The 142,588-nt window shown below is 42.8% G+C and overlaps 7 protein-coding genes across 12 annotated transcripts in view; 3 read left to right on the forward strand and 4 right to left on the reverse strand.

Moving 5' to 3' along the window:
* Positions 1-7,130: 7,130 nt before the first annotated feature.
* Positions 7,131-9,382, reverse strand: trim13 (tripartite motif containing 13). Of its 3 annotated transcripts, none has more exons than XM_041950961.1 (2): positions 9,344-9,382; positions 7,131-8,690 (listed from the first exon to the last, which is right to left on the reverse strand). In XM_041950961.1, exons 1-2 carry the CDS (start codon positions 9,374-9,376, stop codon positions 7,488-7,490), a joined length of 1,236 nt encoding a protein of 411 aa, XP_041806895.1. In that variant the 5' UTR covers positions 9,377-9,382; the 3' UTR covers positions 7,131-7,487. The 3 variants fall into 3 exon arrangements, with proteins under 3 accessions (XP_041806895.1, XP_041806894.1, XP_041806896.1); XM_041950960.1 differs by lacking the exon at positions 9,344-9,382 and adding an exon at positions 8,876-9,331 and having other exon boundaries at positions 7,131-8,723; XM_041950962.1 differs by lacking the exon at positions 9,344-9,382 and adding an exon at positions 8,796-9,331.
* A 922-nt stretch (positions 9,383-10,304) lies between these two features.
* Positions 10,305-18,133, forward strand: spryd7b (SPRY domain containing 7b). The gene is made up of 5 exons (XM_041950955.1): positions 10,305-10,480; positions 11,351-11,467; positions 11,865-12,031; positions 13,975-14,077; positions 16,872-18,133. The coding sequence occupies exons 1-5, from the start codon at positions 10,375-10,377 to the stop codon at positions 16,967-16,969; spliced, it is 591 nt and encodes a 196-aa protein (XP_041806889.1). The 5' UTR covers positions 10,305-10,374; the 3' UTR covers positions 16,970-18,133.
* Positions 18,134-18,382: 249 nt separating this feature from the next.
* Positions 18,383-36,570, forward strand: kpna3 (karyopherin alpha 3 (importin alpha 4)). Its single transcript, XM_041950284.1, has 17 exons — positions 18,383-18,532; positions 21,152-21,196; positions 26,550-26,639; positions 28,769-28,798; positions 28,907-28,959; positions 29,047-29,142; positions 30,623-30,708; positions 31,387-31,473; positions 31,559-31,728; positions 32,046-32,090; positions 32,224-32,355; positions 32,498-32,626; positions 32,973-33,077; positions 33,322-33,393; positions 33,676-33,838; positions 34,619-34,713; positions 34,817-36,570. Exons 1-17 carry the CDS (start codon positions 18,464-18,466, stop codon positions 34,913-34,915), a joined length of 1,566 nt encoding a protein of 521 aa, XP_041806218.1. The 5' UTR covers positions 18,383-18,463; the 3' UTR covers positions 34,916-36,570.
* Positions 36,571-39,048: 2,478 nt separating this feature from the next.
* Positions 39,049-51,939, forward strand: LOC121615838 (RCC1 and BTB domain-containing protein 1-like). The gene is made up of 12 exons (XM_041950300.1): positions 39,049-39,173; positions 41,502-41,754; positions 43,140-43,290; positions 43,373-43,539; positions 44,185-44,343; positions 44,431-44,538; positions 45,665-45,807; positions 45,895-46,085; positions 48,273-48,399; positions 48,496-48,647; positions 48,758-48,888; positions 50,426-51,939. The coding sequence occupies exons 2-12, from the start codon at positions 41,629-41,631 to the stop codon at positions 50,564-50,566; spliced, it is 1,596 nt and encodes a 531-aa protein (XP_041806234.1). The 5' UTR covers positions 39,049-39,173; positions 41,502-41,628; the 3' UTR covers positions 50,567-51,939.
* Positions 51,940-52,776: 837 nt separating this feature from the next.
* Positions 52,777-66,623, reverse strand: phf11 (PHD finger protein 11). 4 transcript variants are annotated; one of them, XM_041950298.1, is made up of 22 exons: positions 66,415-66,623; positions 65,827-65,962; positions 65,631-65,700; positions 64,196-64,299; positions 63,832-64,104; positions 63,578-63,671; positions 63,389-63,456; positions 63,189-63,284; positions 63,009-63,074; positions 60,018-60,146; positions 57,363-57,396; positions 57,203-57,282; positions 57,074-57,096; positions 56,725-56,798; positions 56,552-56,628; positions 56,427-56,434; positions 55,852-55,955; positions 55,716-55,768; positions 55,003-55,162; positions 54,568-54,870; positions 54,405-54,476; positions 52,777-53,670 (listed from the first exon to the last, which is right to left on the reverse strand). In XM_041950298.1, the coding sequence occupies exons 2-22, from the start codon at positions 65,959-65,961 to the stop codon at positions 53,594-53,596; spliced, it is 2,100 nt and encodes a 699-aa protein (XP_041806232.1). In that variant the 5' UTR covers position 65,962; positions 66,415-66,623; the 3' UTR covers positions 52,777-53,593. The 4 variants fall into 4 exon arrangements, with proteins under 4 accessions (XP_041806232.1, XP_041806230.1, XP_041806231.1 ...); XM_041950296.1 differs by having other exon boundaries at positions 65,827-65,965; XM_041950297.1 differs by having other exon boundaries at positions 65,827-65,989.
* A 4,953-nt stretch (positions 66,624-71,576) lies between these two features.
* On the reverse strand, positions 71,577-111,175 carry mcf2lb (mcf.2 cell line derived transforming sequence-like b). Its single transcript, XM_041950395.1, has 33 exons — positions 111,097-111,175; positions 95,272-95,355; positions 93,196-93,310; positions 89,353-89,443; positions 85,949-86,068; positions 85,704-85,820; positions 85,157-85,306; positions 84,909-85,033; positions 83,858-83,972; positions 83,652-83,771; positions 82,549-82,740; positions 82,258-82,449; positions 81,839-81,998; positions 80,619-80,680; positions 80,437-80,522; positions 80,202-80,268; positions 80,000-80,115; positions 79,594-79,663; positions 79,403-79,495; positions 79,219-79,311; positions 78,977-79,102; positions 77,255-77,476; positions 77,047-77,139; positions 76,385-76,463; positions 76,185-76,254; positions 75,925-76,031; positions 75,559-75,651; positions 74,357-74,422; positions 74,131-74,208; positions 73,602-73,711; positions 72,397-72,509; positions 72,201-72,304; positions 71,577-72,088 (listed from the first exon to the last, which is right to left on the reverse strand). Exons 1-33 carry the CDS (start codon positions 111,173-111,175, stop codon positions 72,009-72,011), a joined length of 3,588 nt encoding a protein of 1,195 aa, XP_041806329.1. The 3' UTR covers positions 71,577-72,008.
* Positions 111,176-119,970: 8,795 nt separating this feature from the next.
* Positions 119,971-142,588, reverse strand: part of LOC121616104 (phospholipid-transporting ATPase IH-like) — a 26,428-nt gene continuing 3,810 nt past the window's right edge. Inside the window, exons 2-29 of the mRNA XM_041950737.1 lie at positions 137,795-137,917; positions 137,515-137,604; positions 135,979-136,059; positions 135,239-135,346; positions 132,794-132,922; positions 131,627-131,730; positions 131,460-131,510; positions 131,265-131,329; positions 131,095-131,176; positions 130,844-130,994; positions 130,543-130,740; positions 130,265-130,438; positions 129,397-129,563; positions 128,589-128,660; positions 127,179-127,252; positions 126,957-127,060; positions 126,323-126,504; positions 125,622-125,855; positions 125,117-125,294; positions 124,916-125,018; positions 124,456-124,601; positions 123,972-124,031; positions 123,105-123,232; positions 122,878-123,013; positions 121,289-121,354; positions 120,964-121,067; positions 120,696-120,861; positions 119,971-120,048 (exon numbers count right to left, since the gene is read on the reverse strand). Of these exons, the coding sequence (XP_041806671.1) occupies positions 119,971-120,048; positions 120,696-120,861; positions 120,964-121,067; positions 121,289-121,354; positions 122,878-123,013; positions 123,105-123,232; positions 123,972-124,031; positions 124,456-124,601; positions 124,916-125,018; positions 125,117-125,294; positions 125,622-125,855; positions 126,323-126,504; positions 126,957-127,060; positions 127,179-127,252; positions 128,589-128,660; positions 129,397-129,563; positions 130,265-130,438; positions 130,543-130,740; positions 130,844-130,994; positions 131,095-131,176; positions 131,265-131,329; positions 131,460-131,510; positions 131,627-131,730; positions 132,794-132,922; positions 135,239-135,346; positions 135,979-136,059; positions 137,515-137,604; positions 137,795-137,917 (3,354 nt within the window). The remainder of the gene's footprint in view (positions 120,049-120,695; positions 120,862-120,963; positions 121,068-121,288; positions 121,355-122,877; positions 123,014-123,104; positions 123,233-123,971; positions 124,032-124,455; positions 124,602-124,915; positions 125,019-125,116; positions 125,295-125,621; positions 125,856-126,322; positions 126,505-126,956; positions 127,061-127,178; positions 127,253-128,588; positions 128,661-129,396; positions 129,564-130,264; positions 130,439-130,542; positions 130,741-130,843; positions 130,995-131,094; positions 131,177-131,264; positions 131,330-131,459; positions 131,511-131,626; positions 131,731-132,793; positions 132,923-135,238; positions 135,347-135,978; positions 136,060-137,514; positions 137,605-137,794; positions 137,918-142,588) is intronic.

The following is a 142,588-nucleotide window of genomic DNA, read 5'->3' on the forward strand; positions in this document are numbered from 1 at the left end:
ACCCCCCTGATGCAAAGTTGTAAATTAACCACAGTACTACTTGTGGTGTTTGATGTATCAAATGTCTTGAGTTTAATTAGTTGGCTTTTTGTGGCCTTTTGTAGTATTTTAACTCAAAACGAGATGTTCTCTGCAAAGTGGACTGTACCAATTTAACAGCATCAGGTATCAAGTGACATTCATTTATTTAAATAATAACTTGTCATTTATAAGGTGCAAATTTTGTACAAATTTTAGAATGGCTCTGCAAATTTTGTGCAAAGTATGTATTTCCCAGATACTGGAAATAATTATAAAATTGGCACTGAATGTCAACTGAGTTTAGTTAAGGAAGTACTTATTTTTTATACTAATTTAGTTTGTAATATTGTCTGTGCTGTGGTTTTCAGAAACTGTTTTCATGCTGGGGCATATATGTCGTCATACATGCTTTAAAAGGGCCAGGCACCTACACATTTTTTTTTTTTTTTTTTTTTTTTTTTTTTTTAAATAAATTTACTAGAGCACTACACTCACTGGTCCTTGCTGTTCCCACCCTTTTGTCACTGTCAGGTGTGTCTGACTGTAGACAATGTTTTTGCACCTGTGTTCTCTTCCTTTTCATACCTAACAAATTACAGCTGTAGTCATTAATGTCCATCACCTACAATTACAATTTTTTTGCCCTGAAGCTAGAAATATGAGGCAAATCCTGTATTGTAAGTAAATACACAATGTGCATCCTAGAGTCTTTTGGGAAAAAAAAAACTATTATCATTGCTTATTGTTCGTTGTATCAATTAGCATAAGAGAGCAAATCTTATCAGGGATGAAGCCTTTACACAGACAGTAAAGTACAGGCTTTTAGAAAATGAAGCCTTCGAATATAGAGACATGTAGGTAATGATGGAACTGGATGTGAAGTTGATGAAAGTTTTAAGCAGCTTGATGGAAATTTTATTCCAGCAATTGCACCATTTTTCAGAAGCATACCACAGGGGTTCTAGATTGACTTCTGACCTTTCAGTCCATGGATGCTTGAGATATGCGATCTTTCATCTCTGGTTGATTATGCTATTGTTGCATGTAATTAAGAGCGAGGACAAATTTGAAAACTGCCTTTCGGTGTTTGTGGGACACTGGCATCTAAAGTTAAGTCAGATTTCAAAAAACTTGCAAGAAACAATGAAATTCAAACATATTTTCGCAGTATTTAGCTTCAGTGTTACACTGTCTGACTGTATAACAGATGAAAGCAAAATGCTTGTGCAGGTGACTCTCAAATCTCTTGAAGTGTGATATCTATCTATATAAATATATATAATATATATACATATATATATATATATATATATAAAAAAATTATATGAATTTGTGGTTGCAGCTTTTTCACCACATAACAAAAATATAACTTGGACCGAAGAATAAAAGCCACAATTTGTTTGTATTGTTTACTTTTCTTCAGCAAATTAATGAAATGTCTAAATTAAACAAACAAACAAAAAATTTCTCTGAGCTTCACTGGAGTGTGTGAAAGAGAGAAAGCGAGAGGACTGCACATCTTGTCAGTGTCTTTTTGTAAGGAAAGTATGTTAGAGATGTTATTAGGTTCAGGGTATCAGGTCCATTTCAGATGAAGGTCATAATTACAGGTCCATTGAGACCTCTAGTGGCAACACATCCGTTGGACCCAATCTACAGGATTATTATCAGGATGAAGTTTGTTGTAAGACTTTTGCACAAAAACTAGCTTTTGTGAAAGGAGATTTTGTTTTAAGATTCAAATATTTTGGTTATGTTAACCAGGATAGCTTAAAACATATTTCTAGAAAAGTTGACATTGCTATAACTGCTACTTTTTATGGTACTTTATTGACTCCTCCATTGGGCTAATTCTGTCTCTGAATTGCTTTCCTCTACATGTGAGGTCAGCTGTTGAATGACACCTCTGATGCTGGTAGGATTTCAGCGATTTGCTACATGACACTTAAGCAGACATATTTCTTGTCACTTATGCAAACTTGGTATTTGCAGTCTCTCCAATAACTTGACTCTCTTACCTCATTAAAAGGGTTAAAGTGCCTTTTTCAGCCAGATGTTTGTTTCGCCACAATAAAATTATTATATATGTATATAACAAAAAGATTTTGCATGATTTAAGGTCAGTAGTTTCTGTTGGGTGCACACTGAACCACTGAATGAGATACTACACTCTACCACTGACAAGCAACAATCTTTGTATCTCAGACAAAAATGCTCACTTTACACTCAGGTGTCTATAGAGCATCTGTCAGCAGCACTAATATATGTCTCTGGGCATGAAAATACCATGCTCTTTTGAGTGATATAGTGACCCCTGAGAAAATTTGATATTTATAATGAGTCATACAAAGTACAGACTGCTATTCTTCGCCCTGTCAACAGTGTCCCTGTTTTCACAGTGCTGTGTGATTGATCTTTTATTTATATATGTATATATATAAAATATATGTGGGTATGTGTCTATGTATATGCATGTGTGTGTGTGTGTGTGTGTGCGCGCGCATTTATTACCATATTAGTGTTGTAAAAGTGGTTAAAACAGCAATACTACTTAAACCATTTAGGTCAACAGTGTCAAATTGGCAAATGCAGTTTTTCATCCAAATAGCTTTAAAGTTGTGCAGCTTCCGTTGCTGGCAATAACAGATTTATTTATTTATTTTAAACATGTGACACAGCTGTATTTCTACAAAAATGCAATCAGTAGTTGCATTTGACTTTATTCCAAAAGTGGTCTGCAGAAATCTTTGGACGCAAGATGTGAAATTACCGGAGTACACTGTAGGGCCAGTACGTGACCAACCCCATCCCTAGGCTGCTTGGTTCCAATTAAGAAAGCAGCATATTTTAGACAAGTGAGTGCTTCCAGTGTTGAGTTTGGAAGAGGTCCTTTCACGTTTCTGCATGACAATGTGCATTCAGTAAAATACATAAAGAAATGTTTTTTTTTTTTCCTAAGTTTGGTGTCAATGAACTTAACTGGCCCAGAAAGCGACCTGGCTTTAACCTAATCCAACAGCTTTGGGATGAATTGAAAAAGCTGACATTGAGCCAGGCAATACTGAGCGTTAACCAACATCACTGCCCAACCTATCATAGTGACTAAATTGGTGAGAATCTCTGCAGCCAAGTTTCAAAATCTTGTCAAATGTCTTCCCATAACAGTGGAGGTTGTTACATAAATGGAGTGATTCCCCATGTTTTAAAAGGAGAAGTTAAAAAGCTGTATATGAGTAACATTCTGTTGTCCACTTTTGGCAATATATTGCCATTATTGCTTAACTGCAATCTTGACAAGCTGACCACTGAATAACATTAAACTGCTATTTCTTTTTGTGCATATGTGTGTTTCAGGTGGCGAGCCTTCTTGCCTGCTCTAGGAGGGGACAGAAGATGCTGCTGATCATCTGAACGTCTTTAGGTAGATCAAAGATCGGTGATAAATCTGTACCCGAATGTGAACGTGTGGTTTGGACTAGAAGCCTGGAGGATGGAGAGTGCAAATAACACAGAAGATGGAAAGAGTCTGAAGCAGAGGGACCATGACTGCAGTTCTGGCAATGCTGTAGCAGCACGGAATGGTTTGTGGGTTACACTGAGATGCAGGCCATGCTGTGCTGCCGCCGTAAAGCCTGAATACACAACCTGGCTGTCACCTCTCAGCTCTCCCACCTGTTGCACTTCTGATTGATTTAATTTGAGCTGTGTACTGTCACTCTTACACATAATCTTCACCATCTGATTTAATGCCACATGGACAAATGTTTATCTGATGATGTCAAAAGTTGGTTGGGTTTGCTGGTCGCCTTACTGTAGCAGCACGTAAATATTGGAGTTAAAACTCTAGCTGAAGCCTCCAGTATTGATCGTGCTGCTGAAGCAAAGCTGACCACTCACGATCTGCGAAACCAACCACTGAGTGTACTCAGACCACCCTGGTGGTGCCAAACAGTGGCTGACAGCCAGTGCTGGAGAGATGCTTCCAGGTACATTGTTTACACACAGATTTTGAGTTAACCTCCAACATTAGCTAGTTTTAAAAAATAAAATGTGTACACACTATCTTTTTACATTTCACTGTTATGTTTGCACACTCAGAAATAAAATTTTAAACTGGCTTTTGTCTGTAATATGTTTTGAACATGACATGCTAAACTTGCTGTTTAACAAAATGTTGTGCACCTGGTGCATCGGTCTTTTATTCAGGTTGACTATAGGTGCGGACACTGAATCCTTCACATGGTTTTAAATAGTACTGTCGTCCACGAAGCGCACCACGGCCTGCGTGGCCTTGCTGCAGCACTGCTGGGATGGCCGGCCTGTTCAGCAGGAGCCGGGACACAGATTGCCGGCGGATTAAAGTTATTACAGTCATTATGCTGCAGATACGACAGGCTTATTTTTGAAATATCAAAATGCATTCCGTTTCTAAAAGTCGAGATGCTTTTTTCTTTGTAAAATGGGTAATTTTTAGGTTTCTGCTCGATTTAAACGGATGCTCTTTGATCGGTATTTGCTCGCTTGTAACGACTCAGTCTCGTTAGGTTGTGTATTACGACTGCTTTATGTCTAGTAATCTATGATGATTCATTCTGATGTTCACTAAAATAACCCTGCAATGTTGTGACGAATGACACGATGTCCCGTAACGTGGCTAAAAGCCTCCATTTTTAGTGTTGGTGCGAGCGTAATGCCGCCGTCTCTGTTGAACCAGGACGTCTGATGACCATAATCCCAAATCACATTTGCACAATAAAAATGACTGAATTCATGCTGTCTCCCGGGCCGCTGGGATGGTGTGGCACCATGGCAAATCTCTGGATTTCACAAAATGTTACACCACAGGATCCATGTCAGTTTACACGATAAAATAAAAATCTTCAGACAAGTGAAGAGAAGAAACCGGCTGCTGGTTACAGTTGTGTTGAAGTCGTGCGGGCCAGACCTTGCTTTTAATGAAAACATAAATACATACACTCGTGACATCGCTACTTTATTGATGACATTTTTACGGTGAGACATGGATCTTTTGTGATTGCGTGGTCTAATGTAATGTAATGTTGTCCCGTTAATATTTTGCCGTTCACTTAACATCCGTATGCTTCAGCGGTCTTCTTCCATTTGGCCTTATAGGCCTTTTTAATCGTCACGTTCGTTTTCCAAAATATAATTGTAAATAAACTGGAATTAGAGCGTTTGGCAAAGATAAAATTTATGCAAAATGTTAGAGAGAAAATACTCAGATTTCTGCACATTTTAGATGACTTTTTTTGTAGACAGTAAGGCTTCATTTTGGAGGGATATTCACTTCTAAAATATATTGTTCAACGTTTTGGCCTTTATGGTTTTGGTTAAATTGCAAAGATGACAAGCTTGAATATAATATGTATTATTATTATTATTTATAATACCATGACAGCAAGACGGACTTCGAAAATACCATTTTTCTTTATCTGTGTGTGTATGTGTGTGTGTGCGCGCGCGTGTGATATAACCACGTCAACGTAATTCACTGTCATTTATTTTGGAAGTTATTAAACTCTTGTTCACTTTCCTTAGTGCATTTAAATGAATTTAATGTATGTCTGATTTATGATTAGAAAAGCAGCCGATGTGGTGTAGTGATGTGCGGCCTGAAATTCCTGTTAAACTTCACGGTTTTTGATTTTGATTTTGCTCATATTTACCTGCTTTTTATCGGCGGTGCTTATTTTAATTAGCTGTGTAAATGTAGAACAACACATTTGCTTTATTTGCGCTTTACAGCCACATTTTTCATAAAACGTGAAAATCGACTTGCGTGTAAAATGAATATTACAAAAATAGGAAATAACGTGGAAAATGGTTCTTTAAACACAGGACTAATAAAACAAATGTTCACTTGTAATTACCATCACACACTGAGACCCACGGTGTGAAAAGCACGAAGATTGCGTAACAATATCCAGTCACGTAGGCTGTTCACTTATTATTAAGTGAATATTTAGTCATCGACTAAATAGATGGCGGCTTGAAGTTTATTTGAATTCATCCTCACCATAGACACACTTTTGGTACAAAGTGGCTGACCGTAGGACCCGGCTTTGGAGATGTCTTTCAGAAAAGTCCCGGTTATGCAGTTATTCACATAGTTTTCTTTCATTTGGATTGAGTTAACGTTTTTCAGGCTATATTTAAATTTGCGTGCCGTGAAAATTAAAATATTAATGTAGAGTGATACATTTATTCTCATCCTATATTTGCCTGGCAACAGAAGGCTATATATATGTACATGCGTGCCATGACGTACATCCTGAATTATGGTCAGTGCTGACATCACGGATTCACTTTGAGGTCTGATTTTAGGTTCCTTTCTTTTTTTTTCCTTTTCAAAATGCATCTCTTCTTAGTGTTAAATAAATAAATACAAGGGGAACTGATCAATGCACAATTCTACAGTTTGTCCTTTTGCTCTGACCTATTTTGATGAAGATCACTGTTGGCGATAAGTCAAATGTCTCAATGAGCTCCCCTGAATTTAAAATCCATTTTAATAACTTCCATTTGCCCACACAATATCATTTTGATTTTAACCTCACGCATCCGGTTTGTACAAATTCAGATGCAAAGCAGAGAAAAGGCCCGCACTGTACTTTTAACGTAACAGCCTGCAGATGTTTGACTTTCTAGACTGGACGAGTCATGCAACGATTGAGTCACATGAACCTCCGCAAATAAATCTTGTGGTACGATCAAGTGACTGCCCTGCACGCCTGACAATCCCGTCCCCTCACCCATGTTTTTATCATCAGTGACAGACAGAATACAGCTGTCAGTTTTGTCGGTTTCATGAAAACACCAAAGCCACAGGACAGTGTTTTTCTTTCCTTCTTGCACGGTGTCTGCAGCCTGGTGAATATTTCACACGGGCCCTGTTATGCAACGTCTGTAACCTTGAAGAGGTTGCAGCATCACGGTGGTGCGGACGCGCTCTGCTCTGCGGGGAACAGGCCAGGGATTGCACTGTATGTCTTTTATTACTCGCTTGCTTGCTTCATAGGAAAGCGTGTGTCCTAAATAGTCGGCTGATTTGGCTTGTCGCACTAAATAAAAACAAACATGGAGGTGGCTTAAATTTCCCAGTTTTATTTATAAAGATGATCTTGGACAAGTATAAATTTGTCATATCGTGCTTAAAAAGAGAAAATAGAGTGCACATTCGTGGGCAGAAATATGAGTTAGCGTCTATTTGATGAAGACGAACAACACAAGGTCTGGATTAAGGGTTGATTCTGTTTGATTCTATGGCTTCATTGAGGCTGGAGTTTAGAGGAAAAAAAGCAAAAATAAAAAACACTGCAAAAAAATGGGTAAACAAGTGTTTCAATATATTCATGTGCATATCCGTCACTAGTTTAACGCACCGCACGGTGACATGGATAGCATTCTGTAACTGAGTGTGTGGCAGATGTGCCACAGGGTACTTATTAAAACAACTTACAACTGCCAATAAAACTGACAGTAGAGTCAATTAAGTTCGCGATGCATTCCTGACCTGCACCCATTAAACTTGTGTACATGTCAGTCATCTCCCGCAGGTACGCACCAGTGTGGGCAAGGTGCGAGGACACTGCAGAGAGAAATGGTTCAATCTGCGCGGGCAGGTAGGCTGCACGGTTGTGCGGCTGCAGCAGGAGCAGTGCTGGCAGTGACAAACTCAGAAATAAGGCGATCCATCTGAGCGCCGCCATCCGTGAGCCCCGCGCTCGGTAGGAGCCACTCTCGTGGGGGACTGAGATCTTGTCCACTTCTCTGAGCCTCAGTGAGTCCCACTTCTTGACATCAAAATTGTGCACAAGGGGACCGACGTCCATGTCGTTTCGAGAGGGCAGCAGAGTCTCCTTAAGGACCCCCAACTTGTCCCGAAACTCCTGCATCTGCTGCAGAAAGCACAGGGGGTCGGAGACGCTCCTGAAGGACTCGGCGATGCTGAGCGCCCGCCTGTGCTCCTCCATCGCTGCGCTCAGCTTGGTGATCTCCGGGTCGTATGCTTGCAACACCACCAGCTTCAGCGTTTCGAAATCGGAGAGGATCTCATTCTTTTTGCATTCCAGAGCACTGATGAGCTTTTCGAAATAGTCTGATACCTTTTCTGCGTCCTTGGTCACCGACTGAAGCGCCTTTTTCTTGCTGGCTTGTAGTGCCTCAAGGCAGGACAGGATATCTGCGCTCTGCCAACTCTCCACCCCGTGAAGCAGCTCTTCAAATGCCTCCTTCTCTCGTTCATATGCCTCCTCCAAGGAGCAGAATTTATGCCCTTCGTGGTCATCTGTTGTTGCGCAAAACCCACAAATGAGTTTTAAGTCCGTGGCGCAAAATATGTTTAGAGGCTGGCCGCGGTGTTGTTTACAAACAGACATCTTGGGCATAACCTTTATTTTGCTGTACTTCTCCACTATTCCACGCAGAGAATAGTTGATCTGCAGGCTGTTTGCGCCGTTTTGAGGGGTCTCTTTGCGGCATGTGGGACACTTGAAAGGTGCTCTGAAAACGGGACCTCGGTTCCCTTCCAAGAGTCCCTCCAAGCATTTCTTGCAAAAGCTGTGCGAGCACAGCAGAACCCGCGGGTCCTCAAAGAGACCGCAGCAGATCGGGCACGTAAGCTCCTCTTCTAGCTGCTCCATGGTGCCCTGTAAACACATCACCCAGGCGTCAAATCGGTGCTTCATTTAAGTCAAGAAAACCCAATAAATCAACAGTTATTTGAACAGGCTACACAATACGCACTCACTCACACACTCAGAGGGATGCTGCCCCATAGGGCAGAACAGGCATTAAACTAAACACGAAAATGCTGTAGCATCGCAAAGGATACAGGTTTTGCAGTCATGTGCCAGCTGTGTCTGGAGTACTCCCATCCTGAAAGTGAAACTGACTTGCATCGCGGTGCCCGCGTAAAAGGTTGGCAGGAGCCGTGCCAGAGCCTCCGTTTGCCCGCCTAACGTTAAACAGCATCCTGCTTTTTGGTGCCTTTCTGCAACCAGCTGGCGCTCTAAGAAACTGGCTATAAGAAGGCTGGATATGAGTCAAAACCGTTAATAACTTTCTAGACGCAAACAACAGCCGACGATTTTCCCCTAGCTTTGTATTACAGAGAAGCAGGAAAGCGGTTAGCCGAGCTGAGCCCGAAATTACCGCCGTCTAACCAATCCAATGCGACAAATCATCGACAAACGGGGCTCGCGTTAGCGTTGCTCCTGTTGGCAAGGTGCTGAAGTGGGGCTGTGACAGATTTTGCAAGCGCATAGTAACATGCAACTACTGGACCAAAAGAATCACTCACCAGCTGCTGAGACGCACAGTGCAACGCAATCATGGCGCTTGTTGCTGTGCAGACTTCGCCCTTTCCGGGTAAAGAGTTAACTGTTTCAGCGGCGCACAGAAAATTGAAATACGATACTGTTCCCGAATTTGCGCACAGATAATCCTGGCTTTGCATTAAGACGTTACCACAGCAACGCTACAGGTGTGTCGAGTTTTTTTGGGGTACTTTATTTAGGGGCATTGGGATGTGTACGTTTTTGTCCCTGCTGGGTAACTTGCAGAGGATCCCTGCCAGTCGGATGGGGGAGGGGCTGTTGCTATGCAAAACATTACAGCGTGAAAAACTGTCAACTAGGTTTTAGTCCCAGCTTTGCATCACGGGGTTTTTACACTGCCCCACTTCAGTCCCTGTGTGTGTGTGTGTGTGTGTGTGTGTGTGTGTGTGTGTGTGTGTGTGTGTGTGTGTGTGTACTTGACTATACGTGCATCTGTTAACAGTTAACACGATAAAGGGAGCCGGTGAAGGCGCCCAGCTGCATCAGCTGATATAAAAAGTAAACTTAGATGCGATGTCGCACTGAGCAGAGAAGTGGCGTTTTATCTCGAGCGCCATCAGCGAGCGGAGTAATTTCACTGTACACCAGCAACACTGTTGTCTTTATGTTTCAGCCGTCTGAAATCAACCTCTCAGGACGCTCATCAGTTATGAACGACCAGTTCAGCATTTGCTCACGAAACGTTTGATATATTAAAAAAAAAAACACTGTCTTTTCACTTGTGGTTATGTAACATCGATATCCAATAGTTACTTAGTCACGTGTAGAAATTTTGACCTTGATTTTCTTCCCTTGTTTCCATGCCATCAGGAGCAACTGCCTATCTTAGCCACTGTGATTGGATACAGTTGGGTAGCAGGGGCTTATGCAGCTCCGACCTCAGCCGCGGCGTGTCGCTGTTGTGTCCGGGGAGCCTGACGTGTCAACGTTCAAGCGCTCTTTGGTTTGATGGCATGAGTTTGTTTCCGGATGTTTAGCTAGTATCGGGGCAAGAATGGCTGCGATGTTTACGTGTTGTCTAGGCTGCTGTGGGGATGGCGGATCGGGGCACATTCCCCTCAAAGAAATGCCCACTGTTCAATTAGATACCCACCATATGGGTAAGCAACTTTGTCTTGAATTCTCACATCTGATGGGCAGGCAGCTGAGTTGGCTAGTTGGCTGTGTGTGACATGTTGGTTTGCTACTTCCGCCGTCACGTTAACGTTAGCTAGCTAATCGATAGCTGCTCGTAGTGTTGCAATATTTGCAATTGATTGTGTTTTTGATAGTATATAGGAATTACAATTGTGTCTCCTAACATTTCGACTTAAAATACTTTCTCGAAGGTTATCGCTTAGTTAAACGTAAAGCGACTGCAGGTAAATACAGAAAGACAGGGCTACTCGTGACGTTTCGCTCTTGCCACTGAAGTAAAGACGCTGTTGCTAGCCATCAGGATAAACAATTCCTATTTTTTTCAATTACATAACTTAACAGATTCCCACCACAAGCGTTGAAAACATAATAGAATAATATTTTGCGGTCGATGTGTGTTTTTTTCAGTTCAATTACCTCGGTAAAAACATATTTACTCTTTCTTCCTCATTAAAAAACCCAGAGAAGAAATAGTATGCAAATATTTCTCATCTGCAATGTGTAACTATTAGACACAAGATATCCCCTACTTCACTGAAGTCTATTCTCAGCAAATGAGCACTAGAAGATTGCGTACTGGGTCTTAATCAGCTACCTAGCCAGCTGTGATGTCGGAAAATCCTGCTCCTAGATACATGTCTGAGCTTTACAGTGAGCTCAGCTACAGCGGACGAGTTTGAAAACTGTCTTCTAGTGTCAAATTCTGCACATACAGCATTCTGCACAGTGCAGGTCAAAAATCTAGATGGAGAAACAATAAGCTGGATAACGGATTAATCAACAAAAATATTTGTGTTTTTACTACAAGATGTGTTGTTGCCTTTGTTTTGCAGGCACAGATGTTGTCATTGTAAAGAGCGGCCGGAGGATATGTGGCACTGGAGGCTGTCTGGCCAACGCTCCTCTGCACCAGAACAAAAGTTATTTTGAGTTTAAGATCCAGTCCACTGGTAAGCTCTTGGCTTGTAGCGCCTGCCTTTTTTTCTTAGCAGATTGACATTTTCTGGTACATTCCTAGTGGGAGTTATTGATAGACATGCTGCAGTTTTTAGCAGCTACACCATCTTGTGACTGTATGCTCACTGATGCAATTCTGTTCACTTACAAAGACAGTGAAAGTTAAAACCACCAGAAATTAGCTTTCTTATATATATGACCTTACGCAAAGCTATTCGTGCTGCTCCACATTAGCTACAGACTGTTATTACTAGCATTCAGTTGTTTATGTGGTATGCACCTCAACCCTGTCTATAAATTTAATATAAAACAAAGAAATAATGCATTTTAGTTTTTGTGGTAAAATGCGTGTTTTAGAATCGCAGACTCAGTGCTGTACTTTGTGTTTAGGTGTATGGGGAATAGGTGTGGCTACGCAGAAAGTGAATCTTAATCAAGTGCCTTTGGGCAGAGACACAAATAGCCTAGTCCTGAGGCATGATGGGTCTGTGTACCACAACAACGAAGAGAAAAATCGTCTACCTGCAAACAGCCTTCCTCAGGAGGGTGACATTGTGGTAAGTGCAACATTTATTTTACTCTGATCCAGAATTGATGACCTAATCTTCGAATCATATGCACGAGCCAGTCTGTTTCTGTGGGGGCTAAACGTGCTTCACTAATAGATGCTGTCATCTCTCTTTTTCTTTGTTTTTGTCAGTTTAGTCTGTAGACGTATTGAGCTTTCTCATGTGACTGTAGGTTGTGTGTATTTACACAACATTAACCAGCCCCTTTAGACTGATCATCTGCTTGAGGCCTGCTGGTCCCACGAGACTATGGGTGGGCGTTATGACCTAAAATTTATATCAACTTATTTTTGTTGTTTTTTTTTTTCATGGCAACAGTATTATATTACGCTATTACAAAAATTAAAAGGGCACTCTACTTACTAAAAAAACAAAAACATATGTTTTTGTCTCCAAATAGGAATGAGAATGAGGTATATGCCTACATCTGTTTTGGAAGGGGAAGCCTGCCCCATAATGTTGGTAATTAGTAAATATAATGTAACGGATTCTCAGAGTTGGATAAGGGGTAGGATTGGGCACTTGCACAACTGCATTTATCTGGCAGAAAACCCAAAGTATATTCTATAGGCACAACAGTCAGTCTACCAAGGGGCATGTCTATCAAGTTAATTTACATAATGCAGCAACAGACACACATACCAAGGCAGCACAGAGCAGAGGAGGCTGTCCTGCAACATCAAAACCAGCTGAGCTTGTGTTGCAGTATGAAGTGTGGAGATAACGATAGCTCTGGCCGTGTGAGACGACACAAAAAGCAAAGTGAAAAAACAATTGCCCACATCCAACCTACTACTCTGGTTATTTAACTGGCTTCAAATGAGGCCTCGCACAGTTTCTGTCCCACATTATTCAATACACCAACATTGCTCCAGCGTGTGGGTCTACAATAGATGCTGCTAGCCACATTAGCCACAGAACGTGCTAATGCCTTATTCAACAGGCTACACAGTAATTATACAGTGAAGCAACATAAACATGACAAGTTTGAAGTCAATATCGATACATTATTAAGCTTCAGTTTTGAAGCAAATGCTGCTTTGTATTGGCCCTCAAAGCTGTCAGAAGTGAGTCAGAGATGAGCAGTGCACACATGTTGTGGGGACATTTCCATCAAGTTAATCTGGGTCTCTGGGGCACCAAATTGCCATTTCACATCAGTTTATACTTAGCAGATTTTTCAGATACTGTTACAACATCTATTTTTAGAATCACCCTCTCTCAGGAATCATTTTGTAAAATGTGATGTCAATGAGCACAGACTTGGGGTCTGAAAAAAATGGATTGCGGGAGCGGGCTGGTTCAGCAGTGGGTACAGGCGGCTGCAGTACAAAACCCAGCAGAGCCGGGCGGGAGCTGTTTTAAAACACATACAAACCTCTGTCACTGTCAGCAAGCATGTCATTATCTGCTTAAAGTAGTGTTTAACAGATTGTACCTGACATAATAATGCAAGTGTTGTTTTTCCCTTTTCCCAACCCTAAAATGACAGAATATGGATAAAATAATTGATCCACAAGAATATGTTAAGTCATGTTTTCATGTGTCATTTTGTGTCAGATGGTTTTTCTGCTTTGATGAAATAGTCATTGACCATAATTATGCTGTAATGATTATAGCTTAAGGTCCAGTAGGACAAAGTGTCACTGTAGAAAGTAGAGGAAAGCAAAGAATATTGTGGGATGAAATCATTTACATACCTTGTTTTGTTTCTAAACCATGTGGCTTTCCCAATCTTATCCTGCTCCCCCAGCTCAGACTGAACAAGGGACAGCATCTCAATATTTATCATTAAATAAGTTACAGTCAGACACTTTCAATAGCCAAACTATATGAAGGCACCTATGAGGGGTCCCTTTTGACAGGATTAAGTGTGTAGTCATATTCACGTGTAGAAATTAGCGATTAATTCCACTTTTTTTGTTCCTCAGGGCATCACGTATGACCATGTGGAGCTGAATTTGTATCTGAATGGAAAGAACATGCACTGTCCTGCCTCAGGGATTCGAGGCACTGTGTACCCTGTTGTTTATGGTAAGTTTATTTGTTGGCTTGAAATGCTTTCAAGGTTACCATGGCTTGTAAGTTGTTGTTATGAGAAAATTATTGACTGCTGAACAGCTTTTCTAAGAAATGAAAGAAATTAATTATGGCAGTTACAATTTTACCCCACTAGAGGGCTGTATTTGTGCATTTTTGCATAAAAACGGCTCATGTCAGGCTGTACTTAAAAGGGTTTATTGGCATATTTGACCACAAACAGATTCCACACACCCAAGAGTGAATAATGGGGACTAGTCAAAACACAGCCTTTAGCAGGAAGGCACACTGTTGCCATGGAGGATCAAGACATCCAGGTTTTATTCTGGTCAGAGGCCACAGCAGATGACTTCATAGGCTGGCTTCTCCTCTCGGGTTGATGCTAAGCTAGTCAGTGAAATTGGCTGGTGATTTTCTGTTGGAAAGAAAACATAGGCTTATGGTACTTAGTGGCAGCCTTTGCCTGTTCTTGTCCTCCAGCAGCACTAATGCAGAGAAACTAGTGACTCTTGTGCAAATACCCTCTGTTTTTAAAGCACTGCTAATATTTCTGAGCTCGAAACATGTCCATGTGATCACAGTTGGGCACAAATGCATCAAGTATCCTGTTACAAATTCCAAATGCTTCCTCACCAAATTTATCCAAATGAAATACAAATATACTGGTATTAGAAAATGTTTGTAATTAAATGATAAGTAATTAGCAAAAACAAACGTACATTCGAAACAAACTGATATGATCACATTTCAGGAATTTAGTAGCCTCAACGTGGGTCTGACCTTAAACCCCCCTGTGAAAAGATGAGATCTGCTAATGTCACATCATTGATTTGAAGTGGTCAATCAGGTTGGATCTTGGAGGTGGGAGGCTGTGGATTCAGGGGTGCATGCTGGGTGGTTTCTGTCAGTCAAAGCGACCGTTGACTGACTTAGTGAACAGTCATTCTGTAAGCTTTCTTTAACATGCAATAACTGATCAGATTTTCATTGCATAACTTTACCTTGGGGGGAATTTCCACCAAACACCAAAGCAGCTACTTTCCTCAAATTAAATACTCTAGTTGACAGTGAGCGTGTTGCTGAACCCACCAGGATGTGTTCACTGGATTCACTTTGATTTGCCAAAGACTATGATTAGGCTCATTGCTGTACAGTTTTTTTTTCTATAGTTTGAACCTGAGGATAAAAATGTGTCTTATTTGAGAATAACATGACATATCAAATAATGTATTCTAAGTATTTCAAATACACAAACACAACTCTTAAAGTATGTTGTTACAAACTACATTTTTTCTGCCCAGCAAACTACAAATGATAAAATACAGAAAATTAATTAAATTGGTACTTTAGATGCATTTAATCGAAATGCTGCCCATCTCTGTATGTGACCAGAAAGTCACTCTAGATGTCTTCATAACTCTCATCTCACACTTTCCAATTAATTTCTGTTTAGTTGTGTATGTACACTAATATATTTTATCACTAATAAAGGGTGAGACAAACTTTTTTTGGCTGATGGTCATGTCACTGTTCCCTAATAAGCACTGGAACATGCTCTGCTCTCACTTTTCCATAAGAACTATGTGTTAATCTGGTGTGTTTTTGAATGAAACTGCGACTACCTCAGCCTGAATGAATGCCAATGATGCCATAAAATATAGATTTTTCAATTTTTCTATCATTGCACTCTGAGTTAGGTGTATAATTAAACTGAATAAAAATTACAAGATTTAATGAAGCTGCTAATGGAAAACCCTAAAATTGTAACCTACCCACCCCCAAATTAGTTCCATGAGCTGCAGTGGCACAGCAGAGTTTTCTCACTCCTTTTTTGAAATAAATGATGGTCAGTGTCTGCGTTGTCTAATCTGCACCTCATAGCTTTGTTGCCCAGTGGATGCTTTAGATTTTGCATTGGAGAACCACTTTCTGTCTTTAAACAGCACTTGAGAAGCTGTGGTATATACAACAGCTTATGGGTCAGTGAATGACTTTGATCTTGATACGAGTTGTTTAGGAGACCTAAGACATCACCTCTGCTGTTCGCACACCTCAGGTAAACAACTGGTAAACAAAACGGGGACACTATAGGTTGCTTATTGAGGTGTCATGGGAGAGTGTTTGTCCTGGAGGTCTGCTTCTCTAACTGAGAACTGATTTGTGAGATTAGTGCTAGCTGCATGCTAACTGTGAATTCCAAGATAAAGTTGAGTTAATAACATTCCTGCACTCAAAGAGGGTCAGCATTATCAGGCTTATACAAAATGTAATGTTTTCCTGTATACTGAGAGATTATGTTGAAATAGTTGTTGTTATGAGGAATTTGACCTAATTTCTGCAGAAAAAAACAAGAGAAAAATAAGATATTTATCATATTATTAGTCCTAAATAAGGCATGACATTCCTTTAATTTCATTTTACTTTATTTCACCAGAATAACCTGCTCGAAATCAAAAGGGCTTTCCAGGGATACATTTAAAATTTTGATCTAGAAATATATGGAAACAAATGTTTAATTGTGTTGCCTTTTCTCATATATTTGAAACTATTGTATGTTTGACTTTCATTTATCCATCAATCCTGACTTTAGACACATCAAGTGACCAAGCATCACCCATTTGATGTTGTGGTTGAACAAAAATAACAGGCATCTTGGGTTGGAGTCTTTGACTTAATGTACATACATGAACCTAAAGAAATACTGAAACTGGGATATGCACAATACGTATGTGTTAATTATAAACATCTGTTAAAGAGGCTAACATACAATGTCTGTCTTTTGTTCCAGTGGATGACAGTGCCATCTTAGACTGCCAGTTTAGTGACTTCTATCACACACCTCCACAAGGATTCGAGAAGATCCTGTTCGAACAACAAATCTTCTAAAGGAGCACTTCAGCCTCTGCCCCTCTTTATGTTGTCATCCTCCCTTGTATCTCATAGCAACCTCTGTGACACTACAGTTTGACCTCGATTGAATAATATCATAATATGTGGCTGTAATGCCTCTTGTTTTGTTTCCCGTGATTACTCTGTCTCTCTGCTGCTGCTCTGGAATGACGTTGGAGCATCCTTGGAGGAGTGGGGATTTGTACACATTGGTCAGCCACGATGGGCTGTTAGAGTCTGCGCTGAGGAAAACCTGTCAAATCATTACCTTGTGTCAGTGGTAATCGCCCCGTATTAACTGAAACACTTTCAATCGCTGCTTACATTCTCGGTCTGTGTGGAGACGCCAGACAGAGGATGTAATGGTAAAATGTTCCCATTGTTCAGGATCAGAAGCCATGTTTTGTTGACATTTCTTTGTACTTAATTTTTAAATATGTAATCTCCCAAATGCCATACTGACATCGCTACATACGCCCTTTATTTATTTCTATTTATCTGAGTCACAGATCAAAGTCATATTTCTTTGGTTTGCCAGCAAGAGTTTGTGGACTAATGAAGGATCGGCTGTCGAAAGTGACAGATCAGTCAACAATATCCCATGCACTTTTATGTTGCCTTCCTTAATTAAAAACACAATACAAAGCGGGGATATTGCAACACTTTAATTCATGCCGCCGTCTCAGTTTGCATCGACACCGAGATGGTTTTAAACACGAACTCCAGCCAACCAGTACACATTCCAGGGGACAGCCAGTGTCTGAGGTCGACTTTTCACTGAGGGATGCTGAGGTCAGGGTGCTGGAAAATGTTTTGCAAAGTGAACTGTTCCGTAAAAGGCCGCCACCAATTAAGATTGATTTCCAAATCGCTTTTCTGAACAGCCCTGGAGTTTCCCCACACTTTCCCTGTCCTGAAATCTTTTATGGTGTTAGTATATTCTAAATATCAGAATATTACCAGAGCTGGTGCTGTTTGTCTCTGATTAGAGATACATGGTTCAAAATGTCAATCTGTTGTGTTGTATTGGCATTGCATATCTGCTGCTGAAGTGTGACAGTCATATATTTCAAATGCTTGTCTTTGTTTGCACTAATGATGTTACTGTACAAGCAAATCCAAATATTGTTGATTCATTAAACTTTTTGTCTGGAGGCATAATTTCTTCTCAGTCCTAACGTGTTTTTTTTTGGGGGGGGGGGGGGGGCTGCGCATCATCCTCACTGTTCGGCGCTAAAAAAAAAAAGATGATTGAGCCGCACAGCTCTTGCGCCTGAACGTGAATTTATTATTACTGCGTCGAGGAAGCCGTGGAAACCAGGACATCCCATGAAGGAGGTATGCATTAACTCCTCCCCTCGCTTTGCGTTGTGTTACGTCCTCCTCCTCCCCCTCTCTGGAACCAGCAGCAGCACAGGAGCTGCCGTGCCTGCCTCGTCTTACACGGAGGAGATCCCGAAAGCCGGAGTAATAGCAAAACCCCGTACAGCCATGGCAGAAAACGCCGGCTTGGAAAACCACCGCATCAAGAGCTTTAAGAATAAGGGACGTGATGTCGAGGTGAGCTGACATACAAATGCGAGTGTAAATAACACGAATCGAAATAGTTTAACGCAGAAAACGACAGTCTTGGGGCCTCATTGGGGAGCCTGGCCCCGGCTGCAGCTGCCAGCGAGCTAGCTGGCTAATGTAAGCTATCGTGAAGAGTTCGCCATCTGAAGTGCTTATTGGCCTATCTTGATAATGGTACATTTCTCCCGGAATAAAGCGATTGTGATTCGTTTTATCCATATATCCATTAATACCAGTGGCCTACCCGTATTCGGTAGCTACTGTTTGTAGGGAGTAAGCAACATCACAGCTGGACCGCTGGAAATAGTTAAGGGCAGGCGGTGTAGCTGTCACTACCAGCTAACGTTAACTAGCTTGGATGGACACCGGTCGCAAGCGAGGCTGGGCCTGGCCGGCACCCGAAACTTGACATTTGCTCTGCTTTGCAGCCAGCCGACCATAAGTAACAACAATGCTAATTTGCCAACGTCACATACATTTGTCATTATTAGTAAAACGTCGGTTTACTTTGAATTACATGGTTGGTCCACATCCACCCTAACCAAACATTGCCCCTCCTTGTTAGCTTGCTAGCGTTGTCAAGCAAATAGCTAGCACGTAATGCCAGGTGAGCCTGCTAAACCGAGCTGCTAGCTAAGCCACTAAACACTTCGGCGAATTGTAATGGTACGATGACCTTACTTTCACGACTTAATTACTTTGATGTGAAATCCGGCAAATGTAACGTTATTGCTAAGTAAGACAACTTTAAGTAATAATTTTACTGTACGATTGGGGTTAGATATTGGCATGTTAGGATTAGGATAACACTGAGCTAGCAGTACCAGGTTATTTATTCTAACTTAGTCTAACGCTGTAACATTATCTCTCACATTTCTTAGTGGTTAGACATTTTTCTAAATAGACGTTGATATAGTAACGTAAATATGAAGGATAACGTTACTTGTGGTGGCTTTACAGTCAAGTCATATATTCTAGAAACCACCACCGGTATACTATGTGCCCTGCTGGCAAATCCACGCTCGGTATTGCAGCATCATTCAACTAACAAGTCTAATAATAAAACTGTGTGACAGCATTTGTCTGTAATGCTCATTGACATGATGACCAAACCATTTGGCAAAGGCTGTGATCAGACCTGCCAAGATAGGAGAAGCTAACATTGCTGGATGAAAGGAATTGTGTCAGATTATCAAGTCTTATGTTCTATACATTATACATATGTGATTTATCAAAACGCAGCTCTCTCAGTTTAAGGGTTTGCCAGCAAAGATGCAAACAAAAGTATGTCTGAAAACAGCCCCTCAACATCCATGAAGTTTCCCCATCAACTGGCTATAAGCACTGATTGAAGCCCCATAGGTGGTTGTTTTGAAACTTCGAGTCAGTGTGACAAGCACATGGCTACTATGACTGACAGACTTTGCCAAGTGCATTCCTGATGCTATTTCAGGCATCTTGGATGTCTGACCTGGGTCCCCTTAAGAGCCTCTCCATGAATTTGAGTGTTCATAAATGGATGACTCAGACAACTGCAGGAAAAAAAAAGGCCAGTTTGGGTTTTATTTATTTAGGTCAGGCATAACAGATTGCTCTTCATTAGTGACATCGTTAGGAATTGCTTTGGATTGCCGAGCAGTAAAGTCCAGCATGCTGCAGGTCATAAGTTCCTCCTTTGTTTTCCTGGGTATCTAATTGAATGTGCTTATCGTTTAGTCAAGCATTTTTTATCCTGGACTATTATATGTTTCTTGCCTTGCAGAATTGCAGGTTTCCCAAAGTTTTTGTTGTTTCAAGTATTAATTGTGGTGCCTGTATGGGCTACAGCAAATTTGTCTCTGTAGGCATATATTTGTTTCAGGAACAGGTCATATTTTGAGTACAGCAACCAATGGAAGTAGGCAAATTGTGCCAATTTAAGTGTACTGGTTTGCATTTATTTTTCTGGCAGTCACACTGGACAACTGGACTGGATGTCCTGCTGTCTGAAAGGGGACATTTTTTGGTGGGGAGGTCAGTATAGTAGCATTATTGTTGTTTTGCAGTGGCTGGGAGACACCTCTCTGCTCTGCAGCCTCCTGAGTTATGACTGTCCCAGATTACGCAAGAGGCTATTTAGGAAAGCAACATGAACCTCTTCAAACAGTCACAAGATCTTAGTCCATCTCAAACTGTTCATGATGAACTGGAAACCTAACAGACACACAAATACAGCAATTTGTTACTGTCTTTCCTCACTTGTGCTACTTTTGAGTTGTCTCTCACCTTCAATTATGTTGGCGATGGTTTCTGATTTTAGGATTCAGTCACTGACTTATGCCTAAATTGAGAAAAGACATCTACTTGCCCATTGATGTTAAAAGTTTTTTCATTTTAAATGGCTATAAGATCCTACATTGAAATAGTTTATTAATGTGGTGCAATCTTATATAATGGAATACAATACAATTCAGTGTTTTTTGCTCATGGTATTTTGTCATATATTACGTCATTTTGTTATCCATGTGAAAGTCTACGATCTATATTTTCCACAGCAGTAAATTGTTGAGTTTCTCAAAACAAATGCTTTATCATTTACTGTCTTTTCTCTTTGTTTCTCTGTTACAGACTATGAGAAGACATCGAAATGAGGTGACGGTTGAGTTGAGAAAGGTGAGAAAAGATTTGGCCATCTGTCTACACGCTCAAACACCAGACGTTTATTGTGAATCTCAAATTCCAGACCAGCGGAGGTGGACGCATTGAGGAAATTCAGGCAGGGACTAGCAACACTAATCATTTAATTCTTCATTAATATCAGAAATAGTGCTCAAGGCCAATGTGAGCTGGCTCACATTTTAACAAAACCTTACTGCTTGATTCCACGGGGCACAACTAGGCTGTGCCCCTGGCTGAGGCATAGCCGATTTTGGCCGTTCTGGACAGTCCTTGTGATTCCACCAGAAGCGCCACAGAGCATTTCAGAAGCGGCTCTGCAGCTAGTCTATTTTTGACAGAAGCCGCGTCAAGCTGCACGGAGCAGATCGAGCTAGGTAGGAAGTCAGACACAGAAATGGCGTCTGGTTAGTTTGCATTCATATATCACATCAAAACAATGAAAAAGAAATCATTAAACTACATAGCCTACTTGCCTGTGGTAAAAACGAAAGAAGTCAAGGAAAAATGACAGAAACAGCAATGGGGTAGGCAAAACGCTCCGCTTCTGAAACGCTCCCGGTGGGGTATGAAGCCGTGTGGAGAACAGAACAAAACAATGTCCCAGCTAGAATGTGATGTACTCGTGCCCGGTGGACTCAAAACATTATTCATCACCTACTATTACACTCTCTTGCAACTGACTAAGCATTTGTCATGAGAACTGTTGCAAGCCATGTATTTCTGGTTTCCTGCTATACTCTACTATTTTGTGAGTTCTGTTTTGAGCCCACCGGTGTAATTTCCTCTCCTGTCATACTTATTCATTGCAACCCCAAATATCTATTTGGTTTGTCCATCAATATTCAAGGTACCTTCAAACAGTCACCCTCAAAAACATGCATCTGTTGAGCCTTGATGGATTGCTGTTGCTTGATTTTGTACATTTTCTTGACTTTAATGGTGGAAATGGAACTTTTTTTGGCCAACTGTCTGGATTGGATGGTAATTGGACCTGCATCTGCCAGCTGTTGGTCATTTTTGCTCGACAGCTAGCTGTCCTTCTATAAATGATGCAGTGTTTATTAGTAGACTTTGTTGATCCTTTTTTGACAGCAAGAACTCTCAAGCATTTCAAGTAGGATATGCAGTGATAGTTACATGTGTTGCTATCCAGACAGCATAGTATCCACACAGCAGTCGAGCTTAATTTTGTCCTTTGACAAATAGAGAAAATAAAGATGAGTTAACTACAGTTGACTAAGTTTGAAACTCACTTTTTAAACTTAAATTGCATTGCGGTTGTAAATGGAAATATTTAGTATATCCGTATTTGCTAGAGAAGCCACAGCTGATGCTGTCACCACACAATAGGCTGTATGCTGTAGATCTGTTTCAGGCATTTCCTTTTGCAGACCCTAAAAATGGCTTATCTTACTGCACAATTTCTGAGAAATTGTGATGCTATCTGCAGTTGTTTTATTGTATTTTGCAATAAAATAGATTATTTATTGGAATTCTTCGTCACAGAGAAAAAAGTGTCTGTTTAAAGAATTTACAGGTTAACAGTAGAATTGACTATGGTATTCTTCTTTGCATGTATTCAGTTTGGCCGATTGTGTTGCCAAAAGTTGGAACAGGATCAGCCTATCGTGTTTTTTGTTTGTTTATTTGCTTCGTTCACACTGTTCCAAATTAAAAAGAAAATTGAATTTCCTGTTCTTGATGTGGTGCTATTGTCTGTCTGTATTGTCGGCTTCAAATACCCACAAAGGGGGAATATACTTTCAACAGGCACTTTACAATGTGCAGTTTGTGCATGTCACAACTGTCACATTTTGTTTTGGTCTTATTCTAGGCCATGAGCTTAAAATGAAACGAGGAGTACAATTGGTTTAGAATGCCAACTTTCAACTGAGTAATGTTGGAATTGTCATGGTAAGCTTTGAATGCATATTCTTTGTAATCAACTCTAAGTCTATGACCCATAGACATTACAAGGAGCGGACCTTTACCCTGATCTTCATTTACTGCAACCCATGCATTGATGATGGATGGCAGTTCAGGGGCTGCTTTGATATGTGTTTTGAATTGTGCTGCTGCTGCTTTATGATGACATTGTCCAAAGAGATTTAACGCTTTCAGTTTGATCTGAACAGACATGATGTTTGTATTCATCTTCTCGCTTCCGTCATCAGTGGCCTCATCAGTGAACACGAGTGAGCAACTGGCAGACATACATGCCAATGCATTAACACGAGTTTCACAGCGTTGCACCCTGAACCACTTTTTTGTCAACACGGAATTCCTTCCATCATTCTGGTATGGTGGACTTTACTTGCATCTTTCAATAACATTTAAATATGGTGCAATCTGAAAAAAAAATAGTTTAAAACATTAAAAAGATAACTAAAACTATCAACAGAAAAATAACATCTTTGATGTTATGTCACCGACTAATTTCCCTGATGTTTAAACTAACAGTAGACAGAAGTTTTTTTGCTTCAGTGTATCATGAAGCAAACGTTGATCGCACAATATAATCGCTCTAAAATAATGACTCCATCAGTGTTTAGACTGGTTCCCTGAAAGTCTTGCTTTCTCTATTCAGTTTTGCCTGCGAGTGGGTTTGATCTCCTGGGAAAATGAAGGTTGACTGGCGATCCAGTCCAGCTGGCACCATTTCTCTCTGCTTTCATGGCTCCATTATAGATTGAATGAATGAACTCATGCTTTTTGTCAGTGTTATTACTATATATGAAATTATGACAATGGCACTTCACCTCTTCATTGAACATTCTTCTTCCTTCTCTCGTATTTCCAAAGTGGTCTTGTCTGTTTAAATGGTAGTTTAAACTTACACTCAACAGTCAATTGAATCTATAAAGTTAAGCGTTGTTTGAAATCTGTGCGTATATATAAGAGCCATTTGAATTATTTAAACAGCTTTTGTGTAGGAACAATTCTGTCCCCAGCTTTTTAATCCATCAGTAGTTGATCACTGTTACCATGATCACTGTGAGTGGTTTCCAATGTAATAATTAGTCTAACCAGCTAGTAGTTCTGGTGCCGACTAGTGAGGGTAGCAATGTTTGTACTAGTCGAATGATCATGCACATCGCTGTCAAAGCTGTCTGTATATTGTGTTAGAGATATCCGCTGCTGCTCTTTTACTGAACTAAGATTAGCTTAATTGCCGAGTTAACTCATCGTAAAACACACTTCATTCAAACTGGACAGAAACAAAATAAGACTCAACAAAGCCATCTCGGTCTGTCTTTCCTCTGTTCCAACTACCGATAACTCTTGTTGGGTTGAAATAAACCCTTAACCCTGAGTCAGGGTGCTGGTCAGAGCGACTGTAAATCACCTCTGTGCTGTGTTGCCTGTTATCAAACACTCAAAGGTGTAAACATGGCAACCTTCTCCCGCCGCTCTGAGCTCCCAGCCTGATTTAGCTGATAGACACCAGCCGCACAATCTCACTGAGCTAACTAGCTAACGGCAGCTACAGCTAGCAGCAGTCAGCAGGTACTCTGGTGATATGCAGCCACCTATTTGTTTGGAGTAAGAATTCGACAAATAGCCAATTCACATATTCCACCTTTAAAGAAGCTAACTGTAACCTGCCTTTTTTCTACTCGAGGCCCGCAAGGGGTTTTGCATCTAGTGATGAATCCTCTTGAGTTTCTGTTGGTGTTATTTCCACTTGATTTGTATTCTGATATAACCATGCCTGGACCCTGCAGAGGGCCCTGATCTGTTTACCTTTCTAAACATACTCTGGAGTTGCTGAACTATGTTAAAACCTGTTAAAACATGAACATTGTTTTTGTAGCAGGGGATGCCAAGGACTATGTAGAATATGCAAATCTTCAAGATCAGACTTACCTGGATACCTGGATTTTAGTTGTGGGCTGCAGTTGTCTCTCATGTATTGAAATTAATGGAATAAGCCACACTGTCTCAAGCAAATTTGAAATTATGGGTCTTAAGGATTTGAATACAGATGAGTTTAAATAGCTTTTAAGTGTTGTGTTGTCTTTGTGTGCTATTTTTGTACTGCAAAATTAGTTCTGTCATGCACCTTTTTAAGTCGCTGATGGGTCTGCGATTGTTTTCATTTTCACACACAGTTGTCGGCTGGTTTGGGTTTGTAACAGATAGTTCAGTCACATCTTCGCTGTGTTAAGAGCTCTTTGTTTCTGTTTACCACCTATCACTTTTTTCCTTAATGGAAGATTTTTTTGTGTCGACAGACAACTAAAATCAGGGTTACATCCACTACAAAATCCAGATTGAGTAGTGGTGTTCCTCTAGTCTAAAAAGCATTAATGTCCACTTGAATCTTATTGCCATTTGTTGAGCTGAATGATCTCTTTTGTAGTTGTTCATCTTTGTCTCCTGGAATAGCAAAAGGCATGTGTAGGTAGTGGAAGAGGAAGGTACCCTCTGTTTCTAGGAACCAGGTGCCAGACATGAAACAATACGAACCGAAATGAACATTTTCCACAGCTTTGCTCTGTAAAGATGCGTTTTTTAACAGCCTGGCATTGTAGAAAATTGAAACTGTCAAGAAAATCACAGCATGCAAACAACATATTTGGAAAAGAACGTGTAGATGATGGACATACTCCTTTGCAAAGGCATGACTTGGTATGGGGCCAGCTGAACTGGTTCTTCTGATAAACAAATCGGGACACTTTGTGTGTTGTGCTTCCAGAGAAAGTCTGAAAACTGGTTTACAGACATTTAGGGCAGCACAGCCATCAGCAGCCGCTTGGAGAACACTGGCACAGCCAGGGATGTTGAAACATAGAACGTCACTGCTGTGGAGTGCTGAGGTGTTCTCAAGTCTAGCACATTCCATTTAGCTGGATCAGAGCAGCAAGAAGCACTGCGCTCGCTGATTAGTCATCAGTGACGCACATCAGCATGATGCACAGAAATGTAGGCCAAGGGAATCTCCTCCTACCACTGACTCACATGCCCTGTAAATTGATGGGATGTGTGGGTCTTTCTGCCTCTCGGTATATACTTGTGTGTCTATGTATTTCCACGCTGAATGAAAAAGTGCTTCCGGGGGGGTTTGCAGAGTATGTTGAGGGTTAAGGTTCAGTGTCCTACAGAGATGAGTGTGTGTGTTTGCTTTGTGGACCAGCCTGCAGACAGAGTGCTCTCCCTTAGCCACTTGGAGTGGAATTTCTAACACATAGACTATACTGAAAATAAAAGTTTGGGAAAGAGAGAAACTATTTTTGAGGTAGGCCTCAATTCACTGTTGCTTTAAGAATTCATGAATGCATTAATGAACACTTTCATCTCCTCCCCTCATTGCTAGTTCTGTCCTTTTTTCCCCCCCTCTTGTCAGAACAAACGAGACGAACATCTACTGAAGAAGAGAAATGTCCCGCAGGAGGAGAGTCTGGAGGACTCTGACGTCGACTCAGACTTCAAAGGAGTAAGTGTGGGTGTGTGGGTATGTGCTTCGGTGAGAGAGCTGCAGTGAGAGTGGACTGTCCAGATAATGGGCCAGAAGGGGTAAAATCAAGAGGGCAAAATCATTTCAAACTGTGTGTTATACACACTAGAAACAGTCGCAGAACAGCTTCAGTTAGATTAAGTTGTGTCAGTGGGGAAAATTATGTTTTTACTGGGATCTTTCCTCCAAAATAAAAGCATTTACAGTGCAAATTAAATATAATGCATTGTCATGTTAGGATTGTTTTATGTTAGCAGCACTTCTATTTTCAAACTTCAGAGGGTCAGTTCACCCAAATTCTCCTTCGCTGAGATTGAAAGTTTGTTTCTGATCTCAGAAAGAGCAGCTAACAACAACAACAACAACAACCACAGCATCTTTTAGTAGCTGTTCTGGAGCTTTCAATCGCATCACGCTTCCACTCTTCCTCAGAAGGTGGAGTTTTCCCAGGTGTCATGGAATTGTAGATGTTCAGATTTAGTAGGGTTTCTAAAGTGTTCAAAGAAATGGAAATTTGAACATCTACAATTGTGTGGTAACTGGGTAAACTCCACCTGCAGAGGATGATTATTGGATTTGTTTGGTGGCTCCATAGCATTTATTCAGTGGCCAGTTTGGTGATTTTCTTTTGCCTTGTGTCTGTCCATGCAGATGTCAGTTTTGTAGTATCTGCTGCTGAAACGTCTGCTACTACCCAAATACAGTTAAGGTGAATGGAATTTCGTTTGTGGATGGCATGTGCTGTGGGTTATTTGTCCTTGCTGTGAGCACCACAAATAAAATCCAGTCGACCTCCACTGACTTGGGTTCGCACCAGAAATCTCTGATATCGTGAAACTATAGCAGATAAAATTGTACATTTTGCAATTTGTGTGAATTGACCCTCTAATTCTCCTGCTCTAGTGAAATGATGATGATAATGATCATGATAAATGTTATTTATTTTGAATCTTTCTTACAACAAATGCAGCTTCACAATAAAAATGGACAAAGAATCAATGTAGAAATAAGGTGGAGAGCAAGACCCACTGTATAACAGTGGTTAACACTGAGAAGAAAATAAGAGTAGAAATGCAGTAAAGGTATGCATAATATAAGATGGGAAAAGCCCCACTGAATAATAGTAATAAGGTAAAGTTACAGCTAGAGTACATAGATTTTTTTTTCCTAATGTAATATGCTGTATGTGGGCTGAGTGTAGTAATATGCTGTCCAGAATATCTCCAAAGCCACTAACCTCTGATGACATGGTTTGAGTAGATTAATGAAATTGTGAGGAATAGCCTGCAGAGTAATTTTTGTCACAAATTGAAGATCCAGTCTGAATTTGTGGCCCACGGCAGCATTGGTGAGAAAAGAAATGTAGAGTACTGATAAAAAACTGGGTGACTGTGCGGCGCCACACATCCATGCTGTTTCAGTCAATGTTCTTGTTATCTCTTTATGTTAGTTCTGTGTCTTAGGCACAGACACACTATCATAGTGTCATGGGAGCTGTGATTGAAAGCAGTTAATGCTTTCATTGTTTGTTAAAGTGTTGAGTTCAGAGTCAACAGCCTAGACATGACTCAGGGAAAAGAGAGGGTGCAGCTCGTTGTAATTTCCTCTATCCATTTCGGTTGAAAGCCCGCAAGCATTTTGCATATTCTGCATTACTAATTTTCATGTCAGACACCACAATGCAGTGGGCAAGCTGTTAAAGTCTTAATATAGACCTGGAAACAATTTAGCACATTTAAATAAATACATAGATCTTATGTAAAGTGGTGTTAATCAAGGGTCAGCTTAATTTGGTATGAAGTTTTTTTAGTTTGTTATGTCGCAAAAGTATTTCAAATATAATTTAAAGCAGTCAACCGCACATCTGCTCATGTTTTTCATAATTTGAATCCATCCCACACCCTACATACTACAGATATCAGCTATTAATTTGAGCAGCATGAGATACAAAATGTTTACTTGTTACACTATTGCACCTAAAGACAATAGGGAAATACACTGTTTTGCACAGATTGCACACCAGTTTAGCCTCTACAGTTAGCTGTTGGAAATGCCTAGCAAATTATGACTGACTGTGCTAATACTCATCTGCGTTTCTCTCTGTGCAGCAAAATGTGACGCTTCATGCCATCTTACAGGTGAGAGTTCACATCATTCCATTAAAGTGTACTGTCAGTAACTCCTGAACTGTCGGCTGTTTATGCTGTGCTAACGTTTATTATGGCCTTTGTTCCTTGTCACTGCAGAACGCTACCAGTGATAATGCAGTTATCCAGCTCAGTGCTGTACAGGCAGCCAGGTGAGGGACTGGCAGAGTGCACACACACAGACGCCAGCTGTTTTTGTGTATGACGTTCATGAGATGTATTTTCCTGCCCTTTGCCAGAAAACTGCTCTCAAGCGACAGAAACCCTCCCATCGACGACTTGATAAATTCTGGGATCCTGCCCATTTTAGTCAAATGCCTGGAGAGGGACGACAAGTAAGTCTGCTTCCAAAAACAGTTTGTGTTTGCCTTCACTGTTATTTTTCTCTGACGCAATGAACTGAGTGTTCTACTTGTCAAGACTGCGGACTGCTGTGATGGATTACTTACGCTGCTGTGTCACGTCTCTGGCGCAACCGAGGCTCCGTGTGCGCGAGAGTGTGCGCATCCCGCCGTGGCCACACGTGAGAGTGTGTGGTGGCGCGCAGGGCAGTTGGCTGGTCGTCGCAGTCCAGGCCAAGCCAAATATAACAGCATTCCTGTCCCTCAGAGTTCCCCAATTCCCAGGACCTTGTGTTCACTGAGGGGGGAGAATGAATAGTTGGGGGTGGAAGAACTTGAGAGGAAGAAGTTGTAAGAATTTCACCATGGCAACCAACAATGGATAGCATCGTTTTAACATGGAACACCAGGTCATATTGGACATTTCATGTTTGAGTTTGTGCATAATGCAGCAGTGCAGTATAGCCCATGCACATCTGTCAAGAGGAAATAATTGTCTACTATGTTGACACAGCATCATGGCAGGAAGCCAAGTCAGCTCAGCTTAATGATATAACAAGATACAGAATCACAATGACGTGAAAGTGAGCACCATCTTACACAAACAAGAGTAGATAAATGAAATCTGTGATGCCGCAAAAAATGAAACTATTCAGTCCACGGGCAACCAGGGCGACTGGTTACATCACAAAAAGCACCACACCCTGTTTCCTGTTTTACATCCCAGCTAAAGCCAAAGAAACTTGTAGGAACTGCATCATCGTTGGCTGCCTGATGAAATATTTAGCGGGGCAGACAGACTTCCCACCCTTTGCCATGGTTTACTAGCATTTGGCTGGTGGGTGGTGTGAGGATCACTTGAAACGTGTGAGTTCTTAATATTTTGTGTTGCATCATTTAAGAAAAAAAAATCTTTCATGACACTCTTCCCTCTTGAGCACAGTTCACCGAACAGCATGATGTCTAGACCGCTGATCCGGTGTCAGATGTATTTTCCACTACACAGAGTCTGTTATCACCAGGGGGTCACATTATAATTATCATTATTATTAGTAGTAGTATTAGTAGTAGTAATATAAATCTTTTTTTAAGTAACCAATTATGAAAAACTCGTTAAAACACGATCCGCTGTGATGACCCCCAATGGGGAGCAGCCGGAAAGAAAAAAAAAATGGAAAACTCCACTATCCCCTGATGAGTAACCAGCTTTTGATTAAAATTGGTTTGCTTGCTCTAAAAAGCCCTTTTTTTGTTGTATGAGGCCAAAAAACAGACAATTGCATTAGGTGTTTTGGGGAAAATACAAAAATGAGCCTTGGAAAACATGAAGTAGTAGCTGTGAGTTCTGGAAGTGTTCACATCAATATTTGTCATTATGATTAATCCCCCCTTTTCTGTCCCACTAATGAGCATTCTTTATGTCTTCTACTTGTTTTTTTTTTTTCTTACTGGTTTTGTTTTCTTTGTCCTACAGCCCCTCTCTTCAGTTTGAGGCAGCTTGGGCTCTGACCAACATTGCCTCTGGCACATCAGCACAGACTCAGGCTGTGGTTAAATCCGGTAAATTGACCCCTGATTCTGTACTGTCTGCATTCTCCCGTTCCCATTCTCTCGTTTTTTCACGCAATTAAGCAGCCGATTATTTGTTTGGATTATGTTTTTATTAGATAACAGTGCACATTTTGAAACAGTGGAAGCCATGATCAGCATTCATGTGATTAGCTAGCTGTTGCGGAGACAGTGCAAGTTAGTGAAGCACTGAGGGATGATGCTCCACTAAAACTTTCCCTAAATGTGATATGATGATATTGAATGACTTTATTTAAATACTCAGTCATCTAAATTGTATGCAGTTTCTTATAAAGAAATATATAACTGCGTCTAAATGACAAATCTTTATCAGACTTTCAAATAAAAGACATATTTTCAGCTTCTGTTTGTCTGACATCCCCCTCATAGAATAGATCTCATTGGAAAATGGTTCGCTTTGGGTACAAGAAAGAAATCTTTTAGTAGTGAGCAGAGGGTTTCCCCTCTGCTTTGACTGTGAAGAACAGAGTAGATTCATTTCTTTGAGTCATTAAATGTTTGTAGATAGATCAGCTGTTGTGACCCAGCCATGAATTAGTATTTATTTTAATTGGCTTTGAGTGTGACCAGGCAACAGAGCTCGTTACTGGAGTTGCAGAGTCCGACACCTTAGGCAAGTTTTTGATGCGCTGATGTTTATGTGTCCAGATGCAGTGCCCCTGTTCCTGCGACTGCTAAACTCTGCCCACCAGAACGTATGTGAACAGGCTGTATGGGCTTTAGGAAACATTATAGGTGAGTAGTAGTCCTCTAACTGAGATGTGTGTATACTTTTTGGATGTACCTGCGTTATGTTGACCTCTGCCCCTTGCCTTCCCAGGTGATGGTCCTCAGTGCAGGGATTATGTCATCTCCCTGGGTGTGGTCAAGCCCCTGCTTTCTTTCATCAACCCATCAATCCCCATCACCTTTCTCCGAAATGTTACCTGGGTCATTGTTAACCTCTGCCGCAACAAGGATCCGCCACCGCCCATGGAGACTGTGCAAGAGGTGGGTGTTCATGCATGCACGTGCAGGCTTTCATGTGCCAGACAGATGGAGGTGTTGCAGTCGACTATTTCACTGCAGGCCGACACACACAGAGTTTTTGCAGCATCTTTTCAGCAGCCAAATCAGCCTCGTCACCCAGGGGAATTTCTAACTACAAAGCTCTTTTGGCGACATTTTGAAGTCTGGGTTTGACAGCTCCTCCTCTTTGTGATTTTTTTTTTTTGCTTCTCACTCTGCCCTGTTTTTGCCTTCATTTGATCCATCTATTCCTCTGCCTACACCCAACCCACTCACAGCCTACTTTTCTTTCCCCACAGATTTTGCCTGCCCTCTGTGTGCTAATATATCACACCGATATAAATGTAAGTATCAGAGCGACAGAGTGGCTGTCCTCGTCATGAAACATCACTTGGTTTGTGCTGCCAGCATGCCATTTTTCTAACAGCTTGATTAATGTACATGGTCTCACAAGTTTCATGCGTCCTGTTTGTTTAGATCCTAGTTGACACAGTGTGGGCACTGTCCTATCTGACGGACGGGGGCAACGAGCAGATCCAGATGGTCATTGATTCTGGAGTTGTTCCATATCTTGTGCCTCTCCTCAGCCACCAGGAGGTCAAAGTTCAGGTGAGACTTTGTTTTATCGATTCAGTTCACCTTTGACTTTTATCCATAGTATGTCACCATTTCAAAGTTTCCTCCTCAATAACTTAATGAAGCAAAGTAATTTCTTTTTTTTTTATTGCCCTTCTTTGTCTTCAAACTGCAGACGGCAGCTCTGAGGGCAGTGGGTAACATTGTCACAGGGACGGACGAGCAGACACAGGTTGTGCTCAACTGTGACGTCCTATCACACTTCCCCAACCTGCTCACACACCCTAAAGAAAAGATCAACAAGGTATCCCAACCTCAACCATCATGTTTTTATTCTTTTTTTCAGTTTTATTTTGTACGTCTGGTGGTTTGTAAGGCTTGGCGTGGAAATAGGAGTAGGGTGTCTGCGCCATGTGAACCACAGTGACATTCATTATATTCATGAGAGCTATCTGTCACTGTCAGGAAGTGTAATGCATCAGGAGCAGGTTTGCTATTGTATTGACTCCCTGACTTAATCACATGAGATTACAGTAAAGTAGTGGGGAAAAAGTAATGTAAAAAGAAATGCCTTGTGGGTTTGGAAGAATACATGTCTGCGGGGAAGGTACAGTGCCGGTTTTGACCATTTGGGATTGGTCTGTTTGCAGGAAGCAGTCTGGTTCCTGTCCAACATTACAGCTGGGAACCAGCAGCAGGTCCAAGCTGTGATTGATGCTGGTCTGATTCCTATGATCATTCACCAACTGGCTAAGGTTTGTGCTGGATGGATAACAGGAAAGAAATTCCTTAAGCTTTACATTTCCTATTCTTCATATTTCTAGAGTTTTCTCAACAGATGGTATGAGACTCTAAATGTTGAAAAAGCATGTTGGACGTTAATCAACAGTGAACACAGAATGCAAACGCAGCCTACGTATGTCTGTGGGCCTTGGCATTGGGTTGTTGTAGAAGAGACCTGCTATTTGCACATCTCGGTGACAGCCTGTCTCTCTACAGGGTGACTTTGGCACTCAGAAGGAGGCAGCATGGGCCATCAGCAACCTCACCATCAGTGGAAGGAAAGACCAGGTGAGCCGGGCTTTGGGACCAGTGATGTAAAAATCTGGAGCTTGTTTTATTTTTTGAATTCCATTCAATATAAGGTTTTTATTTAAGATGCCTTCCATAATTTCAGTAGTAAGAAAAAAAAGTGACCTTTTTTCAGTAAGCACAAGTGTCCCCATTATTGAAGGATGACAATAGGCGATGCTGACTTGTTTACATATAAAGGTGTGAAATTACCACACTTGTAACCATGTACCTATGTTGTAATCAAGTATGGATGTGGTGTGTATGTGTGGGTTTGTGTAGGTGGAGTTCCTGGTGGAGCAGAATGTCACCCCCCCGTTCTGTAACCTCCTGTCCGTGAAGGACTCCCAGGTGGTGCAGGTTGTCCTGGACGGCCTGAAGAACATCCTCATCATGGCAGGAGAAGAAGCCAGCACTATTGCGGAGATCATAGAGGAGTGTGGAGGTCTATATCTGGCTGATGGTTTGCTTGTGTGCATGCCAGCTTCATTTGTATTAGTAGTCTTATAAATTTTAGCTGTTGTATTTTTTTATTTGGAAAATTAGTGCAACTCTTTTTTCCAAGAACTAGTATTTTTGGCAGATTTCATTTTTTTTCAATATATCTGGCCAAGAAGTGCATGTTTTTGATACGTTTTTATAGTTGAACTGTAAATTACTGCAGTAGCCAGCTCTCAGTGTTAAAGGATAACTTTCGTTTTTTACAACCTGGACCTTATTTCTAGCATTAAATACGACCCATGGTGGCATGTTATCGATATCTGGCGTCTCTAGACAACTACCTCTGACGTGGATGATGTCTTTTCCGAACGCCGGGCGCTGCAAGCAGCCAGCCACAACACGGCTGACTCTGCAGCGGTCGGCTACGAATAGGCAATAATGAACCATAGCTGTGCCAAACTACAGCTAAACTAGCCGACCGCCGGCTCAGAGGTGAATAGCACCAGCATATCATAACAAAATATTGGAATATGAACCGCAGATTATGCGTTATATATAGGCTGCGCATGGATGCCCCGAGTACTCGCATTATACGGATATACGCGCCGCTCCACTGGGGCTAATTTCTTCAAAACGACTCCAAATGCCACCAACGTTGTCTGGGTGAGTAAATGGTCGTATTTAATGCTAGAAATAAGGTCCAGGTTGTAAAAAACGAAAGTTATCCTTTAATGTTGTTAACAACAAAGGAGAGGTTAAATTTGTCTTTGTTCTGATTTTTCAGGTTTGGAGAAGATAGAAAATCTGCAGCAGCATGAAAACGAAGACATCTACAAACTAGCCTTTGAGATTATTGATCAGTACTTTTCAGGAGATGATGTAAGTTTTCAGCAGTGATATTACACGTCAGAATTTTCATTCGTTTTTCCCGCTCAGTCAACAACGTACTCTGCTGTGATCTCACAATATCTGTCTTTTTCAGATTGACGAAGATCCCGGCTTTAACCCCGACACTACTCAAGGGGGGACCTTCAACTTTGATCCAGCTTCCAACATGCAAACGAAGGAGTTTAATTTCTAAAAGCCAGGATGTTTGGTTCAACCAGCTGCACGGGTACTCTGTAATCACCCTAGACATTCATCCATCTCTCCTCCAACCTGGCAACTTGGTACCGAAGGATTTACTTAGCATCACTTCAACATGGAAACTCACCACTGAAGGATTTACCCTGGCCCGCCTCTGCACTGCGGGCTGTTTTTTCTTTTTAAATGGTCATCCTTCACCGAACACGGCAACCCTGCAAAAAGGAGACCTGGTCATTCAACAGGCACCATCACCATCTGGCAACCTGCATCAGGAGGATTGCTGGTGTTCTCTGCCAGTGCTTCTAAATATCACACAAAAATAAAACCAGAAGGAAGGAAAAGCCTTCGTGGCAAGATTTAATTGCCAAATGTCAAGTCTTCATAAAGACAAACACACAAGCACATGTTCAGTCACAAACACAAACATATACACAGTTTTTGACACTTAGAATTTGTGTGCATACTTCTGTTAGAAGCCATCATATCACTTACGGGGAAGAAAATACTGCTGTTTGTTTGTGGTTTATTTTTGTGCTTTCCCTCCCCTGGATTGTCCTCTGGTGTTACTTCACCCTCGCACACGCACACTAACATATAAGTACACACATCGACACATTTAGTCACGCGGATTCCCCATGGCCGGGCACCCCAATAACCCTCTCTCACCCAGTTTAAAGAGTTAATCCCAGAGCTAAGCCATGATTAACCACGGACCCCCACTGCCCTCCCAGGAGAGTCCTGGGGCAGGTGGAGGGGTGAAAGGGCTCTAAAGCAAAAAGAGGACTCCGTGGCAAACTGACTGACGGGACTTCTGACTCAATGACGTCACTTTTTTAATGTGACCTCGGTTGAATTATCAAACTTAACGTTTGTTTAAAAAAAATCATCAAAAATGTGAAGAAAATGCCATAATTCTCTTTTTTTTCAGTACATATAACTAAGACCTGCTAACTGCCTGCTTCTGATTCAGCAGAGCGACAAGAGTTTTGTGTTTTCACGGATGTGAATACCTGTCACAGGAGGAAGCACCTTTAGGTGAAGGCGCAGAGACTTGAGAGAAGAGGAACATGTCAGCTGTAGCGTTTATCCCCCTACAGGATGGCCATTTCTGCAGCAGGAGCTCGGTCGCGTCCTGTGATCCAGTGAACTGTGAAAAAAGACAAAAAAAACCAACCATGTTGAGCTCAAAAATCGACCCACATTGCTAACCTTAATCTTATTTTAATTCTTTTAAATTCTCTCAACAAACAAATATTTTTAGGTTCATGTTCCAGCTTCTTCTGGTTGAGTCTGTGGAGCTTCCATATGTCTTTGTTTTTCCTTTTTCCTTTTCTTCAGTCTTATGCACACGTCTGAGGGGCATATTATGTCTGCCTGCAGAGAGGGACCTATACTCATTGAAGACTAGACTTATATAACGAGTACAGGTCCTGACCTTTACAGTACTTAACTACTTTCGATGAAGAGGTCACATGTCATCACTCGATTTGAATAATTGTACAAAAAATGTGATGTGTATCTCTCCTTGCCGTCTAATGAATATATGAATATATTTACATAAAGCCTGTACAAAGCTGCTGCAGCTGACAGTCATTGGATGGACGATAACCTCACTGTCAAAGATGGCTTGGGAGGGTTTTTTTTTTTTTTTGTTGAAGCAATATTTCGTTGTTTCATTGTTTTTATTTTTGACTTGCATATGTATTGTGATGACATGCTGATAAATTGGAACAGGCTGTTTTTTTTTCCTCCTCTTCGTAGTGGTGACGGGCTGTTTAAAATGTACCGTCCCATGTATCAGTTGGTGTGCGGGTGCGGGTTCAAGGTGTCAAACTGTGAACTCGACCCTAACCCTGGTCTCGAAGACTTTTTGATCCTCTGGTTGGCTGCTAACTACTGAGAGGGGGTCAGATCGGGGTGGTGGGGGTGGGGGGTGGTGGAGGGTCACACTGGGGTTTTAAAAATTGGGTGGGGTTGTTACGAGCAGCCCAGGCTTGTTTTTGGGACTAGCTGTTTATTACTGAACAAAACTATAGAGAGGGTGTACAGTCATGAACTAGCAGACTAGACCGAGCCACTTTAAAGATTTACAATTTCGTTGCCTTGTATCTGAATTGGATACAAGCTTATGTTTGTTGCAAGATTTTTACTTGCTAATGAAAAGTTGTTTTAAATAAGATAATAGGAGAAAAGCAACAGACAGCGTTTTGGCCTCTGATTGTTTATATCTTTTTATAAATTTTAGATTGAATTCCTCTCTTTAAGGTGGCTCATTGATGCTTTCAACTCTTGTGCATATTAAAGACAAGAATGAGTTGAAAATCATTGTGCCTTTTGTTTTTTCATTTCAACTAAAACTAGGTTTTATTGAATAGAAAAGATTCTTTGAGCAACTGGAGAATTTGAAAATGGGAGATGTGGCTACAGTAATATGTGGTCTCCCTGTTGCTGGAGTTTGCCATGGGAATGGTTAATGCTGCTCTCTGCTGTTGAGAGTAACTGCTCCCCTCCAATCTTAATCACTGATCATTGTAACACACCATTCCTCCCACTCGTTACCCCCCTTCCCTTCCTCCCGAACATCACAAACCATCATTGCCATATTTCAGTCAGGGGATTTTGATCTCATCTCACCCTCAGGACATGATCTGTGTTTCTGATCCTAACCAAAATAAACTTGCTGTTTAGCCGTTGGATCCTCCGTGCTTGCAAGTGTTGTGATTCACACCTACAGTAGCTGTTGGTCAAATTTAAATTGTTTGAGCGTGAATGTGAAAGAAGGTTATAACAAGGATGGTTTTCAAGTGTTTTGTGTGGGAGGGAGAAACACATATTTTCCCAGAGTTCATAAATTGTTCTGCTCTTGAATTTATCCGAAGACCTACATCGCTTCCTCTCTTCATGGATAGGAACAAATTGCAAGTGCTTTTACTCCTACCGTCATTCTTCTGTGGCACATCCTTTACATTACAGGTGAGGTCTGGCAGCAGCTGATAACAGGATGGCAGTCATCTGCTCGTGGGTCTGATTCTTCTTCGGTTTGTGAGTTTACCTGAGAGCACAAGCACATCAAACACTGCACAGGTGACTCGAGGCAAGGGCAGATATGGTGGTTGGTTCTAAAAAATTAGGTTGGAGTGGACACTTAAAACGGCTGATTGTGTAATGAATGTTTGTTTTGTAAGCGCCATAGACTCCGTTTGCTCTGTGTGTGTGTGTGTGTGTGTGTGTGTGTGTGTGTGTGTGTGTGTGTGTGTGTGTGTGTGTGTGTGTGTGTGTGTGTGTGTGTGTGTGTGTGTGTGTGTGTGTGTGTGTGTGTGTGTGTGTGCGCGCATTGACTCGAGGGCAATAATTAACCCTGCCTGAATTTGGCCTTTGTATGGAGTCTGTAACAAGATTCAAGAACATGTAAATAAGATCACTACTCTTCACATTGGTAATGCTGCTTGACCCATGTCCAGATTCGAGTCTTACTTTGTGCCAATTGATTGATGGCTGTTTTGGGGAAATATGCCATATAAGATACAAACTGAAATGGTCAGGTCTTAAGGCAGCTGCATGTTTACCTAATCATTAGGTCCTGTAAGCCTTCATAAAAACCCAGTTTAATACCTTTGATTGTTTCAGTTTTGTTATGCTTGCTTGGTGCAATTTCCACAACAAATGTACGTGTAAGTGACTACCACAAGCAAACACTGCAAAACCTGGTAATATTCCATGAGGGGAAGACTGAGTTAAGAATGGAAGGTCATTCTTGACCTTGAAAAAACATCAGTTGACCACAAGGTCCACTTAACAGCTGTTGTGGAGCTTTCAGTCAAGTCGCACAGTCTTCCTCTGCAGATGAAGTTACCCAGTTGTCATTGAATTCAGAACTCCATCAGTTGAGGAAGATTGTGAGATGCAGTAGAAAGGTCAGGGAGAAACTAGGGATGGATATTGAGATTTTTTTTTGTTTTGTTTTGGTCAAACTAATGTTTTCACTGGCTGTGCACTAAGTTGTTCTTAATGTACAAAATCGGTCCCTTCACGACAGCTTCGTGACCTGGATACAGTCATCACTGTCGTCTGCAATCGATTATTTTGGCCTTTCGATCACGTGACATCAGTTTCTCCTCACTTCCGCAAATAAGCGTCAGAGCAGCTGAGTGAGGCAGCCACGGCGGAAAGTGAGAATACGGACATCCCGCCGCGACTCCGACCCGTGTGGCGTAGTGGGACCGTGAGACGCAAGAGACGGACCAACCGAAGAGGTGGGTTTTAGGGAAATGTTAATATTCTTCTTCTTTAGCTTTGAAAAGTCTTTGAATGTTGTTTTTTTTCCCAGGCTAAATTTGTTAACGGTAGCCAGAGTTAGCTGAGATTAGAGGGACTTTCCAAACGGATCAATCTAGTACCAACTCCGTTCTCTTTGCTGTGTTGTGTCAGCTGGACACTTTGCTGAATGGTGCATTTGTGACAATGGCCAACAATAGCCAGCGAGCTAACTAACCAACTGTTTTCATCGAGCAGTGAAGTGGTCCATGTTTGCCGAGTGTTTAATGCACTAAGACATTACAGTAGAGGTTGCTGTTGGTTTAGCAACGTTGTTACAACACATGCAATCTCTGTGACCTAGACAACAACACCCATTAAGACCCTTTCCTAAGAAATTCTTAAGCCTTCTGGGCTCACAAGCTGCTGTCACCAATAACCATTTGACACAGACAGAAATAGCACGTCTATAGTTTGACCATAAAGTACATAATCCACTCTAAAGCAAATGCTTTATTGTTTATATCTGACGGCAAAGGTACAGTAAGACTGCACAGACTCCCAGCCTCAAGACATCAGAGATGGATGATGCACGATGAATTTGTGACTTCTTCATATATAAAACTCATAGTTTCTGTTTGAAAAAATACATCCAAGTGAGTGTTATTTGAATGTTACTTAGATTATGCACTACGTGTTTGGTGGTTAAAACTGAATGTATATGAAGAATTAAATCACATACGGCAGACAAATAATCAGCATAGCAGCATGCTGAAATAAGTTATCTTCCAGTACATTCTTTGTAAAGGTTGTACCCTTTCTTTACTACAGGCAAAGGTGGTTTAAAATATGTCATGAATTAACCAGTGCTTCTCATTATTAGTGTTAAGAGATTAAAGTATTCAAATCCTTTTCACAAGGAATAGCAGCAGTAAGAAGCAGCAAACACACGGCCTGCATTCACAATCTTAGCTAAGTAACGACAAAAGAAATGTGTTATCAGGCAAATGTGCTTGACTATGAGTGTGAAATCCTTTAAACAGTCGAATGGCTCCTCACAATGTTGTATTGTCGTGTCTTATTTGATTATTATTACTTTTTTCAGCATTTATACTGTATCTACAGTAAGCAGAGTTTTAATGCCATAGCTGGCCAGGAGGGACCCAATTTTATCAAATTAATTTAGTAATAGGTAGTTTCATCTAGGACTATTTATCATATTTTTGTGTGTAAAAGCACATATAAACTACAGCTCCTTTTTGGTGGAGTATAAAGTACAATAATTTCCTCTGAAATGTATAGAAGCACAAAGTAGTAAACATTGTTCACCCACTGGTGACAGTGACTATATTTTTAACTTACCTCAGTATTTTTTTTATTTTTTTTATTTTACTGTTTATGCAACTTGGTCACTATGTACTGTAAAATATGATGTAAGCCAATGTTAGCTCATATTACTTTTATCACCCTGCAATAATCTGTTGTAATGTTGGGTTTCAAGCTCCGGGTGGTGCTGTCAAAGTGCCAGCACCATCAGTGGAGCAACTTTGATTTGTCTCATCACCACAGCCTGTGTCTCTGCTGTCCAGCTAAAGATGAGGATGATTCAAACTCAAATGTACTTCTGAGATGCGCAGTACAACAAAAATAACACATGATGTCATCTGTTTTAAGGTGGATGTGTTCTTGGAAGTCAGATATTCTAGGAAGAGAGTCTGTCACAGCTTAGACATGGCCCTAAATGTACAATGATCTATAAAAAAAAAAAAGAAAAATCCTTCAGAATATTTGTTTCTTTAAGTGTGTACCCTCTGCCTCTCTACATGTAGCTCAGCCACTGCTGGTGACCTCTAACTGGGTCTGGAAACCTCTAGAGTTCTCTTAAATAATTTGGGAGTTGAGACCAAGTCTTAACTCTCAGGAATGTTTATCCCTGGTACTTGTTGTTAATTCTAAGACTGAGGGTAGAGAAATTACATCACTCCTAGAATTTTGACACACTTCAGACAATTTTTCTCTAAGGAGCTTTAAACATACTTGCCCTGATCTGTTTGAGCTAGTGTTACACCACATGACCCAACTTCTCTCTAATCTCCTCCATGAGATGAAGTGTGAGCTTATTATTTCTTATCAAGATGAGCACCATTGTGTGTGTGTGTGTGTGTGTGAAGCCTGTTCGTATTTCATTTAACATTAATTTGGCTGTAAAATGCATTTTTCCCATTGTTCTGCCAGTATGTGAATATGAAGCTCCCCACTCAGATTAGCGTTTTTAAGTGCGTTGACAAAAGTCTGATTCTCTCTGTGTTTGTTTTCACTCACAACAGCAACTAGAGCACTGGCAACTCTGCCTCCCCACACCCTCCCCACTGCCCCCGTCCCCTGCCATGCCTTTGGATTGAGGTCCATCCCTCCACCCTGCCGCCCTCGCCACAGATTCGCAGCGAGTGCATCATGGTGGATGTAACCAAATGGCCCCTTTTCAGCCTGATGGGGCCCCAGGAGCTCTCCACAATACGGAAAGCGTGCGTGTTTGGAATGTCTGCTAACGAGGCCATCTACATCACCAATGATGATGAGGTGAGAGGTCAGAGGGAAATGGAGTTGTGGAGGTAATCATGCAAGGGAAGTCACTGCTGACTTTTCTGGGTGATGAAAGGCTTCCAGGGTTGCATTGAAAACTTAACTTGTGTGTAACTAATAGTTAGATGAGCTGTTGGTTTTGCATATTTTATCCATGAAGCTACAAACCATGTCTACTTTACATTACTGTAGGTAATGTACCAGTCATTTCTTGTCAGAGTTACAGTATTTTAGCATCGTGATGTTGTGGTGAGCAGGGGCTGTCTTGAAAACTATTCATTAGTGATGTGTTAAAGCAGCACTAACCAATACTTTTATATTAAGAATGGATCAAATTACTATGTGTAATGTCAAAGGCATGGCTCGTAATTACACCCCTACAGAGATTTATCATCCAACTCTTCCTCTTAGTATTAAGTGTCTTTCTTTCTGTCTTTCTGTCTTTCTTTATTTCTTTTCTGTCTGCCTTCAGCTTTACTGTTTTGCCTCACTCTTTCTGCTCCCATCATCCTTGTTTCTAACCACAACAGGCGACTGTTGTCAGCAGTGAAGCTCTTAGAAATCCATCGTTCACCACCAGCCCAGAACCAAACAGCAGACAGAACAAAGCAACAAACTGCTGAACACAGTATCGCATTTAGCAGCTGATGAGCCAGATATTTCCCTCAGGAGCTGTAGTGGTATAACCGAACTAAAAGGAGGTGAATATTGGACATACATTCATCAGGTAGCCAGAAACATGACTCTAAATGAATGCTTATGTTGCTCTCTGTCTGCTGGATGAGTTATAGGCAATCGCATGCTTGCATTTCAAGTTTTGAAGGCAAAAATATGCCAGTTATGTTTACAGCTTGTTCTGCTTCCCCCAAGTGGCCAAAAAATGAAGTAACGCATGCTCAACAAAACAGATTTAAATTTCAGCGAACTTGCACATTTTGAAAAGCATAATGTGAATTCAGGAGTTTCTTGCTCCAAAAAGGTTTCTGTTCGTCAGCCATATGTTTATTCTTAAATTCCTTGAATAATGGTCACGATCAGCAGTTGGGAGTATGCAATTTATAGTTAGCGAGCTGAAACATGCAAAACCTTTGGTCTGCTTCTTTGATAACTAATGTTCAAGTAAAGCTCCCATTAGTTCCTGTCCTTCCTTGTCACCTCTCTGTATCAGTGCTTTGTTCTATACTGTGTTGTGTGTAAAGGGAGGGAACGTTGGTGGCACCAGGCCGCCTGCAGATCTTATCCGCCTGCTGGTGTTGATGCTTGTGTGTGTGGAATGTGACCTGCTACCTACTCGGCTGACTGCAGCTGTCTCTGCTTAGCCCTGCTTATCACTGATCCACATTACATGTTCTCTCGTTTGGCTCTCTTCTCGCCACGCTCAGGTGTACGTGTTTGGGTTGAACTGCAGTAACTGCCTGGGGACGGGGGACAGCCAGAGCACCATTGTGCCCAAGAAGGTGGACTTCCTGAGTGGGAGGAAGGTGGTCAGCCTGAGCTATGGAAGTGGACCCCACATCCTGCTGGCCACAGAGGGTAGCTGCACAACACATTTCATCCTCCTCTTCACATTCGGATTAAGAAGTGCTGCAGAATGACTAATCTTTTTGCATTTCAGATGGAGAGCTATTTGCCTGGGGCCATAATGGTTACAGCCAGCTGGGAAATGGGACAACCAACCAAGGAGTAGCACCAGTCCTTGTGTCTGCCAACCTGCTCAACAAGAAGGTCACAGAGGTGGCCTGCGGATCTCACCACTCAATGGCTCTGACTGACTCAGGAGAAGTGAGTGTCTGGTAAAGGAAATGTCTCTTTTACAGCAGAATAATATACGTAGCAGAATGGAAAGCTGTTTAAAACCCATCTCAGTCCCGTCACAGCTGTAGTTGATCACCCTGAGCTGAAGACTAAGCTCAGCCTGAAGGAAAGTGTTGTTCTTCACACTCCTTCAAACGTAGTCAGCTCCATACTGTAGCATGCTGTGTTTCCCACTGGTTTCCAGATACAGCAACATTTTGTATTCACTGTGGTTGACATTCACAGAAGAAAGATTCTGAATAGCATATTTGAGCTATATGAAAGCAATAATTTGACATTCTGGGAAACACTTATTTGCTGTCTTGCTGAGAATAAGGTGAGAAGATTAATACCACTTTCATGTCTGTACAATAAATATGAAGCTACCACTAGCTGCTATCTAACTTAGCTAACCGAACTGTTTCTTGGCTGGGACCTGTAAATTCTTGGAGCCTGTGCTGGTTGCCAGGCAACTGGTGCTGGCCAAGAAATAGATGGGGGGGATATTCAACTCTTCCATCACTTAGAAAAATCTGGAGCTGTCATGAAATGCCCTGCTTTAAAAGAGTTCGCTCTCTTCATCATTTGTTGTGTTTTGCCTTACTTGTCACCTTGTAACTTCCTGTCTGCCAGGTGTACGCATGGGGCTACAACAACTGTGGTCAAGTGGGTTCAGGCTCCACAGCGAACCAGCCCACACCCCGCAGAGTGTCCAGCTGCCTGCAGAACAAAGTGGCTGTCAGTATTGTCTGTGGTCAGACCTCATCTCTGGCAGTAGTAGACAATGGAGAGGTGACTGTTTAACCTTTACTAGAGCTATAAACACTGTTTTCCCTCTCCAACCACCACAGCACTCATGTTGTCTGCACGCCTCTGTAGGTCTACGGCTGGGGCTACAATGGGAATGGACAACTTGGACTTGGAAATAATGGGAACCAGCTCACCCCCTGTCGCCTCGTAGCTCTGCTGGGTTTATGTGTGCAACAGGTGTGACTTAACACACTCAACTTACACAAAAACGTACACTTGGATGAACCTTTCGGTACACATGTACGCTAAGAGTATGCATCTCACCCAGTGAGACTTGATAGCATTATACGCTCATGTAAACAATGCAAGCAACCATCCAGTTCATCTAGACATTTTAAGCAAGCAGCAAAGTACTTCACTGCAGTGTGATTAGGCCCTGTCATCTTGATGCAGTGCAAAAATTGGAGCATTTTCATCGCAGTTCTATCAGTTTCATAGTGAGTGGTTACAAGAAGAGAGTAATGTCATTTTATTTAAAATCTTTCACATTTGCAAGTCTGCTATGAAGAAGAAGAAGGGTGATGTGTGATTTAATTGCTGAAATAATTGTCATCATTTTTACTGACTCTTCAGAATCAGCTTTATTGGCCGAGTATGTGTGCATATAGAAGGAATTTGACTCCGTTTTAAATATTGCACTCAATGTGTTTGCATAGGGAAAAAAAGACATGCAGCTCCATGAGATGAAGCCATGAAAAATAAGTTGACTAGTGACTTCTACTTCTTCTAAAACATGTTTCTCTAGCATTTAAATTTCCCAGAAAACATTTGATACATGTGTGAATATTCCCTCCAAATTCTATCATATAAGTAGTCGAATGTTTTGCTGCCACAATACCTTCATAGAAAGAGAAGCATGGAGAGTCTACTGGAGGAGATAACTTCACATCATCATCACTGGATGTTGCTGACTCCATCAGTATTTCCGAAGAATGAGCTGATGCAAATTGGTTTGAACCTTTTATTGAAGTGTTGCAAAGTTGCATCACTCTTAGTACGAATATTTTCGATGCAAAATATTTGTAGGCCAGTGTTTCACATTTTCTGTCATAAAGGCCTTAAGATTTAAAAAACAGAATTGAAGATATAGGTGAAACTTATTTTTGTGCTCAATAACAGTTGATAAAATGGCTTCTCTCTAGCTTTGACTTTAATTTCTGCTTATTTAGTCATTCGAATTTCATGCTTAGATAATTTTTAGAAGGAGTTCAACACTCCAAAGACTCATTCTTCTGGACTGTATGGAGATTTGACATCTTTAAATTGTTGGTCTTGCATCAAAAGTTTCTCGTTTCGTCTCCAGATTGTCTCAGGTTATGCCCACTCCCTGGCACTAACAGACGAGGGGTTGCTTTATGCTTGGGGTGCCAACACATATGGACAACTGGGCACCGGCAACAAGAGCAACCAGCTGAGCCCAGTTCAGATCATGACTGAGAAAGAGAGGTGAGTGGCACCATCTCAACAGATAGATAAACCCCCTTCTCTCTGTCTTATACACTGCTCAGTTCTCTCCCCTGGCTTCTTTGACAGGATTGTGGAGATTGCTTCCTGTCACTCCACAAATACATCAGCTGCTAAGACCCAGAGTGGTCAGGTGTACATGTGGGGCCAATGCAGAGGCCAGTCTATAGTGCTGCCTTACCTCACTCACTTTGCCTGCACCGACGATGTCTTTGCCTGCTTTGCCACCCCCTCAGTTATGTGGAGGCTACTTTCCATGGGTAAGACGCAGGGCTCACGTGCCCAGTGATGCTGTTGTAACTAAATGGCTGCAGCAGTGATGTTTGATTCCATTAACCACAAATCAAGTTTCTGTTACTTTACTTTTGAGATTACATTTAGTTCAGACACATAGGCTATGAGAAAGTAGGTAATCCATTAAAGCTAACGTGAAAGCATCTGTGTGCACCGACATCAGATGTCAGATTTTTCCTGAAGGCACCACAAAAGAAGAGTTTTCAGAGCAGTTTTGTGTTCCTGATGGAAGTTATGCAGGTAACTATGGCTCTATGGATTTCTTGATGACCTCCAGTGGCAGTAAACAAAATGGATTTTCATGCACCGCGCAGGTCAAGAAATTATATAAACAAAGTTGAAAATTTAGGCCGCCTGCATGTCCCCTGTATGAATACCCTTTGACAGCATTACCTTAACCAGCTTCATGAGGTATTCACCTGGAATGATGTTCAATTAACAGGTGTGCAGTGTCAAAAGTTAAGTAGTGGAATTTCTTTCCTTCTTAATGGGTTTGAGCCCATCAGTTGTGTTGTGCCGAGGCTGTGTTGGTATACAGTATACAGTCCTGTTTGACTGCTATAGAAATCCATTCAACTATATTCAACTATGTGAAGAGAAACAACAATCCATCCGAGGTTAGTCACTCTGCAAAATTTCAAGTTCAGTCACAAAAAACATCAAATGCTCTGATGTAACGGGCTCTCATCAGGACCACCACAGGAAAGGAAGTACTCCCTGAGTCCCCCAGAGTTCCCCCTGCTGCAGAGGAGAAGCTCATTACAGTTATCAGCCTCAGAAATCACCCGTTAACGGCACCTCAGATTAGAGCCCATCAACGCTTCACAGATTTCAAGTAGCAGACAGACCTCAACATGTTCAGAGACTGTGTGAATCAGGCCTTTGTGGTCGAATTACTGCAAACAAACCCCAACTGAGGGAAACTGAGAAGAAGAGAATTGCTTGGGCTAAGGAGTGGACCAGTTAGACCAGTGGAGATCCATGCTCTGGTCTGATGAGTCCTAATTTGAGATTTTTGGTTCCAACTGCCGTGTGTTGGTTCCCACTGTGAAGCATGAAGGAGGAGGTGTGATGGTGTGGGGTTGCTTTGCTGGAGGAATTGCCAGATTTTCAGGCAGTGACTCAAAACACACCTCCAGGCCATGTGAGGGCTATCCAACCAAGAAGGAGACTGATGCAGAGCTGCACCAGCTCACCTAGCCTCCACAAACACCTGACCTGAACACAAATAAGAAGGCTTTGGGATGAACAGCAGCCGACAAGTGCTCAGCATATAAGGAAACTCCTTCAAGACTGTTGGAAAAGCATTCCAGCCTCATGAAGCTGGTGGAGAGACGGCGAAGCTGTCATCAAAGAAAAAAGTGGCTACATTGAAAAATCTAAAACATGTTTCTGTGTTTACACTGTTTTGGTTACAACATAAATCCAAATGTGTTGCAACAGATTGCCTTGTGATCATAAACTCACAACAAACGACACAGAATGTTCTTGCCTCCCTCGCACATGCAAGCAAATTATAGAACCGAAGCACAAACCTATGGTGCTGAAAACTTGACATCGCCAGTTCAACAGTGAGAAGATTAAAGGACCCGATTGTAGACTACCACGTGGTATTTATAGCTGTGACCCACAGGAAGCCTTCCCGTCACACATGTGACTTTGTTTATATGAGATCTCGACCTGCGTGGAGCGTGAGGAGACATGCACTTTGTTTATTGCCACTGGCAGCCTGGAAGAAATGAAACAGATTGCCATTACCAGTCAGGATATTAAAAAAAAAATAAAGCTAAATAGTAACTAAGTTAGTAGAACTTACTTTGTTCTCCACAGTTACAAAAGAGAGAGACAGCTCGCACATTTTTGCGTGTTCACCTGGCCTAAAGTGCTTGCGATGACAGTGCTTAAATGGCAGTGTATCAATTAAGCACAGTCTCAATTTGACCTTGAATTAGCATCAAATTCCATCGGTCTACAAGACAAGGAAATAATTAATAAAATACAGCCTCGTCAAAGAGACTTAAGAAAAGTGAGGTCCTTCCTGTTTGAGTTGTCAAAATATGAGCAATCCACATCGCTGCTGCAGTTTTTTTATCTTCCTGTTGCCAGAGCTTGATGTGTGTGGGCGTGTGCGTGGGTGTGTTTTCTCTCTCCAGAGCACGACGACTTCTTGACCGTGGCTCAGTCTCTGAAGAGAGAGTTTGACAACCCAGAGACAGCTGACCTCAAGTTCTGCGTTGACAGCAAATATATCTACGTCCACAAAGCAATTCTCAAAATCAGGTCAGGGATTTCATCTCGAAGCGGTCAGTTTTAAGTCGTGATGTTGCAGAATACAGAAATAAGTAACATCTGTATCTGAAACATGCTGTTGTGCAGGTGTGAACATTTCAGATCCATGTTCCAGTCCCACTGGAATGAAGACATGAAGGAGGTGATTGAGATAGACCAGTTCTCCTACCCAGTGTACCGCTCCTTCCTAGAGTTCCTGTACACAGACAATGTGGAGCTGCCTCCTGAGGATGCTATTGGTCAGGACTACACACACACACACACACAAGTTACTCCCTGCTCCTCACTGACATCTGCCTGTGTGTCTTTGTAGTTAATATGTGTGGTATCACTGTCTCTGCTCCATCAGGGCTGCTGGACCTGGCCACGTCGTACTGTGAGAACCGCCTGAAGCGTCTGTGTCAACACATCATAAAGAGGGGAATCACCGTGGAGAACGCCTTCTCCCTGCTGTCTGCTGCTGTGCGCTATGACGCAGAGGTCAGTCTTCACCGTCAATCTACCATCCGTCATTAGTTTGTATTTCAGTAAGGAGAGATCAAGTGGAAGTGTGTGACAGTATTATTGTTTATTTGGCAATTCGTCTCTGGTGACGTGAAGCATCTCTTTTAAAGGAAAGATTTGCAATTGTCTTAAATAAAGCGGACATTGAAACAGGTTAAATAGTCAAAATCCACAGTTCACACTCACTGCAAAAATGTTCCAAAGTTTATCAGATGCTAATATATCAAGCAGTTTCTGTTCACTAAATCAAGTGGATACCTTCTAAAGTTATAGTCCTTTAAGTATGAAATTCCCTTGTTGTGTTACTGGCCATTCATTATGCATTACTGAGCTGTCCAGCTCAATAAGAAACAGTGGAAAAACAGAAAGCAGGACTGTTTTGTTTTTTTTGAAGAACCACCTTTGATAGATATCAACTTATTTTTTCTAACTCAGACTACTGAAGCCTCATATTATCTTCAGGTAAGGTTTGGACTGTGGATTCTGTCCCAGATCTCTCATTGGAAGGGATTTCTTAACAGCCAGTATGAACAGGAATAATGGTTACAGCAAGCAACTAGTATGAATGTATGCTACATATGGGTTCTGGTAGTAACAGAGAGGTGGTGAGTCGTGCAACAGTTGGTCTGAACTTCATTGCCTTTTTTTAAATCAAACCATCAACAAGTCAAAGAGAGAGGAGTAACAAGGTCATTCAAACGTGCCATCAGGACATATCCTGCAGACTAACAAATACAAAAAGCAAGTTATCATCCCACAGCAATCAGCTCCAGTCACTTATTCCCACACAAATCCTCTGTTTAGAGTCTGCATCGCGTCATTTCCCAAGTAGGAAAAGAAAGGGTCCCATATTTTGTAAAATTGAAATGGCTCATGTGAAACACTGAAGACCTCAATGTGACGCACATGATTGATGTGACACGTGTCCTGCTGCCTTCAGATGGCTGCAGGGATTTAATGAACGGAGGGAGAAGCTTTTCATACAGCAGAAGCAACAGATGCTGCGCAAATTACATTCATTTATAGATCAATGCAGGCTGATTCAATGGCACTCCTGCTTTAACCACATTAAATGTTATTTTTGATGCAGATTTAAACACATCTACTGGCTGGACAGTGATTCACTAAAGTAGTTTATTCATGTTTAAGCACTGCTGTTTAGCATTAGTGTTGCACATTTGCTCCAAGTATTTAGTTTTTCTGTTTTTGATAAAATCCTCAGATTGGCAGCAGATGTGGTTCTTCTATCTTCTTGCACAAATCCCAAAACCTATTTTCCACCAAAACACCAACAGCTCTCTTTGCTCTGAGTCATGTGTCTGAGCCGCTCACCTCACTGCGCCTCGTTTCCCATCTGTGCGCGGTGCAAAAGGAATGTCAAGGTTGGGAAAATGCAGTCAGAGCGTTGTGTGCGCCATTAAAATAGATCCCTGAAAGTTATTTCAAAGTACCTCATTACAAACATCTGACCAAAAGAAGAAGACTTTGCTCATTTGTACTCTTTTTCATGCAGGACCTGGAAGAATTCTGCTTTAAGTTCTGTGTGAATCACCTGACTGAAGTGACCCAGACCGCTGCCTTCTGGCAGATTGACGGTAACCTGCTCAAAGATTTCATATGTCGAGCCAGCCGCTGTGGAGCCTTCAAAAACTGACCTCCAGCCCTGATGATTATAGAGGTTGCTGTGGCGACTCCGGGAGCGACTTCTCAAAGGACTTCACAACTCTTAGTCGGCCTTCACAGACGGGTGGGTACACATAGGAAGCCTTTAGACCATCACCATCGCTGTCAAATCTGTAATTCATCTAATTTCAGACTAGAACCAGTGTGTCCACTACATGAGCAGTACATTTCACAGTGACTAGGCTGAGCTGACAGGTAGCAGCATGGTTACACAGTGCACTTCCAGTAGCTGTTTGCACAGTGCCCGACTGCCTGTTCACTTACACATATTGTGTAAAGCTGAAATCCATTGAGAGGCATACTGTCGCTTGTTGTTTCTATTAACATGAAAGGTTCTTGCCAGTTGCCTGATATCACTTTATTTTTTTAATTATTCTGTATAATTGACCAAGTTACTTCTTTATTGTTTGCACTTGTTTTGAAACACTTTGGAGTTTGGATGTGCCATCTGGAATCGTGGTTTTCAGGTTGAGGTATGAGGCTGTTTGCGCTTGCAGATGTCGGGACAGAATGAGTATTTTGAAGACCGGACACCGACATATCAATAATACAGATTCAAGCCTTTATTAAAGGTGGGCTGAGTCATTCCGGAGACATCACCGTCTCTCCAACATGTTAGCATGCCAGATTTACCGTCCCTGAATTACAAATTCAGCAAATATCAACAGTCTTTCTCCAGAATGACTCACTCCACCTTTAAGTGTGTTCAGGTCAAACTCCGGTCAGCGATTATCAGACTTAGTCGCTTCCTCTGCTGCAATGTTTGAAGATGGCCCAAGGAGGGGAACTCAGGTTAGCATCGAGCTTCAGAACAGAGTGAGATTCAGTCTTAAACTGTTACAGATGTGAAAATGATCATCTAAGAGCTGCATTTGTGGATTCTGTAGGTTAGAAAGTGTTAATTAGTGCAGCTACAACTCCAGCACTCCATTAAAAAAAGCTCCTTTAGTTTGTCTGTTCTTATCGCACAAAACGTTTCAGTTCTTCTTAACAGGTGGCTAAACTTGCCTTGTTGCCAGCTGAAGTACTTGGAGCCATTAAATTCAGTTTACAGTCGGGCTTGTGGCCTTGCAGAAGCTTAACCTGTATGGGCCTGGACACCTTTTCATCCACACGACATACCTGCTGTGTGCTGAAAAGAATATTTTACAGTATTAACATTTATAAAGTTGTTTATTGATATCTGCACTACTGCTGAGTATTTTGAAGAACATATTTGCTAATTCCTATGCAGGACATTTCTACTTCATAATTATATGTCTGTTGATTGATTTACTATTATGATTATGATTATGCCAGTTTTGTGACCTGCAAGCAAATGAATAAAAAGACTCTTGACTCTTGTGTTTTCTGTCAACAAGGTTTTTTGAGTGATCAAAAATATCTGGCAGTTAACCCCACGGAAAAACATGGAGGTTTTTATGTATTATAGTAACATCTTGTAGTAAACTACAAGATGCAAACCATCTACGTGCAGAAAATATGCAGCGAGTCCAGCACCACAAATTGATCTGTTTCATGTATCGAATGGAATTTTTCATAAAACTCTGTCTCAAACAAGACCACATAATTTCTCACCAGTGTAAGTAACATTTAGTTTTTCGGTGGGGCGCCCTTTAATCACAGCTTGCTCTCTGCCTGCCTACAAGCTGTTCCCATTATTCCAACACTACTGTCCCAGAGTGCGTCTCGTGCACTCCAGATTTGTTACAAATGCTCCCAAAGATATTCAGATGCCGTACGTCTGCTTGAGATCTCATCTTTGGAGGATACTTGCAGTGACACATCTTGTTCAGTTGGCTTCGTATCTTGGACGCAGATGTTACTTCTCTTTGTGAAGATGTTCAGTTGGGATGCGGTCACTAAGTTCTGTCTGGTGTTTCCCTGAAAGACATTGACTCGCCTTGTGAAGAGCTTCCTGTCTGCACTACCAGACTCAAAACAGTCTGGAAGTGTTTCTCTAAAGCTGTTCATGAAAATTGGAAAATATTGAACTACATTTTCCCAAATTAAATTTCAAGCATTACATTATTTTGGCTTCATATAATTATTTATCAGTTTAACTCTGTAACACGTATGAAATGTATTCATGAACCAGAAGACTCAACACACAGCAACAACAGACTCTTCTGGACTCCTCCAGGCCCTGAAAATTCATTAAAAACACCCAACTGTATATTATTGTCATTGAGTTGTTTATTGACCATTTTTGAACTGTATGAGAGTGGATGGATATGAGTCCTGGAACAAGGAATCACCAAATTAACTGTGACCTATAAATACATGGAAGACTTTAGAAAGACCTGGACATGATCTTGGACACTCGGAACCTTGGCTTGGCCAGTATGGTAATACTATGTGAAGGCTATTATTCTGTCTATATGTTGTTCTGTTTGACATGAATAATAATAATAATAATAAAAAATAAAGTTAAAAAAAAAACACCCAACTGTAAACTGCAGCAGTATTTCAGCTGCTCTGTACTTTGTTTACCAGTTTGGTATTAAGTCTTGATTTAGCAAGTTTACTGTAAATAGGACTTAGTCCCAAAATGGGGCATCAGATAAGTTTGAGCAGTAACTGCCAACAATGACAAGTGATAAAAGTCGGAGGAGTCCCTGTAAATACAAGCAGCTTCAGGAACAAGGACCACTCACAAATAAACAAAACCACATTTCAACACAATAAACAGGAACAAACTCTCATGCATGCGCTACCTACACATCTAAAACGATTCAGGTAAAAGTGGTTAATTTCACAGGGTAGGATGTGGAACATTTTCAACACAAATATTCTGCCAGATTCTTCATGTTCTGTGCTGGTTTTGAAATGAAACCCATTTTCCCGAACCTTTTTTTCAGTTCAATGTATTTCCACACACAGCCCTTTCCACTGCCTTAAATACTGTGGCATAATCAATAAAAAATATAGAAAAATACTGGTTGTATAAAATGTTGAAAAAAGAGCAATTTGATTTGTACAGTAGCTGCTGATGGACTCATCTCCTCAGTGCTGAGACGACCTCCTTCATCGCCTCTGCTGCCTTTTGCAGCTCCTCTTGTTTCCTTTGTAACTCTGTAAAAACAAAATGTTTAGAAATCATTGCAGTTTCATTACAATAAAAATGGAAATGTTGAAATTGTACATCTTAAAACAAGGGAGGGATATTCAGTTGGTCGCAGTCTGCAACCTCACTGCTAGATGCCACTGCTGCTGGAAGTAATGAAATTAAAATAATAACGGTTGTTGAAATGAATGAAAATGAATGATGAAATATTTCAGAATTATTAGTTCATTTATATATTTTACACAATATATTCAAATAATATTCATTTCATAATTATTTTTTTTGTGTATTAAATATTGAACATTTTGGGCTTCCATAGTCTTCTGCTTTTTCATTAGTAGTTAAATATCCAAAAAGATCAGCGATTAGATCAACATACTTTGACTACATTAGATTCAATTGTCAACACTCATTTGCCATTTCAACATAGTTGGTAGGAATTTGCTTTGTTGAGCTCATGTTTCTGATAAAATGGTGCTGCAGAGTTTACGGCGTGATGCCAGATACGACTTCGACTGTCGCAGTGGTCAATCAGCAGTGACCACATTTTGTTCTTCTAAAAACAATGGCATTAAAATGCTTCAAACAGTTTTCAGCTGTGCCACTTTCCTTTCAATTCGCCAGCCTGGAACCTCAGCGCAAGACAAACTCAATTTGCAGTTAACTGCTTGCCAAAGTCTGTAACTGAGGGACCAACCAACTTTGCCATCCCTAAAGTCACACTGCTAAGAGTTTCCTTCACCTTCCTGCTGCTTGGTCACAAACTCTGCCAGCTTCCCAGAAGCCTCCATCACTTTTAGTGCACGATCATAATCTGTGGAGAGAAGAGAGAGAGCTTTATGTTCCTGTGTTTAAAAACAAACCGGGGGGAGACAGAGAGGTGAGTATCTCGTATCCTCCCTCACCCTCCTGGCTGGCCTGGTCTGACTGGATCCTGCTCGAGATATTGTTCATCTCACTCATGAAATCAGTGAAGATGGCTCGTGTGCATCCGGCTGCGTTGCAGCTTTTCCAGAAGCTGGAGGAGTGGATGCCGGGCTCCGGCTCTGAGGGGAGCGATGCAGGAGAGGCAGGGGAGGAGAGTAGGGGTACACAGATGGCTGAGCTGGTGACAGCGCGGGTTGTGGTGGGGTCAGGAGAGGCAGGGGGACCTTCAGAGCTCTGCTGTGGGACAGAGGGCCCAGCGGTGTGTTTATCAGGACTGGATCCTGAGAAAAGAGACAACTCCATGTGTTACCACAGAAGCAAGAGCTGATCAAATGGATTCTGCATGCAGTTTTACTGGCAAAGATAAGAGTTCAAATCAATTAAAATCCATCCTATACTAAGATCAAATTTACCTTCAGCGTCTCTCTTTGCCACCTCCTCCATCTTCACCACAGTCACACTGGAATTTACAGTCGATCCCGTCTGAGTTGCCCGTGCAACACTCGCCACTGACAGCGGCTGGAAGTCCGTGCTGTTCTCCACAGGAGGCAGCAGACTCTGTGACTCAGCATCCTGAGAGGAAGCGAACACAGTTCATGCCAGATGAGTTCATACTGTTCTGCTAGCGCTGATATATATGAAATATGTGAATCACACAAGTCTACTGATTCTGGGATTCTGTATCCTTCTGAGGGAAAACTAATTCAAATTTGCTTCAAGAAACGCTGGATTAACTGTGACTATCAGAGAGAAAGCCCAGATCTGCTGCAGGACTACATGAGGAATTACAAAACCTGCTGTGATGTTAAATAGAGTATGAAGACGAGATGAGAATGTAGCTGTTAATGAAAAACAGACACTTTGAAGGCAAGACACACACTTCACAATAATGATGCAATACGCACAACCCCGATTCTAAAACAGTAAGGATGCTACGTGAAACCGGAAAAAAAAACAAAAAAAAAATAAATTGTATTTATCCACAACAGTTTTATGAAGTGTTCCTGAGCCAATGTAGTAACATCCTTCATACAATCACGTGTTCACACAGTGGTGAAACCTCACTCCATCCTTGCTTGTGAACAACTGAGCTGACTTTTTCAGAATCAGGGTTAAAACAACTCACTGCTTCATCTTCATCTTCATTTCCATCGTTGCTCTCATTCTCCCGTTGATTCTCTATTGAAGAGGGCAGGAGTTTGTAAGTTACTCTATGTCTTACTGTCTTCTTTATATACACTGACTCTGCTGTGACGGCCTACCTGAGGCAGATCCAGTGGGACCTGAAGTGGACTCCGTGAAACCTGGGGTGGACACAGTGGGACCTGAGGTGGTCTCAGTGGGACCTGAGGTGGACTCAGTGGGACTGAGTGGAGAAAATGATCCTGTACTGTTATTATATATGCTTATAATTAGTTATTTTTTAAATGTCTTTATTTTTCTGTACTTATTTCTGTCCTTGTGTGGCTGTAAAACCTGAATTTCCCCCTGGAGGATTATCTTAGTTATTCAATCCATGATAATTGACTAATCTATACGTTAACCTGTTTCAGTAGCTAAGTGTAGTACAATTTAATGCAATACAGCACAACACCACACAAACCACAAAACATACCAGACATGAATCAACACGCTAAAAACTAAAGTAGCTGCTTCAACTAAACTTTTTAAACAACTTTAAACAACTTTTTATTGCAAAGCTATTTATTGTATGGCTTTACAATATCTTGGTGTTGGTTCTTTAAGGTCACACAGTGCCTAGTGCAGAAATGATCACCCACTGTAAAGACTGTAGAGATAAAGTGAGTTTTAGTTGATCACAGAGGAATGATCTCACCTGATCAACTGAGGCACCGTTGAGAAGGAGGGAAAATAAAGAGGAGAGAGATGAAGGTTAGATTATTGATCAGCTTCAGCCTCTAATGATGATGTTGCTGAGTAATAATCAGAGATGAGACTTACTTGGGGCTCTGGAAGATAGCTTGCACTTTCCTCTAAATCAGACTCTAAAGGGGCAAATATTTCTATATCTGCAGAATCTGAGGGGCAAAATCAAATGAGTCTGTTAAGTGCTTCATACAAGAGGATTAAACCCACATAGGTTACACTCCATCATGCATTGTCAGTGAGTTGACCTGAATCTGAAGAACTGTCTGATAATATCCTTTTCAAGTATCCAGATCGACGTTTAGACGAGCTCTCTTCCTGTCTGTGACAGAGGAGAGAGATCTGACTGTCATTATAGCAAATGTGACATGTAAACTGGCATGTGAATGACATGTAAATGGAAAGCAAATATATACTATAAATATATATACACACACATATATCAAATTTAAGACTTAAGCCTTTTACTTTGCACTGTAATAATGGCTGAAAGCATGAGAGGCTACTTACTTTACACAAATGTTTCAAAACAATTAAATAAAAAATCCAAAACATGAAGACCAACCGAATTCAGCACACAAATAATGGCACTCTTACCTGTTACTGATGCTGAACCGTCTCTGTTTTCGAAAGCAGAAGCAGAGTGATTAAAACCACCGGGCCATTGAAAGAAAGGAAATAATGTTAAAAAACGGAACTGAAAGTGACTTTGAATGAAATGTGCACCTTGCGGGATGAACGCTTCGTACTGCTGGATGAGCCGGAGTCACTGTTGTGCGCGGACGGGCCGGCCGCTGTAGGATCACCTGTCGAGTAGAAAGACGTTTCGTAAGAAGAAAAACAACAGCAGACACGCTGAGACACACGCGCTCTGAGCAGGACTTACTGTTTCTGTTCCCCTTATGTGATGAAGAGGCAGGCTTGTCACAGCGTGACCGGACATTGAGGAGCGGATTAGAAGCACAGAAATATTTAGTTGCAGACATATAAACAAATATGGTGAACATACTTACATAATAATGTCATTAGACAAACTTTCCGGGCTGACAATTCCTCGCGTCACCTCAGCAAAATAAAACATGACTATCACTACTTGGTAAACTGGGTTTGAGGCCAGATAAAGCCTTTCACCCCTGCATGATTTCAACTTGAACTGTTACAGAAAAACAAAGTAACCACTCACTTCCACAAACCAGACAACCCAGACATTAAAAAAAACACATCTGGGCATTAAAATCCTGCAGAAAAAATAATAATCAGTAATAATTGATCCTGGTAACAAGTGTTTATTTGTGGAAATAAGTGGTAACTTATTATCATGAACACGAACACCATCAGTAAAGACTCATTACAGCACAAATCCAGCCCTGAAAACAGTCCCCCAAACATGCTCTATTTAGTTTGCAGTATTCAGTGATTTGCCTTAAAGGACCAGTGTGTTGGATTTAGTGGCTTCCAGCAGTGCAGGCTGCAACCAGCTGAATACCCCTCGCCTCACCCCTCCCTCTCCAAGCATGTAGGACAACCTACGGTGGATTGTGGCCCCACACACGTTTAAAGCACCACTGACGCACACTGTAGAATATTGATGCCTGTGTTTCGTTCAGACTTTGATACATTTTTCTCATGTCTGACGTCTCTATCCCCCCTTTTGGTGCATTTGTAGAACTGTTCATAAGTGGGGTATTGTTCATTGGTCAGCTCATCATCAGATCTGTGTGGGAGATAAATTTTTAGCAGCCTCCTGTAGAACTTCTCTGGTGTTTTCATTTCTGAGAAGCGAGCAAATGTGATGATGGCTGGTTTGCCTACAGTTCTCTTCTGAATGAACCCTTTATCGTTCTGGAGATGAGTGGCACTTTTGCTTTCAGCCTTCTGGCCATACACTACCCTGTACTCTGAGGCAAACTTGGCCAGACACATACCTTTGAACTCTGGTCCGACAGGTCGGTCTAAGTACTTTTCAGGCACTCCTGACATCCACACCTCTTCTGAGCCTGGTTCCATGTTTTTGAGTCTGTTGATGGGGTGACTCATTTTCAGACCATCCTCATCAGTCTGAAGGAACACAACAGAGCGAGAGCACTTCTTCAGGGGTAAGCTGCAAGTGCGAGCTGCAGCTTCTTGAGCGCTGACCTCTCTGTGCTTTGCATACGCCTGCATGATCTGCCTCATCTCATCGCGCTCATTAACTTTGGATTTTTTGACATTTCTGATGACTGAGTTGAGGAATTCGGTCATCTCGTGCTCTGGCTTGGACACATAGGACATCATGTACATTATGCAGCTGAAGTCATCGACAACATACTGGATGTCCATGTTGGCGTTCCAGGCTCGTAGCAGATCCGGACTGTAGTTGTTGATCCAGCAATCATTTGGATCACGCTTCAGCATCACTACATAGCTGCTTGTCAGGCAGATGACGTGCTCCAGGTACTGCTCGTCTGTCATGTGGCATTGGCGGAGCATGTCTGAGAAGCTGCTGAATGAGGTGTCTGGTTGCATGAGCAAGTCTCTTGTTGGCTGACGCTTTGACTTGGCTTCCCTTTGCATCTTTGTCAGCCGTCTCTTCTGCTCCTTCAATTGAGCAGCTGAGTCTGGGTTTTCATCTGAATTTCTGCCTACACTGGGTTAATTGTTTCTTCCATGGGCAGTTTAGGGAAGCCAAATCTGCAGGAAACATTACCTTTTTTGCATGATTTTGAATGTTTCCTGCTGTGCACCTGAACCTCAGATACAATTTTGTGAAGCTCTGGGTCTCTCTTTGGGTCAGGCATCTTGCATGATATGTATTTGTCAATGAATTTGGCGACGTGGATGTGAAGATCGTTTTCAAACCTGGGTGCATTTTTAAACCATTTTTAAACGGATGTGTGGGCTTCCTCTGGCTTGAAACTCCACACGATAAAAAATTATCCCCTCTTCACCAATGGGCTTAGCTGGTGAGAGGATGAGCCTAGTCATCAGAGCATCTACTCTCTTTTCAAACATGTGCATAACTGTGATGGGGTTGCTGCGCAGAATGTCACATTTAGCGTACCAATCGAGCTCTGAAAAGTCCCCTAGTTCACCCTGCTGAGCTTTAATGATCTCCACGACTTCAGGCCATCTCATCTCAGAATGTCGGTTTGCCAATCTGGCTGACCACTACGTGGACATCTCTCAGTGAATCTTGTTGCATCTTTGTCCATAATAAGTCTCTCCAGCTCGTCTTTGTCCTGCAGCATCATGTTGTTAACTCTGCGACCGTCTTTGGTTCTAGATTTTCCTTTGCGCAGTTGAATAGGCATACTGTTTATGGCTAAGTTTGTCTCTGTAACAGACTGCGCAAAGAAAAGGTAGCTTTGGTCACAAACCATGTATCTGCAGCAAACAGCCTAGCATTAAAGTGCATGCTGGGGGACAGTTTGATGGGTCTGGGTTCATCTAAAGTGTTCTGTCCTGTTGGAAACTGCACAGGAAAGGCTAATTTCGGTGTTTGTATGCAGTATGTAAGCCTAAAATAATAGATAATTGATAAAATGTGAATCACTCGAATTACCCTCTTGTGCTTTGGAGGGGTCTGGTAGTCCACTGGGCAAGACAGGTGAAAAGGAGACACTTCCTCCATAGCACTTAATACTATGCTGCTGAACCAGACTGGGTTCAGTGGAAAGAAGCACTCCTCCACCTGTGAAACAAAAAGCAAAATCCACTGACAATATGTCATATCAAATACAGGCAGTATGCGGTGAGATTTGGGTTCGGCACACCTCCTGAACTACAGCCTTTGCTGAGAGAACCATACCTCCTATCAGAGTGTACTATAGATCATCGGACTCAAAAGACCTTCCTGAGTAGCCATGTGTTTCCATTTCATTTCCAAAGCAGAGAGACTTACTGAATTTAAATAGTGAGACTTTTTGTGCAGCCAGCTCCCTCCTGCTCTCCATTAACTCTAATGTTAAAATTCAGAGCTGTTTTTGGAGAAAAGCAGAAATGCCACCTGTCTTTAGATTGCCATAAAAAGAAAAGTTGTTGTCCAAGGAAAAAAATTAGAACACAGTCTACTCAGGAAGGTCTCAGGAGTCCGATGATCTATAGTACACTCAGATAGGAGGTATGGTTCTCTCACAGGAGGCTTTAGTTCAGGAGGTGAGCCGAACCCAAATCTCATTGCATACTGCCTGCTCTCTGCATACTGCCTGCTTCTAACCACCTCAAGTTGTCATGGCAACCTCTGAGCTGAACCCACAGCCACAGCTGGGACCAATTCATTAATCAGGGACCGACTACCTCTGATATCTGCTTATTCCTCAAATTTCAGCCTTTTTCAATTGTCCGCTGCTTCGCCATACTTTCTCCTAGAGACTTCATTCAAACTTTAAAACGTAGATCATTTTGTTGGCTCAAAATGACCCTCTGCACATTTTTTGATATCTCTTACGGTTTCGAGCTATGACCATCTCAAGACCATAAAGTTTCTCAAAAAAATGCTCAGAATTTCTCCCCCTAGAGTGGATGACCTCATCAGTGTTAGTGGAAGAGCCAGTGAGAAATCGGCTGAAATTTTTTTCTAAAATTGCCGTAAAATCCAAACGGCGAATACATAATACATAATTTTTGGATCTTTTTGTAGACAAACCTTTCTTCTCTCGTCAAAGTTCAATTTTAAAGGTTTAGCCCCCACCAAATTTAAATAAAGAGGGATCTTGCATTTTAATAGCAGCTACCGTTTTGTCACAATCACAAGTTGTTTGGAAGAAACCGACAGCGAAAAAGTAGCTGTTCAGGAACAGGTAAAAAGTGGGAGAGATAGAGAGGTAATTATCAGCAGGTGGGGCAGAAGTTACACACGCACACACATACACATTCAGACACACATATAACAGACACATCTCCATGTAGGAACTGGTTGGGCTGCTTGTTCAAAATACTTGAGACAATTTGATAAATGTGTAGTTCAAGCAGACACACACACACAAACAGACGAAGATAATATAATTTTTGGATCTTTTTGTAGATAAACGTCTCTTCTCGCCTCTGATTTCAATTTTAAAGGGTTAGCCCCACCAAATTTAGATAAAGAGTGATTTTGCATCAGCTGCACTGCTCTGCTGCTCGATGTAAGGTGTGCTCCAACACACCTGATTCAAATGCTCAGCTCGTTACTGGGCTCTGCTGAGGCCTGATAACGAAGCCAGAGCCAAAGCTGAGACCAATTCATTTATCAGGGACTGACTAACTCTGATATCTGCTGTTTATACTGCTGAGCCCTACATGTCCACACACACACACACACACACACTTAGTGTGTGTTATAGATACACACACACACACCAGTGTGCACATTCCTCCCCCCACACACAACAAAGGTAATTTTATGTGATTGCACACACGCACACATGCACGCGCATACAGGTAACTTGATTACAGAGATACACACACACAGAAGACTTAATGTGATTACAGCTCCTCAATCATTGCTCCGTGAAAGATGATCATGTCTATGTTGACAGAGATTGTTCCCCTGGCAGTAGCCCCCGTGTCCCTTTCAAAATTTCCCAGAGGGAATTTTTTAGTTACCTCTCTACCTCTCCCACTTTTTACCTGTTCCTGTTCAGTTTTGATGTGCTTATTTTTAATAACTTTTTAGCTGTTGGTTAGCCCTGTTTGTGTGTGCGTTTGTGTGACTACTGTCTCAACCTTTTTGGGAAAGTGCTTTCTGAAGCTGAGTTTAACTGTTTGTTGGACGGAGATTGTTTTCAAACAATGCCCTTGTTTTGACTGAGCTTGTTAAGATAATCATTCTCAGGCTTGTTGTCCTGCAGATGTGTGTGCGTGGGTTATTGATTGGTATGTGTGTAAATGACAGTTGCACCTGTTCAACTCTTCCCTTGAAAAGCTACTTTTTCGCTGTCGGTTTCTTCCGAACAACTTGCGATTGTGACAAGACCGTAGCTGCTATCAAAAAACGATTACACTGTGAGATGCGGACAAGTCTAAGCCAGATGTATGTGTGTTTTATGTCCAGATATTCTCTAGAAAAATGACACTGTCCGGTAGGCTGCGACTCAGAGAACAGCAGTTTGTATTGAAAGCAGTGAGATTTGGGTTCGGCGAACCTCCTGAACTAAATCCTCTCGTGAGAGAACCGTACCTCCTATCAGAGTGTACTATAGATCATCGGACTCCCGAGGCCTTCCTGAGTCTAAATATGTCCTCATTTTATTCCTGAGATAACAACTTTTCTTTTTATGGCGATCTAAAGACAGGAGGCATTTCTGCTTTTCTCCCAAAACAGCTCTGAATTTTAACATTAGAGTTAATGGAGAGCAGGAGGGAGCTGGCTGCACAAAAAGTCTCACTATTTAAATTCAGTAAGTCCCTCTGCTTTTTTGAGGACATCACATGAAAGAGGACAAGTTTGTCTACAAAAAGATCCAAAAATCCGCCCCTAAGTCACTGGCTCCTGCTGCTATTTCATAGCTGTAGGAGCCAGTGACTCTGTGCGTGCCCCATGTCCCTAAAAAGAAACAAAAAACCCCCAAACCTGCTGCTGAGCCATCCTGGTCTGGGCTGAACCCTTGGACTGTGAAGGTTCACCAGGCTGGCTCGTCTGAAATTAAAAATAGTATTGCATTGCATTAAACTAATTGTAAACACCTTGAGAAAAAATTTCACACACATTCCACTATAATTTCCTAACTGGTGGTGAAGGCCTAGGAGAGACCTGGGGTGCTGGTGGTGGTGTGTCCAGTTGCTGCATAGTGGCTGACCACAGCAAATGGACGAGGATCCCCATCCCATCATGATCACTCAGATGGACCTGCAGAAATTACATAACCAAATTCATTTACAGACAAAGTTTTACCCACAAAAAGCAGCTGCTGTCAAACTTTTTTTTTTTCCACACAAGGACATTCTACTTACACCATCACTGCTCCACAGCTGCAGCCGGTCATGGGGGAAGTACTCCACAGCTGGGAAGTACCGCACACCTAAAAAAATAAAATCATCCAGTATAATCTCCATGCATGGAATTGTGACTTTTCACTTATTACTATCCCTCAATGCATATTGCATTTAAAAAATATCTAATCTAAGAGTCTTTTTACGTACCCATGCACGCTGAAACACGGTGGTATTCCTGGCGAAGGAGGTTTTGGTCAGACACCTCACAGTCCAAGCGGGGAGGGAAGTCAACAACAAACACCTGTAGAAAACAAAAACATGTTCATTTCATCTCTCATCATTTCATCACATACAATTACAATACATACAGATTATGATTTAAAAGTTCATTCAATCTAGCTAATGTACTATTGCTAATACTATTAAGAATGAAGATTGAAGCAGGCCATGAAAAAGCTTACGTTGGGCCAGCGGCTGCGAATACTGATGAGGAGCTTGTTGTAGTCAGCGGCAGCCTCCTCGATGGTCCTGCTGGCTGTCAGGTTGTTGCTAGGCGCCAGAAGACAAACCGCGTCAGGGATCCGAGGAACCACAGCATTCAGCACCTCGGTCCGCAGTGCAGAGGCAGCAGCCCCTGGGGTCGACATGAAGCCAAAGGAAAAGGGTTCCTCTGGCATCTGGACCCAACCATCTACAACGGCTTGTAGATGGGAGTCTCCGACAATCAGAACAAACTGCAAAAACAAACATAACTTCTTTAGCAACAAAGTCATCAACCCCTCTCAACATCAGCTGTTTGCTTCATTAACTGGACAACAATAATACCTTCTTGTCAGGAGACTCAGGTGGCATGACCAACTTGTGGCTGTGCCCAGTGAAGGCTGAAACTGGCCATGGCCGCACTCTGTGGCGGTAGCCAGTACCGCGGCCTGTAAGGAAATAAACAAAACAAATAATGTAAAAAGTTAATGAATCAAGCAAACCTGAAAATAAAAGTATACTAACAGCAGCAGTTTATAAACTCTTACCTAACAGAATATGAATTAACTAGAAAATTCCGTCAGGGAAGTTTTGAAAGGGACACGTGGGGCTACTGCCGGGGGAACCATCTCTGTCAACATACACGTGATCATCTTTCACTGAGCAATGATTGAGGAGCTGTAATCACATTAAGTCGTGTGTGTGTGTATCTGTGTAATCAAGTTACCTGTATGTGCATGCATGTGTGTGTAGTAGAGGAGTGCATGCATACACGCACACATATGCATTGGGCGAGAAGGGGGGGGGGGGGGGGGGGGGGGGTCATAACCCAATCACTCTGACCTGCGCGCATACTCAGGAGTTACAACGAGGTTTTCCCCTGACCATAAGGTCTGCGTTTCGATCCCCGGACCCGGCCCTCTCAGTCGATGTGCCCCTGTGCAAAAATACCAAACCCATATTGTGTGTGTGTGTGTGTGTAATCACATAAAATTATCTTTGTTGTGTTGCACACTGGTGTGCACATTCCTCCCCCCAGCAGATATCACAGGTAGTCAGTCTATGATTAATGAATTGGTCCCAGCTGTGGCTCTGGCTTCAGCTCAGAGGTTGCCTCCTGAACTACAGCCTTTTCTGAGAGAACCATACCTCCTATCAGAGTGTACTATAGATCATCGGACTCTTCCTTTAGAGTACATGTCATTGTTTTGGATGTAAAGCTAGTGGGAGACATATACATTATTACAGTTTACTGACATACATCCTTCTAACTCTCCTCCAGAAAGAATTTCATTCAATGTCTGTTACATTAAAAAGCTTTTATCCCCACTAAATGTCACATAAACCAAGCACTTAAAATGCAACTTCTAAGGCAACATGTGAACTAAAAACAAACTACATAATGTATAGGGAGCTATAGGCTCCTCTATTTTGTCCATAAGAGCATTCCCAGACCAATAAAATATGTCCTAATGCAAAAATGACACGAGCTATCATACAGAGTGAACTATTGAATAAAAAAGACTGAAACATCTACACGCAAAAACAATACTGAAGTCAAAATGAAAAGTGAATCCACAGCTCCCTGCGTTCGCTCTGAAGCTAGCTGTGTGTGTGTTTGAGGAGCAGATCATTACAGATGCAACCACGCTTATCAACGGTGGCCCCTGCAGCTATTTCATAGCTGTAGGGGCCAGTGACTCAGTGCGTTGCCCCGTGTCCCTAATGATTAATTACTTTAGTTAGTTATTACTTGAAGATAAAATAAGTGAATACCCACGTGCACAAAAGTTGGACCGCACATCATCCAAACTCCAGAACTGTGCACTTGGGAGTGATGTTTCAAAGATCTGAAAACAGATAATCAAGACATTAATCCTCAGACAGTCTGGACAGTCTTGCAATGTCTCAATTTCTACAAAGTGTGTTGTTCAAAACAGGTTTCTGTGTGTGCGTCGGTTGTGATGAGAACATACGTTGTTAACTGTAGATCGGGAACAGGGGGGTTGGGTCTCCGTGGTCCTTGACCCGGCATCTGGTGAGGACTCTGCCTGATGGTTCTTCCTCCATCGCAGCTTTGCCGCCTGGGAACGCCTCCCCTTCTTCGGCATCCTGCTGGAGACAACTCAGACAAAACAACTACTGCACAAACTTAGAGGATTCAAAAATAACTGTCTGCTGTATTATAATATCTTGTATATAATATGTAAACAGGAAGGATAGAGTAGAGATAAGGTGACAGAGAGAAAGATGTGTTTAGATGTGTGTGGAAGATGATGATGAAACTCCAGGAATCTCAACGTCGACGAAAGCATTATATTTACTTTTTTGACCCAAAACACTTTGCTTCACTAGACAGTCTAAATACTCATTCTACTACGGGGATCGGCAACCTTTGAACATATTTGAATGTTTTTCGGGCAATTGCAGTCGAAACACGACAGAGTCACGTCAAACTTAATTCCACTATTTCGTATTAGCAGTGACGTTCTGGTAGGCTGCTGTTGTGTGTTCTAGCTAATGCTCTGATGCTGGCAAGTTAAAAAGACAAAGCGTATTCTTACCTCTGATGCGTTCAAAGCGGAAGAGCAGAGCCGCGGATGGTTTTTTATGACCGGACCCAACAACAAAGGGTACATCCCATCTCTCAAAATTGCATCCTCGTTTCCCTCACTTGCCTCTTTTCCTTGCGTCTTAGTCCCTCTCACCGGGGTTGCATGGAAGGACGCAAGGAAAACACGCAAGGAGAGAAGAAACGAGGAAGGAGAATTGTGACGTTCTTTCCTCTGTAGCGTCACGTGAAGCGACGTCCGTTAATGATGACGTGACACAGCTGGATCTGCCGAATAAAAGGGCCAGCAGTCACCGTTCTATGCACACTGACACAAACGCCCCCCACCCTCCTTACGCCGTGTCGACACACACACACACACAAACACAATAGGAGATTGAAGTCACCAGCATCAAGAAAGAAGTACGTAGCACTGTGATGAATGCACACGGAAATGACCAAAGTGCAACAGACGTATAAGTGACCGCAGACGACGTAATTACCAAAGTCCGTGATATGTGGGGCAGCACCCATGGCAGACTGAAGACTGTATCGATCACACACAGGAAACGTGAGAACACACAAGGGGGTGCGCAAACAGTAATGAACGGTGCAAATGAGAACAGTGTGAACGTGCAACCAGGCGTGAATAAACACAGTATGTAATACTAGAAAATTCCCTCCGGAAAATTTTGAAAGGGACATGGGGGGCTACTGCCGGGGGAATCATCTCTGTCAACATGGGAATTAAAGCCATGGACGAAATTTTGATTTTAGAGATGGGGGGTTAGGTGGGGTATTTTTAATAAAACTCACTCTTTTAATGTGTTTACTGTGTTTTCTAGCAGTTCTTCTAGTTTTCTATTGTTACTTTTAAGTTTACTGCTCCCATTTTTTGGTTTGACTGGTTGTAAAGCATGTAGTAAAATATTATCACCATTGTCACATTGTTAGTAAACTTCACTCCAACTCAGTAATACCAATCCAACCAATGGATCAGTGTTTTTTGCCAGTGACAACTTGGGAGTTATCATACAGAGTGAACTACTGAATAAAAAAGACTGAAACATCTACACGCAAAAACAATACTGAAGTCAAAATGAAAAGTGAATCCACAGCTCCCTGCGTTCGCTCTGAAGCTAACTGTGTGTGTGTTTTTAAGAGCATGAGGAGCAGATCATTACAGCTGCATCCAGGCTTATCCACGCTGTAGGGGCCAATGACTCGGTGCGTTGCCCCTTGTCCTTAATAATTACAAGAAGAAGAAGAAACGCGCAGTATAACAATAGTGACTTGGGGCCTTGCCAGTCCTTGTGTGTTGTGGTGGATGATTGTTAAAGTTTTTAGAGTATGGTCCATTGATTTAAAAGAGTCAATAGGGGTCTGGTAAGATGCATGATTCATACTTTCCAGAGCTGTCTTGATTTCGGGGTCAGCATATATCTTTTTCTCGTCAAAGTCTGTAATGGTGAGACCAAAATTCCCTCTGGTAAATTTTGAAAGGGACACATATGCATTGGTTGATATTATATACAAGAAGCACACTGTGGTAGTTCAGGCCAGAGTGAAAGGGTTGTAGGAGGCAGACTCAAGATACAGGGTTCTAGTATCAAAAATAGTGCTTTTATTTTCCCCATGAGAGTACCATTACAAAAAAAAGCAATAAATCAAAAGAAAATATTTACAAAAAGTTTTAAAGTAACAACAGTTAACACAGCTTAACTGAAAAATACCAAACTCAATGTAATCAACGTGCACTCTCCTGCACCCCTGGCATCCACTCTCCCTGATGCCATGCCTTCCCTCCTCCCACCCTGTCGGCTGAGAACAAAGACAGGCGCTCACCTGGACTCAACCACATAGCAGGGAAGATCCCAAACTCTCCTTTAAACAAGTATCCACATTCCTGAACTTCCCCGCATCACACCTTTAACACTCACATACCATTCTCAAACACACAACTGTCCCATCAAACATCTCATATAATATCTCTCACATAATAATTCACCTTTCATCCTTGTCTCACCTCCTCCCTAGATGGTTTCAACTGATGACTCTGACTCTCGCATACTCGGGAGTTACAGCAAGTTTTCCACTGACCATAAGACCCGGCCCTCTCAGTCGATGTGTCCCTGTGCAAAAATACCGAACCCATATTGTGTGTGTGTGTTTGTGTGTGTGTAATCACATAAAATTACCTTTGTTGTGTGTGGGGGGAGGAATGTGCACACTGGTGTGTGTGTGTATCTATAACTGTAATCACATAAAGTTAGCTGTGTTGGGTGTGTGGAGGAGTGTGTATGCATGTGCGTGTGTGTCTGTATGTATCTGTAACTGATCAAATAAAGTTACTTGTGTGTGTGTATGTGTGTGTAAATGTAATCACATAGAGTTACCTGTGTGTATCTGTGTGTGTGTGTGTGTAAATATAATAATATATATAATGTGATTGTGAGAGAGAGAGGAGTGCGTGCATATGCGCGCATATGTGTTCTGGTGTGTGTGTGCATCTGTAACTGTGATCACATAAACTTACCTGTATGTGTGTGTGTGGTAGAGGAGTGTGTGTGTGTGTGTGTGTGTGTGTGTGTGTGTGTGTGTGTGTGTGTGTGTGTGTGGACATGTGTTTGACAGACAGGGCTCAGCAGTATTAACAGCAGATATCAGTTAGTCAGTCCCTGCTTAATGAATTGGCCCCAGCTGTGGCTCTGGGCTCAGCTCAGAGGTTGCCATGACAACTTGAGGTGGCTAGAAACAGGTAGTATGGGGTGAGATTTGGGTTCGGCGCACCTCCTGAACTACAGCCTTTTCTGAGAGAACCGTACCTCCTATCAGAGTGTACTATAGATCATCGGACTCAAAAGACCTTCCTGAGTAGCCATGTGTGAGAATTTTTTTCCTTGGGAAACAACTTTTCTTTTTATGGCGATGTAAAGACAGGTGGCATTTCTGCTTTTCTCCAAAAAAAGCTCTGAATTTTAACATTAGAGTGAATGGGCAGAAGGGAGGGAGCTGGCTGCACAAAAAGTTTCACTATTTAAATTCAGTAAGTCTCTCTGCTTTTTTGGGGACATCAGATGAAAGAAGACTGTAGGGATGAGAGAAAGAGAACATTTAAGAATTTTAAGACTCTCTCCCACTCTAGCTGGAACATTTCGTGCAATACACACCCATTATAATCTCAAAATTTCACCAAAAATTATCATTGTCACTAAACAGTGACTGATCAAAAACTATAGGACCAATCAAAATGTGGATGAATACACCAATACACCAGACTTGTGTCTACAGTTTAAAGATTAAATGAAGTCTCTCGGTGAATGTATGCCTGAGGTACAGACGTTTGCAAAACTCCAATGATTTTTCTTTTTCGCTCTTTTTTCCCGCCCGTCCTATTTGTTCAATGGAAAATTTTTCGCAGTCTTTCACTTCTTACGTCGCGAAAAAAATATGTATTTCGTAGAGAAAAGTAATAGCACACCGATCCTGATCAAACCGTACGTTTTGATATATAATTTGTCCTACAACTCTTCAAGCTGTAGGAGGAGTTAGGGGACAAAATTTTGGAGGATGATGAAAAATAAGAAGAAGAAATGGGCAGTATAACAATAGTGACTTGTGGCGTTGCCCTGTGTCCCTAATAATAATAATAATAAGAAACGTGCAGTATAACAATAGTGACTTGGGCTTTGCCCCGTGTCCCTTAATATCTACATTCAGGACATGATCCCTCCACAGGGAATAAGTTAGCGCTATACAGTGATCTCTGATTATTCACAGGGAGACACATTTTTAAACTGTAGCATGGATGAAAACCCACAGAGTTTGACCATGAGGCTGGCGAAGACCCCAAAAGACAAAAGCTTGTACACAGAGTCTGGGCCGCTGGTGGCAAAACAGGTTTCTAATGACATGCTGACAACAGACAGACAGGACAAGAGGGAAAGGACAGGCAGAAAAGAATAGATGGGAAGCACATTTTTTTTAAAAAGTGACTAAATATGATCTTTTTTAAACTCTTATGAATAAATAAACACATGTAAAGGGAAAAAGCAGAGGACAGGGTGCGATTAGACAGAAAACATTCATTCAAGCTAAACAAGCTGTTCGTATTTGTCTTTCTCCTTCTTTTTTATTTACAGTTACGTTGGAATTAAAACCTCCCGGGTGAAATTAGTGCAGCTGAACACAAAGACAACTGTCATCCACATATGGTCACTCATCTTTCTCCACTTTTAATGTGAACACAAATAGATGCATTAACTGAGATCAGTCCCGCTGGCCCATTCATACATCTATTACATCGTAATAACAGGGATCCTCTGCTCTTCATCAAAAAAGACAACATACAGACCAGTGTATAGCTGGAGGAGGATCACGCTACTATGCCTTGAAATTACTGTCTGTGAAGGATTTATTAATCCAGCATCTTCACTGTACAATTGCACCACAATCAAACATGTGCACATGTACGATATATCATCTGAGCGACTGGAGCACGAGTTTAAAAACTGAAAAAATACAGCTCTCTGTGGAAACCGGACAAAATTCGTACGAGTACCGACGTTGGCAATACAGCATGGGCCACCAGTCACTGGCCCCTGCAGTTATTTCATAGATGTAGGGGCCAGTGACTGGGTGCGTTGCCCCGTGTCCCTAATTATCTACATTCAGGACATGATCCCTCCACAGGGAATAAGTTAGCGCTATACAGTGATCTCTGATTGTTCACAGGGAGACACATTTTTAAACTGTAGCATGGATGAAAAACCACAGAGTTTGACCATGAGGCTGGCGAAGACCCCAAAAGACAAAAGCTTGTACACAGAATCTGGGCCGCTGGTGGCAAAACAGGTTTCTAATGACATGCTGACAGCAGAATGACAAATGACAGACTGGATGAGAGGGAAAGGCAGTAAAGAAGAGACGGGAAGCACATTTTTTTAAAAAAAAGTGACTAAATATGAGCTTTTTTAAAATCTTATGAATAAATAAACACATGTAAAGGGAAAAAGCAGAGGACAGGGTGCGATTAGACAGAAAACATTCATTCAAGCTAAACAAGCTGTGCGTATTTGTCTTTCTCCTTCTTTTTTTATTTACAGTTACGGCGGAATTAAAACCTCCCGGGTGAAATTAGTGCAGCTGAACACAAAGACAACTGTCATCCACATATGGTCACTCATCTTTCTCCACTTTTAATGTGAACACAAATAGATGCATTAACTGAGATCAGTCCCGCTGGCCCATTCATACATCTATTACATCGTAATAACAGGGATCCTCTGCTCTTCATCAAAAAAGACAACATACAGACCAGTGTATAGCTGGAGGAGGATCACGCTACTATGCCTTGAAATTACTGTCTGTGAAGGATTTATTAATCCAGCATCTTCACTGTACAATTGCACCACAATCAAACATGTGCACATGTACGATATATCATCTGAACGACTGGTGCACGAGTTTAAAAACTGAAAAAATACAGCTCTCTGTGGAAACCGGACAAAATTCGTACGAGTACCGACGTTGGCAATACAGCACAGACAGCCACATGATGCCAGCTTTCGCGAGGGCAGTTTGGTGATGGGGGAAGTGCTGGGGAGCTCAGGGTTTGATGTCAGAGAAGCTCGTGTAGGTTTCGCTGCAGCTGGACGACGTGCTGAGGTTTCCAGAGCCACTGCCTTCTGTAAAAAAACGCACACATATTTTGATTATTCGCGTCAGATGTGGTAGTAGCCTTGCTCAGCTAGCTGTTCATGTGTCACATGCTTCATCTGGGATGGTTCGTTTGAATACCTGAGCTGGTGAGAGACTGGCAAGACTTGGACTTTCCAATGAGTGTGATAAGATTACCAGCTGCGATCCAGCCCTCCTTAGAGGTGCTCAGGTTATGCACAAACCTGCAAGAGTGCACACACACAAGTACTATTACAGCAGCGCTGCCATTATATATTTTTATTCCTCATAGGCAGCGATAAGGCTGTTTTCTCACCACTGTCCATCATCCCCCTCCTTGACCAGCTGCACCATGTCTCCACTCTTCACTGACAGCTCTTGAACGCCACCCTTCTCATAGTCAGCCATCACTGTATATTTGCCAGCACACTGTTCAAAGTCGAGATAAGGAAACAAGAGAGGATACATACTGATATTAGAAAATTTGCACTTTGCCAGAATCTACATAAATCGAGAGTTGCATTAGCTCAACTGCACTAAATCAAATATGCCAAACAACTGTATGTAATGTGAAAGTGGTCATTCTGAGCAATGAACCCACAGACAATTACCACCCAATTCTGCAGATGCTCTCAGCACGCTATGGAAAGTTTAAATGTTTTTGAGCTCATTTGCTCTGGTTTGCTTTACTGTTTGAAACTTCCCATGCTTTCAGTGAAAAGGCTCTGAGTGAAACAGCTGTATGCTACCTCTCTGGTACCAGACAAACTTTTAATGAATGCTAATGTTGATCTGTGTTTGCTGAAAGTGTAATGCTAACATGTTTGAAACAACAACTTAATTAGATGGTATCAGTGCAAAAATGACTGCTGCTGTTAGAAAATGTTAATGAAACCCAAACATTTATCAAACTGGAAAGTTAGCTACATAGAATGTCTGATGTGGTGCATTGCAAATGGTTAACTGCATTATTTACCATGATGGACAGAATTACATCATTCGAAATGCTGAGTCAGTTTCACAGAAACGTCCACTAATTGTTTTAGGAAGGCAGTTTCAAGTATACCAGTGTGATGTATGTAGAATCTAGACAATGGCTGAAAAGTATTAAAAAATAACCTTAATAATAACCTCAAGAATTGTAATTCAATGTTTGGGCAAAGAGGACAAACTAGTGTTCACAATAAGCATTATGATCATGTTTCCAGTCCGTGTGTTATACATTATTATATGTGTAATAATATACATCCTGCATCACATCAAACTTTTCAGGTTCATGCCTTGTTGAGCTTTTAAGTAAAATTCTGTGCATACACTAATGCACTACATATGCACAGAGGCACAGACTTGTTTTTGTCACTTAAACCTCCTAAGCCCTTCCCTGAACCTCAGAAAAAAGCAGAGGCTGACCTCCAATTTTAGGCACGATGGGAGGTGAGTCCCCATAATGTGACTGTGCAGCCCCCTGACTGATGCGTGCAGGGGGAGGTCGGCACATGTTCGTCCCACACAGAGACTCACCAGCTTCTTGCCGTTGTCCTCCTCCGGGTCAGAGTTCAGAGGCTCCTCAGCACTGGAATAGCCATCATGCTCCTCCGAGGCGTCCAGCGACAGCGAGGCCTTGTTCCAGCCTGACAGGAAGAGGCAGACACATGTGTTCAGTTTACAGCAACATTCAGCTTTGGCTGCTGTCAAACATGTGTGTGACCTGCAGTGAAGTGTGGGGGGGAGAAAAAGAGTGAGAGGAAGAACCACAAAAAGAAGGAAAAACAGATAATCCCAGAAATCCCAGCATGACACGACCAGTTGCACAACTATTACCAGAAAACTCTAAGACTGGGAAGACGGGCATGCACCTCCATATTTTGAACAAACAAAGGAATAGTGGCAGGCAAAAAGTCCTCCATATCAGTGTGTGTTGCTACGATTTTCACTAAAAGGGACGTGGAGAGGTGGGACGGCAGGGCAAGAACTGAGAAAGACGGAAGGGTTTATAGTGGTGAAACAGTGGGCAGACACAGCCAGCGTGAGCCGGCCGGTGCCGGTGTACCTCTCCACTTTGTCTGTAAGAGACTAGAGGTGCTGAACCACCTGGCCCTGCTCAGGTGGAGGGGGGGAGGGCCTGCATCTGAGGGACAGGAGGCAATAGAAACACAGCTAGTCACTCAGCCTGCAGCAGCTGGGGCCAATGAAAGTCATCACTGCCAGAGACCATCACAGATGAACAACTGACCGGACAGGGAGAGGATGCGGTTATCGGCGAGCAAGCTAACTACCTTTGAAGCCGAATGGCGTGGGATCGCTCTGCCGTTTCGTCTTGTGATCGGGGCTTGTGGGAGATCCTGCCGAGCAGGAGAGAAGAAGAGGGGTCAAGGGTGGTCTTTGAGACAGGAAAGAAACCAGGACATAGACATTCAAATGGAAGGCAGGAGAAAAGGACAAAGGACACGAGGAGAAAAGCAAATTTTCAGCTCTGAGTAAAACGACACGGTAAACCAAAGTGGATGAGAAAGGCTGAGGAACGACAGGAAGAAAAATAATTCTAACACGGAGAGCACCTGCAAAATGCTGCTGTGGTGCTTTTTGAATGGAGGAGGCTACCATAAAGGAAACACAGGCCCTTTTCACAGACGTCACAGTAAGAAAAGCACAGAATAACATATATAATCGAATGAATGATGGCTGAATTCAGCTGCGGGGTCCTGGTGTTGTGCACGCTGGCTCTCTAAGCTGTCACAGCTTAGTGGGACACTTGAGCAGAGCGGAGCCATCGTTAATGTTATTAGTAACAGCTGTGCATTTCCCACTATGAAATGTCGACGCTGTGAAAACGGCATTACGCTGATCTGAATGACACCAGGCTCTGGAGCCGCGTGATACCTGGCGACAGGAGGATCGTCATGGGCAATGTGAAACTTTTATCATCAGCGGTTGAGGGCTCTGTGGAGGGAAGCATGCAGCGTTTGACCTACTGACCAAATATCTTCAAAATATGTTGCTTTTTAAATTTATTTCTTCCTTCAGAGAGAAGTCGAGGAATAGTTCAACGCTTAAACTTATTAGCTCAACTTGCTTGTCCTGAGTTTCATGGGAAGGTTGATGCCACTCTTACATCTGTGCAGTAAAAAATGAAGCCAGCAGCTGGTTAGCTTAGCTTAGCATAGATACTGGGAACAGGGGGAACAGTTAGCCTGACTAAGTGTAAAAAGAACTAATTGTGGTTTTAGGTTGAGGTATGAGCCAGATTGTTTCTTGGCAAAACCTTATCTTATCATCACCATACAGACAGAGCGATATCGAACTTCTCATCAAACTCACAGCAAGAAAGCAAATAAGCGTATCTGCAAAATGTCCATTTTTTAATGACTTAACAAATTTATTCAACTACAACTAATTGGAAACACACTCTTTTTGATTTGACAAGCACGGATGATTGTGTGATGTGCTGGATATGAAACTGGCAGCAGCCTGGCGTTACCTTTCTGAGCTTTGAGGTTACTGAATCCCTGCAAAGTAAAGCGCTTTTTAACCACGGCTGCTCTGTCTGAGGTAGGGCTTGTCACAGCCTCATCTGACCCAGAGGAAAAGCAGGAGGACAGGGCAGACAAGAGGAAGGAGGGGAGAATGTAGGTTAAGTGCAAAGGAAGAAAAGGAATAAACAGGGAAGACGTTACATGATTCAGTGAAAGAGACAGAAGTTAAGACACGGGTTAATCATCAGAGGTACACAGTAAATGTAGTTTGTGCAATACATGAACTGCAAATGCTAAAGGAAGATTTATTTTTTTAAAAAACAGAAGGGTTTGATCTCTGTATCTGGATGTCTCTTAGTCTCTGCACTCACCTTTTCCTGTGGGCTTTGGTGAGGAAGAGGAGTTGACATCAGGGCTGCAGGGCTCAGCTTTCTTCTCCTCTCCCCTTTTAAAGCTCTTCTGACCGGACTTGAAAGGACTGTGGGTGGACAAACGTGGAACGTAAGAATCTTCAAAAGCCCCTGGAGACATTGTTGCTGATTGTCCACAGATTGGTCATCAGTAGATTAACGATTAAAGCCTGGATTTAATTTGTGACAGAGAATAAATGAGGCGTGGAGCCCAGACTTACCTGAGACTTACTGCTCCGCTTGGCACAGGAGGGAACTGGAAAACCAGGTCTGGTGCCCTCTGCTGGCTGGCTTCTGAAACACCGACCACTTCAGCATTAGATTTTTCTTTCACAATCATTAACAGCAGCATATTAGTGTATCAGTTTCAGGTAACATATTAGTGTGAACATTAAGTTTAGAAAGCATGCTCTCTCTGTACCTCTGCATGCTTCCAGCTGGGTTGTAAGAACCTTCCTGATCTCATTTACCCAAGTGGTTTTTACTTCAGCCGTCGGCGCCTGAGAGGGTTAGGCAAATATTACAAGGCTCAGTATAAACTCTATAACACGTATCACTGTTATCTGGAGGTTTACATCCATATGCATGCCATATGTATCCATATACAAATGTTCAAAGACAGCACATTGTACACAAAGGATAAGCTCTGTGGTTATTTTGCATTCTGCTTGATGTCAACACATTCCATAAAAGAAGACCAAAAACCAGCAATGTGTTTGTTCGTCTTCCAATACTTTCCAACTTCCCTGACAGCACCAAGCACATTTGTTTCCTTCTGAAGAGACAGTATAAACCTTTAAAAATGGGTCATTATTTTTTTAAGGCTCAGTAATTTCTAAAAACAGCTGCATTTATTAAACATTCATAAAACAGCAATAGATTTTTCATTTGTTGGTGTTAATTTTCAGCCTAAGATTATTAAGCACATGAGATTTTACAGCGCTAGGAAATGGACAGAGGAATCAGCTCTTGACTACAGAGACAATACTTATCAATCAGATCAAATCATTGTTAATTCTGGTCATTTCATGGGATTTGTTGACAATTAGAAAGCACAAAAGAAAATTAGACGACTCAGCGTACCTGAACAATGTAGACCTCTTCTCTGGAATTGCACCAGATTTCAAACTTCTTGTTGTCTCCCTTTGCGTTCTCAGTAATGCCGACAGCGCTCATCTGTTAAAAGGCACAGCAAAGGCAAAGAGTAAAAGTCTTTACAGATACAAACAGGTGGCGGTATAGCAGACAAACGCAGCAACGTTCTCAGCGTTGCAGCTGTAGAGGTGCTCACATTCAGAGAATGCTTGAAGCTGTACGAGGGAGCTTTCTCGTAGCCCTCTCCGTTCTCCTCCCTCCTCTTGCAGAAGAGCAGGGCTTTCTCGTGGAGGAACAGGTGCCTCTGCATGGGCTTGAAGCGGGCCAGATCCTTAACCTTGGCATGGCCTTTCTTGTGCTCTGTCCACACGCTGAACGACCCCTGCATGAGCAGCTTACCCAGCTCGCTCAGATTACCCTGAGAAAGGAGAGAGTTAGAGATGCAGAGACAGAGCTGATCCACTGCATATGTTCTATAATACTGTACAGATGTCATAATTTGATATTCATACAACTCCAGTTCTTTTCCATTTAATGTATCTGTCTTCTGGCTAGTCTGCACTCTGAATAATGTGTCTGTATTTTCATGGAAGCAGCTGCCTTGAGCATGTGTGTTCCTCCTGATAAAATATTAAGGCTTCTGCACAACACAGAACCTCCTTAAGTCACTTTCCTCCTTTATTTTCATCCAAACTTTATGAATTACGTACAGTTCAAAAGGAGTCACAGCTCTCTGGATCTACACATCTCAGTCTATTTAAACCTACACAGCAGATAAGGGCTGCAATTAAAATTAAAATTATTTTCTGGATAAAACCATGAATCATTTTATCTATGAAAGGCCAAAAAAATCCAAATCTATTCAGCTTACTATCACCCAGAATTAAGAAAAGGACCAAATTCTCACATTTAAGAAACTGGAATGAGAAAACGTTTGTCTTTTTTGCTTTAAAAAAAAATCATTAATCACTGCAGCTCTACAGCAGATTTCGTAACAACAACTGCCTGACTGATTTGCCAAAATGCATCTCTGTTGCCAGGTGTGATAACCTCTTAAACACTCACAAAGCGACAAATTAAAGATGATATCTTATATCTTTAAGTGCCTTTGGGCTTTGGTACAATGTGATCACAGAGTGAATAGGGCTGTGTGCAGTTTTTATTATGTTACGTGATTTTAACTATTTATGATATTATATATCATGGCACTATTGTATGTGCTGAATCTGCTCTATGTAGCCTCAGATTTAGGCAATACTTTGTGCGTCTCCTTCCTTTTCACTGTAACAGTATTCCTGTCTCCCTTTTTGTGTCAGCTCTTCTTTGTTGGTCTTTTCCCTCTTTAAATGACTGAATCAACCATGAAAGAGATTCAGTGTGACCAGTGCTATCCCAGAACATCACACTTCACCACAGATTGTTCAGGGTTCGTGTAGCTTTTTAGACGAAAATTCAAGCACTTTTCAAGCACTTTCAAGGTACCTAAGCCAAACAATTTCTAGACTCTCAATGCCTTTATCAGCACAGTTGTGCATTTATAGTAACAATTTAGTTAAATTGTTTCTATAAATGCAGTTGTGAAAAATGAAGTTTACAGAATTCCTTCATACCCACAGCAATCAATGTATATCATCACTTTGTTTTGTTTTTTTTAACAGCTTTTCATATTAACTTTGATTGAAGGTTTTGATCATTATAATATTATGCTTGCTAATTTCAATGCCAACAGGATTGTTTCATTTGAAATATCAAAAGATTTTTGGTTTTTATGAGTGATTGTGGTAAATGAAAAAACAGATTATGCTGAAAATCAAGCATTTTTTAAGGAGTATATTCGATTCAAGCATATTCCTAACCTGGAAAAACTCACGGTTAAAATTACGCATTTTTCATTCTGTTCTCCTGTTTAATGTCTCACCTCATATCCTGTAATGGCGATGAGGTGCATGGAGTCATTGACAGCCTTGAGGATGCCTAAGATAGAGGTCAGTGCCTCCTGCAGGTCATCGGCGCCCTCACAGCTCTTACTGTACTTCAGCATTTCCTGCCGTCAGAAACACAATGAACATGCAGCTCACAGCAGTGACTGAAGAACAGAAATTCCACTGAGAAGACAGCTTAACACTGCAGTTGATTTGTGGCCAGCAGAGATCATTGTACCTTCAGTAGCAGCTGATATTTGGTAATCCTCTGAACAGGCTTCAGCAGGTAGGAATCTAAGCCCAGTTTATGCTCCAGCTTTTTCTGACATTCCTGATGGAAATTTAAAAAAAAAAAATTTGTCAAACAAAACACAGTAAATAACATTTACTTAAAGACTTAAAGGTGCTGACTGTCTGCTCACCTGGAAGAAGGCGCAGTCCGAGCATTGCCTCCAGAGGCTTTCAGAGCGGGGCTTGTTGTGGCAGTACTTCTCGTAGATCTGCAGGTCTGTCATCTGGAGGAAGTCAGCGAAAGCCATTTGTATTCAAGAAACCTCTTCCTCAGCACAGATGGATTCACATCTCTGTGCAGAAAATGTCATAATTCACTCACCCTCTGTAGAAAACACCTTCCAACCAACTCTGGGCAGTCAGTGTACTGCTCCAACTCCCTAAGAAACGTCCTGGAAACGACAAAATCATGTTACTGATGAAAGAGTTGAAGATGGTGAAGAATCAGAGAAAAGATACGGATAGTTGAACAAAGTGTTGATGAGCTTTGATGGCTAAGCAGTGGTGGATTCAGGCTGTCTGACGGGCAGAAAAAATGAACAGGGCACCAGCTGCATGTACTACTGTACATCTGTAATAACTATTACTATATGACTCTATATTTTAACTCATTTTCTTGCATGTGGTCAGCCTATATGGCATTGCATCATGTTTTCTCCACCAGTGAGGCTAACAACATGTCACAGGGCACTGATATCATCAGCGACAGGCAGGTGGCGCTCCTTCACCTCCTGTGGAAGTGGTAGATTTCCGGCATGTTGCCGAACAGAACCTCCTTCTTGTTCTGCAAAGGAGCAGGGATGAGGTTTGCCATTGCTGGATTATCCATCTCAGAGGCATATCCCTGCAAGCACACGGAAACAACACATGAAAGTTGAGACACAAGTGAGAGCCAGAGAGGAATAAACACTCAGTGGCGTGAATGAACACCTGCAGCACGCAGAGCAGCTCCTCCACGTAGGCTCTCTCAGTCTCCAGCAGCTCGTTCATAACGTGCCTGCAGGCAGACAGAGAGCAGAGTTAAAGGGAGAGATCAGATGAAGGATTTGGGGCTGGAACACTCAAGGTAAAAGAGTCACAGCTCCATGTATAATGAGATAACTGTTTTCACAAAGACCATCTGCCGTGTAATTTGCAGATGAAAGAGAGATGAATGACCCCTCACCTCCTGAGCACCGCCAGGTTCTCCTCCTCCTCCGACAGAGAGGCATGTCTGCTGTTACTGTCTCCGTTCTGCAGTTGGCCGTTTTCCTGAGGTGGGACAAAACCTCAGGTCAGCGTGATGCACGAGGCATGAAAACAAACGTTAGAGAACAGGTGAACAGACAATATGCAAGCTCGACTCACCTTCTCACAGTTGTTCCCAGAGTCTGTCTCTGAGCAGTTCTTCTCCTGCTGTGCTCGGTGGGCTGCGGCGGGAGACAAGGAGAGAGAGTCTGATGTCAGCACAGGTGGATTATCTGATGCAGCTTGTGGTTGGTCATCAGTCCAGCATTATATTTGAGGCACAATATGTTTTTACAGGTTGCATTCAAAGTTTAACCATGAATTTCAGCATTTTTGGTAAAATCTTAATTGTGTTTTTAAATTAATTGTAAATACCTTCAAATAAAAGCCTATGAGTAAGGAAACAGGCCAATGAATAAGGAAATAATTGTAATAATGTTAGAAATAATCTCAGTGTAATCAATCTAGACCTTAACGACGCTAATTAGACACCTGTGACACACTGTTTATTTTTTTTGATGCTGTAGATTGATGCTGCTACTGTCATGTTTTTGCCTTAAATAATGCTGTAAACACACCTTCATAGTTTGCACAATTATTTCAACTATTTGATCAAAAATTCTCCCAAATTTCTTTCCAGAACAAATGAGAAAAGTGTGGACACTGTGGTACTTATTGGGTTTTGGTAAATCATGCTGCCCTTTCATTATGTGAAAATGAAAAGGGTGCCCTGAAAAAAGCCTAACATGCAAATAATTTTAAAATTATATGTGACTGTATGTTTATTAGGAGGATTTCTCACTTCTTGTTAGTTATATGGTTCAAACTGTTCTTTGTGTTGTTGATGCAAACTTGTCACTGGGGTTACTTTTCACAGGAGTTAATATTCTCAGAAGCTGGAAAGGAAAGACTGTAGTAAAAGTTCTCATGAATGCTTGGTGTTTTCTTTTAAAACTATAAGATACAGACCACAATCCACCCATTAGTGTGAGCTTTATTGATGCTAAGGGGTGACAAGCATTTTTTAAATTCACAAGTACCTCAGCACTTGTATTGTGTCTGCAGTGACCCTTTCTAAAATGTAGCTTTCAGAAATGGTTGACAGGAAAGGTCCAGTAAAAACTATAAATGAGTCATATCATCCATTCACTCCATCACGTGTTCAAGGGCTGTTGTGTAGAGAATGTGGAGCCTGATAATGTACCTTTAAGGGCTACACATAATGTGAATAACATTAGTGCCATGCAAAGAATGAAGAGCATAAAAGCCTGTAGAAGAGCCTGAATAGGCTCTGCATTGTGTGAAAGAAATGGTCCAGGTGTGGATGTGTGGGGACTGACCAGGCGAGCTGAGAGGGGATTTGATGAAGGCTTCAGGTCTGGGGGCTACAGGCTGCACTGGCCTGGTCTGTTTGGCTGCTAGCTTCTTCAGGCTGACCCTCCTCTTGTCAAACATCTCCTGCATGGACGTCTGCTTCTGGAACACCTTCTCCACTTGGTCCTGATGTGCAGGAAGTTACCAGAGGAGTGTCAATACCCGACATGTGCTGCAATCCCAAATGCTTATTCAAGCCATTGTTCAATCAGCATATTTCAAATGAACAGAACTTTACAGAATAAAAAAAAAATCACCCTGGTTTATGTTGCTCCAGCACAGATAATACAAAAATTTAGAGAGCTTCTCATAATGCCATCAAATCAGATCCCACAACATGCTGTGTGCAAAGTGCGACACATGTATGTGTTGGTGGGAGTCTTACCCTGAACTGCTGGTTGAGCACTGCCTCATATTCTCTCCAGATGGTGCTGAGGTCTGTCAGCTGGTTCTGGCCCGCGTTATCCAGGTAACGCTCCAGCTCCTGCAGGGCTAACTCCGCCCCCTCATGTGACTGACACTTGTCTACTGGCTGAGACGCCAGCAGGTATATGCCATCATCTACCCACTTAGAAGCCTGAGGAGGACAGCAGAGGAAGAATAATCAATAAGATAACAACAAGCAAGACAAAGCAAGTACACTGAGAGTGTGTGTGTGTGTGTGTTGTCTCCGTACCCTCTCCAAACAGTGGTGCAGCTCCATCGCTTTGAGGAGGTGGTCCTTCTTGGCTCTCAGGGTGCTGCTCACATTCTCACTGATTGCTCCGATCTCGCTGCATTTGGGCTGAATGGAGTCCTCAGCGTAATGGGAGTTCTGGATTAGCTCATCACCCTCACTGGCCAATGACGAGGCTCTGTTCAGCACCTCCTGTGGACCAGTGTGGGGTGATTAAGTCCACCAGTCTTCCTTCAAACTATTATTCATTTTTGCCAAATCACGCATATCCAGAAGAATACTGAAAGCGGCTTGTTTTTTAATATATTCAAACATACTGGTTGTTGCTGATTTGATATAAACTACCCTAACTTTTGAATGTTCTGTCCAATTGCAACCAAAATGTAAGGAATTGTGCACCTGTCAACTCAAAACAAAATCTGATGCCATTTAGTCCATAGGTGGCGCTCCACAGCAACATGATACATTCAAATAGCCCCGCTGCAACGACTGTATCATTTGTACTTGCACAAAGCCTGAATATTTCAGCACAGGATTGAAGTATTAGCCCAAAATCATGGCCACCATCAGACAAATGGACATGGTTGAAATTTGTCTTTTGTTGCAGATCTGGATCCAGATCAGGATTAAAAAGTACTTGATGTGCTGTGCAGCCTTGGCAGAGTGAATACTCTCTCTGTTTAAAACAGGTCTGACGGAGCATAGTTTCATTAAAAATAAGATAAGAGTACTGTGCTGATATGTTTATGTGTATTATGAATATGATTGTAATGATCTAATTTTTTCTGAATACTGACTTACTACAGTTTGTTTTATCCCACTGACTGATCCCACTGACTGCACAACATCACCAATTAATTTTTTGGAACAAAATGTAATGATATTATTACGAGCTAAATGTTTTTCCAGACTGTCTACAGACTTACTGTATTGGTGTCATGTGATTGGATGTAAATATATACATTACTGTACACAACAGTGGTTTGTTATTCAGAAACAATCAAGAATTACATTGCAACAAACCCACCTTATAAAGATATTATTCATCTATTCACACCATGGTCAGACCAAGCTTGAATTGGGAGGGCTTGTGTATCACTTACACAGATTTTCTCCTCATAGGTGGTGAGTTCACAGAAGATATGGTCAGCGTGGGCTGGGCTGATCCCCACCTCAGAGTAGGTCGCCAGTTTCTCAGACACCTGATCCAGCAGCGCCCTCACCTGCAGCGGAAGCACCACAGTCAGTTGCCGAGCTTCGAAAGGGATCGTGTGGATGATTTCACCTGAGCCTACAGGCTCCAGCTCACCTCTCTGTAGTTGTGCTCAAAGTGGCGCAGCTGGCGACACTGCTCCAGTTTGGTCTGGTGCCTCACCCAGAACTCATCGAAAGCCCTTTCTGTCTCGTCCAGCTGGGACAGCAGTCTGAAAAGAGGAGCAGAGAAAGAAGTGTGAACAGCAAGAGACGGAGAGAGTGAAGAGAAATGAATAGAGCAAGAAGTATAGCGGGGATGATGACTGATAGATTTGGATATTTTCTCTGTGTGTTTGCGAGTGTGCGTTATGTAGAGCTAATGCCTGTTGACACGGGGATCAGTGCCCTCAGTGTTGCTTAAAATACGGCACTGACTCACCTCAAAGCACACCTCGACAAGTATTGACTGACTTACTGAGACAGACAGACAGACCAGCAACAATAAACCAAAAGAGTCTGCTGGCTTCAGTCTTTGTTACACGGATCAGTCAGAGCTTTGAGAGGCTGTTAAATGAGCTAAACAACAGTAATAGAACTGTATCTTTAGTCCGGAGCTGATACTAAACTTACCAGTAAATAACTACAATTTGCATCTTAAATGTTTAGTCATACAAAGATTAGAGGTAGAGGAGATCTATAGTATTAATCAGTTTGTTTAAATATGAAAAAAAAATCAAATACCCAGCACAAATTAACAGAGTACAGTATATCTTAATATTAAAACAAATATGTATTAAAAACATAATTTATATGTATGTACCATTCACACTGAGAGGCTGTAAATTGAAAATGTTTGGTACATTTGCTTAATAAATGGTCTGAATAGTTATCAAAGAACAAAATATATTACATCAATATTTATTATCAACTTTCTGCTTTAATAATTCACTTTCACTTTAATTCTACAGTGAGGATACGTGCTAATGTATAATGGTCTGAACCTGAGCTGTTTGTGAGAAATGAGAAAGCAGATGTGTTAAACAGCCGAAACATTATCACTTCCATCTGCTCATGCTAATTATTCTTTTGTCTTCTAGGGAATAAGAGACACAGAGGCTGGTTTTTAGTAGCTATCCTGCAGCTACGTCACCTGAGGTGGTCCTAACCTTTGCACTGTCGCCAGGTTCTCCAGTTCATCCTGGTTCATGTTGTGGTCGGGGTCTCTCACTACGGGCTCATTGATGCTCTCCAGCAGCCTGCTGCCCTGACCCAGAGCCACCAGCAGGTCCTCCTACAAACAGACAGAGTGATATTGTCCAAATACACCCCTTATATAAACACCTAATATACATACATATAGACAGAGATAAACAGAGAAATAATGCATGCAGTGCATGTGTATGCATGGTGTTACCTTCATTTTGTCTTTCTTGGTGGTGTGTGTGCTCAGCAGGATGGTTGTGGCCTGGATTTCATTGGGGAGCTCAGTTTCAGCCAGCTCAGTCCCAAACGACTGCAGGGTCTGTGCTGTTTTCTTTACCATCAACGCAAAGCCTTCAATAGCCTGATGCATACGAGACACAACAAAGCCCATCAGCCAGCACGCTCACGGTGACAGACAAGGGTCGGTTTTTATTGGCTGCACATTTTATTGCTGTTGTGCTTTTCTCGATTCCATTAAATTAAACACTTTTAATGAAGGGTTTCACCCTAGAGCAGTGGCCATGTTTTGATGATGTCATTGGATTACACTATGTTGACATGTATGCAAGACACAGCCAAAGTCTAGCTTGAGTATCTCAAATCAGACTTATAACTCTTATTTGTCTTTAGCTTTTACATGGACTTATTTCACTGTATGTATGCATATATGTTGCTCAAAAAGTGCCTTGGAAAGGCAGTGTGGGTCGGTGGTCTGTGGACCATGCTAAGCACTGAGGTGGTGTATACAGCGTACATACAGTGCGGTGAGAGATCCACTTCTCATGGCAGTACTCCTGTGTTCCCCCGAGTTCCTGGGTCAGCTGGGTGCGGTCGATGTAGGAGTGCAGCTCAGTTATTGAGCTCAACATGATCACCTGAAACAGTTACGTATGTATTACTTCAGAATAATTATATTATGTAGCATTTTATGAGCACTGTATGAAGATCTTCTTTCTTCAGTAAATTGGATTGGATTTACGAGCGACTGACACGCTGTACGCACCGGCACCTTCATCTTGAACTCATCCTTGTTGAACTTGAAGAGGATGTCAGAGAGTGTGCGCTGCAGGAGGGTGGTGGGCCTCAGAACCAGAACCAGCTGGAGGTTCCCTGGGAAGGAGCCCTGAAAAGAGACAGTTGATGTAGACTGTCACTTGTGCAACAGAGCAGACAGGACCCTCCTCCACCCTGAGTCAATTATACATCACACTTGTTCTGTTCCGTCTGCTGGCAGCCTGCATCTCTTATATATTTCCCCTTCTCTTTGTCTGTCCCTCTGCGTACCACGTGGAAGCACATTCAGGCATGTATCTGGAGTGTATAGAGTAGAAGAGAATGGGAAATGTGGGGGGTGTCGGCCACCATCCTGCGGCAGGGACATTAATCTTCATGTCCTCTGAGATGCTCCTGGATGAATAATGAGGTAGAGAGAGTCGCCACCAACTCATACATGTGTGCAGTCACATGTTTTCTGTACTCAGCTTGCACAATTGAGACTTAAACTGGCGTAGTTTGATGCATTTGTTAATATGGAATGATGCACGAGCAAAGGTTTTCCATGTGCATACTCAGCATGAAGCAAAGATGTCTGGACTAATCCGTAAAAAATTAATAGATGCTTTCAGAACATCCAGTCCTGCAAAAATCTACTGTAACATGCTATAGCTACCACACACTCAGCGTAGCCAATAGAACCAATAAAATGCCAATTAAAATGCCATGATTGACCCTCGCTGACAGACTAAGCACTGCTGTGACAGGAGCTGGACGATGGTTGAGGGTGGACACTGATTTCCCCTCCCGAGGCTATGCAATTGTTAATGCAACTTTAATCAGCTAATGACCTAAACGGACGGTTCGCCAGGTTGGCCGCCCTTCCCGAGTGAGTTGGGGAATGCTGGTCTAAGCAGAAATGACAATGAATACATCGTTAATAGGAACCACTCGGGACAGGCACTGTTAATGGAATTAATAAATCAGCTCAGTGTTTGTCCTTGCTGACCTGCCAAAACCAGAGGGAGCAGTGTGGTAATGCTCCCTCACCATCTGGAGAAAGGAAAGTTATTGTGGGACATACTGCTGTTTTTATTCTGTTCTGTGTGTTTATGGTTAACGGGTTTAAACATGTTGCGCAGCACATTCAGAAACTGGCTTCCCCAGTATTTTTCTTTCTGCCAATAAATCCATAAAAAGACCCAAATTAAAAACTGATCCTGACCCTACTAACAAGGATTCCCTGTACAGCCAAAGCGTGATATATCTTATTCCTCTGTGCCATACAGCTCTGTTAATGTCCAGAAACTATTAAAACACATGAATGAGTCATACTGTTGGGTGACATATTCCTTCATTATGATGAACGTGGGTGCTGTAGTACATTTTGAATTGACGCCATCCGGCTACCATTAATCCTCACCAGGACACCAAAATTGCATCTGAAAACAGTCCCCAGCTGATAGCTCATTTGAGTGATTTGAGTGTATGAGTAAAGTTTGCTAAGAGCTACAGTTCCCGGAAGGGTAGAGTAGTGAGAAAACGGCCTTTTTTTTTTTTTGGGTGTTTTCATGGGCTTTGTTGACAGCAGTAACACTACAGAATAAATCCAACCTCAACCTTTAAATGCATAATGCAGCTTCAAAGCATTCAGCCATGCTGCTTGGATCTGTTGTCGCTGGCAGTCATGGTCATGGTCTACTTGTTCTTTGTTCTTCGTCAATGATAGGCTGAGAGATAAAAGTAGATGCACACACAAACACACACACACACACACACACCCTCCAGATAAATGACATGCCAGAAGGGTGTGCTTTAGGGACTGACAGTAACTCGGCAGACTTAATTAGGACCAGTCTATAACACACACTTTCTGTCTGTCAGCAGATCAAACTCAGCCATGCACGGTAACGGGGAGCTTTCCTTGAAGCACACTGACCCACATTTACACGAACACGTGTGCTTATACACACAGACACACAATAAGACAAAGGCAGCCGTTTGACAGCGTAAACATTATCCTCACTTCTTCTCCCTCCCTCATCATGATGTGTGTACACACTGACTGAATAACCTCGCTGAGTGACTCCTTCGCTGCACGCTCTGACTGCAACGTGCTTCAGCTCATGAACTAGTCTCCACTACAAATACACAGCAGCAGCTCGAGGAGAGCCAGCTTTCATCATCATCATCATCCGTTTAGCAGCCCGGCTGAATCATCCCAAACGGGACGTTATTGCAGGGACGAGTGAATGCCCCCTATTACCAGCCTGTCAGCCTGTAGAAGTCCCCCTTGTGGGATTAATAAGGCTTGATTTAATTTCAAATGAGCAATGCGGTCCCCCACGTCTCTTGAGACCACGGGTGGTGATATTCATCTCTCATTCTCTCTCTCAGATATTTCATCTTATATATCCCTCTCTGCGTTGAGGTATTGCTTCACTGCCTTCAGCATTCATGATGATATGAGGATCTATCTGAACTAAAATAGTGCTATTCTGTGTACATTTATATAACATACAACATGTCTGAAAAATGCTAACTTTCTGCTTCCTGTGTTTTGACAGCAATAAACACGTCTGTACTGCACTGGCTGGGAATCATGATGCTAAATGCTTATCATTTTAGCCCAAAAAAGCAGAGCGACTGCATGATGGGGGTGTTTCTCCCCCACACTTCAACACCCCCCTTCGGAAAACATGAAACACAGATGAACAGATAAGCATATCAGGTCCCAAAAGAGAAGAGAACAATGAGCGAAAAAGAGCAGAACCCTGATTACTTCTGGTGCTTCACCTCTGCATCCCCTTCATTCAGCATCATGAATGACATGACGAGTATCAGTTCTCTGTTTTAAAAAAAAGGTGTAATAGACTGTTGTAAGTAGCAATGAAAGAGGTGATAACTGTTTCCCTTTCTGTAGAGGTGTTTAGCAACTGATTACACTGCCAAATGAACCCCCTGAAACACAGCATCCAGGCTGAGTATCAGTTAATTAAACCATTAATCGAGCAGACTCAGTATCTTGGCCTTTTGTAATGTGCAAATACATTTGTCATTTTTCAGTGGTAAATAATGCGATGCAAAGGTGATGAACGAGACATTGAAATGAATGAGTGAACAAAAGAATCATCATCTCCTTCTGTTTTTTTTTTTTTTTTTTTGGCATGTGACTGTTTATTTGTCCCTGTAGCTATGGAAACACATGGCAGACTGTGATGGTGATGGGAGAGTGTTCAAGGACGGGGTTGGCTCATATTAACCTCCCCTGCAGGGTGGCAGTGATATCAGTGGTGGGGCTGTGGGAGAGATGAGGGATGCTCTGTGGCCTGACAAACCCCCTCTCAGAACACCAGACAATGCAGACAGAAAGGGAGTGCATGGTCACACGTGCACACACAAAGACAAACTCACTGCGATGCGAAGCAGGGTCCCCTTGACGGCCGCCCATCGGTCTTGCCGGCGATCAATCACAAGGATGAAACCCACATCGGTTGAAGACAAACTGGAACACACAGAGAGGCAACATGTTCACAGATTTAACGGTGATCTGTTCTACCCAGCTAGATGGGTCGGGGGTGAGCAGAGCATGAAGTGAATGATGAGAGAGGATCAACTTTTACCTCTCAGAAAATATTAAATCAGAAGCTGGAGAGTGGTCTGGGGAGCAGCATGTCTGCACTACAGTGTAAAGGCTCCTTATAGCCACTTTTATGAACAGAGAAGCCCTTAGTAAACACAAGAGGTCAAAGAGGAAAAAACACAAAAAACATACATGTCATTTCCTTCACTGTGTGCACAGTGAGACAGCGGAGAACCTAAACGCCGGTTCACACCTCGTTGCTTTGTTACACTGCTCTTTATCTTCTTAGACAGCTGGTGCAGTCCATAAAAGGAGAAGCTGTGAAGCACCTCCAGATTTCTTGGCCTCCAGCCCCCCCCCCCCAGTCCTCTCCCTGCACCCCCCTCTCCTTCCACTGCTGTCCTCTCTGGTCCCAGGAGGGAGGAGGGCTGTGTGGTTTACACTCCACCAACAATCAATGACAGTCACATGTGCAGCTCACCGGCAGGCTCCCGAATGCAAACATGAACACATGATGCCCCCACAGCATAGGTGCACGTGAGCACCCCGGCACTGTCTGTCATGCAGAAATATCCAAGTAATCCTCAAGTGTTTGCTTTCATGTCCACCATTTTGCAACTACTAAATACACAAACAGGGTGGCCGCAGGTAAAAAGAGCAGTCCTTTTCACAATGCAGGCAAAATAAAGCACAGGAGATGAGGATGTGTCTCAGAGGTGGTTCCCAGTATGCTGTGCTGGTTGAGGGAGAGGGAGCCAAATGTTTCAGACAGTCACAGCATCCAGCCTGTCCCCCCCTGCACTGCATCTATCAGCCATCCAATGAGACACTGGGAGCTGCAGAGACACGAGCCTATCACAGGAGGGCTGCAGGGTGATGAGCAGCTCTGGTAGCCAGTCAGCAGAGCTTTACACGTCAGGGGAGGGGACAGAGTGAAAGAGGATGCTGCTGTAAGCATGAGGGTTTCATTTCCATGCAGAATGTTTATTCATGTCTGCCTCTCTACTTTCTCTCACTGTAACATCTACATTCAGAGCGGCACCTCTCTTCTCTGCACGTTCCCTCTCCTTTCATCTTTTCCCATTCTCCTCCTCCATCATCCCCACTTCTCGGCTCCGCGCTCAATCACCTACACACACTCTCAAAGCCACTCGGGCTTTCAAAGCACAAACTGCTTTACATCTCAGCCGCAGAAGAGCAGGAGGAGGAGGATGAGGAGGGGGAGAGCAGGAGAGTGGTAGCTTTTTCTGCCTCTAAGACTTTTACAGCTGCTGAGATGAGAGGCTAGTTTATGGTGAACTTAAAGCACCTGAGGCAGAGACGATGAAATGGCCCAAACTGCTTTTGTGTGTGTCAGATCACTCGCTTTTGCCTGTGTCCCAGTTGATTTTAAATGACATATGTCATACACTATATATTGGGAGCATGGGTGTAAATTAGCAGTTAAGATAAGCATGGCACATTTTCACTGACTTAATGTAGATGCTTATTAAATGCACTAGACCCCACAAATAAATGAATAAACAATCAACATCACATGTGGATTCAGATTTTGCATCAATTCTGCATTTATACTAAAATGTAAATAACAGTTTAGCATTTTGGTTCTGAATTTAAAGTTATTTTGAACTTATAAAAATGTAAATGGGCACATGAACATTATAAATCATTAATGTTTTGTATAGTTATCATATTGTATTTTAAACAGAAACAGTCTCACACGTAAACGCTTTAATTCAGATATTCATAGAAATGGTGATGTTGCTGCTGCACATGCACCAGTGTCCTCATAATAATTGGATTTCTCGGGACAATCTGTTAAGCTGTGAGTTGTGAAAAAGCTGTGCCTAATGGCTTTGCAGTGATGAGGGAAATTTGCTGCATGAATGCATATGCAGACATAGCAACACACGTGCTGCTACCCCCCCTTCTCCCATACTGAACAGAGCAGAGAAAGTGACTGCTTGAATGTAGGGGCAGTGGTATATTAAATTAAAAACAGATTAAGCAGCCATGGGTGCGTGTGTTTCGATTATGGGATCTTAGTGTCGACTGTATCTCTTTAACATAAAACCAGTTATCAAGACTAGATCCGCAAATGCATGCATGCATTAGCCAAGGAGAGATAAACAGGGAGAAGGGAGAGATATGGGAACATGATCTGACAAAGGACACAACTATTAATTGATTTACAGAGTGCGTTTATATGTTGAAGATGCAAAGCCTAAAGTAAACTAATTAGGATCCAGAAAATCATGTGACAAAACTGAAATTAATTAAATGCTCAGCACATCCAAGGAGTCAGCCTTGGCTTTAATAAAAAGGGGCATTTACAATTAATATATAATATGATAACAAGCATGTACACAAATGGTATGATTAGATGTGATGTCTGCCATTAATATTGATCCAAAGGGTTTTGTTTTAAACTTAGCAGCAGCTGTTCAAGGTCATTATACAGTTGTGGGACATTTGCTCCTGGCTGTGGGCTGTGCGTCCTGTCGGGGGTGTCGGTCCCTCAGGTAGCTTCAACCATCTGCTTTTATATTCATAACAGCCTGAGGCTCAGCGCTACGTCACCCCTGTGGATGACCCTTCTTCAGATGATCATGAAGGAGGTAAATTTAGACACTCAGGATCGACGCAAATGAGAAACACTGTCATTCCCCAGCATTACAAAAGAGTGAAATCCTGATTGAAATAAAAATATATCTTGGGAATGCTGAAGCAGGCTGGGCTTGCTAGTTAAGACTGAATACATCCTCAGTAAGTGACGCGAAAAAGGCGAGACTGGCAGCTTCTTTAACAGTCTACAAAAGCAGTCATGCCTTCATACAGATACATGGATGTGTGAGCAGGTGTTCATGTGAGTTCATCGCACACAGAGCACAGCTCCGCTCAGCTGCTGTATGCATTATTCAGATTCAGACAGCCAGAATCACAACAATCTATTTTTATGCGCTTGTTGGTCCAGACAAGATAAAGGAAGGGTGGGACGGCCACGGGGAGAGCTAAATCAGGAAAGTACAAGACTAAATTGTGAGGAAAGTGTCAAAGAAAGAAATGAAATGTATAGAAAAATGGGAAAGGAGGTGGTTTTCTAGAGGAATAGTTGGAGAAAGGGATGGGGTCATCTATTTCCCCTCCCCCTCTAGTCTCATGTGGTCTATCCATATGTACAAACACAATCTGCAGAAGACTGATAAAGACCCGGGGTTATTAATTTTCCTTCTTGATAATAAAGGAATTACAGTCCCCCTATAGATATTTATGCAATACGCCGACTGTCTCATCCACTGCACAAACCCTCTGCAGTCTTCATACAGTGAAACAGTGTTTAAGCATCCACTGCCACCTACTGGCAGACTTCATACACAAAGGAGTAAATCATCTTCACAGACTAAAGTCTCTCACTTCATTACATCCATTCCCCGCTTCCATCTCTTTTCAGGTCACTTGCATGTCTTTGGACTGTGGAAGAAGACCCAACAACATGCAAACTCCTCACAGATTCGTTCCCAGAGTGGTATTAAAAATATGATAAACGTGGAATTAGGACAGGAAATAAGGTATAAACCAGTGGTGGTACAAGAGGTAAGAAAGGGGGAGTGGATATGGATGCAACGATATTGTGTGTATGTGTCTGGGACAGGCAACGCAGTGAGGGACTTTACCTGGGCACGCTAGTCAGGTAGGTCAGCACGTTGTGAAACTCTCTGTCCGTGATCTCTCCAAAAGCAGGGAACTCTGGGAAAACAATGATGGGGCTGCCGTTGTCTCCTCTGCCTCCTAGAAAATAGAAAAAAAGAGGAACACTTTCCACATGAATATACAGGAATGACGTAAGAATGCTTTGTGTATATCTCCTCAGGCGGATAAACTAATCATAGCCTTCATGCTGTCAGTCTGTCAATCAGGCAGAATAAAGTGAGCGCCGAGGAGGAAGAAACTGTGGCCACATGGAGGCACTGATGTTAAAGTATCTGTCATGACTGGAGGCTGTGCAAGAAACCCCTGCAACATCCATAACAAATGATCTAAACAACATAAACCTCCGTTTTAAAAAAAGCAAGTGGTTTTACTTAAATTTCATTTTTCCAATGCAGATAAATTGCTTATTTTAGACTAACAATTACTTAAGTGTCAACAGAATAAACTAAAACTTGAAAAACTGTCTCATTATCTCAAACCCATCTTATGATAAATACATTGAAGCCTGTGGTTTCAATAATAAGGATCCCTCTTTAATTCATGACCAGATAAGCAGCAGAGATAATGTTTGGAAAAACGCCCTTAATAATCAATTAAAATTTTTAAACTTCACATAAAAACTTCTCTGGACTGTGTGGGTGTGGTTTGATCAGATTTGACCAACTGTGGCCACCACAACTGTCATTATTCTAATTTGAACTACTGCTAAATCCTGATTGGTTTGCAGAAGTTTGCAACATCGCCTGTTTCCTGACAGAGCCCCGCCCACCTCAACCCAGTGAGAGGAGCACAGAGAAAAACACTAACGCAGAAAGAACCGAAACTGTTGGCAGGAGGTGTTCATGCAGGACCACGATGTTCACAGTAAGACACTGGCTGAGAAAATATGTTCTGAGCCTTTAAGAAAAGGCGTTTTAGACTCGATAGTGGGACACAGCTAAAACTGAGATAAAACATCACAGAACACATCACTTCTGCTCTGTTTGCACACAGTAATTGGTATTGACATCAACACAGTCAGCCTCTCTCTCTCACACACACACCCTGAGAACAGCTGCTCCGTCAGCGCATGTGACTGGAATATCAATCTGTCTGCCTTTTCTTCTCTCATCGCTATAGCAACAGCAAGTGCATGGTCATGGTTTCAACGTCTGCTCAGATCTCTGTCTGTAAAATGGTTCCCGACTCTGCTGCAGCCACAAGGTGACCCCTGACACACGGAGCTCTCACAGCACTGTGGCGGGTGTAATAGGCGTCACAAGTGTCACGAAAAAACACTTACAGAGGTGAAAACGCGACGTTTATCATGAGCTGGACATGCGGAGGCAGGAAGCAAAATACAAATTAGGTAACAGCAGCAACAAGGCGGTCTGTCTGGGCCAAAACCTTACAAACAGAGGAGGAAGGAGAGGGGTGACATTTGCATGGCAAATTACAGCTGCCAGGAGAAAACAGCTCACGTCAACTGTGCAAATATCAAGTGGAGTAGTTAAAATACAAATGATTCCTCTGATGGCAGAGATAAGACAGGCGTGCTAATGAAGAGATGAACTGACAGACGGCAAACGAAGTGAGGCAAAAATGCCACTCAGGGGAAAATAGAAACACAAATCCCCAAACAGGCAGACCTGATAGTTCAGAGCCATGAAAAACATGAAGCTCTGGCCTCTTTAGCTCTACATTACTTTTCCTTTTTCTATATAAAAGCAATTCTAGGGCTGGAGAGCTGTATTTCCTCTGCATGCAAAATACAAATTCTGTCATCTTCAAACTCCACTAGAGCCTCCGCTGACTCTAACACTGTACTGCAATTAAAACAGGCCAGAGGCATGAAAATATTATGTGAAAGGTGATGAGGAAAAGGGGGTGTCTCACAGTGACGGACCTGGATCCTGGTTTCACACATACAGAGAGGTAAGTCTGCATGAAAGAGCAACTCATCTTAGTCCAGTCGTGTTTGCCCGTCAATAGAAAGTAAAAACACAGATCCCCACACAGAACGACGGACTGACAGACAGAGAGAGACGTTGAAGTGTCACCTGAGAGGAAGGCAAACTGCCTCTTGAGGTCAGGGGTGATGTCAGCGGCACGGAGGGGGCTGCTGTCCAGCTGCATGATCTCATCTGGAGAAAAGAGAGAGATGCAAAAGTAACATCAGAGCTGAAGATGAAGATGAACAGCACGGAGGAAGGCTGCAGGCAATTTCTCAGGTTTGACTATGAAGCTGCTTTAAGTGCCATGTTTCAAACACTGCTTCCATCTGGCAGCTTATATAGAGCTGATTTTACATATATATTATATAGAGACAGGATTAAAACTTCCAAAAAACACAACTATGGCTGTAACATTTTGAGCACATGAGAGTTAATGTTGATCACGGCGCCACTGGAGACCTGCTGCTGGATCCCCACAGATCTGTTCTGTTTATTGGGATTAAAATAATCAGATTTACGGTTCATTGCCTCAGTAGGAGATGGAGATTCTGGTTATACCAGGGATCAAACTGGAGGCGGGGCAGTAACTGGTCTAGCCACTGACTTTCTGGCCAGGTGGCTGTTCACCTGTGTACAGTATATCATGATATGCCGGATATGGTTACAGTAATGCGAATATATATTTCCATTGTGGTCTGAATGACAAGCAAACACAAATATAGATATTATACTCTGACAAACTGAGCGTGTAAGAGAAGTCTGTTGTACTGAGTCCCATCTGCCAGCTGCTAGGCTTTACATAAACACATTAAACATAAACAGTCTCCCTACGATATACAGCGAATGCATTGATTTGTATTCAAGGAACTTTCAATGTTGCTCGTTGAATGAAAAACTGGCCACAGTTCAACTTGAAAATAAGAGGTGGCAGCAAAGAGCAAAACAGATCAATACAGACAGGCTGGCATAGTGCCGCTCCTCTGCTGCAGGACTATACTGTTACTGTTTTGCTGTCACACACCCTCCATGTTTACATTACCTAAAAAGGAACACATCCTATTAGTTTACATTTTACAGGTGGAATATGGTTTAGGACTCACTGTATGGTCTGCTGCTGTAAAAATGTGTCTATTTGCATGTGGTATCTATATTGGTTAATCATCCTTGAGACATAAACATTCAGGTCACTCATTTTATTTCACTGGTTTCATGCGGCCACCACCAACATACATAAACACCACACACTCATCACTCCCTCCCTCTTATGTCTGAGAAAAAAACAAAAACAAATGAGCTTCATGTTCCACAGAACTAACAGCCGTCTGTTATCAGTTTAAAAGTGGGCATCATAGCGAGCCGCCCGAGGGAAATCGAGCCTGTGAGAAGCTCCTGAGAGGTGAAGTCACTTTCAGTATCAGTCCTTGAGGCGTTCTGATACGCAAACATTTGTGTCAAGATGTTTTCTATGAGGGCAGCTCATCATTGGAGACTGTGAGAACTGGAAAAATAATAGCTCAGTTGTCACCTTGCCACCTCCGCCAAGTGGATGTTTAAAGATAGGTGCATATTTGATATCTAGTTCGAGCCAAATTGGACTCTGTAGGCGTCTATGTCATCAAAGCTAAGAGGACACATCTCTGGACAGACCTGATATAGTTCAGACTGAAGAAAAACAGGAAGCTCCGGCCTCTTCAGCTCTTCATTTCTTCTCCATTTTCTACATAAAAGCACTTCAAGGACACAAAGATACCCCAATTCTTCAAATCCACAAACCTGCCATTCACAAAACTACTGCGCATCACACATGTGACAGGGAGGGGCATCCAGGGACCAGGAGAGCCGAAGATCTAAGTAACAGCAGAGAGTAATGTTGACTTTTCACCTTAGTCTGACTTTGTTTGCTCTGTCTTCCTGAGGCAAATCAGACAGAACCACCACATCGCTGTCACGCTGGGAAACGAGTGGCTCAGTACAAGTCAGTGTCTTTCTGGATCCAAAACAGTTTCCTGCTTTATTATTCATGAAGTCATAACCATTATTGATTAAAAGACGCTTGAAGAAAGCGTTTAGGACGCAGTCACAAATTTCCCTGTGCATTTTAATTTTTTAACAACCATTATAAATAGTCCCCTTGCATACAGGGCAAAGACAACCAGAAAGTCCCCACAGGTTTGGTATGGTCCCCAAGAAACAAGGAAATCAACAACAATACTGGCAAGACATAGTATATGGATACACGCTGTCCCAACTACTTTCCCTATGTGGCACCATACTCGCCCTGTGACGTCCAGCTGGGTAGAGACATCAGGTTCAGAGCCAAAACTCATCCACCTCGTCTGGCTTCACAGTCGGTCCATCTCGGAGTATCACAGAAAATATCCATCATCCTTATAGACCTCGTTCTCCTCTTTATCCTGGATGCTAACCTGACTGATTGCCTCCTCACAGGCACAGCCCCTTCGCTTTGAACCCTCCTCTGACTCCAGTTTAAACAAACCAAGGAGGCTTGCTGTTACTCTTTGTTTGGCAATGAGGCCTATCAGGTGACTTGGCCTGGGGGCACCAGTACACTGACATTCAGTGCTTGCTTTCTATCTCTGTCTCTCTCACACACTGTTTGAGGACAGGACTCATTCGAGTGTGTCATCTTGGGCTGCCCTTTTCAGCCTCCTGCCTCTGTGAAACCTTTTTCCTGTGAGAGCAGCTGGTGCCATGCCTGTTACGTCAAAACAACATCAATCAGAGATTTTAGAACATCAGGGAACTTAAAGGGCCAAAGACTCGTGTACGCTATAATTCTCTTATACCTCCTTTACTGTGAAGCACCTTTACATACCAGTTTAAGCAGTTGATAACTACATTAGGTTGCATTACATTGATTTGAAAGAGGCTTTGGTCTAAAATAGCTTATAGCATCATTATGATCAAGAGGTAAAAGTCATCCAATACAGAAAGTACCACAACTAAAAGTGTATTGAACGACTGACAGACGACTCTGTAATAGATAACAATAGATTTCTTCAGAGCAGACTGGGAGATGTTATATTAATGAATAATTAGATAATGATTAGTTCAGAAATATCTATGAACTGTCATACTGACCACTGTTTTCGTGTGTGTGTGTGTGTGTGTGTGTTTGTGTGTGTGTGTGTGTGTGTGTGTGTGTGTGTGTGTGTGTGTGTGTGTGTGTGGTTTAATGCCATGTGATTTACAATGATGGAAACATATGCAAACAATGTGACATGACCTTTTCCAGGCTGAGTCCAGACCACCTCCAACCAGAACACAAGACAGCATCAATGGAAATCTCCCATGTGAAATAACTTAAACTGTTAATGCACGAGCCCATTGCTCACAGTACCAGTTCCAAAAAACTTGGGACACTGCGTGAAACGTAAAAAAAAGCAGAATGTGTGTGACAGTGGCTCAGGAGGTAGAGCGTATCAGAAGGTCGGTGGTTCAATCGCTAGCGTCGGCAGCGTACGTGTCAAAGCATCCTTGTGCAAGATACCGAACCCCAAATTGCTCCCAATGCTGTCAATCACCTGTTACCAATCAACCTGTTTACCTGTGGAATGTTCCAAACAGGTGTTTTTGGATCATTACACAACTTTTCCAGTCTTTTGTTGCTCCTGTCGCAACTGGTTTGAAAGGTGTTGCTGCATCAAATTCAGAATAAGCAGATATTTACAAGAATCAATTAAGTCGATGAGGTCCAACATTAAATGTATTGTCTTTGTTTTCAATTGAATATATGTCAGAAACAGCATCCCAGCTTTTTTTGAAGTGGGGTTGTTAGAAGTGGATCACTAGGCCTTCAAGTTTATGGAATCACCACGAGGAGACGAGAGGATCTGAGCTGAGCTCAGTGACATCACAACACCTTTGTCGAGTATATGACATCACAAATGCTGCTGTTCACTGAGGCGGGGCTTGAACTCTTGCAGAGGCGGTCATCAGTTACAGCTGTTTTCTCTTCACCTCCACTGGAAAGGCTTCTGTCTGTGATGTGGCAAAGGTTGCACTAGTTAATCTATTAGAAATGAAACGCCTACCTATAGAGGTTGAACATTATTGATCGTCTTCAGAAAAATGATCTGACCTTAGAACCAAATCAGTTTTCTCTCTCTTTTTCTTACGAAACCTATACGGAGGTATCAGTCTTCTCCTTTTTTTGATTGGATCCTATTTCTGATCGCTGTACTGAACAGATATTGATTAGCGACAGCTGGCTGATATCTACAGATGATATCTGAGACACCGCTTCCTTTTCCCCTTTCTTTTAATCTAACCTCAAGCAAGGGTGTGTGCACTTAACAGAAGTCAGGCAAGTGGAAATGAGACTAGATAAATGGTGTGTGATGTTTGTAACTTGGTAAAGCAGTGTCGCCATGTTGATAATGGCCACTCACTGCCCGAGGACACAAAGCTACAACCGTCTATCCACCTGCAGAGCGCTCACGGGCACTTACACGCTCCTCGTGGAATCAAGTTCACACAGAAACCTCCATCAGCTTCCTCTTTCTGACCCAGCCTCTCTCAACCAGCCACACCTTGCCTCCAGCGACTCCCACACATATCACATCAAACCAACCCCCCACCCACTTTGTTTTTGCAGAAAGAGGCTATTCTGTTACTGAAAAATCCCCTACTGCAAGATCTGAGTTTCAGTCACTTTTTGGTCACATTTTCCTCCACCGTCTCCCCTCCCTTTTTCCTGCTAGTTTCATTACATCCTTTCAAGATGCCGCTCACCGTTCACACATATTATACAATCAATAACAGCCCCTCTGACCACTACAATGACAGAGGATGGGCCAGTTTCAGATACTACTGTATGTCTCACAAAAGAGAGCAGACTGCTCATTTCAGATCTCTTCCTCTTTGTATGTTCCCTCACCAGCAAGTATCGATGATGTCACAAAGATCTCATAAAAGACGGAGAAATATATGTTAGAAAATATATATTATTCATGTATTCTTGCCTCTGGGGTGGTCTAAATGAAGCTCAGTCTGTGTATAGTGACACACACAGACCACATCATCCCAGCAGGGAAACAAGAATTATGAAACTCACCAAAAATGACAGCTCAAATTGTTTTTGATGTTTATTTTACTCATATTTATCTGCGTTGTATTGCATGGTGAATAATTAGTAGACACCTAAAATTGCTGTTTTAATGTTGCGTTAAAAAGATAAATGAAAATCTGATCTTTCCCTGCTATACAAACTAGTGTACGATAGGTGAATTAAAGCACCTTACCGACAACCCAGCTCTGCTAATGAAAAAAATACACACCCCATTGTTCCAGCAGTCCCTACGTACACACACGTAAACATGCACATACACACCACCTGCTGGTTGAGGCGATAATGTTCTTTAAAAGGCTTAACGATGGGGATTAGTGTCCACTCACGCTCACGTTTGTGGGTGACGAGTCAAACGTTAGTGGGTCAGAATCACACACCTGGACCGCCTGCCACTACTGACACAGATTAAAGAGGACTAGAGCTGAAGCCTGAAAGCCTGGTTCACCGGGCCAGAACGAGTGGAATGAACCAAAATCTATGGAACGAACTGGTTATCAGCTAGTTGGATGATTTAGAAATGACTCCTTCACTCAAAGTCACACGACAGCTCAGAGTTGGGGGGAGAAGGGCAGGGTGGACACCCGTAAAGAGAGATATGGGGGAGGGCAACAAGTGGGGATAAGGGGCTTACAGTCATGGTCATGGAGGAGGAGCAACACAGACAAAAGCAAAGCAATAAAAAGGAGGACGCCGAGGGGTGAGAGGGTTCACAGGAGGGTTAAAAAAGGCACTATTTAAACATGTTGTGCTGCTCTGCCAGGTCTTTAATCATGCAGTAAAGAAATAGGAATATGGTTTGTGATCAGCAAAAAAATAATGAACCGGAGCAAAGTTAGAAAACTGTGATCAATGTGTACAAATGGATGAAAAAGCATCTAAAAATCTAAATCCCCCCAGAATATATATCTAAGAGCACACACAGTTCTAGTCTCGTCTGTTCTGCCTCAGCTCAACAAACCATGTTCAGGCACATTAATACATTTACCCATGGCTCTGTCTAAATAAAGTGCAGTAATGCATCACTGCTGATCATTATCACAATGTTATGTGTACCGGATCCCACATACGTGCACGCAACAGGACACAGAGCAGCTGTTTATATTTTCTTCTTCTGCACGTAGTAGAAGTAGATTTTTTAAGGAAAACAAACAGACGATCAGGTGAAACTGAACAGGAAGTGAACTCAAAAATACAGTGTTTTCCCAATCCTGACACTGTGAGAGCAAAGGTAGAGGGGCAGGTGAACTCAAACAGAAGAGGACAGCTGTGAGATAACGGAACCAAACCATAGTTATTATAATACGGGGGTAACTCTCCAGAAAAAAACAGTAAATACGGTAATGGTGAAAGAAAGATTGTGGGAAAGGAATTATCATTTTGTGATACGTGCAAGAGAAAGATGTGAGAACCTGATAAAACATGTGGTACCTACCACACAGCCAGTGGCAGCGGCGGGAAAATCTGTAGTATCTTTCTACCTCCTCCAGAGAGATGCGTACGTGCCCTCCACTCTCCTCCACCGGCCACAAACATACATCCAAAGCTCCCTCCTTCTGTTCCTCTTCAGTTTGATCATCCACCTCGTCTCCTGTCTCTGCTTCAGTCTCTCCGGTCTCTACTGACCCTGAATCAGCCCCCATCTCACATTCCTCTTGAGTCTGACTCCATCCATCTCCCCCTGGACTCCCCTCTCTTTGCTCTGGACTCTTAAACAGACAATCTCCATCTTCTGTCATCATGGACCAGTCCAACTCCTCTGCATGGTCACCCGAGCCTACACTCACCTGTCCTGCTAAACTCAGCTCTGAGTCCACTTCCACGCAAAACCCAGAGTCCAACTCAACATCCTCCTCCATCAAGAAGCCTGAATCCGCCATCTCCTCTCCTCCCATCCTGCTGTCCCAGTCCACTTTTTGTTCACTGGCCTTCTCCTGCAACACGTGTTCCATGCAGCTTTGCAAAAGGTATCACCGCAACAATTTTCTCCTCATCCTGACTTCACCTTACAGCAGACTCTACATTCGACCGCTCTCTCTCTCAGGCTGCAGGTGCTCTACAGCCTGCAGGACGTCACTCAGTAACTGTGAGGACTTCCTATTGCAACCTCAGGTTACCTTCCCTGTAGACAAAAGCTACAGTGTAGCACTCTACTCCACCCTCCCTGCTCACCCAGCTACCCCTATCCCTCCCCTAAAAGGACAATTACCTGACCCCTCCCGGTTGAATAGCACTACCTCCAACCTGCTAATGTATGACTTAGTCTGGCCTCTAAATGGGATCCAGTTCTGACTGTGTAAGACTAGAAACAGAAAAAAAGTCATGCCCTCTAAGTTATGTCATGCCACGTTGTATTGCAGTAGTTATGTAGGAACTGCGGCTCGCAGCCCTTTGCCCAGCGCTCATTTACCTAGACCAACAAAGCTCTGGCTCCTCGTCCGCCTTATCTCAGGAGATGTGGACCAAAAGTACAAAGCCTCCATTCTGACCAGCCCATTCAAACACTGCCTGCATCCCCATTTAACCATTCACAAGCTATATCCATTCAAAGCCCCTATTCTTGTTTACACCACTCAAAAGACCCCATTCTTACAAACTTACTGAAAGACTCAATTCTAAGGAGACCTCTCAAAGAAAGACACTGTTTCCTAACAGAATGTGGCAATTTAGATTCCATTTCAATGAGTGGTATAAAAGATATAACTCAGCCAAAACAAGCGAAGAGACACCATTCTGTGTCTAATTCAGCCATTATCTACTAATACAAGTTCAGTGTGCTAAGAGGTTTGGCCAAGAGATGTTGGTTGTGTGCGCATGTATGCTTGCATGTGTTGTGCATGGGTATGAAGGCCAGCATATCATGCTGTGGGTGCTGTGTGTGGGTGGGGCGTCGTTGTTTGCTTTATGACCGTGGGCGTGCACAGGGTTATCAGTGTTATAAACCTTGAGAGGTAAACACGAGAGCCATTAGGCTGCAGAAGTGCACAGCTCAGTGAACAAGAGGGTCAAACAAAGGGACAGAGAGCGGATCAGCTCACCGTCTGAGACTAATTTAGAGACACTGATTCATTGGATTTTCACAAAAAAACAGTGAGTGAATATATTTTTCATCCAACTCAGTTAAGTATCCAGCAGAAATTGAGTCTTGGTCAGCACAAAACACCAGAAGAAAGATGCAAAAAAAATGTTTTAAAAAGAAATAAATGATTGCAAGAAATGGCTCTTTTATTGGGTTCCTTGGATTTTCTGCAGGTAAAGGGCAAATCCACCAGTTCTACTCATCAAATCACTATTGCATAAGTGAAAAACTTGGATGAAGCTAACTGCTAGAAGACTACAAGTTTGAAAAGGCGTGGAGTTAGAAGGAAGTTAATACACCCCTTGTCTCTGCTTGAGGCTAGTGGCTCAAGGGTACCCCAGTAGTGTAACACACAGGAATCTCAGACTGATCTGTCAGCAGTTGGGTTGTATTGTGGGTAACGTAGGCGCCAGGTTGTGACGAGGATAAAGAATGTGTGGGGAAAAAAATAACACATGTCTGACAGTGCTGTATTGATTTTGATCCTTTTTTAAAAGAAATTGTCCATTATGAGTTTGACAAAGCCACAGTGTTAAATTGGTATGAAGTATTAAGTGCTGAATCATTTTTAAGTGTGTCCAAATGCCTCTGCATGATGGTCCTTGTCACTGCCAACTGTAACATCAACAGACACGGTTGTGAGTCCTCGTGGGCTCCCCACCTATAAACACTGTCAAATGTGTTTTAATGGGTCATTACTGACTCCTTAAATATGGTAATATCCAAACACATGGACGTCACTTTGCAGTCTGTAGAACATACACGACACTCTATGTTTACATTCTTATTTCAGTATGGAAAACCCAACAAGGAAGCCCATTAAACTTTAGGATGAGGAACAGAGGAGGGGTTCCACTTCCAAGACAGACAGACAGACAGACAGACAATAGATGCTCTACAGAGCGCACAGATGTAGCAGTATATTGCAATATAGAGTAAAAGTCTAAATATACCAACATGATCGACCAGTTTCTGATCTAGTTTCACAAATGTGTGTAACCACATCAAGAAACTTTGTATAATTAGAGCTGATTAAAAAGACAAGTTAGTCAGCTTTGGAAACAGCTGAGCTCCATTTGTGCTTCTTGTGTTTTGCACTTTCTCTGAAGCAGAGATCATTTTAAGAATCCGTCACAGGTGGAATAACATGCATGTCAATATTTTCTGTGTTAATAACCTACATATGCAAGCAAGCACGCGAAAGCTAGTCTGAAAACAGGTCAATCTTCTTTCTCAGATTTGCATGCAGTATCAGTGCTCAGCGGCCTCAGCCTGCAAAACCAAACGACTGTTAGAACAACAACATAGTTCTTCTCTTGTATGAATTCACCTCATGGCTAATGATTTAAACAGAGCTGGGAAGAAACGGGAGCTTTCCCTGAAATCACACCGCTCAAGGTGCAGACAAAGAAAGCACACGGACATGCTGAATGTCCAATCCGTGCATGCTGACACTTACATACATACTGCACATAAATGCAGACACACATACGTACATTCCATCCATAACTTGCAGGCACAGCAGTAGCTTCGAACGGGCAGTGACATTCATCCAGGGACAGAACAAACATAAATATCTCAGGACAACCTTGTAGAAAGATGCCTCACAAAAACAAGAAAATGTAAGTCTTTCACATACACTGAGTCAGCAAGCTATAGGAAAATAGGTTACACATACACACATAGACACAAAGTCAGCATAGAAAAATACTCTTCATATACAGAGAGACAAAAATACCCCATCCATACATCTCCTGACTCACGTGGCTTAAGTGGAACCATTGGCATCCCACAGTCCCACTGAGAAGCACTCCTCCTGGCTTTCCTCACCATGCTTCTGTCCCTGCGTGTGACTGAGACCTGGGAAAGTCCTTCTCTATGCAGTGGCACAAACCAAGGTCTCAAAGTGGCAGCAGCCTGGCTGAAAGGACACCAACTTGAAAACTCAGCAGCTTTAATCAGCAGCTCCTTTGCACCAGAAGCGAGGTGCTGTGCACAGCAATTTCTGCATTCCCCGAAGAATCTGTTACTGCTACGGAAAAATATCAGTGCCGCTGAGATCTGTATGTTGGAAAGTGAAGCGGCTGTTTAAGCAGCGCAGTCACGCACTCGCACAGACACAAACTGTTGTACACACAAAGACACAGAAACAGCCCAGCGGGGAGCAGGGGTAGCCCACAGGAAGCACTGTGTGTGAGGCTCTGGGCATGATGCCCTGCACAGCTCTGGCCAGAGCTTCAGTCAGAAACATATTAGCCACACACACACACACACACACACAGGAATGTAGTCATATAAACTCTGGAAAGTTACACATAAGCATGCTGAGTGCCCATAGTAACACTCACACACATACAGTCTCCTCTCCTCTTTTGGTCTTACCATCCCAGTCTCTCCAGGAGTTCTTACGGCTTCCAGGGCTGAAAGGGAAAGGAGTTCCAGAGATGTCCAGGTTCTGGATCAGATGACTGAGCCGGTTCATGAGGCGGTACGACGCCTCACTGCCCTCCCGCAGAAACTCATGCAGAGACATGAGAGCCGGCTGCTGGTCTCACACACTCAAACAAACTCTCTCATCCACAGAGACCCCTCACTGCACCTGCAAAGCTCCGCTGCGCACTCTAATAGACTCCAAATCACAGCCCCCAACTGCAGGCATGGGAAGGATCCTCTTTGCTGTTTCCTGTGAGCAGACGTCTGTACTGGCTACACGCAAGACAAGCCCGTTGTCCTCTGCAGAGCCACATTGGGGACTCGAGGAAACAGCACAGTGCAAAGCCGGCGGAACCAAAAAAAAGCTGAGTCACAGACTGCACAACCTCTGAAACAAACACTGGAGGTGAGAATGGGCCCAGTTCTGCTCTGCGCAAACACTCACACTCTGGTGCACATGCATACCTTTTCGTGAGTGCAGCTATTGACAGATCAGAGTATAGGTTTCCAAGGAGGGATGAGAGGGGAGGAGGGTGCAGGGGAGCAGAGGGCAGCCGGTAGAGCACAAATCCCCTTCTGCTGCTCAGGCTAATTATATTCCTCCACTCCTCAACTAATCTGCCTTTTCTTTCCCCCCTTTCTACCTCTCCAGATTCTTTCATGCAATCATTTTGGGTTACCAGGAAAGAATGCAAACAGTATGAAAACTGCAAAATGTAAATACTTCAACACTAAAAGTTGTGGTGTGGTGGATAAAGATGGCTCAGGGCGTGTTGTTGCTCAAATGTCATCAGTAGCTGAGGTGGAGGAGCAAACACAGAGGGTCGTCTTTGATGGGAGAGAGGAGGAGGTTTCTGGCAAGCTTTTAAATGCGTGTGTTATTATGTGAGTGTGTGTTTGGTTGTGTTTGTGTAGTTAAAGCTGGCAAGCAAAAGGCAGCTTGCAGTTTATAGGCTTAGAATAGAGATGAGAGAGGAGCTGCGCTCACACACATACTGATGAGGCGACTGCAGGAGGATGAGACACACAACATCAGCTATCTGCCCATAACCCTCCATCTTTCTCTCTTCGCCCCTCTCTTCCCCTGTTAATCAGGTCTGATCCCTCCTCTGAGGCATCACCTACCTCCTATGTGTTATTTATTTACACACCAACTCCGCTGACCTTAACCCTACCTGCACATGCGGACATGAACATAAACACACACCCACAAAAGTGCATACAACCTGTCTGTCCTACAGTTCCAAAGCTGTTGAAATGCAACCACAAATGATAAATCAACAAGATGAAGCGTCTACAGGTATGATAGCGACACTGAGGTGAGGCTGTACTTCACCACATCGCTAGCACACTAACATCTTCACAGCTACGGTGCTAACAGGCTGATGTTTAACATTTCCATCGTGTTCACTATCTTAATAGTGTGCTGGCTTTAGAACGATTAAACTCGAAGCATAGCCGAGGCTGATAGAGCTGGTGTTAGTTTTGCAGGTATTTGGCCATTAGCCAAAGTATTGGACAAATTAACTAATTTTGATCTGATGATGGCGCTGGATGAAAAGTTAATGGGTCACCACAGCTATCACAATTCATCCTGAGAGGGACCACGACTGTCTACATTCATGGCCATCCGTCTATCAGCAAATTATTTCTCTCATAACCTCACGGTGGCCCTGGAGTTAAAATCGGAGCATCACCAAAGCTGGTCAGATTCACCCTCTGGGTAACGTGGATATCTGTACTATGGCAATCCACCAAGTAGTTGTGATAGTTCAGTCTTGACTGTGGCAGACCGGCAAACTTTGCCCTATTTAGCCACACCATTAGTGTGACTAAAAAACACATACTGTTATTCTATTAGTATTGCCATTGCATCAACACATTATTTCTACTGAGAAACATGATTAATGTGAACATAAACATATTAAATGTTAGATCAGAATCTGAAGCAAAACATTATTGGAAGTATTTTAAATAAGGCTTCCAAGTCCCTCTGCAGACGGTTTAAATGGTATTTTTTGATAGGAAAGATCAAGTTTATAGTGACTATTCTCAGCAAAATGAAATAAACTGAAAATGTAGTGTTGTTGCATCGTGCTCCTTGGCTCTGCCTGCTTGTGTCTTTCTGATCACAGCCGACTCGCTGGAGACTAATAGTGACCTGCTGCATCCATCTGGCGACACACCTGCTCTGCCTTTAGGGATGAACAGCACAGCTCACTTAAGCAGCTGAATGGACCCCTGACCTCAAGCTAAAAGGGAACGTGACCCTTAGAAATCAGACTTTATTGTTTAACATAAGGTGTTATGTTAAACAATAAAGTCTGATTTCTAAGCGATCTTCCTCGTGTTTTCCATCAACAAATGTCTGAGCTCAGCTCCTGCCTGGCTCAGCAGCAAACACACCTCTAGACCGTCTCTCTCACACACACACACAAGCAGAGAGGTGTGAATACATACTAGCCTTACTCACACACACAAAAACCAAAACATAATCTGTCACTATAAGATACATAAAGCAGCCCCCCCCCTCAAGCATCACCGGCTGCAGATGAACACATTCCTGCTGGAAAAGCTGAGACCTGTGACTCACTGAACTGGATGTGTCCCTTTAAATCAACTGGAAGTAGGTCAAACGGCCAGTTAGAGAGTGGAAGAGAGGCTGTCTGTAATCATGGCTGCAAGTAGCAATAATTTTACTCACTGATTAATCTGTTGTTGTTTTTCTTACAGGTTACTGGAGCTTAGCGCACATCATATGTTTTTAGCCATGCTAAGGGTGGCATTCTTGGGCTGTTGGTCGGTCAGTCCACCACTTTCCACCAGACTGAGATAACTCAGCAACTATTTGATCGATTGCCATGAAATTTAGCACAAATGTTCATGGTTCCCAGAGGATGAGGACCTTGCCTGTAGTGCAACCAGCTGGTTAAAGTTTTCACCTAATAGGGAAAACTTTGACATACATCTACTGGATGAGCTGGACTTTGTACAGACATTAATGGTACAAATTATTTTTTCTTTACAGCCACCATGAAGTTAATGCTTCGGAGTGAAATGTCTCAACAGCTATTGGACAGATTGCTGTGAAATTTGTTGCACACATTTATGTTCCCTTAAAGATAAATTGCAATAGCTTTGGCAACACATTTGCTTTTCATCTGGCACTATCATGAGGTCAGTTGTCCGATACTCCCAGTATTTGGTTTATGACCAAATACATGAAAAGAAAAAAAAACATTCCCTTCAGCCTCAAATACACTTCATGTTTCATGCTAATTCACAAAAGATGGTGAACATGGTAAATATTATTCTCTCTGTTCTGTCTGACCAGAACTCCAAAACCAAAGATATTTATTTAAATAAACTGAAGAATTACAGATTTTATACAGATAAGATGTGATAAACAGCTCTGCCCACTCACTGCTGACTGAGTGGCTACACTGAGAGGTGGGTGGATTGGATTTATAAAAAAAAGGAAAATACAGTCAAGTAGATCTTCCTGGTTTTACATCAGATGGAGGATACTGCATGTGGAGTCTGCACAGACAGGCAGAAACCAGGAGCCAATACAGAGCCAAGGTGTGTTTGCAGCTTGCTCTCTGGGGAAAAGGGAAAACAACAGGGGTTTGTTTTCTGCGTTTTACAACACCACACCGCCTTTTCAGCTCAGGAGAAGCGAGCAGTTCGCCAGATTAGACAATGCAAAATCCTTTTCATCCTCAGTTGACTTTGTTTCCCTGAATCTCTCTTTTCCTCACTCTCCCTTCCTCTCTGCTGTCTTCTGTGATCAGCGTTAGCGTCTTTCCTCTGAGCCGATTACTGCTCTCATCCTACTGCCACAGTGCATTCCCGTCACATCGCCTCATAAACAGAGTGCTAGCCATGATGGCATGCTTAGTATAATGTCACGCACTTAATGGCTGGACTTGTAAAAAGAAAAAATATGAACATTTTTCATTTAGTTTTCATCATGTTGGAGCAGAGGTAATAATTCTCCTTCAGAGCTGCAGTTTGTTCAGTTTTATTCCTCTATCTTGGGCATAGCCGTGGCCCCTCCTTGCTCAAGTCCACCCACTCACTACTCGCACTATCTCTGGTGCTGAGGAGCAGAACATGCAACTAGAGCACAGTGTGTTATATTAATGGTTGCAGCAATGAACCTCAACATCATAGAAGCTTCAAAAATCATGCAAAAGTAAAATGGGATGAGTGTTTTCACTGTATAAGCATATATGAGACATTATTGCTCTTCCTTGTGCATTCACAGTGTAGCTGTACAGACACACGGTGGCTACAAATGCAGCTAAAAAGAAACATGATTTGAAAACTACAATGCAATATGACAAAATGAGCAGCTGCAGCTACTCTAAATGAGATCAGCATCACTGACCTCCAATTTAACAATATCAACACGACATGAAATGAATGGTGTACTGTGCAGGAGTGTGCTGTGTGTGTGTGTGTGCACAGTGAGTGGCTGTGTGCTGGCAGTGGGTGGATTAAGAGAGATCTCTATAAATGGATCAAAAGACAAGAGAAGCACACAGAAATATAACTCAATCAATCATTTTAGTGGCATTAGTTTGATAGAGGAGAAAAATCTGTCCTTCAGTCAGTGGCGATAAATCACGAGGAGCAACATCAGGACATCATCATCATCTTCGGTCTGGAAAAGGATTCTCATGTCAACTAAAAAAGGCCTCAAAATAGCTGCCTCTTCCATGACTGCGCAATGAATTTTCACTGCAATCAGAAATGAAGAGTCTAAAATGTGTCCCTGCAGCAGCTTTGATTGGAGCAAAAATGAAGGGCTCTGCACAAAAGACAATATAGCAGGAACCTGATAGCAAATTCTGAGAGATGCGATACATATAGACACACACATGCATATTTACATACATACACACATATATATATATTACAAACATAAAATAAAAGTCTGACTGCAAACAGATTATTCAACTCATGACCTACTTTTTCTCCAACTGGATCAAATATTATGAGCTAATATCACATTTTGCATGCTGAGTACAGTATAAACTAGGTAACCAGGTACTAGCTTACTCATCAACCATCTATCTAGCTTGAGGCAGAAAAACAACATGAACAACAGCACGTTAACTGTTATGAGCCAACATTTTCCTTGATAAAACACTTCATTTCACCTTTTGTTTGGTCTAAATTCAACCAAGCAGACCCAGTATTGTTGTGTACAGCTTAGTATTTCATCTATGTCCATGTTTCAGACAAGCATGCACAAGCATCCTCTGCAATCAGAAATACAGTGAGGACTATAGCTGGTGTTGAGTGTGTTGTTGTCACCCACCTATGCTTTGGGTGACTGTCCTCAGTCTCTCCAGCAGCTCCCCCAGAGCCATCTCCTCTGTCTTCATCCACAGGATCATCCTCCAGAGGGACAGTGGAAGACCAGCTGCCCAGCCAACAGACACTTTGACAGGAAGAAGAGACAGCTTGCCTGCTTTTTGCTGAACGGTGCTTCGGAGAGCGGATGAACAGGACTGGAGAGGGGGACTGTTGCAGTGGCAAGCCCAGCCGAGCAGAAGGGAAGAGGGGGATGCAGGAGGCTAAATTATCCCAGGATGTGACTGCCTGGCTGCTGTCTTGTGCAACACACGGATGCTGGAGGGAAGGGATCTGGGCGCGAGTGGCTGTGTGCAGCTTGGGAGTGCTGGGATGCTTGTGAGAAATGGATGCTTTCGAGGATGGAGAGGATGCTGCAGAGGAGGATGAGGGAATGATGCTGATGAAGCTGCTACGGCTGTGACAGCCCCAGCTGCACTGACGGATCCTCGGCAGAGGGACGCAGAGCACAGGACGCCGGCGATGGAGATGGGGAGGAGCAGGAGGCAGCCTCATTCGTACGTGCATGCTTCAGCCTCAGCACACATGATGGTGCAAACCTGTGCAGACCTGGCAGACAGAGAGGGGGAGGGGACGTGAAGGTCAACGTTGCAGTTTTCCACAACAAAAGCTGATCCAATAGTGACACCCAGTGTGGAGGCATTGCATAACAGCCGTGTCATGGAACAGTCTCATCTGCAGAAACATACAAAGCACTACTGGTCATGCACCATTAATTATGCTGCATTGGCACCATGTGACAGCACTTGGTTATGACAAACATGGCTGGGTTGCTTTAAAAATTGGTCAATTTCAGTTGCATTTTCAATCTACTGCAATAGCTATAGCTACGTGAACTAAAAGACATGGACCGATTCATTATTTATACGGTATAATAAATAAAGGATGAGTGGCTGAAATGACTGTGAGAAATCTAAGTGCAAAGTATGCCCTGCTTACATTTTTAACCTTGATCAAAACATATCTACTATTGTTTGCTGTCCTGTCTGGGACTGTTTTGTTTTAATAAAAGTAATGATAATGAGTAACTCAGTAAACAGCCACAGGCAGTCACTGCAAAAGGGAAAACAGCCATTTTCTCTTTCCATCGTAGAAAAAGCACAGGTTTACTGATAACATTAACAGAGGCTCTGTCCTATTCAAGTGATGCAGTAAACCACAACTGAAGCAGCTAAATGGAATTCAGCCATCAGTGGTTTCATTACTTACACCCGTATGTTTCCCACTGCAGGGCCGTCAGCTCTCAGGAGACGCTCTCTCTCAAGCTCTGTCTCATGCTACCCAAACGAATCTGATGCCAAATACGAGGAAGCCTAAAAGCCACTCTTTCATGAAAAATACAGTAACATAAAGTGACAGAGTCAGACTGTCTGAGGGGAAGGGGTACAAAAAAAAGGCAACTAAAAAAGACACCAGAGATCAGAAAGTCATGATGCATTTACAGTGAAAAAGTTCCAAACCTTGTTTAAGACAAACACTGTCTTATTATGTGACTCAGGTTTAAAGTAAACTACCACACCTCTGCAATAAAAACAAACAGGGAACTATTGACCATTTAGAGACAAGCCTTTTTTTTCTCAATTTTAAGGCCCCGTAAAGGCCACTTAATTCTCCCCTACTGACTCCAATTGCACTTGCCTTAACTCATCCCCCCGCTCTTCTTCTAGCTTTTTCCCATTGTGTCTCCTCTACCTCTTCCCACCCAGAGCTCTTCCCCCTGGCTGCCCCACCCATGGAACAGAGGAGACCAGTGTGCTGTCAGATGATCCTACCAAGATCACCGTAAGAAAGCTGCAGAGGGTGAGCTCTAACCAGCCTCATACTCCCAGTGACCCTTGGCCTCAGTGGAGCGGCCCTCAGCTTAAGAGGATGAGGAACATGAGGCTTTTGGTGAGGAGGAGAAACCAGATCAACAGCAGGTGGAGCAAGAGAATTTGAATTCAGTTTTTCCTTTTTGAACTGAACAGAACTGAGTTGAGTTTCTTTGAGCTGAATTTCTTTAAATTGAATTTATTGGAATTGCTTTGAAATAAAATCACTGACATGAATTTGAATAAATTTGATTTCAATTAAAGTGTGTTATATTAACTTGAATTGGATTAAAGGAGCACAGTCAGACATGAAAATCATGTCCTTGTTGCTGCACCGCGACTCGGTCTGCACAGAGAAACCTCTTCAGTGGACAGTGAAGGAACAAGAAGAGGAAAGAAAGGAGGCACATTATAACGATAGGAGAGGACATGGATTATATAACATTCAATGTAAAACCTAAAAAAAGGTCAAAGGGATTTCAGAATTTCATTGGCTGTTCAAATTTAAAAGGGATGTGTTAAAAATATAGTGCCATATTTTATCTTTTTTTTTTCTGCTACTTTGATCATAGACAGAAAGATTCCAGTGCTCAACTGAGTAGAAAACATCTCCAGAAACCAGCTGACAGCCAAGCAGTGTTGTTGCTCTATTTATGTTCATCTGTCATCAGATGATAGTAGTTAATGGACACAAAGTTCAGGAGTAATAGTGGCTGCTGAACCACAAGCTGAAAAATGAGGGCACTGTGATACGTTTGGCTCATCTTTGAGTGTCACATGAAAAAGAAATATGGGAGCACTCTTGAGACAATCTGTGTGCAAATGGACACAAAGTTTCAAAGCAAGACCAGGTCTCACGGTGTGGTCAGATTTTGAGGTGAGGTGATCACGAGCAGCAGATCTACACAACGCGACGCATTCACACTTCCTGTGTACACAAGCTATAGAATTGGAGCACTTCCTTGTCATTGACAAACCACCAAGAAACTGCTTAAGGGTTTTGTTTTAACATGATACACAGATGGCAAAACTCATTTTAAGTTTTCTTATTTTTCACGAATCACACCATTTATGCACATATGAAACAGATATGTAAATAAATGGTGGAAGCCATTCATTTTGTAGCATGTAGGGCAGTGTTTTCTCTGCTGGAAGGGCACCCTCGGAGACAATTCATCATATTTTCTTGCACAGTGGGCGACCATTGAGGCCATCAGCCATGGAAGATCAGGTGTAATGATGGACAGGTGTGCTTGGGGAATGGTGGAAACTGACAGAGGACTGCTGCTGGACAGGCAGGGAATAACAGGGTCTGAAATGACAGGAGAGGTTGGAACTGAAAGAATGGATGATGGCAGAAAATAAGATTTCGGCATTAATAATATACAACATTAACACGGAGAACAACTGCTTTCACTCTTTCTTTATTACAAGCAGAATGACAATACAGTGCTTTGCCCTCATTTGCTACAGACAGGCTGGCAAAAAGTCAACAGGTGAACTTTTAAAATCTTTATCCAAAAAAAAAAAAAAAAGGAAATTCTCAAAACCTGTTTAGTAATACAAACAGTGCTGTACTGAAGGTATGATATGAAGCGTGCTGCTCAGAGCACAGAAGTCGACATTTCAGACCTTTGCCAAGCTCAGGAATGACAGGAGGAGCACCTGCTGTTCTGCTGATGGACTTAGAAAAAGCAGTTTGACATTCTGATCAGCAGTAGAAGGCTGGTGCGATAAACCCATTTGAGACAGAGGCTGACACCTACAGACAGTCCATTCCTTGTCAAGTTATTTGGTCACTTCTCTTTTTCTCGCCCACTACAATCTTCTTAGAAAAATAACTTGTGAGGAGGAGTGAACACTTATAAACCCCCAGTCGACGGACAATAGACCTTGTTTTAGGGGAAAAAACTGATCAGTTGTAGAACAAAGTGCAGTGTGTAGACCTATTGGTAACTCTCTAATGAATCTTATAACATATATGTTGCTCTCATTTTGGTTACAAACTTGAACATACATTCTAACAGAGTTAAAATATAGTATTCTCTCTGGGATACAAAAGTAGCAAAAGAAATATTCAGAATGGACAACACAAAGATGACAAGTGGTAGTAAAAGGTTGAGCTGTGGAGGACTTGGCTGACTAACTGAAGAATGACTACAAAGAGTTCCCCGCTGCATTGTTAAAGTAAAATAAACCTTACAGCGTCTCTGTGGCAGAACGTGACATGCAGAATGTGTCTGGAGACAGTATGGCAACAGCACAGTGAGGTGGGACACTGCATAACAAGCACCGAGGCTCTTTTATTAATCTACTGAGGTCAGGATGTTGAGCCCGCCAAGTCCAAACATGTGCGGAGGCTTGTGGGCTTTGAGTGGAAACTGAAGGAGACAAATCCAGACCTCCAAGCAAACAGAAAAACCATCTGTAAAAAAAAAATATTAATACTGAACACCTGTTACTAAATCTATACATGTTGGCAGATGGTGATGTGTATGAAAATAAACTGTATAAACATACAAAAATGCTTCAGAATCTGACATTCAAGACTTCCAGAGTCAGCCGCTCGTGTGCAACACGACAGATATGCTTTGGACAAAGAGGACTTCAGATGTTAGAAATGCAGAAAAGAGGTTCATCCATAATGAGCTACAATCTTCAGCTGGAGGACATGATGGACAAATCAGTTCAACATTCTATTGATTTGATTGTGACATCGCCGATTCAAGTGTCCCTCCTACTTACAACACACCATATATATATAATACTATAATCCCCCCTTCTCTCTACAATATATACCAAAAGTTTTTAAGTTACATCCATACATCAACAGTGACCGCCATCAATAATTTTAGAACAATACAGAAACACTTGTGGATTAAAACATAGAAAGAAAAAAAAACCTCTTATAATGTGACAACATGACATTAGCATTCTTACATTAACTTCTGCATAACACAGAGCATGGCAGCAAACAAACAAGCACGATGCAACAGTGAGGAACAGCAAGTCATTTAGGACATCCATTAATAAGCGCTCCGGGGGCCTCGGGCTGCTGCTGTCGCCCGACGCGGCCACGCGGAGGCAGGAGCGGGCACGCTGTGCTCGTCGTCAGGAGACGGACAGGGTGTCGAGACGCGGTTCGTGACGAACGAAGGAAGGAGGACAAGGAAGACCCGAGAGAAGGACAGATCAGCATGCAGCAGAGAGATCCGACATGCTACACCGGCAGGTAAGAAAAACTAAAGCCCGCACAATCGTGAGGGTAAACGACGAGGAAGAAAGAGGAGTAACAGACACACTGTACCAGACATGTATGCCCTCTGAATCTCCCTGTCCGCAGACAAACATGTTGAAACTGACCTAGAAATATATTCCACTAAAAATGGGTATCTATGAATTAAGGCAGGGTGGCTAGAATACTGCACATCCCTCTTCAGATTTTCCCCGTTTCTCTCCTTCAGCTGATGGGTGTGTGTGAGTGTAAGGCTTTGTAATACACCACTTCTGCTTCTTCTTGTTTTTGAACACCTTTCTCCTTTGGCTCCTAGCCTGCTGCTGTGTGGTTTACCTGTAAGGCAGAGGTGTGTCACATACAAACATACAGTAACAGGCAAATTCATGCATACACTCGCGCACATGCACACGCACGCACACCTAAAGGGCTGTGCTCGACAGCTGCCCCTTACTTGGCCGGACCACGTACTGTACATAAACGTTTTCAACAAACATTTACAAAGAAGCGAAAAAAAAAAGGACGAGGAAGTGGAGGAACAGGCAAGAACGTGAGACTGAAAACGAGGACGAGGAGTACAAAAAGGCCCGACTGTCGACATGTTGAAGCAGTTCCGCAGTGCACACGTGGTTCCCCTTTTGTTCTTAGACTTTTTCAAGTAAGAGTTTGGGGAGGAACTTTGATGACACTAAGACAGGGACTACAGTGAAACAAAAAGGTGTTACCAAAGTATGAAGATGAGGCGTCAGGGCTAGAATATCTAAAGGGTTGTCCACTCAGGTGTAGCCCAGAAAATGCACATGGTGAAGTCAGCATGGTGGCTGACATGTGTGAACATGTTTGTCTGTATTTTGCTCTAGAAATCCTTGATCCTTGAGGTGTAGATCCTGGTCGCACATCGTGGGATGCGCTTTATGCTTCAGCCAGCGAGATTCGCATAGTTTCAGAGTCTGCGCCTGTGTTCACACGGAGGTCTCGGGCCCCGGAGCGTAGTAGGCAAATCCCGCCCCTGAGAGTCGGAGCATGTAGGGGCTGAGAGAGCACAAGTCTGCCCCTCCCCCTTCCGCCAAGTGGGCCAGTAGTTTCTGGGGAAGGGGATCAGACCGGCGGAGCATCTCCACGGCGGCAAGGTGGAGGTGAGAGGAGTCCGCGCTCGTGCCTTTGTAGGACCGACGAGAGGACAGTGGAGTCAACTCGGCCACGCCACCCCGGGACAACTTCTCATGATCCTGCAGAAAGATGGAGGACGCAGCGTCACAGGAAGATCCAAAACAAGGAGGCAGGGAAGGAAATCAAAATGATCGCACCATGCAGATCAAAACACTTGTGACAGAGGACAGATGTGAGACGGCTTAATGCATAAGATCGAGCGGTAGGGTTAATAGGTTCGTTTTAGATATCCAGATGAAATCACGTCATGGACCCCTGGATCAAATTTACTGACCTGGACAAAGAAGTCCATGAAGTGTGGACGCTGGACAGAATTTACTGATCAATAACAAACCCTCTGACAATTCCCATTACGATTAATAGACATGTTATATCAAGCATGCTTATGACACCAAGACAAAATTCACACTTGCTATTCCACCTTCCAACAGCAGATGTCGCCAGTATTCCTGGTACAAGACACACAGGACAGGGTTTGCCACCTGCCTGGGCAACCTGGATTTTTCCAGATTAGTTTTGCCTGTGACATCAATAATGGTAATCTACTACTGAGCTTGCCCAATAAAATATGACCTCTGTTACAAACTAACCGTTAATCAAATCTGTATGAACCTCTAAAACTTGACAGTCATCTCATATGAACCTCCTCTGACCCAGCGTCTACAGTTTGAGGCCCTCAACCTTAGTGTCACATCTATCTTAAGATACAGTCCAGGACCAAAAAGGAGTCACAACAAGGATACAACTTGTTGTAGCCCACATGCCAGGTGGCAATGGATTTTAAGTGGCCTGGGTCTAATAAAGACAGGATAAAATTTCTCATTTGGCTTGTACCCAGATCAAGATAATTCCCGTCCCACATGCAGTGAGCAGCACAGCATGCTTTGGAACCAGCACTACAGAGTTAATTGGAGATTGTGATTCCCGAAAGTAGGTTTGATGGAAGGAAATGTCTCGTATAGGCCTGTACCCACCCCCCCCAGCCTGAGCCATAGAGCGACAGCATGCCCCATGCAGTGCACAGCAGCAGGAAGCATCATGGCAGCAGCATTAAGAACCCGACTTCCCACAGTCAACGCCCTCTGTGTGCTGTTACCATGGTGACCCTAGCCCAACTAGGGGGGTGCACTCTAGGGCTTGCTGAGCGGGGTGCTGTGGCTGTGTGACATCATGGAGTCATAGGTCCTAGCAGCTTTTTCTCCACTGTCGCCCTCACAGGTCCTATCAGGGTAGAGCAGGTCCCTCTCATTGCTTCCCCCTCCACCAGCAGTGCCAGGAGCCACACAGCCCTCCAGGGCCCCTGCTGTCCTTAACTTCTGTGGATGACGTTAAAGCAAAGGAGGTGATAATGGAATCTGTTCAGACCATGTGACTTGTATCCAGATATACTCAGTTGGCAATTTATCAGGTACACCTAGCTACCTGGCTGACTGTATATCCAGGCCTGTGTCTAGATTAAGATGAAGCTGACTGGGGTTCACACCTGAACGCTGCTCAAAATTGGTTTCAAGTGACCGCTTCTGATCGGATTTCACTTCCCCACTCACATTTGACTTTGTGGTTGGGTTTTTGGTGTCTTACTAAGAACAAAGGCTTCAAAGTGTTGTCACGGTTGTTTAGCTTAAACCAATAAACTATAGCAAATGCTGCATTGGAGCTTTGTTGCTCTCTTTCCACTAAGAATCTGACAAGTCAGGCTTTCTGTGCAGCGTTGACACATTTACATATCTGCACACTCACATCCCTGACCAACTCTGAAAGTGATTTCAAGTTCAGACTAGATCCCAGTTTGTCCTCAGCGGCCTGAGGCACAGCCGTATTTACCACTGATCACCAAGGACACATTTCAGCTCTAAGTCTGAGCAGCGCCACAGATCTTTGGCAAAATGAGGTCAACAACCCCACTTTTGGGATTGTAAATCTCTTCTCTCAAATTTAGGTTATCTGGTAGCTAACATGTGGTCTTGAATGTTTTCTGTTTAACGTCAGGAAAATGTCAGGAAATAAGAGGAAATTGCCCCTTAACTTTCCCTGAGCACAAAGTGACATCTTCAAACATCTTGTTTACTTCATCCAAAGTCCAGAACCCAAAATATTAATTTAACATTGATACAAAAAAAAAAAAAAAACAGCAAATCCTCAGATTAGAGAAACTGGAGCTTTCTGATTTTTGCTTCAATCAATTTTTGGTCAATTGACTTATCGATTAATGAACTATTCCTGAATAAATACATGATGCATGATAAAGTCACAACATGAAAGACATACAAAAAAATGATAGAGTTGATGCAATTAAATTTCCTAAACAGTAAATATAAAACATGAAATATATAATGGAAAGGTTGGCTTCACAAATGGGAGAAAAAAGATTTAAAAGAAGAAAATACACAGTTCTAACCTGGAAGCCAAACACTGCAAACCAAACACTATTGGAGCCACTATTGGCGTCAATGGTGCCCTAGTAGTTAGTTTCACACTAAGCGAGGTGTTGAGACAGTGATAAGTGGTTTACACTGGGACATGCCACCATTCATACAGAGATAAGAGCTTAAAAGAGAGAGTCACCTCCTCCTCCCGCTCCTCTCTCGTCTCTCTGGGCCAATCAGAAACTCATTCTGCTGGAGGACTGAGAAAGCATGAAGATGGTGGACGGCTCCACAGTAAGGCACGGGCGAGTGGACTGCAGTTACCCCGAAAGAGCGAGCGGGTGCAGAGGGAAGAAACACAGGCACACAGGAGCAGTGGGGTTACACAAGAGAGGAGAGGAGACAGTAATGAAGGGGGGGGGGGGGATGAAAGGAAAAGGGAGAAACGAACGATGGTGTGAATTTTGATTACGGTGGTCCATTAGGGTGCAGCGAGAAGGGAGAGAAGAGAAGAAAGAGCACAGCAGGAAGAAATCTGTCAGACCTTTCATTCATTTTTCCTTTCATGGTCAGGCTCGCTTCACAGAAAGGTGAGGCTAAGCCACAGGGAACAGGAAGTCATTCTAAAACACACCGTCGCTCAAAGCTATTAGGGAGCCTAATGGTCTTCCTGGATGATTAATAGAGTGGAATAGATTTGCAGCCTCCTCACACAGCCAAAATATTAAGTACCTGCTAGGATTCGAGAGAATTCTACTCGCCATATCAGGTCGCAAGCTGAAATATGCTGCTTAAAAAACTACAGAATCTTAAAATGATAAAGCATTAATTAGTCAATGGTTAATGGTTTTAGCAAAGCATTTAGTTAACACCATTAGAAGTCACTACAGGGAGCAAAATCTCAACTCTAATGTGGGAATAAGACAATTTGGGGCTGAACTAAAGCTGTGGAGGATCTTACCTGTGCACGTTCAGTGGCTGTGGGGCACATGGCCCTGCAGAGGACCTTCTTGATGACATCTGGCAGCAGGCTGACCGTGATAAGCAGGATGATGCTGAGCCAGGCCGGACCGCTGGACAGCATCTGCATGAACACGTAGTACATCCTCTGGTAGTTCAGGAAGGGCCTGAGCAGCGAACAGGAAAGACAGAGCACCATCTGATTTTCAGAAACATCCTAATCATCATAAAGGTTAGAAATGCTGGAAAAAAAAGAAGGCGTATTGTACCAAATGATGCCTCCCCAGAGAAGAGAGAAAATAACGTAGAAAAGTAGTGACCCCCAGATGACAAAGTGATTGATCCAGGTCCAGTGGTGCGTGTCCAAGGCGAGCTGAAACAAACAGATTGATACACACAGTAAACACTCATCCAGTCAATGAAGTCAATGCCTTTGCCTCCAGGGTTTGTTGTTGCCAGTGTAGTCGATCATTTATGTAACATGTTAGTTTACATGTGCTGCGAGCCTGCACACGCACACGCCCGGGCACACGTGCAGCGGCGGTGAACTCATTTAAATGGAGGGATTACGCAATACAATAGAGACTGATATACCTTGAGCGTAACGGTGAACACCAGCACAGTAAAGACAAGAGTCCCAAAGGTCCAGTTCCCAAACATCTGTGGGGGGAGAGAGGGAGAACGGGGTTAGCGGCCGCATCGAAAAGACGCCCTGCATCCATGGATGAGCGAACATCCTGTGGTCTCACTGCGCTTATATGAGGACAAATAACGACCCCAAAGACCGAACGCCACACCTGATGAGGTGAGGGGCGATCAGTTTGGAAAAAAGTGTTCTCTTTTGAGCTTTGGGGCCAATTTGCTGAGAATATTTTCACTTCACCTCTTAGCATCCACATTTTTCTACCTGCTGAAATCCTAGAAAGGTTCAGGCAGACATCCGGAGCGAACAGATGGAATGAGAGATGCGAGGGGGAGATTGAAAGAGGGAGGAGGGAGAGAGAGATCAAGACGAAAAAAATAGAGGAGTTTATGTAATGACCACAGCTGGCTGTTGGTACCAGAGCACCTATCTTTGCTAGGATTCCTTCATTCATTAATCCTTTAAGGATGAGAAAAAGAGTAAGGATTTCCATTTGAAGCCTCTGTTGTTTGTCACCCGTGGACAAACAGTAGGAAACAGTCGAGCCACCCGCTGGATGCTGGAGCGGTGAAATTAAAAACCAACCAACCCCAAGAACTGCTACCACAAATTAATGGACATACAAATGCAAACACACGCACAAATGCACAAACACATCAGACAGAACAACAAACAGATGTTGGATCTTAATCTATAGTACATACTAGCAATAGTCCATTTACTACCACAACGAGACACAGGGATAATGTGGGGGAGCGTCTAAGGTTTCTACTATGTCAGTGGAGTTGTTAGGATCAGGTACTGTGCAGGATTCAGGGCTTTACAGAGATTAGGGGAATAATGGAGCACTGGAAAACTACACATTCAAATGAAAGTGCATGGATGATGTGAAGTGAGAAAGGATGAAACTGGATGAAACGGTCAAACTGAAAGCTTAAACGGTACGACAGGAACTAAAAAAGCGTGAAAGACAGAGAGAGCTGACAGGGAGGGAGACAGGCTTACCATCTGTGTGTTGGTGGTCATAAGCTGAGGAGGAAGAAGGAGAAGAAGAAGAAGAAGAAGACGAAGAGGAAGAGGAGCAAAATAAAGAGAGAGGAAGCAGAGAGAAGGAGGGGGAAGAAAAGAGAAAGGAATCAGGACAAAGGGTAAAATGAATTTCAGGATGTTTCAACTTAAAAAACAGGACCAAAGGCAATCGAAAACAGTTGACGTGATACAAATTAACAATACAGAGAAAGATGCTATTGCGTTGTCGATATGAATGGAGAGATCCAATGTTGCTGACCTATAGGGGGGCCCGGATAGAAACTTACTGTTAAAGATCCATAATAACAAAAACATGACCGCAAAGTCTTCATGTGACATGCAACTACTCTTTCATGAGAATCCAATGGAGATGGATGAGTGTTCTTACAGAGAGCGCCAACTTTGTGTCCACAATCCTATTTTAATTTCCCTACAGGACACCTTGAACACCCCACAAAATGACGCAACCGTTCTGATTTCTGCCTCTGCTGACACAGAGACAGAGGCTCACCTGGCCATTGCTGGTGAAGGTGGTGTTGTCAAACAGGAAGTAGGCACCAAAGAAGAAGATAACAGCGTCAAACACACCCAGGCATGTCCAGTACAGGAAGACAGGCCAGCGGAGGAGGGAGTTCTTCGCTATGTCCCTAACACAGGAAGGAAAAAAGAACAAGTTGGACAAAAGCAACAAACACTGCGTCTGAAAGTCGTGATACAAATATGTCCCTCCGACCTCACCTGTACAAGGAGGGCTCCCTCTTGAGTGTCTCCATGGTGACGTGCTGCTCGACCAGGCTGTAGAGGAGGATTGGGAGTGAGGTGAAGCTGATGTTGTACAACGTCAAATAGGCGGTGTCGTACAGAGGCTGCAGAGGGACACAAATAACACAGACGCATCAGACATCTGGAAAAGAAAGGCTATCTTCAAGTGACATTAATTGATTTTCTTTGCCACTTGGGGGCAGCAGAGAAACCTGAAAAAGCAAAAATGATCACCTTCTAAAGTTGTTATTATGAGCATGTGTAACTGCCAAATCACAAATACAGCAGAGTCGAGGCAACATCTGCTTTCACTTTCAGCTGTTGTTCTGGATATTTTGATCATTAGCACAACATTCAGTCTCCTTTTAGCTTCGCTTTGGTCTCCACCAACTCCTGAGTAAAATATCTGGCCCTTCAGCAGCTAGAAGTTGCGCTTTGTGACCAGCTCGTTGCTAACGTTGCCAGCTATTTGGTGCTGGGCTGGTACCATGAAGCTGGTTTATTAGAGCTGTTTGCTCTGCTGCGGCTGCAAACAAGAATGATGAGAGTGGAGTTTGTGGGCTGTAAAATCAAAACAACGAGCTAAAAGAGGTGGACCTGCAGAGTACATGTACTTCACTGAGAGCTCGTCGCTATGAGCGTCACCTTCCACATTTCACATTCAATCGTGACAAGAATATGAATTAGTGCAGCTTTAAAAATAAAGAATTTTTAAAAAAGCATTCATGGCTACATGAAGCTGGTTTCATGCATACCACTGTGAGGATACGTAATGATGCACATACATGCATACTCGGCTGTGTGCTCGCAAACTGCAGCCCTAACAGAGTATTGAGCGCTTACCTGCTGGGAGAACCCACAGAAGAACTGATACAGGAACTGAGGGAAGATGAAGCATACATTCTGGAGAGATTTAAGAGGAGAAACAAAAAACAAAACAAAAAAAAAAAACAAATGGAGAAAGTGATAAGCTTGTGACAAGTACACGTGAAGAGATTTGAAGAATCTAAAAATGCTACGATCTACACATTTCTGTTTATGCAGAGATTGTGTGCTATAAGCTCACTGAGTGGGCCGCAAAGAGCTGGCCTGCCAAAAGGAAAAAATGAATCAGTTGGCAGGGCACTGCATGCTGTGGAAGCCGCCCACACTGATCATCGCAGCCATGAATCCAGGAGAGAATGTTGCACCAGGGATTCATGAATCTGGTAATCTGTCAGAGTAGCTGCAAAATCTGGTGCTTTGTAACTCAGTGTTTCACTGGGAATTACGATAAAGTGATTAAAATGTGTGAGCCAGTGGAGTACACAAGGCATTCGTCTTGTACCTTGTAGAAGAAGTACTGAACGAGTTCAGCAATTCGGATGTAATAGTAGTGGCCATGAACGAGCAGCATCTTCTTCAGGTGTTTGAACTTCGGGATGGCATAGTCACTGTTCCTTGCTGCCTGTCGGCCTTCTTTACCCATGATGCCTTGAGGAAGAAAAGAAGAAGAAGGTGGTTTTCACCTGTCTAACTATATAAACTAGGTCAAATATATTGTATATGTTGAGAGTGAATACATGTTTTATTGGCTGAATTTGTACTTATATGTGACCATTTCTGAAATCTGAAAAGTTTAATATTTATTTCGTTTTTTATAGGATGTATTTATTATTATTATTAAATTCTAATCCAAACATCTTCATCAGATTTGGTTTACTCTCAACATCGATATCAGTATAAAAATCAACTCGGGCTCTAACAAAAACAGCGTGTTCACACATTAATGGGTGAAATAAGCTCACCAATGCCCACATGTGCTTCCAAGATCATGCTGACATCGTTGGCTCCATCGCCGATGGCGAGGGTTATGGGGTGCTCCTTGGAAGCTTTAATTAGCTTCACAATCTGCAGAAAGAAAAACAACAATCAGTCGCTGTTGCTGTTTTTTGTCATTCAGGAATGGGCCTGGAGTGTATTTGCAGAGTGAAGTGCAGCTCTCTCACCTGTGCTTTCTGCAGCGGTGCCATGCGACAGCAGAGCACTGCGCTACAGTTGCGACAGATCTCTAGAAAGATCTCCCTGTAGTTGCCGTGCCCGGCGCCCTCCTGGTTGGGCTTCAGTACTGCAGACAGAGTGGCCCCGTCGATGATCAGGCCAAAATCGAGGCAGTCTACTGACAACCTGGAACCACATATCACTGATCGATCAACAGGGAGCTTTTCACACATTTACAGTTCAGCCTGCAGGCTCCTGGTTTAACCAGACATTAAGTGCAATTATAACTTGTGATTCAGTAATACACACTCAAATGCATGTTACATGCGATCATTTGCTGCTATTTCATGTCTTACATTTAAGTAAATAGATTATCTTCAGCTTTTGGACAGCTGGTTGGACAAAATAAGACCGCTGAAGAAATTGTGGTGGACATCTGATGCTGTATAAACCAACCAATTAATCAAGAAGAGCAGATTAATCAATAATGAAAATAATTGCATTATCCCATACCCAGATATAGAGCGTTGTCTGAGAACGGTCCTGTTTAGTTCGAACAGGACGTCGTGCAGACTCTGCTCCTCTGTGCGTTTCTTGGTCAGCTCCAGGATCTGGGTGCTGCGGCGGAACAGCTTGCTGGCGTAGCAGGTAGCCGCTGCCGTCTCCATCTTGTCCCCTGTCAGGACCCACACCTTCATCCCCGCCTTGTGCAGTGACTCGATGGTGTCTGCGGCTTTCTCCTGCAGCCTGCGCGTCAATAAGTCAATAAGAGTTTCAGCCTCCACTGGGCAAGGGAAAAGCATCCATCAAAACTTCAGTCAATCAATTACCAACTGGTGATAACTTATCAATGCGTGACCAGCCGTGTCCCTGCCCATCACCAGTTTATCTACTAGGGAGTCAAACTGTCAGGCAGCCGATCGATCAGTTAAGGAAAACTACGTTTGCAGGTCAATATTGAAATCTATCCCGTTGGAGCACAAACATGTCTCATGTTTTAACATAGCAGAAAATAAAAAGGAAACAAATGGCACAGCAGAATTAGTGGAAAGTCACCTATCAGAGCTCAGACAGAAGCTTTTTCGCCCTCTGAGTCATTACGGTACTCTGAAGACAACTCATTAATCTTCCCTTCAGTACCCTCCGCTGCTTCACTCTTTTTAAATCTCCCCCCTCCTTTGTCTCCCTCCTTCCCTCCCCCCACAGGGACCAACCTGTCCTCCACTGCCGTAGCGCCCAAAAGCACAAAGTCCCTCTCGATGATGTCATAGGCCTGCGCCAGCCTCTGCTCCCTGTCCTGCAGGGCCAGCTTGGCTTCGTTCAGGTGATGACACGCCTCCTCGTATTCGGACTGCGACAGCCGTCGGTAGGCCACGCACAGCGTCCGCAGCCCCTCCTGCATTAAGAGAGGCGGGGAGGGGGGTTGGAGCTGTGAGTTCATGTGGAGATGTTATCTGATGCTGAGCCAGGATAGAAGAGTTGTGGCTCGTAAAAGCGAGGCGATGAGCTGAAAGAGGAGCTGAGAGGAGCTGCAGAGCTGAGTGATAATTGTCTGCGGGTAATTTGAGCCATTGCTAATATAAAAAATGCACATTTTTAAATTGGGCTGCTGCTAAGAGACAGCTTGCTGTGATTGAAAAACTTATATTTAACATACAAACCCTTAGCAGGAGCATTTAAGTCATTATAGGCTATTGAACCTGTTTTATGAACTTTGTATTGATGAAATTCTTTCACCTGAGAGGAACTTATTATAAAGATACATTACTGCACTGAATGATATCTATGCTTGATCCAGCATCTCATCAAAGGCATTACATATCTGCACCAGTCAAACTGTACACTTACAACAGCATTCTGCTCCACGCGGGCTTTCACCTGCTCCACCTTCCCAGACACCACCCGAGGAAAAATGGACGAGTCCGCCCCCTTACAGAACAGCAGGTATTCTCCTGAGATCCCACAAAAAAACGAACATGTCAAACAAACCGTTGGAGCTAGTGTGTGATCGTGGATTTATAACATGCATCTGGTATCTGTGTGACTTGTGTGTGTGAGTAAACGTCTCACCTGAGCTTGACTTGACTATGACGCTCATTCTCCTCCTGACAGAGTCAAAGTTCAGCACATGGAGCAGCTCAAACCTGAAGGAGAGACAGTCACAGCATTAACCAGGCTTCTAATGTCTGTCAAATGAAATCTAATTAGTCCTATTCAGACCATCTCAGTTCTGCAGTCTACATTTTGTTCATGCTTCTACCTGTTTAGAAGTCTGTTCTGTAACTAGCAGGACCCTGATGTGTTGATGTGGAAGAGAAGGCACCAGAAGCAGAAAGCAAACCAGGCAGCTCAGGGTTCAGCCAGGCTTTTCAATGGTGCCTGTTTGGCACATAGTAACCTCAGCTGATATCCTTATTAATTAACAGCATTACAGTGATGTTTGATTAGTAATGTATTTTCTACACTTTTGTAGTATCATTTCTTCATCACATCCACTTCTAACTGAATAATCCCTGCTTCAAGTCAGCCTCCACCGAAAAATGTGCTTTTTCTTGTTGTTCACTGTGCAGAATGATGCAGGTGCAGGGTTTGACACGAAGGCTGGCGTCACAATCACTGTTTTCATTGCCGACGTATTGAGTTCGTCTGTGCTCGCTGAAAATCCGGTAAAGAGGCGGGCCTGCGAGCATGACTTGTGACATCACAAATAGTTTGGAAGCCAATCCCGGTCCAATACTCAACCTACACTAGTGTTATGTGGTTAGTAGTTAAAGCAGTGGAACCTTTGAAGTGACACATACGTGCATAATCATAGATTGAAGAGCAGAGGTCATTTTAAGGATTTTAGCAGAACAATTGAACGTTTTTTGTGGAAACACATGATGAGTCAAAGTACAGTGTTTTATATACATATAAGACATGTCTGGAGGGGATCTTTAACATGCAAACTGCAATTCAAATGAAATGAACCACAGTAAAGACTGAACTTGACTTGTGTTAAGTACATTTCAGTTTGTGTGAAGGGCCAAAAGATTCGGATTCCTTATAACTGGTGCAAGTGTGAGAACAGTCCAGAAGCTTTCTGCCTTCCCATTCTCTCCAGTGTGCTGGATGCACACCCCTCCCCTCTCCAGCTCCCTTGCTTCCTTAAAATAGCACACTATTGACAGGCCACTGCAGAGGGTGATGGAGAGAGGGGGCGGTTACATGAACACTTCCTTCAGATCAAAACATTACACAATTTTCCCCAAACCACTCTCTAATGGAATCTTGCTGCCTTTCATTCTTCCAGACCAGGTCGATCTGATCCGCCCCGCTCTTTGGGGGTTGTAGTTTTTTCTAAAGTCTGTTAGAACATGAAACACAATCCCAGAGTCGTTTCTCTCCAGGGCGGCTGATGCACGACCACAACTCCATCAGCTGAATTAATTCTGTTGTATCTCCTGCGGTGCGACCACAACAGACCTTTAAGGGACCAACCTTTCAATCTCATCGTCTTTGTTGAGGATCTCCATGTAGTTATCTTTCAGTCTCAGATAGGTGTAGCCCAGCCTGGCAACACAGAGTGAGGGAAAACATTCAGTTTGACAGAAAATATCCGTTTCCACTACGCTGTATTACTCACTTGGAGAGGTTAAAGGTGCTTTTAGTGCAACCTGAGTATAGTTACTACAGAGTCTCACATCTGTGAAAGCAATACATGAGAGCAACACCCCGTGATTTGGCATGTTGGACCGTGTGTCCTGCATGTGTCTAAAATGTGACCAAAAATAGCACTGTGTTTAAAAAAAAAACAAAACATACTGGTCTGTGTTGGTGTGGACGTGTTGCTGCAGGTACCACTGAGAAGATGGAATACCATCCAGGTCCAAGTCCAGTATGAATGCTACAGCCATGAGTTTTACAGCTCAAGTCGTGCCATCACAGTTTCTAATGCTATGAACAAGTTTTCACAGCAGCAATCATTCCCTTCTCCATCTCCGGCATAAAGGTTTAAAAGTGTGGCCTGGTTCAGCTTTTTCATTGGCTGACCCCTTTTGTGATGGGACTCTCGCTCTGCCAACATAATGGTCGGAGCAGCAGTGTTTGACTGCAAAGGATTTCTAGCCAAATACAGCAGTTAAATACAGCAATTCATTAAAGTTTAATTTACCCTGGCCCTCTTAAATGTAGGTGCCATCAATGTTAAAGCTTCTTCTTACACTATTCTTCTGTTGTGAATGTAATTGTTCTATTTCAAATCCAATGTGAGACACTGCGCCTATTACTTAAGAACTTTGAATCTTACCTTTTCATTCCCTCCACCAAAGCCACCTCATCCGGTGAGGAGGAGATGTAGAAGGAGGTGGGCCGGCCCTGGTGGATGCCCCTCTTGATGCCGTCCACCGTCTCCTCCTCCTTTACCTGCACCGTGTGGCACAGACACAGCGCCCGGAAAAACAGATCCTCGTGTTCCTACAGACACAAAGCCTTGCATTATAATTCTACCTTTTTTAATGAATGCAGTTAATTTCAAAGGTGCATCACTGATCAGACGTTCAGAACTCATTTAGAAGCACAAATTTAGTCTAATAATCGTGAGGCTCTTTGTGAGAGATGTTTGGTGCTCTAGTTAGTCTTTGCTGTTGCAATTTTGAACAACATTTCCCAGAATCCCACAGCTATAAAGCAGCATATCCATGAAAACTTTCACTCTAAAGTTTTGTGCACATTTAAGTCCTGGCAGTGCTCTTCTTTCTCTCTCTGGTCAAATGTGGTGGCTACTGCTGCTCATGCTGACTACACAGTTTTTCTTCTATTAAATCTAAACAAATCACTGTTGCCACTGCCAGAAATGCAAGGCTCATCGCTTTTCAGTGGACCAGGGGACATTTTCCCCATGTAAGACAGGAAAACACTTAGGAGTTATAGAGAAAATGTTAAGTTTTCACCAACTGGATACAGGCTGTACCCCATCTGTGTTTATCAGCAATGAAAATGAGCAAAACAGGTATTTGTCTGTTTCAAAATGTCAGAGATAATTAGTTCAATAGTCCCCCTTCCTGAGTTTTCTTCACAGTCGTCTCCACCTTCCGTTTGGTTGCAGTTAGCACAGCCAAGAGTCTATTCAGGCTGGATTTGGAAGCCTGTTTGCTTTGTCAAACCCACATACTTACTCTCCTGTATCCTCCAGGTGAGGAATCAATCATGTCTATACTGGAGGCAGCGCTGAGGATTTGGCCGTTGCAGATGGCATGCGGGATGTAGACGTTCCCATCGACACAGCATTCAATAAACTCCATGTTGTTCTCCGTCAGAGTGCCCGTCTTATCAGTAAACACATACTCCACCTGGGAGGGAAGGAAAAGACAGGGAAGGGTGAGGGCACGTCTGCAAACAGTTTAAATGCAGATACTGGATGCAAGTGTGTGTGCGTGTGCGTGCGCTCTTGTACCTGTCCCAGCTCCTCATTGAGGTCGGAGGTGTTGACCTGAGCTCCCTCTCCCAGCTCTTCGTCGAACATTTCCTCGTCCCAGGTGATGAAATAGGAGCCCAGAAACTTCTGCATCTCCACCGTCACGTACATAGACACCGGGATGATGTAATTAAATAAGACCATGAAGGCCAGGAAGTCTGTGAAAGCTCGGATCACCTGCAGCACGGGAGGGAGAGAGATAATGGCTATGAGGTTTTAGACAAATGGGATTTGGGGACTGGGTGTCAAGTGGTTTTAAGTTAGAGGCTGGTGAACAGACCACATGGCGCTGGCGCTCGTTCTCCGTCCTGTGGTTGTACCAGGGCTCGTCTCTGTCAGGAGACCACTGCCAGGCGTATTTCAGAACAGTGTTGATGACCGCTTTACTGATCAGGATGCACAGATACACGATCAGAAAGGCATTCATCGACCTGCGGGGAGTAAAGATCAGGAAGAGGAAACAGGAAACGCTCAAACAAACAACCGCAAATCCAAATCGTGCAGCAGAAACAGTGGAGATGCTGATCATACTTTTCCACAGCAGAGCGCTTCTGTGATTTCGACTGGTAATTCAACGCCATCTTGGTCTCCATACCCGTGTAGACCGCAACAGCTGAGGGGAGAAAATACAGAGAGTTAACAAGACAATGAGCCTTTTCTCAATCAACAGCATTAAACAGAGTGAATCCACATGCCGCTACCGTAAATATGTTGTGTGTTCTTCAGTGTGGCTCCTCTGAGGAGCAGGTTCTCAGCTCCAAGCGGTCTGCAAGAATAAAACAGAAACCTTGGCTGTCTTTACTTCAGGGACACCATTTGATGAATTGAGAGAAAGAGTCGGCCTTCTCAGTAACAGGAATACCTCATAACTAAAAATATCAATGAAGTGCGCTCACCTAGCCACAGGCTCTTCTTTGTCCTTGTAAATATTGATGCGTCCCACGAATCTGCAGAAAGAGTCACAGCAAAAAAATAAAACCAAGAGAAGCTACAAGGGAAGAACTGCTTCCAAGAGGCTGTCGCTGATCATATGTGTGCATCAGTGAGCATGTGTCACACTCACTTGTAGAGGTCAGGCTGCGGTTGTTCACATTCAATAGTGGCATGTAGCGAATCCACCTCCTGCTCCGTTCTAAAGGCCATGGTATCTGGTACAGCATAATAGGTCTGAGACAGAAAGGTGGAGGAAGGGAGAAGAAGAAGAAGAGGACAATGGAGGAAAATGTCACCCACAGCCTTTAATGAGAGCAGGGTTCATCTGACTCTTCAGCCTGGCTTCCTGCAGATTTTTTAAATGGCTGAGAGAGCCGGGGAGGTGGGCTGCAGCAGACTGCTCCCCGGGTCAGCAGAGGACAGCATGCTGGGATGGTGAGCACATCAGGGGGGCATCCCTGGGGCATGTATGAGGAGGGCGGAGTGGAGGGCGGGTGGAGTACACTGTGGGATATATATGTGTGTGTGTGTGTGCGTGCTCAGCCACGCGTGTGCTCGTGTGAGTGACATCGATGAACATCGGAGAGAAGTGAAATGCGGTGCGTGACCAGGTGTCACCTACACTGTTACGCATCTGTGTGTCTGCGTTCATGTGTCGAATGATGAGTGCACGGCTGCAGCTCGCAATTATTTTCACTACTGATTGATCTGCTGATTATTTCCTCGATTAATGGTTGGCAGAAAATGTCAGAGAACAGTGAATAATGCATCGCAGTTTATTTAAGCCTTGTCTGAATAGCAGCCTCTGTTTGCTTCAGAAAGGACCTACATGTTTAGTCAGTTTCGATCTAAAACAACTAGTCAATTTAATTGATTAAAATTAATTGTAACATATTTTGTGGATCTGCTTCTTGCTTGGTTTCTCAGCCTTTTATGATAGAAATATCTTTTAGTTTTGAACAGTTGGTCACACAAAACAAGCAAAATAAATATGTCAATATTGGAAATTCAGGAAAGCGACATTAATTGATCTAGAAATTCCGAATGTGTTCAATATACCCAGTGTTTATTCTGTATGAATCCAGGAGTGGACATTCAGTGTTAATGTTTGATGAAAAAAACAGGACTTCTTTTTACTTTTCAGCCCTTTAAAAGGCCTAAAATGTATCTGATTTATTTTTCTAAGCTTTTAAAGACCCACTGAATAATAAGGCTTTCCTGTTTTGGGATCAAGGACAGTAAATCTAAAGACAAGTTAAAAATATATCAAATCCGCATCCTGCACTAGTCCTGGCACCTTGTGGCTGGACTCCCCGTCCAGGCTGGTGGTGGTGACGTAGCAGGTCCCATCATGGCGGCTGGAGGAGAGCAGGATGAGGTCACATGGGAAAGTCTCGTCCTCCCTCACCACGACGATGTCCCCCACCTGGCAGAGCGGGACAGACACGTCACGCACAGCCCTTAATGGCTTACACATCAATAATAAACGAGAGGTTCACATAAACACAGAGTAAAAGACAAAGAGGCAGACCTGCGAGTAATCGTCTGCTCATCCTTCACCATTCCTTTTTTTTACCTCCTTTTTTTTTTCAAAGGATTGAGAAGTTGCGTAACGGATTATGCGGGCGGAGCAGCTTAAGCTCTGATAAATCCCATCTCCACGGTGACCATACACATGACACACGCTCTCTGATTTTGCATGATTAATATATTCATCATTATTCCTGCTCCCAATTCACACTCTAATCCTCTCTGTTTGATCTACGGGAGTGAGAAACCTTGGTACAGAAAACGCTGGAAGACACACAAAGAGAGAGAGAGAGAGAGAGAGGACGACGAGAGAGGAGGACGGGGACAGGAAGAGACAAATGGAGGCAGTAAGAGACCAAATGAGAGTTTCTGTGCATGGCGATGTAAAACGTCTTTCCCGGCCAATGAAATTTGTGACCACTACTGTCTTTCCCGGCCAATGAAATTTGTGACCACTACTGCTGTGGCAACATAAACTGTAAGACTCTTTAACCTTTAAGGCTGTGCAGCTGCACTGAAGCCTCACTCTGAGCTGACCCTCAACATCTCACACAGTCTCTGCACACTTGACGGGAGCAGCAGACGCAGCAGAAATCAGATGTACCTGCGCCCATTAAATTGGCGCGCTGACACAACGGTGAAACGAGGCTAAATACACCCTATCTATACATCTACATAGGAGGTGCTGAGAGAGACGCACACATTACGCCTCCATTTCAATTCTAGGATGATATATGACAGATTTCTGCTGAGTAACAGCTTGGTGAGGCTGGTTCATGTCATCTTCACCCCTGCTTCTGCTACCAGGAACGGGACTACTGAATAAAACAAAACAAAACTAACGGGCGTCTTATTTACTTTATCATATCGCTCCCATTCCTGCACTCCACACTCTGTCCTGAAAATTAACACTGTTGGGAATCATTTATTCCCAGTGCAGAATCAGGCTTTCCAAATTACATTTATACAATTTAAGAGCATTTTAGCGCTCGGATCAAAGACTTTCAGAAATCCAGTAGGGACAATAAGAACTACAATTGTATATTAAATACATTAATTTGTTAAGGTCCCGAGCTACTGCGGCTAGTGACGCTATAGAGCCTTGACAGTACACCAGATTTTATGGTGCTTATCGGTGTTACCCTGCTCGTCATGCTGCACATGATTTTTGAGAAAACTGCTGGAACAAAGACCATCACATTGTCAACAAACTCCACAAAAACACCAAAACCAGCTATAGATTACTGTTCTGTGCCATAGACCTCCACTGTGTGTCCATAAGCTATGCAAAACATACGTAAAAATAGTCCCCAGCAAATGCACCATTTACTACTTTCTGAGAAACTGTTTCTAAAAACTACACTGCCCCGCTGTTTTATGAGCTTTTTTTGCCTTTCTATTATACCACCAGTCTTCTCCTCTCAGACTTCAGTCGTGGATGATTTTGGCGACACCTGTGGTTACTAGTGGTAACTGCAAGTGAGTACCAATAATACAGAGTTTTGTTCTTGTTAATCGACCACTGGGAGTAACAGGAGAACTGGTTTGCAGAGCAGCCGAACAAAATAAGACTTAACAGGGCAGTTAGGGTCATCTCAAATGGCAATGCTGAGCTCATGGTCAAATGTCCGTGTTACATGACAACCCTTGTGCATCGGCCCAGAATTTGGACTCAACATGGGAAAGGCAGACTCCATCAGTAACTATAAAAACTACTATAAAGAAAAGCAATTACAGAATGTGAGTAACGTGGAATGTTGCTGCCAAAAAACTGCCAGCCATAAATAGTATCAAACATGGGTTTTAATATAATAGAGGTCTAACAGATTATAAGACATTTTCAAGAATTAGACTGAGCCGCACTACCAAGCAGTGATCTGCTGTTGCATCAGAATGACATAAGAGAACATCACGGGATGATGACAGGAATATCCGAGCTCCTGAAATACATCAGTCCTGTTCATTTTCCAACAGGCTCTTGCATGGTGCACCAGGGGACACTGTGATCGCTCCTCTACTACAGTTTCAGGGGCAATTAATTGGTGGGGAAGAAGAGAGAGAGCGAGAGAGGAAGGAAACAAAGTTAGAGAGGACTGCAGAGAGGAGGGGGGGTGTGTGAGAGACAGTTATAGAAAAAGTGAGCTATGCAGCAGTACTGTTGTGTTGCTTTGTGGCCTCAGGTGCTACACTGCTCTAATGAGGCCATTCTTACCCGTAGCTTGTGACTCTGTGTCCTCACCACCTTCCCCCGCTGCACCACGTCCACCGGACACTCGTTTATAGAGCAGTCAGCCTTGTGTCGGAGCCAGTCCTCATAGCCCTGAGAGGGATGCGGCGAGGGAGGAAGACAGAGCAGGGGCGTAAGGGGGAAAAAAGAAGAGGAAGCCGATGCGTTCGTCGGCAGGGTCGGGGAAACGGAGAATATACATTACTGTGCAAAGAGAATCGGGGCCGCAGCATAGTGTGAGATCAAGAGAGATGGAGGGGGAGAGGTGAAAGTCACACACTGTAATTAATTAGCATTGTGCTCCCTGAGCTTGGTGACCTGTTTCCTGGATTTCTAGCCAACATGTCATGTTTTAGATTTATGTCCCAGTAAAGCTCAGGCTTCTTTAGCCAGAACAGCTCCATCTATCACTGATAGTACCCCATCCCTCAGTAGCAGGACGCGGGAGAGAGGATGCATCTCCCAGGGGCATGGGATCCTCGGCTAGAGTGATTAACAGAGGAGACCATTCATTATCATATTTCTCACATCACCAGACATATTCAATGGCATGTCCTTTCGCTGAGAGAGGAATGTGTATATATACAGATAATAGAGCTGCTGATTGGTAGAGAGTGTGTGTTATTGTGTGTGTGTGTGTGTGCGCGTGCGTGTGTGTGGAGAGGATGGCGGGTCGTTGAGGGCAATATTTCCCGGAAATGTGAGCGTGTTTGTGTGTGTCCTACCTGTTTTATGGCGGTGACAGTGATAACAAAGAAGAGGGGCAGGCCGCTGGTGACTGGGCTGGTGGGGGTGTCGATGATAAGCTGCAGGGGAGAGGAGCGGTGGGAGGAAGATGCGGGGGGGAGGAGGATGAAAGGGGGACAACAGGAAGGAGAGGAGAGAGGATGCCAAGTAATGCAACACTGAGTAAGGAAGTGCAGAGCAAGGAAAAGCTTCTGTAATAAGGAATCAAGCACCAGTCGAGCAATGTTAAATTATCCAGGTAATCAAATCCGCCTTGACGCCCTCCATCTGCACTTAGAGGAAAAATGCATTCTGGGATCGTTAACTTTTTTTATGTTCCCTTTTTCTGCAGATGTAGACAGTAATAACAGCAAAGACAGAAGAAAAAGGAGTAGTAAAAAACTGTGCTGTTTGTCATTCCCAGTTTGTGCAGTATTTCACACGCTACTGAGAAAACACACGGCACACAAAGCCACCCAAGCTGCACTGCATTCTGGTCTACTGAGGCAACTGCTGCTGAAGACATTGTTGTGTGCTCCTCCCCCTCTTTGATGAGTTTTTCCTTCTTGCACGGCTATTCAATATTTGGTGCAATACAGTGGCCTAAGGAGAAGGCTGTTCCTCTCCGATTCTGATTTAGACAGACAGACACGCAGCGGCTCCGTATTTAAGGATAATATGATGTTAGCAAATTCAAATGATGGTAATCCTCATCTGGGTAATGTCAGACACAGGCGCGGGATTTAACTGCTAATCTTAGATAATTGCTCTTACTTTGAAATTGGGGAACAACGAGGGCAGGGTCTAAACTGTCATCAGCACTCGTTTGATTGGCTGAAGCACCTTTTTCTTCATTTTTTAACCAATCACGAGTTAACATGAGGCGAGGAAGATCAAAAAGTGCAGAATTGTGCATCTTAACAATGAAATACTCTAAAATGTAGTGGATCAAGTGGGTTTTATTCCCCATCTTATTCTATTTTTATTAATTGTGGCATATTATCCTTGTTTTTATGTTCATGCTGTCTTCTTGTTTTACGTGATGCACTTCTTCAATGTCTTTGTTGTAAAGCTGCGTTTCTTGTATGAAAGATGCTATACAAAGAAACTTTATTATTATTATTATTATTATTATTAAATGTGGTTGCATGTGCAGCTCATTTGAAATCACTGAAAATAACAAAACCAGCAAGTACTTTCTTCTGTTTCCAATTGTTTAAATTCTATGAGACACTTTAAGAAAAGCTAGTCAAGTAAACTGCTGTAGCCAAAAATGTAAAACTGTTTTCACCAGGTTGTACCAGGTAAAGCTGCCCTGAAAACACCTTGATGCAAAGCCAAGCATTTTCATATAAACCAGGCCAGTTCAGGAATTTAAAAAACAAAAGGGACAAAAGGGACACAGGGTGTCATGTTTGTCGGTTTGTTACCAGCAGCTGCTTGTGAGCTTTAGTTATTTTGCTTAAAACAAATGCACAGCTATTTTTTTTTTGTGGAAAAATGACCACTTCTTAAGGTTATCATGAAAATCTCACCTGGACCAGAAATATGACCAAGAAGTAGAAGTTGGCGATTCTTCTGAACTGCTCGAACAAATTCTTGGGAATGAAGTTCCAGAAGGTGTACTGTGGGACAGCAGCATCATTAACACACACACACACACACACACACACACACACAAGAAAGTGACACAACACAAAAAGTGCAACGTGTCACCTTTAAAAACACGAAAGAGACAGTTGTCTAAATATGAGCAGAAAGAGCAGCGGCATGATAAACACCGTTACACTGACTCACGGGCTGCAGCTCGCTCACCTTGGAGGAGACGATGCGGTTGTCGGGATAACGCTGAGGGATGTAGGCCTCAGCTCCCGGAGGGGGTTCTTTATGCCCGATGTACACCGTCCGACTGTCCACCCAGATCTCCTCCCCCACACACTGACGGAGAGGGAGATACAGATATAAATAGCAATAGGGGTGGAGAGGAAAAAAAATGGGTTAACTCACACTGTTCATGTGTGTTACAACTCATGAGCTACTTTCTATTGTTAGACTTTACACTATCATAACCACGGTGACTCAGGTAAACTGCACACTTTGTCATCCACCCTCACTAACACCTTACAGTCATGCTAACATCTCTGCACCCCCAGACACGCTGGACTACAAATGCTCCACTGCAAATGTACACATCCATGATTTATAATTCATCTTCTGATGTTTCTTCTTTTGCCTACTGTAGTTCTTTTTACTGGATGCATAGTTTAGTTTTTTTATTAGTCAATTCACTGATCAGTTGATTGGACTATTAACCGCCAAGTAGCAAACAATGAATCGTTTATCGTCATTTATCAAATAAAAGTGCTAAAGATTCACCAGTTTCAGCTTTTGAAACATGATGATTTGCTGCTTTTCGCTGTAATCTGTCATTATAAATTGGATATATTTGAGTTTTGGGTCAAGCACAAGCAATCTGAAGACATCACAATTGGAAACAGAAATGGACATCTGTTATTTTTTGTGACCATACAGTGAAAAGAGCCCTAAACAACACCAGATCCCATTCCCTATAAATGCAACACAGTTCAAATAAATTATATATATTTTAATGAAGCTTTCCCCAACTGTCCAAGATTAAACATAATGTTACACAACACTGTTACACGACTTCAGTCACTTCCTTGAAGCCCCCAGCCGGCCGCGGGCTGAGTGTGTGTTTGTGGATGTGTGTAGGTGAGATGTGTGGATTTGTCATTTATCTTTCCACTTCTTCCTGCAGGACCTCAGCACAGTCTGCTCCATCCATCCATTACTACAGACAGGAAACAACACTCATTCTGTTGGTTTTACTCTAACTGTCCAATGCCTTGATACAAAAGTGCAGAAAGCACATTGGCCCGCGTGTATGCAAACCTCCATCTCATTCATCTCTCATCTATATTACATCTACAGTAAGTAGCTCCCTGAGGACTAACAGAGTGCATTCTGGGAGTTTAATGCAGCACATATTTTTCCAAGGTGTCCTTTATTGCACACCACGGTGGGAAGAGATCTCTCCGAGAAAAAAAAAAAAGGAAAGCAAGAGTCAAGAGACCACAGCATTCAGCTGTTTGTTTCCATCTGCCTTCCAACATGGCTCCTAAAGCCTTGGCCTGAGTGGGCAGTGTGAGCGCAGCCTTTGGCAGAGCGGCCCGCCTGACACAGCTCAAAGCAGAAGTGTTGACCATTAGCAGAAAAGTTCTGGGACGAGCGCTTCAGTGGGAGCAGCGCTTCACCGCTTAAAACGTCCTCAACATTTTGGCAGAGGTGTAGCTCGTCGCTGCCAGTGAGCACATCTTTTAACCACTGGTCTTCTCACCAACCTTCAAATCCAGAAGTTCAAGGATAATAAAATAAAGTTTGGACATAAGATCAAATAATGAAACTTTCCCCCAGTGCCTAGAGACAATATATTCTTTTCTGAACGAATACAATACAGGATAATATAGGTTGATCCTGTTGTAATCACTTTGGTAATAACATTAATCATTAATCATATTATTTAAGATTTTATAGCAAGCATAATATAAAACTGTGGTATTCTGTAAATTATGAGGCTCTAATTGCTGAGCTGTGTGAAAAATCTGTGTCGAAACAGCGATTCAGAGGAGCGAAAAGTCACAGATCCAAACTTATCCACAGTGATCTACAGGCGCTTGGCAGTGGGATGGAATGGAGCCAGCGTGGTCCGCTGATTTGAGACCCCTTCAAAACATTATGGGGGCAACATGAACCAGAGAGATAGACTGAAATGGAAAGGGGGAGATGGAAAGCGAGGCAGAGGACGAGTAGCAGGCTGAAGGTGAGCAAGCAGCAAGAGACTGAGACAGACAAAAGAATGAAATGACCACATAATGAAAGGATGAAACAGTGAAAAAGGAGAGAGGCAAACGTAGCAGGGAAAGAAACCAATGTGACAAACAGGAAAGGAGCTGAGTCTGACGTGGAAACATAAAAGCTGTGGTTGCAGACATGTCGGCGAGATGATAAAGCAGATAGGAGTGCACAGAGACCCCATTTAGCTGCTGTAGGTCTTTAATCGTTTAATTCAATTATTACAACACATCTTGGTGATTGTCAATCATTTTCATGCATAAGTCCATTTTCTACTGGTTCCTCTGGTGAAAGCTGTCATTCCAATCTGAGCGACTTGTTGCTCTGACAACAGCTGCTAGTATTTTAAAGCTTTGAAAAGGTGGCTCTGATCTGGAGACGGATCAACCAAATGCAATGAATTATCAACATGGTGAACTGGTGAGAAGTGTCATTGTATTCAAATTCATCTGTATAAAACATCAAAGATGCTCATCCTGACAGTGTTTCCCATTTTTTGCCAGATAATGACTGATTCACTCATTGATAGATGGACTAATTGCTCAGGACTGGTCCGATAATGTCGTGATAATGAAATCAGGGTGGGAAGCTCTACCGCTGTTACCAGAAGGATCGAGTCGACCCGCTGTGCTCCAGGATGCAAGTCGAATAAACGTAGAGAATCTACGCACATATCAACGCACACCTGACACACATTTATTTAAGCCTGGGAGGAAAACGCACACACTATCCTTCCGATGACAGCATTTGAGCGAAAATGGCAGCCGTGGCCTCTTCCCTGATTCCATCACTCGTCCCCTCATAATTCTCTCCGCACCGCTTCGTCCCTTCGCTCCCCGCATGTCCTGGCAGGGAGCTTCACACTCTGCCTGTGCGACTGCGGGAGAGCGATGGATAAAAGACACAGAGGGAACGCATTGTGGTTTGTAGTTATCTGATCATTAATCCTCACTGATCCGTATCAAGCCCCGGCCCACTGGTCCCTCTTCACTCTGCTGCTCCATCAGACAAAGTGGCTGGCTGGTTGGTCGCAGGACATGGAGGCTTTGTCTATATTAACAACACTGACACAGCCTCAGCAGCAGAGAGGCCGGTCTTACATCACCATCAATCATCAACACTGACAAGATGGATTTGATAAGAGCAAACATCCCACCACTGCAGCTCCTCCTTTCATGTTTGGAGCTGTGCCGTGCAGCGGAGAACAGCAGCAGCTATTTTTAAGGTCTAAAATGCTGCTTTAAAGAGTCGACTGCCATAGCACAGGATGTATGGATGCATATATCTTTACTGTGGAAATGCAGCCCACGACCCTGACAGTGCTACGATCTATCCATGCTGTCCCCATGATGTAGCTCCTCTCTACCACAGAGGTGTAATAAGAGGTACACACCATTAACTGGCCTGATTAAATGATCATGTCTCCCCCTCCTCCATTGTCCCAACACGCTGCACTGCAGCAGCACACAGCATGTCGAGCAGGTACCCCTCATTAACTCACAGATCAAATTCCTGTGACTGAGCTCTTCCTTAATGAACTGCTTATGCTAACTGGACGGGGGATGTAGAAGCAGACAAAACATGACTGCACAGCACCCACCGGCAGGACGTGACCGATTTTAGCTCAGAAAGCATCAATTTAACAGTCAAAGTTATAGGAAGATATGAAATCTGAAATAATAGACGTAAAAAACGTTTTTGTCTTTTGCAACCCCTATCCCAAAAATGTCGGGACGCTGTGTCAAACATAAATAAACCAGAATCCAAAACAGTTTTACAAAGTGTTCCTGAGCCCATCTAGTAACATCCTTTATACAATCATGTCTTCACAAAGTGGTGAACCTCGCTCCATCCTCACTTGTGAACCACTGAGCCTTTCCAGGATGCTCCTTTCATACCCAATCATGATGCTATCACCTGTTACCAATCAACCTGTTTACCTGTGGAATGATCCAAACAGGTGTTTTTGGAGCGTTCCACAACTTTCCCAGTCTTTAGTTGCTCCTGTCCCAACTTGTTTAAAACATGTTACTGCATTAAATTCTGAATATATATTTATATATTGTCTTTGCACAATTTTCACTTGAGTATACATCCAAACATTTTTGGAATCAGTTTGCAAACAACAGTCACATGAAAACAGAACAGCTGCTAAGAAAATCCTTCCCGTGTAAAATTAGGGCAAGAATATCAAATTATTTCAATATTTTTATTACTAGAATCTGTGAAGCTTGTTGTAGCATTGAGCAAAGATAAAAGCAGCCTCGAGACCTTGATCAGCTGAAAAGAAAGCAGGCTACCTGTTCAACATGCACTCCACCGCTACTCATTTGCCATTAATCACCATGGCAACACAGTGTGCGACGACTAGACCCACTGAATAGACTGAAGATCAAATGTGTAGGATTTTCTCATTAATTTAACGCTGTGAAACTGGTCCTGACAAGAGATTATAAGGCTTTAGGAAAAAATGTGAAGTATAACTCCTCCAGACGAGATACTCGAGATCTCCTGTGTGCTTTTATTTGGTTCGACTAGGACTTCTTAGACTGCGGTCTCTGTGGGAAACCTTTTTTTTTTTTTTGGAACAAAGCAGAATCAAAGCCTAAACATCAAAAGCAGCAGCGAGGAAGAAACTAATGAAATAAGGAGAGAGGACGTAGCTCACAGGAAGTGCCATCCGCTGCTGGAATCATTTATCAGGCAATAATATTTTGGAGAAACTGCAGCACAGAT

Source organism: Chelmon rostratus, chromosome 13, assembly GCF_017976325.1.
Source record: "Chelmon rostratus isolate fCheRos1 chromosome 13, fCheRos1.pri, whole genome shotgun sequence".
NCBI lineage: Eukaryota > Metazoa > Chordata > Actinopteri > Chaetodontiformes > Chaetodontidae > Chelmon > Chelmon rostratus.

Coding starts and splice junctions, on each gene's coding strand:
- spryd7b (XM_041950955.1), top strand. CDS start 10,375: ATGGCTGCGATGTTTACGTGTTGTCTAGGCTGCTGTGGGGATGGCGGA. Junction 11,468..11,864: donor GTTTAAGATCCAGTCCACTG/GTAAGCTCTTGG, acceptor CTTTGTGTTTAG/GTGTATGGGGAATAGGTGTG. Junction 12,032..13,974: donor CTCAGGAGGGTGACATTGTG/GTAAGTGCAACA, acceptor TTTGTTCCTCAG/GGCATCACGTATGACCATGT.
- kpna3 (XM_041950284.1), top strand. CDS start 18,464: ATGGCAGAAAACGCCGGCTTGGAAAACCACCGCATCAAGAGCTTTAAG. Junction 21,197..26,549: donor TGACGGTTGAGTTGAGAAAG/GTGAGAAAAGAT, acceptor CCCTCTTGTCAG/AACAAACGAGACGAACATCT. Junction 26,640..28,768: donor TCGACTCAGACTTCAAAGGA/GTAAGTGTGGGT, acceptor CTCTCTGTGCAG/CAAAATGTGACGCTTCATGC.
- LOC121615838 (XM_041950300.1), top strand. CDS start 41,629: ATGGTGGATGTAACCAAATGGCCCCTTTTCAGCCTGATGGGGCCCCAG. Junction 43,540..44,184: donor CTCTGACTGACTCAGGAGAA/GTGAGTGTCTGG, acceptor CCTGTCTGCCAG/GTGTACGCATGGGGCTACAA. Junction 48,400..48,495: donor AAAGCAATTCTCAAAATCAG/GTCAGGGATTTC, acceptor GCTGTTGTGCAG/GTGTGAACATTTCAGATCCA.
- phf11 (XM_041950298.1), bottom strand. CDS start 65,961: ATGCCGAAGAAGGGGAGGCGTTCCCAGGCGGCAAAGCTGCGATGGAGG. Junction 60,147..63,008: donor CCAGGATGGCTCAGCAGCAG/GTTTGGGGGTTT, acceptor TTTGTTTCACAG/GTGGAGGAGTGCTTCTTTCC. Junction 56,799..57,073: donor CGGTTCAGCATCAGTAACAG/GTAAGAGTGCCA, acceptor CCTCTGTCACAG/ACAGGAAGAGAGCTCGTCTA.
- mcf2lb (XM_041950395.1), bottom strand. CDS start 111,175: ATGATCCTGTGGATGAAGACAGAGGAGATGGCTCTGGGGGAGCTGCTG. Junction 80,681..81,838: donor ATCCCCTCTCAGCTCGCCTG/GTCAGTCCCCAC, acceptor CTCCCGCCGCAG/CCCACCGAGCACAGCAGGAG. Junction 79,496..79,593: donor GAAGGTGTTTTCTACAGAGG/GTGAGTGAATTA, acceptor GACTTCCTCCAG/ATGACAGACCTGCAGATCTA.